The sequence below is a fragment of the Hypomesus transpacificus genome, chromosome 1, assembly GCF_021917145.1.
Source record: "Hypomesus transpacificus isolate Combined female chromosome 1, fHypTra1, whole genome shotgun sequence".
In the NCBI taxonomy this organism is placed as follows: domain Eukaryota; kingdom Metazoa; phylum Chordata; class Actinopteri; order Osmeriformes; family Osmeridae; genus Hypomesus; species Hypomesus transpacificus.
Window position 1 is genome coordinate 5,314,143 of NC_061060.1, and position 144,179 is coordinate 5,458,321.

The window sequence follows — 144,179 nt, forward strand, 5'->3', positions numbered from 1 at the left end:
TGTGTCTCCTGCATTAAATTGCTATGTTTTGTGCATTCCTTGTGTATGTACACGTTTCACCTGTGTTAAATGTTTTGTTCATGTGTTTTACCCCCATGCTTTTCTTTTATATTGTTAACCTGTTTAATTGTATTATTATACTCATTTGATTCTTTCTTTTTTGCCTGGACTGCTGTGATGCTGCAATTTTCCCTCCCTCTGGATTAGAAATATTGCCATACCTCTACCGTAACCTCTTTTACATTTTCCAACATCTAGTATATTGTTAACCCAACTGACCGTTTTCCAAACGACCTAAGTGCTCCTTTTCTCCACAGGTAATCTGTGTTGTATGTGTTCCCCAGGTAATTTGTAGGCTTAGGGACACAGTCATTATTTACACTGGGGATCTCCACATCCATCTGTCCCTCCATCATTCCTCCATTCAACAGAACAAAGGTGTCAAGTTCAGAGGCACTGGCAATTACACTGCAAGTTCCCCTGTGTACAGACACGACAAGCTGGGACGACAACCTCCAATTGAACTCATACTTGGAACCAGAGAAGAACACAGTCAGTAAATCCAGAGAACGGGTTGCACATGTGTCCAATGCATGTAAATGTGTCCAAACTTTTGACTGGTACTGTATGTAGCATGATATCAGCTGCTTTGGGATACAACTGATAGTAAAATGAACAATACACATCACAAGCTTTTAAAATGTAGTCTTTTCAATAAGAAATATGATAAAAACATCATAGAATTTCCAATTATGTACACCTCAGTACATCACAATGTGTTTGGGTGACATTGTTATCAGAATTTGTCTTGTATCTTTCAGCAGTTTTAAAATGTTGTCAGTCATTGAAAAACACGTGTGGTGTTTGATTAGAGAAGGACATTGAATACATAAGGACTGGAACTTTGCAGCAGATGCCGCTAACTACCCAGTCTGGTGGGTCTCTAATGAATCAGGAAAACCTTGAATATTAAATGGCATCAGAGTCATCCCAGTCCCAGGGTGTACTTGTTTTGAGTGTGGATGGAATTCCCACTGCACCTGCACTATGACAGCTTGCCAACCTTCTTGCCAATTTAACATTCGGCCAACCTGTCTGGTGAGTGGCAAGGGTTTTCTGTTCTTTTGCCCTGAGCTTAAAATCGTTGGAGTTTTAGTTCATAAAAATATACTCCACTTAAAATGTGTTTTTTGGGGGGCACCAAAGCATTGTCAGTTCCAAAGAAGGACTGTTTTTCTTCGATCATGTCACTTTTTCATCGGTGGAAGTGACTGAAGGATGTTCAAACCCTTTATCTGAAATAGAAGCATCCTCTCTTTTGCTCCTGAGATTGACTCTCACACATCTCTCAGACAACACGTGTTGTCTGTGTGATCAATTGGTTTCGACAAACGCGACAGGCCATTGCACCTTACAGTGGAGCTTTTCCTATAGTCTGTACAGGAGTGATGGGACAGCTCTGTCAGCAGATTTATCTCAAAATTCAAGTCTTCACAGCTGTGACACATGCTCAAACAGCAACAGAGATGTGGCCACGGTATGGAAGAGAGGTGTCAGTTAGCGAATGACCCCTCATATATTGGTGGAAAAGAATGAGGTGTCAGAACAAAGGTGGTAATAGACTGGAATACATTAAATGATGTGGAGTGTCCATTGAGCTGGAACCAATCTGTCCTTTCTTTAAAGGCTCAGTTACTGGAGTGCAACGAGCCTGCACCCCTTCTATGTGTGGTGGCTGATTTGAGAAAATGTGAAATTGAAACTTACATTATTGTGTTTAAAAGTATTTAGTATGCATCTCTAGCATTGTAATGGAAATGTTGGTCATATGCATAGATGTCAGATCTACACAGTGCCACTCGAATTCTTCCTTAGCAGCATCTGTTTGCTACAGTTTCGTATTTGTACCAATATGATACCAGCAATAGTACAGTAAATATATGAACACTTTTACATACATTCTACAAGGATAATCTAAAGAATCAGGTAAAGTATGTACCTACAAAGTTGTTAATATTGGTATCGTATTTCTACAGTATGCTAACATGTTAGTTCATTTAACCTTAATCTAAAGAGTTACCATGATTAGTAATTTGATTCAGAATCATCCACATTATAACCATTGCATAATGAAGAAGTTGCTTGTGACACGCACTGTAAATCTGGGTTTTTATGTACAAATTAAATGATGTGTGCCAATTCACTTGCATGGCAGTTTTACATGTTCTGAATTAGACATTAGAGCAACAAAATATCAGGGGAACAAATCATGAGGATTTTGTGACGCATAAACAGATGAAATTAGCTCATTTTCGAACAAATATGCATACTGATGTTGTGGTGTGCTAAGTCCTCCAGCACTTAGGGGAACAACTTCATCATTATAGAAGCATAATGCCCCTTGTGACTTTTATGAAGATTTGTCTGACATTTCAAAGGATTTTTCTCCAAGTACATCTCCCCGCCTTTTATCCCCATATCGTCTTAAACAGTAAATCTCACAGCATCAACTTGGAAAGCTGCTGGGATCTGCTATTTTGTCCTCTTTGGAATAGCTGCCTCTTCCCTCTTGATCTGAACAGTCAGCTTAGGGAGTTGGTGGCGCACAGGCCCATGTGTTGCCAAGCAGCTGTCATAGCAATGTCTTTGCAAAAATATTTTTGTAGAAGACTTTGAGTTTGATGTGCACCGCTTTCCCAAGGTATTTGGGTGATCCAAGGGTGATCCAATTGTGGCCATATGCGATGCAAAGCATGACAAATAACCAGATCCTATTATTAGCCATACTAGCAAACCATCAATTGGACGTGTTTACTAGAAAATAGATGATGTGACATTTCAAAATGCCGTATAGCATCAGAAAATAAAAATGCTATTAAGAGAATATTTTTACTATTTACTTTTACTTAGAGAATGATACAGTATTAAAGAAAAAACTGTAAACCAACCGTACGCTTCTTTAAATGCATTACAATTCAAAATACGTGAAATTGCAAGCTAATGGTAGAGGTGAAAAGAGGTAAAGACAGACCCAACAACAAGCATTTACAGAACTGTAGTTGACAATTTTGTACCATCTAGTTCCATCCAGCCAGGGCCATAGACAGCTCTCAATCAGAGTAACCCTCAGAGCTGAGAGAGCTGACCTCACTCCGCAATCATCCAGCTGTGGGGGATTAAGCAATCACTCAAGTCTCATGGAAAGGTACTATATGTTCACATCCCACCATGTCAAAGAGGCATTTTAAACCCTTTATCCTTGCGAAAGCCTTCAGTTCATCATTAAAACCTTGATTAAAACACAGCCCTCTGGTTCAGCAGTGTCAATTGGCCATTTATAACTTTCTATTGTAAATTGGAGCCTGCTTTCCTTGCATAATTGTATATTGTTGCTTGATTATATATATTATATCATCAGTGATAATAAGTAAGCTTCAAGAAAATTGTTCAGGGCTGGTGATTTTAGCATGAATGGATTCACAGTAATGGACTCATTACTTGTAGCAAACAATAAATTCCATACAGTAGCTCTGTGTGAGTGTTTGTCCCAAGAAATGCTGAAGTCTTCAAAGAAACATCCTCTTTGACACTTATTCCCACCAGAGGGAGGGACTTGTACAAATGTGTCAGTTTACTGTGATATTTCACTGGTCGCTTTGTGACAAAGTTGTTTTTTTCCCTGTCCTATTTGAAAGTCTGCGCTCACGATCAAAGGAAAATCATGAGAGGAGAATTGTTTTAATACCACTGCACATTTTTTATTCTGCTACATTTTAGTTTTCTCTTTCTCTTGATTGATTCTCCATTTGACTCCTAGTTGCACGACTTGCAATCATCTCTTATAATTACTTGAAAGAAACAAGCGATTACATCTGAAACCCTGTTGTATGTGAAATGTCCTTATACAGTAAGCATCTAAAGTGCCTGGATAGTGACATATTTGTGATATCTTGGTTCTGTATTCTTTATCATATACTGTATAAATATTGCTGAAACCAACATCATATAGAATCCTTACTCGATTGGATTGAGGCCAGTTCAATATATAACAATATAATTCTACGTATGGTATCCTTGTCTTTCTGCATGATGAAGGACTGGTTAATGGATTTGAAGCCATTTGATGGTAGATAATAAGACATTATCATGACTGAAAACAGAACCAAAATGACAATAAGGTTTCACTATCTAAAGACTCATGACAATACCCATCAACTCATAACAGTGGAGATTTTTCAATAAGTACCATGAGGTCAAGTTTTAGGACATTCTTTAAGTAGAGGTTCTGAAAAAATATAGCACAACAGTTGCGATGAAGGTTCATTAAACAAGTATATTTTCATAGGATGCCTGTTCACACCATTTGCATCAACAGTCTGCTTTGCACCAGACATTCCATTGCTCTCAAAGTAACATCCAACACTTAACAACACTGGTTGTATCATGCAACATAAGATTTCTTCTAAAAGCAATTTCTGTATTCATATGGTGTTTCTAGTTGTGTTTAAACGAGTGACAAGTGCTCTCTTCTAAACCACTCGTGGTGCAACAGTACAGAAATGAAACCAACAAGTGCGATGTGATCCGTACAGATTTTTTTGGTAAAAGATACAAGCAAGTGAAAGTACGCCTTCTTGGTGCAGAAACCTTCAATTTCAGTCCTGCTCCACTCATGTACTTTATGTTTGTGAGTCTTTATGAGAAAAATAGGTCTATGTAATAGCTGGATAAAAGCTATACAGATTATTTTTTGGAGCTTAACAATAGTTTAAATTCCGAGGACAGAGCACCATTTAAACATGTTGACAATAGGGCAAGACTACAATGGTTCCGTGGCAAGCTGTTTCCTGTTCTTTCTCACTTTCAGTTGAAGTGTCCATCTAGTGTATCTGCTGCAGGAACACCAATGACTTCTCATTAAAAGTCCTTGAAAAACTGGCAAAGACTTGAACAGCAAAGAACATAAGGTTAAAACAGCAAAGAGAGTTGTGTGACAAATGACAGTACATGTTATCTGGTATGAATATTCATTAGCATTACCAGGTGTTCTAATATTGAGCTTTAATGAAAACTTTCACTGTCAGATAGAAGAAGAGTTTTCATTTCAGCTCAAGCATGCCAACATTTTTTTGCTTGCTAAAAATATAGAATGTGCAATAAGGTGTCTGGTAAGTTACTATACAATCATTGTAAGATTTGTATACATCTACTAAGGTCAAACTTGTTTGTCCATCTGCATACTTGTACCATTTACTGGATATCTTTTGCAACCAATTACGGCTCATAGTAGGCAAATGTTCTCACTCTGAGATTTGCATTAGGTAAGGCAGGGGAATGGGGATGTCAGTCATTAATCATAGCCCAATGAGGGCTGTCAGAGCATTGTCATGCTTGTCAAATCACTGCTCTCTAAACTCTCACTAGTTATCAGCCAGATCTCTGACCCACCTGCAGAGCTTGATGGATGCAGAGGTGACCTCTTCAAAGCTGCTGGCGGGGAGGGCCATCTAATTTTCATTGTTTTTCGAATCAGTTTGGCTATTATTGTGACTTTGACAATGACCTTTTCAAAAAAGATATATACATATATATATAAAATTGTGCTGAAACAATACCGTCTGATCAATTTACGTTTTGGCTGGGTGTATATTATGCATGTAATAAAGTACATCGGTAAAAAAATAATTTATTCCGAGCCATGGCTAAGACAATGGCTGAGTAAGGGAAAGATACAAAAACATCATTTGCTTTTCTAGTCTTCGTGACATTAAATCCATGTGAAACGTGCCATGTGTGAGACACTGAAATGTTTGCCGTGTTCGAATTGGCTATGTGTCACCTCCTCCTTTTGGTGGCCTGAAATAACACCTTGATGTCCATTATCTGCACACGTAATTGCAATTGATTTTTTCACTTTTGTCTCTCTTTTCATCTCTGCCATTTTTTAGGTATTGTTCCACACATGCTTTTGAAACTAATGGTTACTGTGGAGGGAGCCGATGTTAGTCTTATGAGATGGGAGTGTGTGTGATGTTGTTCACATTAGTTTCATAAGTTTTTTTAAAGAGAATAATTTTGGCTTGAAGCACTGAAATTCTGTTTTATTTCACCTTAGATGACCAAACATAATTTCAGTAATGAAAAGTTTTTCAATTTTGTTTGTATATCAACAAAGGGTGTCATGTTTTATTTATGTCTGCAATGTCATTGGAATTATTTCGCATTGTATTAGGTTGCTTTCGCCGGGGAGGTTTGACTCAATCTTAGATAAGAGAATTAAAATATGTATACAGTATCCTGTTTCTGTACTGAATGGCAACATTGGTTACCGTGTTATCCACAACAACACATTTACGGTAGTTTTTTAGGAACCTGAGTCAACTGAAAAGATCTGACACAGTGTGCTGTTATATCGAGGTAGCTGGTGCTTTGGAGACCTGCTTACCTGAGAGATGCATAGGGATGTTGAACTTGAATCGGCACTATCTGTCTGGCACTATATCTGTCAACTGTTCTTCTCTGTTACAAGGAAGAATTGCTGCAGGGGATGTTTAGCATGATCCTATTTTTACAACTATTAGACAGGTAAGTCAGAAAAGAGAACAGCATGTAAATGGCATACTGTGGGTACATGATGTTATACATAAATGTATCATTTTTATTATGGGGTAGTATGTTGGTTGTTTTTAGAATTTCTTAAAATGAACCTTCACTTTGCTTAATTTCCTCAGGTGAAATTATGTACCCGTACACTGTTTTTGGCCTGCAGGGACAATAATAGTTACAGATCTAAAAGTCTGTGCTAAAAAAAGTCAGTTTAGAACTGGTCAGTTTACAAATCAGTCCCCTTTAGTTCATGTTTTATAAATAATTTATTATTTTTTTTACAAATGGTCTCTGATGTAATTGTCATATCTTACAATGTGGTTTCAAGAATGAAAACAAACAAACAATCTTTGACCATTTTAAGGCTTGCAGTTCAGACGAAATGAAGAAGGAGATGTAGATTGGGAATACTTTGAACCGTTCTGCCGAATATTCAGTGTACACTTGTGTGTCCCCTGCATGTCGTTCTCATGTCTCCAAAGCAATTTCCGCAATTATGAATTATTCACCAGATATTATTCCAAAGGTCATCTTATAGTAATTAGTATCCTGCTGTTGACTAAACAGCCTCAAGGTACCTGATGGCCAGTATAATTACCATTTGAAATGAATGTGCTGTTTGACAATCTCGATATGTTTGCCTGTTTCCAAGACAGATGACACCTTGAGAACTAAGTAGGCTTATAATGAATACCAATTTAGCTCGTTAGCGGATGAACAGAAAGAGTGTAGTATGAATGTCACTCCAAATTCACTCTACATCCTACCTGTACTGGAATTCTGCTCAAGCATATGTGTGTATTGTCATAATTTGAAGAGGAGCCGGTCATCACAATAAACTTTGGGTAAAGAAATCCCAAAGGTCTATTGTCGCATGTTTCCTGGGTACAAAGATATGTTGGAAACACAATTCAAAACAGCACAGTACAATGACACACAGACGTAATTCATTCAATAAGTTAGTAAAGAGACACCATGTTACGTATCATACTCTTGTAGTGCTGTACACATGATCGTAAGTTGGGCTTTTCTCAAATGGTTACGTATGTTTATATTGAATGAGCATGGAGCTCAAACAACACAGGTGTTGTATCGCACCCTAGTTTTCCCTAGGCTATGAGCCAGTGATATTGCCCATTAACTAATATTGCAGAAAAGGTGTTTCTGTTATGTTATTTCTGCAATGACAGTCTTTCAGAATTTATTACATCTACAGTTTATGCAAGGGAAATGTACATAATTCAAATGTAAGTCAAATTTGGCTAATTAATGCTGACGTACTGGTTGCTGTTTGTTGTGCATTATAAAAGCCATCCTATAAAGTTTGCATGTAGGCATACTAAAAAAGAGCTTGATCTTGTGTGTGTGCCTGTGTTTGTGTGCCTGTATGTGTGTTTATATGTTTGTGTCCTTGAAAAGACTGGACACCAATTCGCAAACCGAACAAGGATAGTCCAACCATACATTGAAGACTGAATATTTAATGTTTCAAGTGAAAGTCAATGACAAGAAAAATCATTTCATCATATGAAATGTCTTTTTTTTCACATATTCTTTTATGGGATATTTTACAAAGGCATGACAACACATACTGTAGCTTCATTGATCAATATTGTACTGCTGGCAAGCATATAAGCTTTCTCTCAAAGCAACCTTGACCTATACTCACTGATGACTTTACAAGCATATATATTATATAGCAGGTATTTCCTATAGATTATATACAAGATACATGTGTGTACATACAATGTTCTGGCAAAGTCCATGCCAGTATACATACATGCACACACAATGCGCGCACACACTCTCACAATCAGATACTCCCCAATATATGCATACTGTATTGTATCCATTTACATTACAACAGAGATTGTCGTCTCATTGTTAGAAATGTTTTCACTTGTGTTTGCCTTTATCAATGCAAACAGAATTCAGGTGATTATAGGATTTCACAAGAATGTGTTTATCCTTTTTATTTTGCCATCTTGTTTTATTGGATACAGCTATATACATTTGTTTACCAAGTTGATGCAGTTCTCCCTTTGTGTGTTTATACATCCAACTCATTGTAAGGTTGAAGCAGATTCATTTGTGTGTGACTTTCACAAATCTTTGCCTCAGAAGGGGTATGTTTTCTTTACTACACACAAACCACCTGATACTAAACACTTGTAAGAATCAAAGAAAAGCACTGATGCATGCAAATGGTAATGTAGGATGATTCCAATGAAAAAAAAAGTGTATGAATCAACAAACTAACATTGCTTTCCGTAGATAACATAGGTCAATAGAAAAGTAATATCCAATCAACATTTTTCCTACAGTATCACTATGGTCATGGTGCTGGGTTCTAAAAAGGTACAAAATTGGGTAAATTACCATTATCATGCATATACTGCGTAGATACTTCTACGAAGCAACTCATTACTCAGAATGTTTGGTCTCACTCCCTTCCTTTTTGGTTCAAAAGGGAAACCTTTGGCACAAAGTGAAACTGCATTAAAGCAGTGTCCCTCTCTACAAGATCAATACATCTTTATATTTCATGATGTTTTCAAGAAATGCCTGATATCTCTTACTCGAAAAGATCATGGATGAAGAGATACACGTGGATTCCAAGTAACATAATCAAGCTATCTATTATGAAAACATCCAAGATAATCTCCTTTCCAAGTTTCTACATTCATGCAATTGTCTACTATTGAAAACATCTGAATGTTGCTTAAAAAAAGAATGAAGTTATTATTTTAAATGACATTAAATTGACATGGTATATTGTGTGTTTAGATAAAGTCAGTTAGTGTATGGTGACAGTATGTCTTAATTGTTAGATACACTTGTTTTTTCCTCTTAAAATATCTATCCAAGCAAAAGTTCATTTTAAGTAATTGATTTGTGTTTATCCAAGTACAATTATCAGTAATCACAGTACTTATAAATACTATATCAGTACAACGTAACATGATTGATGCTTAAATTATTTAAAGATATTATTTTTATATTTTAATTAATTTTTGTCTAATATCAATTAGAATGTCTTTGCTGCCGCCCTCTTTTCTGCTGTATTGTGTTTTGTGTCATTTGCTATGGGCGTTAAAGTGTTTAGTGTTTTAAAAACATAACTCAAAGCAATAGTTTTTCAAACAACATTGAGATGCTTCCCTCACACTTTACCAAAGACAGGTGTGCATGATCGCCCTGCCAGTTTATAAATGGGAAAAGTGCCTTGTGGTGGATTTGCATAATATCATTTTATTTTGACAAAGTCTCCATCTTTATATTTGTTCGCCTTGATTAGATGTGTCGTGTCTTCAAATACCAGATGGTGAAACAGGTTTAATCCACAAGCCACAGAAAGACTAAATGTAAAAGAAAACTACAAAAATGAAGAAAGATTTGGTGAATGAATTTAAAATAGATTTCAAGATCAGGGATATGACCACCATTTAATTTGAGGATTCATTAAATTCACAATTGCCATAACCTTGACATTTGCATACTGTTATATATGGGAATATGTTAGTGCTCCTTTTTAGGTTGACGGAACTTTGACCTGAGCGTGTATGTTTCATATTTTGCCTTCTTTTGGGATGTTACAGATAATCAAACTCATTTTTGTATTTTTATTTCCTATGACAGTCAAAATGAATCCGCAACAAATCTATATTCTATACTTTAATTGGACATTGAAGGAAAACATTTGGTATGGATTGCCATAGAATTGCAATTGTAGCAACTGTACATCGATTATACACACACTAGTATTTAGCGAAAGCAATAAGTCAACACCTTAAGTATGATATAAGATGAATCTGAGAATGCTTGTTAGCTTTAGCACTAGCTGGTGATATGAGCTGTAGCTTCTCAAAGGAAAACAAATAAAGTGTTATTTCTAAGGCAGCTTCTGTAGCCTTTCATTTGCGTAATGGTAGACGGGTGTTCATAGTCGTCAACCAAAACTATGAGAACTATGGAGATTACACATCAAGGTAATTAGACTGCTGGGAGATTTTCATAATTGGCTTTATAGCATTTGTTATGATGCATAAATTGTATAGTACAGTGAGAGAGAGAGAGAGAGAGAGAGAGAGACTGTTGAAAACCAAAAAAGAAAAAAAACTCAAGCTTGCTCTGCTGCACATCTGTCTATGGTTTTCAAGGCTGCCTAATGAGATAATGTTGAAAATGAGCAGGTTCTTAACATAGTAGGGATGTGGGAGTGTCAGAGGAGTAGCAACAACCGTACGCCAAACATCTGAGGAACACGTCTCATCCCACAGAAGTGGCAGTGGGGCTGGGATAGAGGGTGTTCAAGATCCACACACAAAACATTATTTTTATGTACGACTATGGCTTATGAAAGTTATGTTGCAGTATTCATGCGGTAACATTGGTTAGTTTTTTATTTATTCCCAAGACCAATTAAAAAAACTGTATGAGAATTTAAGATGAAATGTCACTGTACCACTATTGGCTTCCATTGACAGTTATGCACCTCCACTTCAGCACGTAAATAAATAAGTAAACATCGCTATGGCAGGTTTGTTTGAATTCTAGCCTATATTGTTGTAGTGAATTTTTACTGTTGGCCTAGTTCAGCAATTTTGGGCCATCTGCAGTCCCACTGACAGGCAGACCCATTCACACAAGACAGGAGAAGTAGCCTGCATATGTTGGATCACCAGAAGAATTTGAGTCACTTGTCTTACTGAATATGCTAAGCAATATGTCACCAGAAATGTGGATAGATGCACCATTCACCTGGTGTTCACAAATAACATGAAGCCAGCTCCAGCTCACTCAACAAGAAAACACTGCATTTGCATTTGATAATCTGGACATAGTCAATTGTTTGACAATATGTCTTCCAAGCCAATTCCAATACACATGATGCAAAACATCCTTTTACTGGATCTGTGAACTATCAAACTGGGAGATATTACGTTTTCTCATCTTTTCTGCAAAGACACTACTTTGGTATAGAACTACCATTTATACAATGTACATACATTGGATTTCATATTTAGATTTTCCTTTCAATGGTTTGTCTTTTATATTTATTCCATGTTTTTTTGCACTATATATTTTTTAACAACCAGCATCAAGCTCTCTTCTTATGCAACACAGAGCAAGTAAATGTTTTGTCCATATTTGTTTCTCAAACACAAACACACACACTAATCAGAATATCTGAGACATGTCACTGCGGATGTGTAGAGCCTTACAGTTTACATGGTGGAGTTGACGTCACTGCTGACCTTACAACTGGTGCTCGTGCATGAAGGAGGCGCTGCCCCCAGTGGAGGAAGGAGAAGTCTGCTGTCCAGGTGAAGTGAAGCTGGCCAGAGGTATGACCTTGACTGGCTCCGCTTTCTTGCTGGTGCAGTGTCTCTCCAACGTGTTGTAGAACTGCGGACGGTTGATTCCTTTGTCCAGATCGTCCTTGGGTACTGACCGGCCTAAGGTGTGACGCCCGTCCATCTTGCCTCCTCGAGCCCAGCTCTGCTGGAAGCCGAAGGAAGGCAGGGTGATGGTGGTGGTGGACGTCTGGAACTGGGTCAGGGCTGGGGGCATCCAGCAGCTGTCGGAGTGGCCAAGGATCAGACATTCCTGGGTGCAGGTCTCTGAGGCTTCTGCCAAGGCTTTCTGCAGGTTCACTTCAATGGCTGCAAAGGCAATTAGGAAACGAGAAAAAATAAGCAAGAACAGAGATAAGCTTAGTTAACTGTGTAATAAAACAGGAATACATTGAGAAAAATGAGAAAACACATTGAAACTAAAAAACACCCACACACACTAAAGTACACTGCTGTCATTGGGATAAACTGTTATGAGATGAAAAGCCAAAGAGGGATAGGGAATGAGGGGAATCACCAAAATGAAATACAAAAGTTGATAGAATAAAGTTACACACTTATTTGAGGCTGACCTGCAAATGTCAACCTATTAGAGAAACGAAAGGCTGTAATAAATGTTTGATTCATCTTGAAATGACAAAAACACCACCAGAACATTTAATTTTCATTGGTATTCCCATGGCTCCAACTGTTTACCTACAATATGCAATGAATTCCCTGTAGCTTAATTAAAGCTAGAAAAAAACTGTCTCTGTTGTTTGTGTCTGCGATTGTCCTCACCGTATTAAATATTTAATGAACATTAACAAATTGTTGTTTGTTTTTAACCCTGTCATCATGACACGCCTTGCTTTTCCTCAGATCTCGTTTGACTTTGAGATAAATCTGGTCAATTAAGATAACTCAAACACTAAAGATGACCGTATCACAACCAAGCCCTGCCTCTCTCGAATTCGTGTTAGCGTTTTTGACATTTGAGGTACAACAAATATAGTTATGAGGACTGTATTTGATTTGCATTCAGAGGAGAGGACTGGAAAGCAAGGCACTCAAACTATCTTATCTCATTATGCCTTCGCTGACAACACATGTGAAATGAGTCTAGGAAGAGGCCTCACCATTGAGCCCAAGCAATAAAGCCTGTCAACTCAGATAATTAGAATGTAAAACAGTATGCACCAAGGCAAATAGAAGCCCACAGTGTTATGTTTCCTATCCGCCTAAGAAAAGAGAGGTCCTTGCTTGAACATCACATCATTCCTCTAGGTTTCAGCTTCAAGCTGTCACATAGAAATAATTTAGCATATTTGCATAAGTAAGAACGCAATCAATAATTGAATGGTCCTAGGCCTATGAGTTCCCTCCATTACAAGTTGTGCATGCTCTGTTTAATTATATTCCCCAGTCATTTGAAGAGATTTTTTCCTTCCACTGTGTTTATTGTTTTTTAAAGTCTATAAAACTAACTAGTTTGTATATTTTTTTGTACATTGCGGCAAAAAAGCAGTCTACAAATTAAAGCATATGCTGGTATTGTCATGTTACAGTGAAACACTGTAATTGCAGTCTGAGCAGTACAAAAGCAATGTATTTTAATTAGGAAAACAACAGCTGAAAATGAGCCACCTGATATAAATTATCCAGGATATATTTGGAGTCTCCACATGATGTCCTCTCCATATTGAACTCAGCCTTTTGAGCCCCTGTGTGTGTAAATCTGTGGAGCGGTAAATGTGTCACCTTTCAGAGGGTCACTACCTTCATTAAGGCTAAAATGATGCTTCTCACCCTTCTCTGAGCAAGCACAATTAGCCTTAGCCAAGTCCTTAATATTCCCTGACTCAATCTTTCTGAGGTTTCTGCTGTTGTTGTGTTTCCATAGCATTTTTCAACATCAAAATTCCCTCATTATTACACTGCACATATTGTCCAGCAAACCATTGCACCCACAAACACACCAAGGCACGCACACAAGCACATACAGAACTTCATGATTTTTTGGGGGGGCAACAAGAGCACTTTTTTTCCCTTAAAGGACATTACGTTATCAGTACAAAGCAAAGTGATTGTCTGTAATTACATAATACGTGAAAGGTGTCTGGGGCTACGGAGCTTCCCCAGGTGCAAACGCCACGAACTTGCAACATGGGCTGTCAGGCTAACTGTGTCAACAGCCAGAAGTGCTTCTATTTTTGCAAGTGATATTTCACATTAAAACAGCTTCCAAAGAGATGTAGCCTAGTCTGTATCAGTCACTACTCCACTGGGACGATCGCTTGACTGATGTTGCTGACAGCACCGGCTGCTTTCGTCAACCAGAGGCGAACCGCTCCTTCTGACGCTGCCTAAGTGCCTTTTGTATTCAGGGCAAATAACATTACCCCCGTGGAGCTTTTGTGAGGAAGCGTACCATGCTGATGCCACTGATCCCACGTAGCTGTGAAGGCCTCTCTGTCCCTTTCAGAAGATCGTTTGTATAAAAGATTCCATGGCAGAACACAAACCCTAATGGTTTGAATCTGAATCATCCGCTTTATCTAAAATGATTACAGGGTGGGATGTCTCCTACTGTACCATTGTCCTACAACATGACTCCGCCAGCATGTTTAGTGTTCATGCCAGCAATTTGTTTGTCTCAGCGTTCATGGTGGCTAACTACTCTTTCAGAGGTGAGTCGCTGTCAACACAATTAACATCACCAATCCCTTAAAACTGTAAATATGAAATTACAAGACCTGTGAAGTCTTTGTGAGATAATAGAACAATACACTATCCATATTTGTTGTGTTTCTCTAGTCTACACTTCCGTGTGGCACAGTTCCTGACTACAAGTGGATCTAAGGTCTTCGGCAAGGTGATCCCACAGAAGTAGCCCATGGCAACCTTGTTCTGCAACATCGACACATAGCCGAGCCAAACTAGCTATTGAACACTGCTGCATCCACCTTCTTTTGACCTTCTGTTCTCCACAGTAAAGTCTGTGGCAGATAGACATTCTTCAAGCGTCTATGTGTAAAGAAGAAGAACCGTATGAAACAGTTGCCAAAGGATGGGCAAATATTTATGCTCTGTTGAGTTTCAGCACCATAAGGACAGTCAGGCAATGTGTCGAGGATCAACACAGCACATTTATCCAAGCAAATGCAAGTTTACTGATAACATGGTGCATGGTAGTCCGTGCATTAGTGGACGTGTACTGTTACTGTACTGTAGGTCTGAAACAATGTCATCATCAGAGTAAGACACCCCATAATAAATCCCAAAAGGATTAGTACTGTCTACTTTTGATATAAGGAAAATTTTGCTTTATCTATCTATAGTACCTTTCCTACACTATACAGTTACACCAATAATAAATCAAGTCAATAATTGTATTCATTGGGCTTTTTTTTACATTGAAAACTATACCTGCACATTACTGGAGCTTGTTAACAAAGAGCATTTTAAGCTGTCATATCAGGTCCCTGACAGGGATATTTAAAACGACAAGCTATTTACCCTCAAAGCTAGTTACATCTTGATGAGATTCACATTAAGACTTGCACACATACCATAATTCAACTCATCATGTTTGCATGCACCAACTCATTATTGCTAATCAAATAGATAATTGCATGGATTTAGGACATTAGATTCCATGAACACAGTTAGGTAGTAAAGTTAATGAAGATACTGACTGTGTTCTGACAGCAACAACTTTCCTGCTGTATGTCTTGTACAGTCATAATCAAATTGTCATTACCATTTGATTGCTTCATTTAAATTCCTTGTATTCTATTGAAATAACATAAAATGCATTCTTTTAACTAGCAAGTGTCTAAGGTGAGACATGGGAATAACTTTATTGAAGCAGATACTTTGTATTCAAGACTATGCTGTTTCACTCTAAAGCATGGCTAACAACATAACATGGCAGGTTCTCCCTGACATTTGAGAGTCATAAAGAAAACCTTTACACGCCTCAACATTCCTGTCAATGTCAGGTGGTTCAAGTTCAACAAGAAGAGATTGTTTTCTAAGGTATTTCGTGTAATGGGATGAAAAGTACGTGTAAATGTTAGACGTTGTTATACTTACTTTAGTTGTGAAATGTCAAATATGCAAGTACTCGGGTTAGACAGGGGAGGTCAGATGGCTGAGCGGTTAGGGAATCAGGCTAGTAATCAGTAATTGCTGGTTCAATTCCTGGCTGTGCCAAAGGACGTTGTGTCCTTGGGCAAGGCACTTCACCCTACTTGCCTCGGGGGGAATGTCCCTGTACTTACTGTAAGTTGCTCTGGATAAGAGCGTCTGCTAAATGACAATGTAGACAGGCTTTGGTTGTGTGTCGGAGAAAGAAACACTCACCAGCGATTAACGGAATCACATTCTGTCAAAAACAATGAATTTTGAAAGGAAATAATTGAATTTGTAATTACAAAGACTTTATCACTTTACATTGCCTAACACCCACTCAAATTCAGCATCTGGATAGGCAAATGAAAGGTCATTAATAACAATGGGGATATTTAACCTCACAGCCAATCCAGAATAGTCAAGATGACATTTTCATTATGCTGCATGTACCAAGCATGGTGACTTGAATAGCTAAATCTCTGCAAATACATCACAGATAGGCCACCTACTGTATTACATGATACACTTTCCTTCTCTCACTCTCTCTCTCTTAGTGTTCCTATTTCAGTCACTTTCATGATTGTTTAAAACGTTGGGTTCCGGATTCATGTGGTTTCATGATACATTCAATGATTACCAAGCTTTGAGAAGACATATGGTTTCAGCATGAACATGTACAGTGCCCTCCAAAAGTATTGGAACAGTGAGGCCAATTCCTTTATTTTTGCTGTAGACTGAAAACATTTGGGCTTGACATCAAACGATGAATGTGAAACCAGAGATCAACGTTTCAGCTTTTATTTCCAGGTATTTACATCAGGATCTGATGCACAAATTAGAAAATATCACCTTTTTGTTCGAACCCACCCATTTGTCACGTGAGCAAAAGTATTGGAACATATGACTGACAGGTGTGTTTTGTTGCCCAGGTGTGTCCTATTACATACATTATTCAATCAATAAATACCACTGAATGTCTACACTCAGGTTCAGATTGGGTAAGATAGGTTTTGTCTATGCAGACTGTATTCAGAGGTGAAAACAACATGAAAACCGGAGCGCTGTCTTTGGGTGAAAAACAAGCAATTGTGAGTCTTAGAGAAGATGGAAAATCAATCAGAGCCATTGCAGAAACATTGGCCATAGCCAGTACAACCATTTGGAATGTCCTGAAGAAGAAGAAAACTACTGGTGTACTAAGTAACAGACGTCGAACAGGTAGACCAAGGAAAACATCAGCAGTTGATGACAGAAACATTGTGAGAGCTGTAAAGAAAGACCCTAAAACAACTGTTAGTGAGATCAGCAACAACCTCCAGATGGCAGGAGTGAAGGTATCACTATCTACTGTTCGCAGAAGACTTCATGAACAAAAGTACAAGGGCTACACCAGAAGATGCAAACCACTCATTAGCAAGAAGAATAGGAAGGCCAGGCTGGAATTTGCCAAAAAGTACAGAGATGAACCTCAAAAATTCTGGGACAAAGTTTTATGGACTGATGAGACAAAGATTAACTTTTACCAAAGTGATGGAAAGGCTAAAGTTTGGAGAAAGAAAGGAACTGCTCATGATCCCAAACACACAAGCTCATCTGTGAAACACGGTGGAGGTAATGTCATGGCTTGGGCTTGCATGGCTTCTTCTAGGACGGGCTCATTAATCTTCATTGAGGATGTAACACATGATGGCAGCAGCAAAATGAACTCGGAAGTCTACAGAAACATTTTGTCTGCCAATTTAAGGAAAGATGCAACCAAACTGATTGGCAGAGCCTTCATCATGCAGCAAGATAACGACCCAAAACACACTGCCAAAACAACAAAGGAGTTCATCAGGGGCAAGAAATGGAAGGTATTAGACTGGCCAAGTCAATCTCCAGACTTAAACCCTATAGAGCATGCATTTTACCTGCTTAAGAGGAGACTGAAGGGAGGAACCCCACAAAACAAACAACAACTGAAAGAGGCTGCAGTGAAAGCCTGGGAAAGCATCAAAAAGGAAGAATGCAAAAGTTTGGTGACGTCAATGGGTCACAGACTTGCTGCAGTTATTGAAAGCAAAGGATTTGCAACTAAATATTAAGTCTTATTCACTTAAATATGTTTTAAGTATATCTGTTCCAATACTTTTGCTCACATGACAAATGGGTGGATTCAAACAAAATGTGATATTTTCTTAGTTGTGCATCAGATCCTGATGTAAATACCTGGAAATAAAAGCTGAAACGTTGATCTCTGGTCTCACGTTCATTATTTGATGTCAAGCCCAAATGTTTTCAGTCTACAGCAAAAATAAAGGAATTCGCCTCACTGTTCCAATACTTTTGGAGGGCACTGTATAATCATCACGCATGGTGTGTTGTAGAGGTACTAGTTCATGTATACGCTGGTTCTTTCTGTGTGGTTCTGGCCTGCAGACACGAGTGAGTTACAATTGAAATTAATAACACAAAATCCTGCTAAAACAATTTAACACAGATTTCATACATTTTCAGGTTTTCACCCCCCCAAAAGAGGACTATAATCTTACAGGAAGCAATATGGGATGACAAGCGCTGTCCTTGTCAATGGTGACAAGGGCAGGTGAGAGTAAATATTCAATTGTGGCAATAAAACGCTGCTGTTGGAAAGAGGGTTTGGCTATGCCACTGAGGTCAAAGACCCCATGCACTGCGGAAGGTGACATGCGTTATGATCTATAAGAACTATTCTGAGGTGAGGAGATCAAGGTCTTGACAACTTGATGAAATTACGATAAAATCCATGGTGATTCAATGATGACGCATTCCAATGACGTGTGCTCTGGAGGCATTTGACAGTGTCACTGGTCTGAGTGAGAGGGATTTACATCCAGATAGGAATGACACTGTATAAGGACATCTAAAATAATGCAGTGGAAGAAGTTCCATGACACACATTCACTTGAGCAAGTCAACTCAGCCACTCAGAACAGAAAACCGTAAAAGCTTGAGGCCCCACAGAATTTCTTTTTCATTGTCCCTCTTTCCACATTTCCAAAACAAATAGAGGTGCCTATAATGAATGGGGTCCTTTAAAGAAGACAATGTGCCTGAGATAAGAGCAAAAAAGGTCATTCATATATACTCTGAACTAATTACGTTTGATGCATTTGTCGAGGCTCTCCTCACAATGGCTGGTCTCAGAGCAGCATACGTATTTATCAGTACTTGTGGGACCCATACAGTTCCACTGCTGCAATCCATCTAGCCTTGTCTGCTCTCTGTCCCCTTCTCTCCCCTTCCTTTATTCTCTCCCATTTGACCCGTTGTAACTGAAAGTAATTGCAGGTAGAAAACAACATCTAATGATTACTTTATCTGGGACTCTGGGAGAGAAAAGTCACAGACAGGTACATTCAACAGAAAGAGGAGGTACTTTTTTTTCCCGACACACAATTTCAGACAACAAAGAATATTATTGACTTGGCTGAGATTAAAACACCCAAACAAATAACAAAGTAGAGAGAAAGGACAAAGTGCACAAAGAAAGAAAGGTTCTCCTGAACACCTAGTGTCAAACACTTTTCTCTCTTTTTGTTACTCTTGATTAAATATATGTTGCGGGTTGAAGCTTCCATCCTCTGTCAAACACCAACAAACCTAACACAACTTATAGGTTTAATTGAATGTAAATGTACCCATCTACTGCACTACACCCACCTCCTATGCTAACTTTCTAAGGCTTCTTAATGAATAGCATCCAAAGCCAGAGACTACAGTGACACCATAACCACCATTTCTGTCAACAAAAAAGTTGAGAGAGTGAGAAAGATAGGGATACAGAGGGGAGAGAGAGAGATAGAGACAGAAACAGAAGGACAGTGAGGGAAAAAATGATTTGAAGACAAATTGCGGACAAGCTTTATTCCTGCCACTTGACTTTTTTTCCGTTTGGTCGTGATGGTCCTGATTGCATCTCCTTCATTATGTCTGAAGGCTAGTCTTGTCTTCAGGATGGGCTGAACCTCTGTCAGCCGCCCAGCCGTCGGTGTCAACATCAACACAATCAACGCTGGCCAAACACACAGCATGGGCTGAATAGATGAGAGGTGCAAACACCATAACAATCAGCAATCAGCACTGATCACCGCAACGACGCAGAGAGTGCTGAAGAGGACTCATCTGGGATAGACTTTCTGAGCTTGTTGAGGGTACTGCTATTGTGTAGGTGTGTGTTGCAGACTAGAAAGAAGTAATACATAAATGCATATTTACCAAGGGGTGAGCATAAAGAGATATGCCTCCGTGAAAATTCATTGCAGACATATGAACGTATTAAATCTCCATATTTCGTAATTTCTCAGAGAGAGCAAGCATGAAACTTTCAGGTGAAAAATGGGAAATAGGTTGATAAAGACAAACCTGACAAATAGATTTGATGTTTTTCAAAAAGCTTTGCAGCATACAAAGAGCTCTATATGCAATCTACTGGATAAAAAGGGAAGCTTTTTGATCCAAACAAGTTAAGTGTTCCTTGGAAAATATGGCCAGGACAATACATTGTCATTACCCAGCCACAGTGTATACAAAAAGGTCCAAAACAACAAAAATGTCATAGATACAAACACTCTGAATGTACAAATAGAAACTGATTGTTAGTATGTGGTTGCAAAACATCATGCATCATGTGACTAGAAAATTCATCAGACTGACCTGTTGGCCCCAATTACTATGGAAACCAAGAATGAATCAAATTAATGTTAAGGCCTGCCCCCGGCTTTCACTGTCATGTCTACATCCTGTGGGCCCAGCAGAGGAGAAGAAGAGGTGGAATAAACAAGGTGCCACCACTGCATATGCTATATATCTTGTAGTCATTAATGATTACCTCCTTTTTCCCTTAGCCATACATTATTGTTATTGCCTCTGTGGTCAGACAGATAGTAAGTGGATACAAAGGCATCAGCCGAGTCCATCTTTCAGCTGTTAACTGGCAGGCAGAAAACAAGTCGCCAACACCACTGTCATTATTTCAGTGCATGAGGGATCTAGGAAACTGCTATCTTTTATGTTGCTAGCCCGGAGGGATCTGTTCTGTGCTATGTGTCTGCTTCTACTTTTTCCCCTTTTTTTGTCCCTGACACATCTGACAACAATGGCTTCTTAAACACACACACTTTGGCCACAAAAAGGTGACCTAAAGAATAATAATATGGCATTGACTCTGAAGCAGTCATGTGTCCTATTGACAGTATTGGCAATGCTGTCTGGCAAAGTTATATGTAAACCAGTTGTTTAGCTGTATAGAGGTTGCATCCATGATTTGCTGTATCAGTGTGTTGTGTAGTAAAACGGTTAATATGAGGGGCAGGCACTCCTGGTCCCAGTACGCATGTACACTTTAAAGGTTTTCTTTTCTGAGGCGGTGTAGTGGTTCCTCAAGGGACAAGTATTAATTTTTCACTCAAACCTCCTTGAATAATGAATTTTGTCCTATTTATACCCCAGTGATAAGTCCACCAAATGCCCTAAAAAGGGGTTATTCTGAAAAAGCTAAGGCTTTCAGAGGAAGAAAAAACATGAAATTTCCGACCTTATCATGTTTAATATATTTGTATCAGCTACCAAGGACAGTAAATCAGAATATGTATCACTAACAGACATAAAAACATCCAAACTGTGTATTCAAATAAATCTGATAATTTCTGCGTTTTGACATTGACTGCCATTCTCCCCCCCAAACACAGACCTAGTTCAATCACTTCCACTACACAAGGAACAGCTGACAGACACCCTTATTTACTAGTCAGAAAAAGATGCTGGTGTTAGTGGTAATGTTTCTGTCTGTGGGTTCTTGTGTTGTGGGCCGTGAGTGCAGTCTACTTGTCAAAGAACTGGCATTGATGGTTCAGCACAACAACATAGTGAAAGACAGAAAGAAAGTAAGGAAGAGTTAGACAGACAGTCAGAGATCTAGAGGGCCGCAAACATAGCTTGATTCCTCCGGAGTAATCAGACAAGATTCTTCTTCTTTCCCCTTGTGTTCTTCTGTAGCATTCACATGCTGTATGGGTGAAAGGATTCCTATCTAGTCACTATGTACCATGGGAAACAATTGAGGGCAAAGCCTCCTGCCTCCAAATCATATAACCCTCATAACATCAGTTATCAACTTTGTCTAGGAATAGAATAGTATACTTTGACATAATGGTATAATCAACAGTTTCAAAAGAAAATAAGATGATTTTAAATTACTACCGAACAAGCACAGTCCACTTACAGTATATTCTTCACATCCATCTTTCATAAAATCATAAAGAGACTGAATTATCAGTCATTCCATTAACTTTTCTAAAACCGTATATTCTCTTGTTAGTAAGTGGCTGAGCCTTGATGTGCATATTGTTAGCACCTTTTTCTGAAGTTCTTTTATCATTATCACCTTCACCTGTCTGAACTCAATTATTGTCTTACAAAGTAACTTTTAGATGCTGAAATGAAGTAGTTTCAAAAGAAGAAAATGCTATGTGGATGTAGGTTGCTACTGATTGGGTTTTGTCAACGATGATGAAGGGAATTCTCTTGAGGACAGAACATTCCACAGGGAAAGAGCCAAAGAAAATATCCCCTTTGACTGCTCGTTCTTTCAAGACTGCCTGGAACTCATTGACCCCGATGTGTTTTTTTGCCTTTAGTATCAAACATCAAACATTAACACTGTACACTTTTGATTTGTGTTCCTACCAGCCCCCAAGGTCTCCAATCACCACACACACACACACACACACACACACACACACACACACACACACACACACACACGCACACACACATACACACACAAACACACACACACAGTTTATCCCTCTTCTGCTAACCCCCAAACACCCCCACAAACCCTGTGTTCTGTCGGGTCTCATGCTTGGTGTCCTGGATGGGCCATAATGTCAGGATGTATTAAGAGAGCTTAGGGAGGGCATTGGGACGAGGTTCAACTTCACTAATGCCACTTCTCACAAATGTCACAAACTCATTGGGGCTGTTGTGCATGGACATTGCAACAACTTTAAGTTCCTAGTATAGTGCAGCCCCAATTTTCGGTTAGCTATGACATCACCAGCAACTATACCCAAAGTCTATTTCAAGACATTTTGAGTGACTCACTGTATAAAGAGACCAGTACCCATCTCTATGATAATTTCCTATTCACCATGGGAAGACAGAAACACTGATACGTTTCATTTCGTTATTATTAACTGGTGTGGAAATGTCTAGGATGGTGTAGTTGACTGTTGTAAAAGAAGCACTAGCTGAAGTTGTTATTGGGGTGGAAATTTGACCGACAATGCTAGTCTAGTGCACATTTGCTAGACCCACATATGCATAGTCCAAGCTGTGGCTAGACTCTTGCTTAGCAGGCTAAAGCAGCCCCACTAAATGGAAGGAACCTGGCTTCCAAATTGTGTACTGATACCACTGCAGAACAGCCTAGTTGTCCATGTAGAGGCTTTCAGAACTACCATTACAGATTTGTCCTCTTTATTAGCCCCATCCCAGACTCTCCAGTCTCGTCTCTAATTCTGCTAATTAGCTGAACCCATCAGGTAGACAATTTCATTTTCAATTAAAACTCTACTCGTCCTTTGACCTTGGGCACAGCATGGGGACACACTTACAGACCCACACAGGTCCCAGGTAGTTACAGGTGCTATTTAAGAAGAAATTTAAACTCAATTTGAACCCAGCTGCTATTGAATCCATAGGCCCTGTTCGACCTAATCAAGACAAGAGTTCAGCAAGGTATATTTCTTCCGGCAATATCCCTAATGTGATTAACGAAAGTGACCCAATTAACCCCTCCAAGGCTGGACAACGAAGGTCCGTCTGGGCCTGAAGGCTGACAGATTTACGAGTATGCAGTTAATCTGCCTGACTAGTTACGGCTGTGAATCCAAATGTTTGGATTATGATGATTACATGATGGCGACACCACACACAAACACACTAAACACTTTTGTCTCATCAAGATAAAATGCAGAATTCTTGTAGCATAGCCTTTAAGGTCTGTAGTATGTCAGAACAATTCCATTCCAAAGAATTTTATGTAGACTACAGTTTATTAAATGGTTTTAATCTTCATCCACCAGAAATATACATTGACCACATAGAAAAACTAAACAATATGACTTGACCTGTGCCTTTCAGACACTGTCTGTATAAGGTTAATACTCTGATGACAAAATGTAAAGGGAAAAAACAATTAACCAACTTTGACAGGCTCTGCAATCACAGTTGCCTCTCTGACTCGATGCTGAGTCAATCAGCAAAATGTTTGTTTCATACAACGCTGCCACTGGGTTTCATTTGAAAGGTGAAGGGAGATGCAGCAGTGAATCATCAGTCAATAGCTCAGAGCCAGTGGTAAATGTTGATTTATGACATTCTCTCAACCTAGAAGCCCCACCCCCATCCTTTTCCGTCAAGCATCTGCAATATTGGTAATGTAGGTGTTAGCCAACATTTTTGAAAGACGAAATCAAATCGAAGTTTGGCCACAAAAAAAAAAGAAACAAAAAAAGCTCTTGCTGAAAATCTGTTTCTCTAGTCAAGTGAGTGACTGTTGCAACATTTTGATTACCAGTTATTTTATTCTTTAAGTAAATGAAAGAGGAAAGGTAGATCTTCTCTAACTGTCATTTTTTTATCTGCCTCAGCTTCAATAACAATTTTCTTCACCATGCCATGATAATGGAAGTGGGACCAGTCATTGAAATCATGATATTAGCCTCCACTGCAATGCAATTCCACAGGGGTTTTAATTTACTGCATATGTGTAACCAGAGTGAATCTATCCTGTATGACATTTCTACTTGTATCTGCCAATTTTCCTTGGCTCTGCATTGTCTCTGTCTTAAACCTGCGATGGCTTGTTCATGACCAGAATAATAGTGCCACATCAGTTGCGGAGAGCAGAAAAAAACATTTCTGCGGAAACGTGTTAATGTGAATTCATGTGAGACATGGCAATGTTGAGCTGTAATAGGCACTTTCAAACCCAGAAATGTCAAGCACAAGTGAAGAAGAATGTCGCAACAAAACACAGTCATAATATTGAAACGGCTATCCATGTTTTACCTTACTTTAGGGAACAAACTTGTCTTTATCTGTGTCTGGTAAGGTCTGATATTGTCTACATTTCAGCTCTGCAGCTCAGACAGCAATGCCAAAGGAATGCAATCACAATAGCATAATCTTGTCTTTTTAAAACAGCCTTTATTACTGAAGGTTTATCTGCAGTTACAAATATTACACGACAAAGCTAGATTATAACAGACGGAATGTTGTGTTCAGCATTGTTTCATTTGACATCTTTTAGCTGGATTCGTAGCTTTTGTTCCATTATCTTACTCCCACCCCATGCTATTTGTGTAATTTATTTACTTATGTCGGCTCTGAGGGAGTCAACACAGATTTAGGAAAGGTTGGGTATGGGCCATTCATCTCTTTGGCAAGCTGCAAACTAATTTACTAATTTGCTTCTGGGTGACCCTGGACATTTGTATTCATGATCCATTAGCAATGTATTCAGACATCATACTGTTTCCTACCTTAAGAGAATGCTGGGCTAGTATATTGGACAAACCATATGTATAAGAACAGTGCTTAAGGAAACACTTGACATGTTTCACTCATTTTGTGAGGGACTAAAAAGATTGACAGGTAGGCCTACTGTATCTGAGTCATCTATTTAATTTGAACTGGACTGTTCTTTCAGGCCTTTTAAAAGAAAGGTAGAACATTGACCATTTAAAGTTGTTGCACAATTCAGTCTATTGCCTTTTTAAAAGAAATGTTATTTATTGTCATTGTCAAACCTGCTGTTGAAGATAATTTCTTGAAATGCTGTGGGAGGAACTAAACATCATATAAAGAGTTTCCATTTCTGAAAGTCGACTGGCTTGGAATTCAAAGTACAGGGTGTTCGTAGACAGAAGCCTTCTAGAAGAGGAACAGAAAGTGTATATCGAACAGTGAATTGATATTAAAAGGAAACAGTTAGAACAATCATCCAAAACACCGCGTGCATTCTTCACTACATTTCTTTGAAAGCTAACTTTACAATATGAATAACAAACTCTGGCAACAGAGGAAGAAAAGGTACTATTAATTTTCCAACCTGGCTGTCTGCCTTTGTACACTGGAAATACCTGTGAAGTGGATAATTCTGTCTGAGGGAGACATGCATTTTCTTCTCTCGTGTCAACACAACTTCTTTTGAGGTGTGCAGTGATGTCTGCATGGCTCTGATAAGTGTCTTATTCCGAGGTAAACAGTAATTTGCAAATGTAGACTGCTGTATACACATTCAGTCCACATTGTTAATTAATTCATTTTTCTTCAGTTTGCCTTTGATGTTTCTTCTCAGGTTTTAATGAAAAAATAACACAAATAAAAGGATTGTGTCTGTCTTCTCTGTGAGAAGACTGATCCATGAACAACAAGTCAATTTTTTAAGTTGAAATAAATACATTTGCTCTAACAGAAATAACATTACGTGACTGAACTTTAGTATTTTAAAGTAACAGTAGCACGTAAGGGTAAGTAAGTATTACAGTAAGCATTTTTCATTCATATAATCAAAAAGGTATGTCTATGTGCATATCTTGCCATGTCCACAGTGAGTAAGAAAGAGTTATTTTCTAACAGGCAATTTTCTTGGGAAAAAAATAAGCCTGGCCATACAGTATGTACAGTATGAATGAAATGACCTTTGCTAACCACAAGCCTGTTGACACACCACAGTTAGTGTTGCGGATCTCTTAAATTGTGGTGCAACTCCTTGGCACCCTCTCTTTAACCCCACGCCGGTGTTCTCAATTTGATCAATGAAGATGAGTCTCTGCATTGAAATTTGCACTGGATCACAATGAAAGGTCAAGCAATAAAAAAAGTTTTTTTTTCTTTAAAAAGGCAAAGTTAATTAGTTACATTACTCTACATGAGGCCCAACACAAGAAGGCGGTGGTATGATGCCATCCATCCTAATTAGGTCAATCACTTAATATACTCCTGTTTAAATCGCTGGGGTTGACCTTTGCACCAAACAACCTATTACTAACAACTTCAATGCAAAACATACTAAACCAAGGTCTGCACTCCACTGTGGACACTTACGTCCTATTCCTATGAAGCAAGCAGGGGTCAACAGATAAGTAGATACTGCAGCCGTAATGGTGGTGTGATTATCTGGATGTTTAGTGTTTTTACTCCTTCCTCTAATTGCTTTTAAGGCAAGCATTTGAAAAGCAATTATGAGCGAAATCCAAACTGTATGTCTTCCTTAAATGGTTCTATTCTTGTATTATTAAATTCTTCCGATTCTCAAGTCACATAATCAGTGATGGCAAAAAAGATCGATGAAAATAAAATACCCTTGAAGCACGGCATAATCGCTCACACTTTCAACACAGCCTACAAACAACACTGTTTGTATTGTGCCAACATACAGTTCTAGAGACTAAACTGCATATCACAAATACATTTGCCCACACACAACCCATCATTGCTGCCACAGAAGGTGCTGACGGTAGTCCTTTGCTGTGAAGTTGGTACTCTTCACCAAACAGTACAGCATACAACACGATGGATGGAAATATTCATATCCAATCAAATTACAGGAAAACAACCAAATATGTTCTCTCTCTCACTCCTAGTAGCCAGTAGAGGGCACAACCTGTCTCCTCCAATGCATTTTTCTGTCTCGGTCTTGTTGCATCCAGAACCTACTGAATTCACATGTAATGCAGCACTAATGTTACAGCTAAGCCTCTTGATGTACTTCTTGCCACTGCAGGAGCGGTGTGTGGTTCCCGAGTTTCCAAAGTATGGTGTGCCCGACCACCAAGACAGACAAAGTCTGAGTACAGGGGTCTTCATAAACATTGTACTTCTCAAAAATGGTTGAGCTGGGAGTTCCGTCGACACAATTTGTAATGCATTGTACTTCTGATTTTGATTTGACGTTGGGTGCAAGCTAAAACATATTTTGAGGAGATCGTGGTTGCGGAGCAACCTCTCTGTTGTACTGAAAGTACTCACAATAACAAATGAACTGAACAAAACGCTAATTATAACAGAGTCTGACAGAAGCAAAGGAGACAGTGGGTAACGTCAGGTGTTTTCTGGAAGGTAACGCGGATGTGGGTGTGAAACCGTGAAGCATCCGTTTAAACTGTGCCCCTTATGTCTAGCCCTGATGTCCAAACTGACTTGACAGAGTGCCCCACAGACAGGCCTGGATTAATGATTTGTGACAGCTTTACCAGCCAGAATATGAGCTGACATCCTACAGCCATTACAAAAGTGGAAACAGCTGCTGTTGCCGTGGAGGTCCTGTCTGCTTACTGTACTCCCCACAGATAGACAGATTTCCGCCATCAAACAAATGAGTGTATATAGTGTTTTGGGTGACTGCATGCACCTCACTTTGTTGCTCACTCCTCATGTGGCCTACAAAAGCATGGGAAGCAAGACAATATGTTTACCATGGATGAGTGTACCTCGTAAGCATATCTGTGCAGTTTATATAGATGGCTTCATAGGCTACTGCCAGTGCCCATTGTAAAATTATACCAGCATGAATTGTATTCATGGGTAATTCTGTGGTTGTGAGTATGTCGTGATTAGCACGAATATGAATGCAGCTAGATTATACACTGCCAGAGGACAGAACAGGAGCTGCAATTGGATACCGGATCCTTTCTTTTCTATTTGTTTCTGAGCACACAGCCTTGATCTACAACAATGGGAATTAGATAGTCCTATTGTGATGAAAGCCTCATTTGAATCCTCAAGAACATACAGAAAATGACAAAGCACTTTATGTAAGGGGACAATACAATTGTCTTTGTATGTTGTTCTCCGACAAAGCCTATGCCAAGCATTTGAGGTCTGTTCTTTCTAGGTCACTTCTGACACCATGAATGTTGGGGTGGAAAAAGAATACCTGTACATACTAGTTATATAGAATATCTACCTTTTGATTATAGACAGTATGGAGTTTTCTGAAATTAACTGTCTGTGTTTATACCAACTTTGATAAGTAAGGATTTGAGTGATACAGTAAGAACCATACCAAAGAGTTAATTGTATCTTGAATGTTTAATGGAAATACCTATGCCACATTCTGTTTCATTCTTTCGGAATTTAACATGTCCTGAACCATCCTAAAGATGGCATGATACCATAATTCATGACACTTCGAACAATTCGACAATGGGGTTCGCAGAATGTCAATTGTGGGTTTGCATGTCTGAATGCGCTGTCCTTGCTTAGAATTCACCAGATGGAACCAAGGGATGGAGGTTATCAGGCATCCCGTTTCCCTCTGGACTGTAATTCGGTGTCGGCAATGTGCTACGGACCCTAAAGGCCTGCCATCTGCTTACACTCGCTCCCTCCAAAGGTGACAATTCCAGACCCCCACCTGGATGGTGCAATAGACGACAACAAGGAAACACACAATAGCGATTTGGTTCCTAACAGAAGCGTGAATGCCTTTAAACAGTATGGGGATATATAGAATGCTTGCTGCAGTACACTGATGATGCCTTGAAATGAAAAGTGTAAAGGAATAGCTTTATGTCTGCGTTGGATGTCAGTGTTCTATGTAAAGTGGATGTGTGAAATGTAGTCTGTACTCCACACGCCCACGAGTTTTCAGGTTGTCTTTTAGTCAAACTTTTGAGGTTTTGTTAATGAAAATGGCAACAATACGTCTTGAGACGAGTTGTGTTGTCGCTGATGAAGATAAATTCACGCTTTGTCTTTCTAAGTACCAATATTGAGCATTGATGTAAAAGAACCCGGGCTTCCCAGGAGACAGCCATACATCATCAAATTGATCTAACGGAAGCTCCTGATTCTGAGGCAGCAATTCTGTATCAAGGTCAGATAACGGAGAGAAAAGGTCATGGTTCATTAGTGTCCTCACACCTGCCCTTGATCTCATCAGCTCCCAGAGGGTTCCTTTGTGCTGAGGGTTTCATCCAGCCTCGGACACGAATCCACAGGATTTCCACAGGGCTTTGAGGCGAAGCACGTAGAACCTCTACCACTACTCGGAAACATCAATCAATATTCATGCAACACAAACGCAGCTTGTACTTGTGAATGTAGCCAATGAATCATGCGAAGCCAAATCTGCCAAAGTTCATGTTGGGAACCAGTGCTAATTTATCATGAGAAACATTTACTCTGAAAATGTAAACTTGTAGAAGCCAAAGGTTTTCCTATCTGGACTGAAATTTTGAATGTAAATGTATTTCACACTTGTGACCTGAACAGGACTCCAGCTGTACTCAACAGCATTTTTTGTTGACCTATGGGCTGCTAAGTGCCAACTGGACGAGTCCAAGGCATACAGCTTGCTCATTTAGCTTTGCACTGAAGAAAAACATTCTAAAAGAAAAAAAGTGATTGAAAAAAGTTGACAGGTTCTGTTGGTCATGGTGCATTACAAATGCATGTGTTGTCTGCTGTCAAATCTTACCTCCTTTCTTCTAGCTCTGAAATGAGAGTATACTATGAGCTGTTTACAAATAAAAAATGACAGGTTGGATACTGCTTACTGAAGTTTTCACGTCAAACGCTGTCAATGACATTCAACAAGAAGAAAAGTAATTTAGATCTAGCAATTATACCAAAACAGTTGATATGGGAATTAAGATATGACCTGTACAGACATGCACTTAATAATGTGTGTCTTTGCTGATAGAGTATCAGTAGGTTGTGATACTCTATGAGATCTATTGTAGATCTCCTGTCATGCTCTAGTCAGCTACCATAGGCTATTGTACACATCCATATGCCAGTTTCATCTGTTTTCATCCACCGACAGGAATGTACTGTATGAACACATGAAATTTTGTGAAAAGGCCCAAAGCTATTTCAATTCAACTGGGAATGGTTTGTTCAAAGGCTACGCGCAATCATAGGGCTGAGTTGCTCTCGATGATTGCTGGACCTCACCACTGGCGATAAACAGCACACAACAAACCATTTCAAAACATTTAGAACATATTCCAAGGTCTTCTGAGAAGACAAGAATATAAAAAGGTCAGAAACAGACAATATTAACATGCTTGTTCATCAGCCCACATGGTGACCATTTACCATCCATTTATCATGTCTGTTGTCAGGGCAACATGAGGGACATGAGTCTTTGGAGTGGCTTTTACAGTCGTACAAAGCTCTCAAGAAAAAGATGGGGTAAAACAAACAAGCGAGACAGATATTTGGAAGAGAGCACACAACAGAGACAGAGGGGGGCCACAGTTCCCCAGATGGACTTGAACCTGATAGCACTTTACCTTTTCAATTGCGGGGGAAAAAGGTAAAAGGTTTGTTCTTTTGAAAACACACTTTTTTCTGCATGCCAACTTCCAGTTCTTCACAAGATATAGCGCAGGTCACACAAGAAAATGTTTTAATAAAGTTGGTAGTTGGGTAATTTAAATTGCCTGTGTTCACCATTTGTCTGGACTGGGAACGGGGCCAAGATGTACCGTGCAGTAGCACAGTTAGAGTTAGCAAACAGGCAGATTGTATCCTCGCATTGGGCTTCTGGGTGCATTGTGAATACAAGTCGAAGTTGACCCGTAAATAAGTTATGAGTATGTGCTGTAGCTTTGACACTCGACCAGCCAAAATACCACTGGTGTTGATATGTCTGTGAGAAATGATGATATCAAGACCACAGATGCATGCTGAGAATGCTTGTGAGAATGATTCTCTGTCATTACAAATATTAAAGCTATAGGCCTACAATGTAGTAAAGAAACACATACTGTTTCAATCAAATATGTTCTCGAAAGGCTTTCTTTTCGTAAATGTAATAAAAGCGTTCGCTAGGAGTTCAAATATATAATCAATAAACGAATAAGGGTAACAAATAAGCCAATAAGTGCTCAGATACTAGCAGCCACTTTGCGGTTGGGCAACATTAGTGACCTTATTATAATACCCATGAATTTTGTGTGAGGGCACTGGGCAAATCTATGGCATTGACTTACACCAACGCTTATCCCAATTATGGGCTGTGGTGTCAGTTAATGAATTTCAACTTACTGTATACTGTAGGCATATTAGCTCTCAGCAGTGAGTGGCACAGATTTATTCCTTTTGTTAAATTATTATTTCCAGACTATTAATATTCCCAACTTTGTTTTTTTTGTTGATATTTTGGCTGCCTGTGGTGCAGTGGGGCTTTAATGATGAAAGGGACACAACATCAAAGAGATTAGCTCATCAGCTGCAGACAATAGAGAAACAATAAGGTGGCGTTTTTTTAATTCTTTTTACGTCCCAGCCCAGGAACGTGTGAGGGGAAAGCTGTTTTGTAATTTGATTATGTATCCTCTATTTATCTGTTCAGCTTATAATAGCAAAGGAATTTAGGGCAAGGACACACACAAGCAGCACTGAACAGTCAAATGAATGGAACGCTTAAAACATGAGCTTCACCACCGTTGCTATCACCGGAAAAGCAAAAGCAAAAACGCCAGGGCAACACTGAATCAATTTGTTGTAGAGTAACATGGTCGGCTTGGTTTGCTCCCTCACAGAGGACAGGGAAACAGTGGTGCTCTGGTACGCTAAAGTCATCCATGATGGAATCTGTCAACTCTGCAAATGGCCCCCTTTTGCCCAAGCTGCGTTGCACATTTTATCAGCCAAAGGAGCCGATGACAGAAAGTCTATTGCACTCTGTCTGCCACCCCTGCCCATCCCCCCACCCCACCTACACATAAAAACAACTGTTGGAAGTAACATTTGCGTTGGAACATGCTTAATTGTCAGTCACATTTGCTCAGCTGACACTAAAACTGCAGGAGGTGAAATCTATCAAAATACGGAGGTACTGGACAGACTGTCTGCCGCTCAGTCCCTCTTTACTTCATTGCATCTCTTTATTTGCTTCCTTCTAGTAATCATTACCATATTGTGAAATTCTATTTGTTATGGTGCGTCTGACACCCTTGGGAATGAGAAACACCATTTAATAATTTGCTGCAGCAGACACATCTTTAAGAGTAGCAGAGTTTGGGGCTGGAAACCAGCAGGAGGGCTTTTTGGAAATGAGTGACAGCTAACAAGCACAAAGGCCTCATATATTTCCCTTGTGGGTTATGTACAGTATAGTACAGTACTTCATACCAGTTATGAAAAGGCATGGTACCCTTCCATTTTTACTAATCATTGCGTTACTCATAAGATAGTTGATTGACATCCTGTCATGCGTAATGTTGGGGATCATAAATAATTCCTCAAAATCTTCATGCAAAGAATTTTGGATTATAAATGTGCAAATGATAGCAACATAAGTACATGTTAGAAAATGAATGTAATCCTGTTAGCTTTAGTCAGACTTCTCCTAAGTCAAATAACATTTTTGTGAATATAAATCAGACTTATGACTTATGACTTATGACTTTAACAGAATATTTAGCAATTATTATTGTTTTTAGCAATGAAACGAGCTCATTCAGTAAAGTTTTGTCCCACTACGGATGACAATCTGAGAAAACGGACTCCCAAGAAGTAGGCACAGCCTCCTTCAGTTTGGCTTCCCCTCCACTGCATCAAATTCATATTAATGAGTTCTGCAGCTATTCAAATTGCATGCTTTCTTCAAACATTTAACTAGCAAGGAGAGCAATCATACTCTTTGCTCAAATCCTGGTCGTATCGTCACGCAAATTCTATTGCAATGAAAAGATGATCAGGGACACATGAATTAACAAGGAACGAGCCCAGGATATCCTGCTGATCTATGAGCCAGTGTCATGCATTTTGGATTCCAAAGACTCCTCCTGACATAGGGTAGGATACTAAATACACATATTCTTCATACACAGTATTAAGAGGCAATATTTGGTCTTTGAATAACAAAATCTAAGGGGACTCAATTTCTCAAAGATATTGCATAGTGTGAAAGATTCAATACTGTGAGCTGGATTTGCATCATTCCTTAGATACCATCCCATATGAAACAATAAAACGGCAGCGCTATGACATCACAAGATGCCTACAGTCTGAAGCCAATAGAGAAATCACTGACAGATTTTTAAAAATATATAAAAAATGTCACATCCTCATGAGTGCCAGGGTTTTATATCTTCTTTTAATATTGTAGAGTTCAAATGCATTTTTAAATAAAATAATCTTCACATCAACTTGACTGGCTGGTATTCCCACTCCATTGATAAAAACATATTTTATTGCGTTTATTTCAGTGACAATACTGTTAAAATGTATTCTACTTCAATCTTTTCATGAAATACAAGAATACGACTTCCATGGGTGAAGGAAAAATGTGTTGAAAAGAGAATAATGCCCATGTAAAGTTTAGCAAAGCATACCAGAGCCCAACCATTGCTGTTGCTTCAGAAGCAAATGAAGTCTATCTAATATGACTTTGGCAAACTCACTTGCATTGGGCACCAGCATTTCTTGTCAAGAAATATCCAAATTGTTGCACTAAATCCTTTTCTCTCTCCCCAAGCTCCTCACACTTCCAGCGTTCCTTCTCATTTTCTAGTGAAGAAGCTGCTTTAAAACGATAATCCAGGGGAGGAAGAGGGAATCTCCCCAGACCTGCCCCGAGCTTGCGTTCAACCCTATTAAGAATTATTATGCAGCCTTCCAGGGCAACTTGGCTTAAACTCAGCTGCCAGCCTGTCTCCCGTCAGCCTCTTTGGTTCAGCAAGTATCAATAGAAAAATTCTTTTTTTTTGTCTTAGAATTCAATGGATTGGAAAGTGCACAAGAGAGCATGCTTTTCTTTTTATTCTAGCAGGCTATATTTGGGGGGAATATGAAGAAGGTTCATGAATTGAGTGGTGCTGCATATCTTGGGATTAATATGTCCCTGAACAATATATTAACTGAGTAAAGTTCGGCACTGACAAGGCATTGCACAAGTTTTCCTTCCTATTTTTATTTTACACTGTTGTCAGTCTTTGAAAATAAGCATTTTATTACTCTCCTGTCATCAATGAACATTGCTGTAAAACTAAAAATAACTTACACTGACAACCTTGCGTTTTATTGCGATGCTTGACCATTGCAGAAGGGACACAGCCCAGCCATGGTTTAGTTTTAACTCAGTGTTTTGTCAATACCCATCATGGCTCGGGTCTTTCAACTGTATGTGGTCTTCTAAGACTCCTTTAAAGATTGCCTCTCTTGTGGCACATATGTCAATTTGTTAGGTGATTTATGATGTTGACTAACTGAGCTGGTATCACCTAACTCATTCAGCAAGAGAGAGAGAAAGAGAGAGAGACAGACAGTTAGGTGGTACAGCACACTTGGCGGACGTCCACACTGTAATGGGGAAAGCAGTGTGCAAGCATAACCCTCATGAGGAAACAGGGAAAGATGAGAAAATAAGTGGGTCAAGCACAGGGCGTGAGGGGCTGGGATGGGGGTAGGAGAACCTCAGAAATCAATGCACTTCTCAGGGTGTGCTTAAGAGGGATACTGAACACCCAGACCAATACATGGTGTCCAGCAGATCGACTGGATAAAAGCTTTAAATTATCTTTTTACATTTTTTTTACGTAATTTCCATTCTGTTCTCGGTTATCAGATAGTGTCAAATGAGTATCAAGGTGTAATTTTTTGCAGTAACTGCAACCTATATACCGAGCTAATATTGTAGGAAACATCTATTCAAACAGATATCAGTCAACCTCAAAATAAATTCTGCTGGGTACTCCAGGGCCCTCAGTGACAATGAAAGCTCACCTTTAGGTCTTTCAGTTGTGTTTTTGAATTGTTTTAGTTGGAAAATATACGCTTAGATGAGAAACAGTACTGGATCTTGAATGTTCTTGTCTTGCTTTCAAGCAAAAAATATACGTCCATTACAATTTAATCGCATGGATGACACTTAGCAACACTTTACATTAAGGTTACATAAACTACTTTAAACTACTATGTAATACCTATAATAAAAAGCACTTAACAACGGCACTTAAGAATGCTTGGCTGGACTTGTTAGTTAGTTTCCTCCAGGATCACAATGACTCTTATTGAGTGACTTGTTGCTCTTTTAGGTTAGATATAACGAAGTTAAGTCTTGTACTCGCTGTGAAATATTTTTACTGTTGATTGTTCTTCTACAGGTACAGTCCTGCACTTTTGTGGTTCATGTTGTTTAATTTGTAACTTGTATAACTGCATGCTCTTATGGGTCTTCCCTTTGGCACTTGTTTAGCTTTTCACAATGTATGCTTCATGTTTTGGCTACTTGCAATGTTTGGGACTATCTTGTTGTTATGATCAGTGACCTATGCTCTTTTGTAAGCTCTCTCTTGGAAGTCGCTTTGGATAAAAGCGTCTGCTAAATGAATAAATGCAAATGTAAATAGCATTGTACATACATAGGAATTGGCATGTAATTAGATTGGATTAAGTGTTACTGCTAAAGTTTATAACAAAAGTGTACAGAGGTATAGTATTGGGGAGGGATGTAAGGAATAGTTTGCTGTTGTGTTACAAAACAATTACACAAACAATTTTACCGCCGGAGAGCCCAACCTCCCCAATACCGACTTTCACTTGTATCGCTAAACCACACATTTTATTTATATTGTGTAAAGGCAGAATTCAAGTGGTACTGTGTAGAACTGAAGGTTTCAATACAATTTATTTAGTTCGAACAATTACATATGATTTAACAAAGCACTTTGTGAACAGTCATTACGAAGGAGGTGCTAACCACAGATCGTTCGCAAGAGTGATAAAGGACATTCAGATAAGTTCTCCCTTATAAGAACAGAGAACAGATATTACTAATCAATCAATACAGCGATCACCATGATTGGTTAGCACTGCTCAGTGACAGTTTAGGACAATAAAACCCCCAGGCTGGTGTCCCATGTCCTTCGATGTAGTGATTTTCTTTCTCTAAGTTTATGAGGCACAAACAGGACACCAGCCCAATATCCTGGGGTCAAAAGGTTCAGGGCTGATGGGTTAGCTGACTAATCCTGACCCCACTCTCCCCAACTTACGTGCCCTAGCTGGTCATTGATTAGATCAGTCATAAATACCTTAGCTTATCATTTGTTTTAACACAACCTCAGTCTCTTATAAACACATACTTTGTAACTCTATCAAAAAATGCCATTAAAATAGGAAATACTATGTTGTTAGTATATATATTGCTATGTAGTTAGTTACATGATAGTTATGCAACCTAATGTAAGATGTTGCCCAAAAATCTCAAAAGTCATGTCAGTACCTGTCATTACGAAGGAGGTGCTAACCACAGAACTCCGTTTCGCAACGACGTGATAAAGGACATTCAGATAAGTTCTCCCTTATAAGAACAGAGAAACAGATATTACTAATCAAATCAATACCAGCGATCACCCATGATTGGTTAGCCACTGCTCAGTGACAGTTTAGGACAATAAAACCCCCAGGCCTGGTGTCCCCATGTCCTTCGATGTAGTGATTTTTCTTTCTCTAAGTTTATGAGGCCACAAACAGGACACCCAGCCCAATATCCTGGGGTCAAAAAGGTTCAGGGCTGATGGCGTTAGCTGACTAATCCTGACCCCCACTCTCCCCAACTTACGTGCCCTAGCTGGTCATTGATTAGATCAGTCATAAATACCTTAGCTTATCATTTGTTTTAACACAACCTCAGTCTCTTATAAACACATACTTTGTAACTCTATCAAAAAATGCCATTAAAATAGGAAATACTATGTTGTTAGTATATATATTGCTATGCCATTTCATCCATACGTGAGGGACAAGTGGTTCAAATGGTACATGTATTGCTTACCCCCTTTTACAAAGTATCACCACAGACTTTCTACACTGAATTACTCATACATTCGCAAATCAAAAAATGTCCAAATAAAAGACCTGTAGATTATATGGTCATTCAGTGAGTACGCAGAAGGAAGAGAGAGAGGAGGGCGAAATGTGTCTCATGATTTTGGTAAACGGTTTAATTTGATATTAATCATCTCGGGGTATAGTTTGGGAAAGGGAAAAAAAATTCTCATTTACAAATTGTGTCCTCGTTTGTTAGTGGCACGGCACCTCAATTACCCGGCAAGCAGCTTTTTATTTATTCATGCGCACAAAGTCATGTATTCATGAGGATTAAGCAGAAACTCTCACATAGACTGGTAGACAGAGATAGCATATTTTACCATAAGAGCAATAGCTGACAAAGATTACTCTGCAGAGGGGTTTGTGGAGGAAAGGAATTCAGGGATTGTGTCTCAATGTCCTTTAGGGTCACTGAATGGTCAAAGCAACATTATTCTGATTCTTGTATTCAGTGTTTAAGAGGGTTTTGCAATGCTGAGGAAAGAGATGAGGCAAGCCTTTGTTTTTTAAACATTTAAACATATGCAAACCCAATACTTTTTCTTCAGATATTATACTAAAGGTTACAAAACAGGGAATTTAGGACTTCCAGTACATTAACTTGCTATTAAGAAGAAACTTCAGACACAGTGTTTCACAATGCCTGTCTGTGAAATGATGCAAAGAAATATATTTGGGTAAAATGTAATCAATTACTTCTGACATCATTTTCCACAAACATTTTATAATACAACATGCAATAATCTGGATGGCAACAAAGCACTTTCCCTTGGAAAAATTGTCTTCTCTCTGAAAAAAATTAAAAACAACCTAATAGTCAAACTCCTCTTCCGATATTGTTAGGGAAATCTCCCATCCACTGTCATATTACACACATTTATCAGGATGCAGCATTACCATTAGAGCAGAGGCTTATCAAGTTATCTGCTTGCAGAAAGACAGAAAAATGGGAGGAATTATAACCACAGGACTTTGTCTGTCTGAGGACTCTGCAATATTCCAGGATACGGCAAAGCGAATTACAGCGAACATAACACAGAGTTCAGTGGAGCGTTGACAGAAAGGATGGCGATGGCCCGTCCCGACTCTCTATCTGTTGGGACAGATGTCCCTAAGTCCCTGTGACTCGCGAGGTGGACGGCCCTGCAAGCAATGGCAGATGCTCTCAAGGTAAAACAGATGGGATTCACTTTGGTGTGGTAAAACTATGAGCATTTCTTGTCCGCCATATTAATTTTAATCATGGCGAACATTTTTGAATATACGCCCCCCCCAAAAATAACTAAGAAATGACAATTCAAGGCCATTTTCAGGCGACCTAACCTAGGACTAGAAAGCTAATTGAAGAATTAATTTAATGTTCGTCACCAAACCTGCTTCAAAGAAACCAGCATGCCCTAGAATTGTTTGAAACTCCCAACACACTGTTTCAACTTCCTCGGAATATGTACCACATGAAGACAGAACAGATAAGATGTCAAACAGCGTGCGGCCTCCTGCGTAGCGCAATCAATGAAACTCCATGACATGCACGACGGGAAAGGATGCCTCCGTTGTGGAATATAAAAGCACCCCTGAAGCAAACACAAACAGATGTGTGTAGGGGCGCCAATCAAAATATAGGCCTGAGATGCAGATCTCTGAGGGTGGAATGATAATGTGGCCTAATAGAAAACAAAACAATGAGGCGGACCACTGCCAGCTTTCCACCAGTCACACAATTTGAGACCAAACAGTCCTTTCAAAGGCATCCAACTTTTATTGTCTTATAATTGCTCTTGATGGGAGGAAAAAGAACAGCCTCATTCAATCCAATCTCTGGTGAACAGAAATCAATATTCCTAAATAGTATGGTTAAAACTGAATCTTAACTGTGACAACAAACAATGAATAGAGCTCCCAATCTTGCATAGCTCCTGATCCAGCTCAGCACAACATCAGCAATGTCTGATATAATGGTTTATATTATGCTGGCACAATGACACTTAATAGATTTTTCTGTGTTTTTAAATACTTTAATAACTACTTGCATGTTGATTATTTTAAAGGATTCATTAGTTGCTTGCTATAATGCAAAATAAGAACCTTTCCTACTGGAAACCAGCTACATTGGTTCTGACATTGAGATTAAACGATAAAGTTGATCTATGGGTTGACAGAAAACCTAGGCTTTCAGTAGCAATGCAGGGTGCTACAGCACATTGTGTTATTAACTGAAGCTGTATTGACATTGGACGTGGGAGGCATATTCAACTGCTGGCGAATACAGATCAAGGTGTGTCTGCCTGTGTCATCAACAGAGCTTTTCTCTCTATTATAATGCAAATCAAGCTCCTGCAGGCAGGCAGAGGGGGTTTGAGGGAATGGGGTGGTTGTGTAGTGGAGTGTAGATGGGTTACAGATCAACAGACCCTTGCACTAGCACATCTATTATACATACTGTAAGTCATGTACATGGCAATTGAATGTTGTATCTATCCTTAAAATATATTTTACGGACCTCATATGATTACATTTTTTCCCCCTCAGAGAATAACGCCTTTTCTATTAGTCACTTAAACCCCACATACAACCATCAATGCAATTTTGTAAAGTGAATAAGCTAAGTCCATATTCGTCATTTGAGGACCTCTAAATACCCAGTATTTAACATTCAGTAGATTGGTACATCACTTCAGAATGTGGCTGAATCACCACAAGTACAGTACCACAGCAGAATGTGTTATTAGAAAAAAAGGCCTATTATTTTACAGCCCAGTAATTTCAAGCCTTGGCAGCCGGGCTGATCATCAATTATCATACCTCACTGGATCTAAATGAGCATATCTCTTCCTTTCAACAGCCCCGGCTCTGGCCTTTGGCGGGTGAGAACCAGCTTAGTGGCCCCGTGCACCTGTAAGCTCAGTGACACACAGCAACAGCCGACGAGAAGACCGGGACACACCGTGAGACAACATCTGCCTCCCCCTGGTGACAGCAGAGTTAAGCCAGCTGCAGCATCAAGGGCACACTCTCAGGTTCCTATTCTATCATAACAAAGCTGTAGTAGGCAAGGCTATCTTTTTTTTGGGGGGGGGGGGCTCACTCTATAGTACACTGATACTAACATGCAAGGCGGATTTGGGGTGCATTTGAAGGTTCCTGTGGTATCTTGGAAAGATACTGTATCTGAGTTCAGGAAATGCTCTCTCTGTTCTGTGGCTCTTTTCTGCAACTGTAGCAAAATGTATAACTGGAACTTTAGGTTTGAGTTATGTGACAAAGATAGTATTTCTGTATCTTGTACAGTATAAATGCTAATTTGGCAGTTTTCTTGCAATTTTTTTTTCTTTCTGTCTGTCTGTTTCTACCTCCATCTCTCTCTGTTGATCTGATTATTTTGTATTACTAAACGGTATACTTGTGCATACTTTAATAATCATACTATTTTTTCCAATAATCAAGCACAATCACATCAAATAATCAAATCAAACTGTATTTCTAAAGCCTTTTTTACAAGCAGTGTCACCAAGAGCTTTACAGATGCCTAGATATCAGAACCAATTACCAACCTAACCCAGGGTCAAGGAAACGCCCCACCGCCAATTCTCAATGAAGACAACATATTATGTAGATTCAGAGAATCTGATGTTCTACCAAACACAAAAATGAAAACCCAATACATGTCTCATCTTGTGATTTTTCTCATTCACGATCGATTCAACTGTGATTTTCCCATTATGTGTGTTTGCTGGATCTGTGTGTAGCACCGGGGGCACACTGTCTGACAGATGTTTGACACCTAAATCCACTGGGAGTCCAAGATGAATGAAATCAGGACAATTCAATGCAATCAAGCAGGTGTCTAGGGAAAATGTGGACAAAGGGACACAGAGTGCTTGTCGGACGGCTCGCCTGCCTTCTTGCATGCTCGGGTTTCTGGCACGGCTCAAGAGCCAGGTTTTCTTGCCACACGCGCGGAGCGGCAGGCATATGACTGACCTCGCTTGCGCTGCAATGCCTCGAGGTCCCACAGATGCCACACAGAGGCAAAAACGCTAAAGTAGCCTGCAAACTTGACCATGACAAACGGCATGAATGCTTTAGTTCATTGATGAGGAAGCATGTGGAACTGCCAGGTTTGTGTGTCTAGTGTCGTCCCCCTCAAAAACTCCCTGTCATTTCCTGTTAGACTAAACATTTCCTGCAGGCCCCCCTCAAATCCAACCCTTCAGTATGTCCCAGTTGAAAGCTTTTTTTGCTTTCGCTTGCATGACTTGGGTTATCCCCATATACTTCCTCAATTTATCAGTGTTACTGGTCCTTGAGTGGTCTCCGAAGTGATCCATTTGTCTGAGAATACCAATTTATCAGGGAGTTGCAGCATGCATTGATCAAAGAGGGATAAGGTACCCATGTAGAGTAATCCAGCCTCATACATCTGCTTTGAAATATCTGGATTAAACCAGTTTGAAAGCTACAGTAGGTGACAGTATTTTAAACATGACTGGAGCGCAACATTCTGTCAAGTTCACTTAAAAATCCAAGCAAAACTGACTGTGGCAGGTGATTTTTTTTTCTTGTCTGGAAAATGAGTTGTATCTGTTTTAGAAAATCTTTGTGAAATGATCTTACATTTCTTGCTTATGACAGAATGTCAGTGAAATATGCTAATTTAGAAAGATGGTGTTATGTTGTAGCTGTCTGTCATTATACTGACATTAGATTGTAGTTCCACCGAGATGTAGATCAAAATTAATCTAAACTGCAATTTTTTCCCCCTCAATACATACAGCATGTTGCTACGAAAAGAAACTAAAAGACATCTAAAAGCCAAATATACCAGTATGTGTGATATATTTACACACAACCAGTAGTAAAGATCCATTAAGATACATTTTCTCTTACCATTTGCAAAATATTTGCGGTCACTGAAGGCTTTAAAATGGCATTAGCCACATTAAAAAGCCAAGCTTTCACAAGATGCAGGGGCAGTGCAAGTCAATAGAACTACGTCTGAGAGAATCCCTGAAAATACAACCCTTCTGAAGCCGAATCTGTTCAGCCTTCAGGAGACATATTGATGCTCCAATGTTTGGGTCAATAAGTCCCTCTGAGCGGAGACCATCTTTATCCTTGATACTGTCTGTATGTGAAAAATGAGAAAGGGACAATGCTGTGCATTATTATCTATTTATTCTGCTATATACAGTACTTCAAGAGGGAGACAGAGGGCACTACCCTGACTTGCTTCCTGCTGAATACAGACGTTAACAAAGGAAAGAAACATAGGGTTCAGCAACAGAAGTTCATGAACTGAAGCTAATAACTTTGTTGAAACGTTATTCATTCTGTTCCCAAGGTCTTTCCCCACACACATTACAGAGAAATATCACACTTTTATGTTCTATCTAAAACTTAACATGAATACTAACCCCTCCCCCCCCCAACTAGCATCACAGCAACAGCTAAATTAACTACCTTGGGACTTGACACTTAAAAAACAATTGTCAGAAATATCTATTATTCAGATGCAGAGGCTGGTGTTATTATCATTTGCCTGCTATTAACACCAAGAAAAGGTCAATGTAGAATTCAATTCCATGTGAGTGGGACTGGAGCATCGGGCCAGGTGCCACAAATGAATTTCATTTCTTAATCTTGTAATAGATCAATATGCTCCTAATGCTGTTCCTAGTGTAGGGTTCATCTCTGGGTCCAACTCCTCCGCTGTCCAAGCCTATCCAGCTAGAGCCCAACATGAAAGGGAGAAGGATTTTTGTAAAAACTATCTATAACAAATGGTTTTGAATAAAACATGACTTTATCTATTTTTTATGGCTTCCCATGTTTTCCCCTGCATCTGAAAGAAGTGAAAGTCCTTCTCCATACTGTATACAGTGGAACACATTGAATGGAATCTCTCTGGAGGCTGACAGAAGAGGGGAAAAGGTCTTGGTCTGAGAGGAGATTTTTTAAATGTTAACCTACCTGGATAACAAAGACATCACCTAAGCAAATATATGAATTTTGAGTCTTTATCTATGTGGAATTGGATGAGTAATATGGGAGGTCAAGGTATAGAGATAATTTTACAGTTGCCCTGGTACATCATTAGAGTAAAAACGATATAGTTTTGATGAAAGGAACCTGAACTTTGCCTTTTTCAGATGACAACTCTTGGATGAAATTAATGAGATCATTCTATCATTTCTTTCTGTCTCACTTTCTTTCTACTCTAACCCACGCACACTGTACACATACACACACACAAATGCTCACACCCACAAACACCTACACACGTCCCTGCAAAGGCACATTTCACAGGTTTAATATGCAGGGCTAGCTTTATTCCATTTTAGGAATCATGGAGTCAGTGAAATGGAACGCAATGAATGGTTTGAAGACTAGCTATGGCTCGGTTCAGAATACATTGTCCGGAGACACAATCAAACTTGGCAGCTATTGATCCATTTCCAACCCAGACATGAGACTTACTGAACATGTTAACAAGTAGAGAATGGGTATTTTAATTGTACATTTCTTTGAAAGCCTACTCTATTTACAGGATGGTGGCACACATTTGAACAAGCAGCTATGGTGACTGGAGGCCATCTACCATTAGTAGCCAGAAGTAGCTAGTTCCCTTGTTTGAGTCCTAACTCTGATTTCCAGGAAACTCCATAAAACATCCTTCAGAACACTATCAATAAATGGTGGATTTAATGTAGTGATGGATGCGTTATCACAGAAAGGTATCAGTTTCTCATCAAATCATTTTTAATCCCCTTTTATAAAAGCTAATTAAAAAAGCAAATCTGGGGAATAAAAAACTTCTGTGTGCCTCATTTTGAAAGGTGTTTAGAATTTTATGTTGTATGTTAAATGTTACGTCTCATGTTACTGTGCATTAGTTTAGCCATTTTGGGCTTAATATCAAAGTTATAAAAACTGTATGAGATTGATGCTTGCATTACTTGTACTACAGTTGCAGTTTAAAAATCCACTGAAATTATGTTTCATCAGTCATGTATAGTAAAAGTCAAAGCCATATAGTAATTCTAAGCCAAAACTGCATAGTACAAAGCTTTAGCAAATCCTGATACGATTTATATCATGGCGACATAATACACAATATCAGCTTTTGGAAGCTCAACATAAGACAACCTAATACTGTGGAAAAAGAGGTTTCTAAAGTAACACTTTCCAGCCTCTTAAAGCAGAGGAGGGAGAGATTTCAACGATTTGAGTTGACTCACTCCAGATCAATAGCTTGTCTCTCTAAGAGACAACTGGTGTGGCATTTGAACCAGATGAAACACAGGTTCCCCTCAATATCACCTCTAAGAACTGAGCACTTCCGTCAAATCCCACTGGCTGGGAAGGCTACAGAGGAGTCCATTTTAAATCCCTACCCTGACTCAGGCCCTCAATCTCACACCCTCACCCGTCAAAGAACAGAATGGGAAAAAAAATCTTAAATCATCTTAAAAGGATACACATAATCTATGTAGGTTAATACTCACTGTTGCTTCATTTAGCTCTTTTGCAGGCCCAGTGGGGCATCTGTAAAAAGTTCTGGGAGCCTCAGGCACGAGGTTTTATTATTTATTTATTTTGTTGAGAAAATACTCCTGTGAACGCAATCCTAATGATCTGAAGGAAAATAGTTGTGAGACAGAGCATTGCACATGATGAAACGCTGCACTCAACGATGGAGTAAGGCTCAATACTGTGTTTCCATTTGCATTTCTATTTGAAAACATCAACCTGTATTCAATATTTACTGAAGTCAGGACATGCAGTTCTATGGCAAGCTTTTATTCGGGCCCGACTGCATTCAAATACTCTCACTGTACAAGGCTATACAATGTACAGTCTATCCAGCCTACCCTTCAATAGGGTTTTCACTGCTAAATTAACAGGCGACTTTAGTTCAAGCCTACACAGTGACAATGTGACAAACCTGTGGCTAGCCAGACCCCAGATAATGTAGGACTTTAAACTATGAACAGGGATCCTCTTTCTACATTCAAGTCAGCTTAGACTTTCTCCCTGGTCGTCGATGACATTGTAACACTAATTATGGTTAATTGAAGTGGGCTGAATGGATTTAGTCACATTGCAAATGATTTGCCATTGGTCAGTGTCACAATGTTTCCACAGAAAAATTCAATGGGGATTTGAAATTTGCACAAATGAATGTAATTAAGATCCACATTCATTACTTATAATTGCAAAACGTAATGAATGCTCTCAAAGTGAAATGGAGATTGGACTCATATGAATCACAATGTTGTCACTATATGGCATTAAAGTCTCCAAACAAATGGCCTAAAATGCCCCAAAAAAGCCCCCAAAAACTCTTTATGAACTAAGTAGAGCCCATCAAATCCATTACAGAATCCAAACAGAGGAATACAGTCTTTACTGGAAACCTAATCTGAATTGAGGAAAAAAATATTTATTCAAAATAAATAATCCATATTGAAGTGTACTTGAGTATAAAGGGTTGTAGATGTTCATTTGTCTTGCCAAGCTACAACAGTACTGTTTTGTATGGAAAATAATAACTATTTTGACCCAGATAAAAATAAAGCAAAATATTTATGGCTCCTTTCCTAAAATACAATAAATCGTTTATAATGCCAAACTTACTAAGTGTGAACTCAGAAACCCTTCCATCTCTAATATGTTGTCCTATGTATATAGAAAATGGTAATCTTGATATAGTTACTGTGTATAATAAGGATTGGCTTATTTCAATGGCGGATTTAGATCTTGGAACAACAAGGCATTAGCTGGTCATTTAAAAGCCATATGTCACAGATTTTGATATTTGTATTTATATAAACCATGTACATGTCTAAAACACTGGCACACAAACTGTGACCACTAACATTTGTGTGACCTGATTTGAGCTGGTGAAAGCAAAGAATTTCAGAATATTTTGTAGTATACAGTATGGGCCGAAGGTAAGAATGTTAGAAGTTGTCCAGAGCCCAATTTGTTGGATTTAATGCAATGGATTAAACCATGACATACTTTACTGCTCTTAGCTTATCGGGGTTTACCATGGAATGACGTAAAAGCCAACCTCTACCAAAAACCTTATACTTCTTGATGTCATTACTGACTAAACCCATAAAAAATAAACAACACAATGTTTATGATTTTGTTGATCAATTTTCTGGTCCCCTAAGAGATTAATCTGCTATTGGCATATCACTCAGAGAAATGCCAACAATTATCATTACAGTGAAACAACCAATGTCTATAGCCATTGACAGAAGTAAAGATCCACACTTTGCCACATCCTTGTTTAATCAATTCTTATATGTCCCTCAAACTAATTATTCCTATAGTCTAAATTGAAGTAAACTTGTGATTGTACAAGATTACTATTATCATAGCAATGGTAAAAAATAGTTTGCAAACATTGGTTACCTCATGCTTCCATAGCAAAATCATTTTACATCCCCCTGCATTTTAAGTAACCTACCCAATGGGACAGGTAGATATCTATTTGGAGCTAATACTGACATGTTAATTATATTAACATATTGCTTTTCTCTCTTTTTCTCTGTTTGTTTCTCTGTCAAGACAGAGAAAGAAATATAAAAAAACTGGGAGGCAGTGTGTTGCTGAAAGGCAACAGCATAAGAGTGCTGACAGTCTGATAAAGTAAGCCTGGGGAGGGAAAGCAAAAGAGGCCATAAAATGAATTGCCTCCTACCTCATAAATAATAGAAACATAAATGTCAAATGAACTTTATTTCAAGAGCGGGTGGTCTAATAAAGATGCAGTTTTAAAGAGAAATTCATTGTCATAAGAAGGCCACATCCCGTTCCTTTTCATAGAGAGTTAGGCCTACTCAGTGCAAGTTCACATTCAAGACCTTGCCACACCACCTTTTGAAACGCAAAGCCTTAAGAAACTGTGGTTCTGTTCCCTGGCTCTGTCTCACCCACACACCTACTCTAGCCATCCCTATGCCTCCCCTTTCTCTTCACATCTCAAATACTCCCCTTCCCCTGTTCCTCTTTCCCTTGTTCTCACTTCTATACAAATTGAGACGGAAAGATAAGAGATTACCACCACCATAGCAGGCTGCTGCTCATTGATAAAACCATATCGAATCCATCTGTTGAGCCCCCTATGCCACTAATACACTCATCTCTTAGGCTGTCAACAGACAGGGGATCCATCTCTCCCTTTGAACTGGGCACAACAGTGTCAAGGTTTATCTGAGAACTTTTGGGAGAAGAAACTGGGGCCAAATAAGTCACCAGTTGACTCCCATGTTGACAGAAGCATACAAGTTAAACCAGCCTTAAACTGGTTTGACGATGTAGTGAAGACAGGATCCTCTATTTTAAGAAAAGTTAGTAATTTTACAAAAAATCCTGTTTCGAAAATCAAATGTCATTGTAAGTGTCATTATAAGTTAACTAACATACCTACATATTGCAAAATTCCTCATAAAATAAATCTTATTTTAACGTATGTTAAGAGTATGCCTTATCTACTTCCTTTTACAACAGCGAGAATTATGCTGCCATTAATCACATTTGGTGTGATAAGGTTCTATTACACAGAATTATTGGTAGCTTTATGGTCAAATGACTTGTCATATACCCTTTCTTGTACTATTAGCCTACACACAAGCCTTTAGTCTATGCCATGTGGTATCAGTGTTGTAGGGATTACGCATACATATTAAGAGCTACATTAACATTGAATTCAAAGTCGAACTTATGTTTTTGAACCCATTTTCTCCAAGATTGTACATTTGTAATAGCCCGGTTTATGGACTAGGAGATGTTTACAGTACATTAATGAATATTAATCAGATTTTGGGAAATTATGTTTGCATGTGACCGAATCACACAAATGAATCATTGACTTCATCACGCCATCATTTTACTTCATTAGAAAGCAGAAAAGGGTTTTATGCATCTTTTGCATTCAGGAATTAAAAAAGATTTAGCAAAATATCATCATTATCCGCACGATAGACCTGGCTTTACAGCATTTGCTTATTTAAAACAGTAAATCTCCACTCAATATGGCCTTGTGGAAAAGTGCAGTATATAATGCGAGGTGAATTGTCATTGTCAGAGTCACCCATCTTCTGTTATCTGTAATGAATGTCTTGCCTGTCACACGCACACACAGACGTGCACAAACACATTGTGACATCCCAGGCAGCCTCTGACTGGGCAGATGTAGAGGGCAGATGTGAGGCAGATGAGAGTTGTCTCACTCATGACCGTGACACAAAGTGTATATGTACGTGTATGCAAAGCAATCTATATCCAGCAATGCTCTTGTCTTTGGAATGGGGAGGGGGACGGGAGGAGAAATCGTGTGGCCTGTGACAGCCACAGCCACAGCAATGGTAATTCATCCACATCATTGCTGTGGAGGGCACAGAGGGAGTGCAGGTCTGTTCTCATCAGTTTCACCATCCCTGTATGATTATGTGACGTGAGGTGGAGGGGGTGGCCCCTCGGAATGAAGTCGGCTTTGGCAGACTGGTGACTGTTCCTTCTCACTTACAGGGCTTTTTTATTGCAAGGTCGCACATAACCCGCCAAATCGCCTTACGCAAGATGATGCAACCACTGTTGCTTGGCTACATGATAATTCTCACTTACCAGTTATCTTTATTGTGCTTGTGACTTTCTAATATTCATAAGACTCCTTAGTTTGTTGTTCTCCGGCAAAACGCATCCATTCAATTCAACATGTATGTTAAATTAACTGAAGTAAATTCACATGTATGGTAAATTAATGTAATTTTAGCTATCCTGCGGTGCATGAACAATGCTGGTTTTGGATGTTGTTATCTTGAATCGTGATGACCTAGAGATGAGGCTTCTCCTTCTTGCATTGAGATCTGTAAATTCTCACCTCCATCCACCATATCTACTTTTAAATCCTGTATGTATCCCTCCATTGCCCTTTTGACGGCTAAAACTCTAGTCACCTGCGATAGCTTGTCCGAGTTAGCAACGTTAACTAAGGGGGCGGGGCTTAGCGATAGGTAAATTGCAACACGTCTGGAGGACGGCATGAAACAACAAAAACCACCCCCCTGAAACAGAGAGAAGAAAACTTTACAAAAAGCAGCATGGTACTCACTGGATTCTGGGTCGGAGTTGCCATCTCCCTCAGTACGGCTGTTGGGTGAGGTCTGTTCGTAGTACTCCTCCTGGGCGAAGCTGAGGGGCAGAGGCTGAGTGGTGCTGGCAGTGCTGCTGGGCTCTTGGTCCCCCAGGCCGCTGTCACTACAGCTCTCTTGGGAGCCATCTGGAAGGTGAAAGGTCACGCGACGCTGGGTCTGAAACACCACAATAACGGGCGGGTGATTATGATTGGTTCTAAGCTAAGACAGAGTGAGAAAGTTCATCATTGAAAACAGGGTGGTATACTGGGAGCTGAGCGGATTATTCAAAATACCTCATATCATCAAAACAGATTTTTTTTACGAATATGGGTAGGAAGCACTGTAGTCACACCAGCCATGCATGATATATATGGGTGCCATCAAGTGAGATAGAGTGTCAGTCATCTTAGATGGTGTCAAGGATTTAAAGTAAGTAAAGATGGGATCAGCAGCCAAAGTTTTGCTGAGTTTCATTCAAGCATGCTCGTAAAAAGAATCAGTTGTCATTGCTAAGAGACTGTCACAGAGTCAGTGTAACCAGTCAGGATGGAAACCCAGCAAAAGCAAAAGCTGTCTCCCAAAACATCATACAATGGCAATGTTCCAGGTGTGGGAAAGGATCATGCTTGTAACAAAACAGGAATCAGTGCTTGTTCATACAAGAACCGTTTAAGGGTCGCCTTAACATTGTGTCAGCCATTGAACTTAATTTGCAAGAACGGGCACAAAGAGAAATTGTTTCTTAATAAAGTTCACACAGGACCCTGTAGACATCTACTTCTGCATCTGACAAAGCCAACATCAAATATTTGACCATTTCAACTGTCACATGAAGCAGCCAACCTTTAATGCGATTATTTTATCTTACATTAGCAGTATTTGATGGGCTGGGTGGAGGGATTTATGGATTAGAATAGGGTGAGATGGGGTGAGTGTGGCAGTGGAACGCCTGTCTAAATTCCTGAAAGCCACAAGTTTCTGTTTCATGTCTAACAAGAAGCTTCTGTCATGTTCATGTCCTTGTCATCTCAAAATTAAAATGTGTAGAGATTCCATACCTTTTACTTTGTACTGATATAGTACCATTATGGATTCAAAAATGAGAAATGTCATTTTAGATGTGTTATTTTAAGTTAATGAAAGGTTTGACAAGGCCTAATTGAAACTTAAAGCTCTGTGATTTTGTAATAAGTGGATCTGTTTTTAACCAGGTTGAACCATGTCCTACTTTTACTACTCGCCAAATTTAGACACAAGGGGGAAGGAGGGAGAGGGAGGTGTGGAGGTACAGACTTTGATTAGGAAGGTCTTAAGGTGGTGTGGAGGTACATACTTTGATTAGGAAGGTCTTAAGGTTGTAAGCATGTGTAGATTTTCCCACTCAAAGGCACAGGCCTTTGATTTCTCAGGGGACATCGAAAAGTTCATATTGTGACCTTTCTCGAGCACCCAATTTAGTACTGTAGCACTACAAAAAAAGCGACAGTAAAAGGCAGCATTTCACATTTAACAAGAGTCTGTGACCATCGTCCATTTATTCTGACCCTTTCATATTTATAGTTGTTGTGATGTTTTTGAAAGTGTATCGTAAGGGAAGAGCAGAGTTGGAGTTGGATGCAATCAAATGTGCATAGTGGGATTTATGCAGTGACATTTCTTGTCATTCATCACAGAATGGTTTTGGGTAAAGCGGACAGCAACTCAGTCATTACAACTTCCATAGCCCCCTCTCATGCGTAGATTCTTTCACCTGTTCACCATTCACCATTTGTTTGTATTAGTACATTCCTGAATGATGATTTCATTACATTTTTCTTTTAGGTATTGCTGGGTTAAACTTGAATTCATTTTTATGTTGTAGCTTCAATTATTTCAAAACATTGATCTTTTAACATTGAATTAATTTGAAGAATGAATTATATTAAAGCATAATTTGCCCTCTATTTTGTTATTGTGTTGTTTTTTTATTTCTCCTATTATGCAGACTGATTAGAAAAAATGTTTTTTAGAACTAATGCGATCTAATGCTTAGGCACACAAGGATAGCAATTTTCTTCATCTCTATAGAAACAAATGCGATATGAAAGTCCTGAATTAAAAACATCATTAACACATGCTCCTTAATGCTCAAGGGGAGTCTACTTCGCTTTGTACTAAAACTTTTTCCTCTACCATTGTGGTATACAGATAAAGAGCTTATTGTTCTTTGATAAGGCAGGGAGACTGAGGCTGAAAAACAGAATGTCTGAAAAAAATCTTGGCAGCCCTTCTCTGAATACTGCCAAAATCTGAGATCTGCAAACAGTTTACCAGTTAATTTAAGAACTATCAGACGATTAACTTAGCTAAATCCTAACAATTAGAAACTTGAAAGCATAACTAAGAGATGTCTGGCTTTGAGATGTGAAACAACTAAAAGGTAGAGACAATTAGTAAGTGTGTGTGCATCTATGTGTGTCTGCCTGACCAGACTGTTTATGTATCCAGATACCACTGAAAGTAGACAATTCGGAACTTACAAACTGCCTGCAAACCTGGTTTTCTGTGAAGCCCCCATCGTGTAAATAACTTGTCAAAACCCGGCATTGGATTAATCAACTTCTTTACAGCTATTTCATGAGGTAACAGTGTTCTCTTTGCTTTGGGACTGTTCATACATCTTTTTCAATAGGATGCATTAGATGGGAGGGAGATAGCAGTCCGTCTTTCATCAGAGCAGCAGATCATTTGATAATCTGCTTGTACACAGCCTTTGAAGGGATTTCTCACATTAGTTATGTTAAGAGCAGAAGCAATGTTGAGTTGCAATGAAGGAAGTAGCACGTTCATTGTGCCTTGGCAGCTTCACACAGAACTCACTTACTCTTCAACTTGCTCATAATTTATTTGAGGCTTGTACCAACAATGACAGCCAGAATCTATTGGAACAAACAGCTGTCCACAACAATTACGATTTAATCATCGCGTGGGTGGGACCTTTTATTCTTTTTGTCAGATGTTTACCAAAAAAAAACAACAACAAAAACATCTAAATTCTACACTGAGTAACTACAAAATAAGACGGTTTTTACATGCTAAGAATTGCCCCAAAAAAGTGAGGTAAATAATGTTTTGCCTAAAATGTATTTATTTCCATTCAGCACTTGCATTTAAATCAGTTTTCTTCAGAAAAATGTCCACATGGCTGCAGATAACAAGTTTGCAGATGAGTCAAGGTGAGTGTTGTGTTAGGCACAGTCACTTATTGGAAGAACACATCAGAAATCCATAAAGCAAAGACAAGCTGTTGTAAGAGATATCAACACCAAACAAAGCCTGTCAAACCAGATAAAACACTGCCTTGAAAAGTATGTGCATAGAGATAAAAACAGAGGGAGGGGACACAAGCCAAGTTCTATAGCGGGCCAGCCTGAACCAAAGCTCCTCTCTGGTGTCCACCCAGACAATGTGCAGATGGGGCCAGATTCATGGGTTGGAAGATTAAAAGCCCCTCTATATTTACAGAGAGCTAAAGGGATTGGATGCTGATTATTCTCTTCCTTGTGAAAGGGGTGAGTTACGCGTGTTTTTACCTATATGGTTTTACATCCCTTCAACAACAACAGAAACATATCTGCCTTAACATTGGAGAAAATGCCAAGTGGCATAAGAAAAGCAGACTGACAATACTTCCGCCCTGAGTGATAAACAGGGACCACTTAGGAGTAGATAAGGGGAGATTTGCTCTGCCATTTGAGATAAAGATCAGCCTTGCAGAAACACCTAGACCTGGTGAAGTCTGTGCAATGGTGATTTGTCATCTCCCTCCTTGGAAAGCAATTTAGACAAGTATTTACATCCCTAATGTCTGCTGTGTCATGGGTCTTAAAAAGAGCGTCACTTGTAGCAAGCTGTCACATGCATTAATGGTATTTATGCACTTGTATTTAGTGTATGTAAAGTATATGTCATATGCAGTATTTTCATTGCAAGTTACGTAAGGCCCCAAAACAAGAAGGTCCTTTTTAAGTACTGCACATTGCAACCCTGACTTCCTTACTTCATGAGAAATTCAATGGCTGTGGATGCACCATAATTACTACAGTACCATCTCTTAACAAGATCCACCTTGATCCAAAACCAGTGAACTCTCAGATATCAGAATATTGTCAAGAACAAAAGTGTGTGAAAAGTGACAGAAAAAATGTACTGCTTCGTTGTAAGATAATGAAGGATCGCAGGGGGCACAAAGGGCACGTGTTGCAATAGAAATCCAGTTACTGTTAGTAGGTCTTGTCTGTAGAAAGAAACCTTTCGAGCCACAGGGGAAAGTCAGGTTGAGTAATGTTATCAAACATAGAACAACTGAGAGTAGTTGAAAGGTTTTTTCCACATTGATGCATCTCAACAAAACTTGAAATTAAAAGTACATCATGGACAACCACAAACAAATCTTTTCAACTTCTATCGATGAAATAGACGTTGTCTTCTTTGATAGAGTACAGAATAGGGTTCAGAGAAAGATCTAAATTTATAGGACAGATAATTCTTTGAAGCCAATTACAGATCTCTGTGGAAGATGCCACATGTAAGTCCCCTCTGAAACCTTGTTGTGTGTCAACCGCTACCAACATGGAAGTAACACTGATAAAAAAAAGAATAATGACTAAAGATAGAAATGCCTTCCAAGACTATCTTTTGCCTTTCATTGGCTTGATAAGACCCAATAAACAAGGAAGCTCCAAGAAATGTACACGTACATCACTCCCAAAGACATTGCAGTCATAATGGGATGGGATGTCAACCACCTTATTTCTTGTTCTTTTATCAATTAAGTGGTTTTAACACATACTATAATTGGGGTTGCTGTATGCAAAACAGCGTACAGAATACAAAACGTCAGCAATGGTTCGTTCTTTGGGCATTTGTCCAAGCATGCGACTAAATGGCCCGAAAAATTGTAAAGGTAGATAAATGTCAGCAAAGCAGAACTTACATTTGTAGAAGATATCTTGCCGAGTGGACAGGCCTCCTGAAAAAACACATGCGGATGTTAATACTGTAGACAGTACATTCTCCATGATTATTTGAGCAACACAATGACTGTTAGTCCACTGCCACTATACTGAATTGAAAATCAGCTTTGAAATGAAAGTGTATAGCTCCTTCAAATATTCAAATATCATTATGGGTAGACATACCAAACAATTTAAAGATGGATGTTGAGAGATTGCCTCATGCCAAATGCCAAACATTTATCTCAAAGTGCATCCATTACTTTTGTTGTTGGACAAAGTCCGTTTTTTGTTTTAGGTTTTGGTGGAAGTAACACGTATTGATTTCAACCTTGTATGAGAGGAGGTTGTACATCAAATGTCAGGTTTTAGTTGGCAGCCTGACAAACGCAGTCGTACACTCCCACACAAGAAACAAACCTGACATTGTGACAACACAAGCCACGTCTGACACTCTACATAAAGACGTCTTCTTCGAGTTTGAGGAAGATAGACCACAAAATATCAAATGAAGCATCAAACATTAACAATAAACAGTGACAAGCTTTCTAAATTGGGAACAAAAGCTGCCCGCAAGGCTGCAAAATAGCATCCTCTCCCCAGGGACTAGATAATAGCTCAGAGAGAGATAACAGTGTTTAATTTTTAATCACCAATTTTGTTGTCGTTGTACTGTGTCTAATAATGTGACTACTGTACATTGAAATCTAACTGTTAGATGCATTGTCAATGGGTACAAGCATAGCAAGACACTGCAAGACTTGCTGTGATGAAGTAAGAACAGAACACTGCTAGTTCAGCTACAATTCAGCCGATCATACTCAAATCAAACAAATCACTGAGGGGTGCTGGAACATTCCTATCATTCTCAGGGATGCAAAGACCAGGTGCACTGTTTGTCCAATAGGACAAAATAATAGTTCCTTAAAGGTGCTGACTTACAATCCCTGTCGTGTAGTACTATACCAAGTGTAAGTGGCTTTTATTGTCATTTTAATCATATACAGCTAGTACAGTACACAGTGAAACAAACTAATAAAAAAAACACAGAACTAAATAAATGTATGTGCCTGTGCTACTAAACATGCGTGTCCAAGTCCCAAAACAGCCAAATGTACATATTACCTCCCATGCAAGGATGTTGGGAAAAAAGTTGTTCGATTTATAGATCAAATGTTCATCAAATATTGTATTGGTTTGAAGTGAGCTGGCATCAAAGAAAAGGCACAACTATATCTCACTTTATACCATCATATTTTACATCATTATAAAAGATTGATAGTATAATCATACATCTTTAAAACATCATGACATTTCGGCCCACACAAAGGCCTTGATCAAAATGAATGCACAACTGAAATAGTAGAGTTGAGCCTCATTGGGAGGAGAGGAGCATCTGGTGTCAGGTTAAGGGTTAAAGTTCAAGTAAGCTACACTAAGCCCATCATTAGCTTGCTTTTTTGAACTACCAAGTATTTGTTAGGGGTATTGTAAAAATAATTTGTATCATTAGCAGATGACTTATGTACCCTGAACATATTAAGCTTAAGGCTTAGTGAGAGCAACATTGAAAACATTATAATGGAGATACAACTGGATTAATGTGCAACTTTTGCAAAGTACTTTTAAACTTTGGATTCAACGTCAAAGTTGTTTAAAGACATTTATTTGCATTCTTTGACCGGACGTTTTTAAGCATGTTGGAATGAGGCAGCTGTCAGACAGCAACCTCCATGCGACATTACACATGTTTTATTCATTATTTCACGACATAAATAGCTCTTGTTATAGACCTCAGCAACAGACCAATTAAATCTATGATAATGCAAGACCACAGCAGAAGGGAAGTATTTCAAAAGGTGACCTATGCTATGCCCTTATATTCCAACAGTGTGTGTGTGTGCATTTTGCACATTTGCCAGGGAGCGTAAACGTGTGATCCATCTCTGTAGTGATGGGTCACTGACCCTCTTCTCTCCACATACAGTATGCCTCTCAGACCAATGGTTTCAAAGCACCCACACCCATGCCAGTGAGAGAGTTGGGGAAGATAAGTGCATTTGTTGGTGAACCACATCAAAGAGCAGAAGGGTGTCTTCAGAAGGGGGCGAGCTGAGGCAGTAGGGCTCGAACTAAGCCTTTGATCACTCCCAGCTTTCTGATCATTAAAATATTGGATAAATAATTGATTAAAAACAGTAAGGCTCATTGTGCTTCGTCTCTGTATCTCAAATTATTCCAAAGTTAAGACTGCCATTCGCTTTGAATGAATAAATATGTAGATACAACTGAGGAGGACATGGAATTGTGCCTCTAACTTGCATTCATCATCATAAATAAAATGCACACGATGGAAATGGACACGATCAGGTATGTCAGACCAATGCAAATACAATATACATGTAACACAGGAAAATATTATATGTATGGTGGTATAATTAATATGCATACTGTCAACTCTGTAACATCATTCCTGCATCCTATTCTTTAAAGAGCATATATTCGTAAGAATTTAAATACACTGCAACATTAATTTAAATGCTTAAACTCCAACTCCATATCAATCTGAAATTAACACAAAATCTAAAGCTAATTTATTTGTTATTTCCAAAGTTAATGGGTCACACGTTTTTTTGTGAAACACATTCTGCATTCAACTTGAATGGTTAGGGATTTGAGTTATCAGAACACTAAGCAGTATAGTTAGGGTTTAGAAGGATCTAATGAGTAGAACAAAAAGAGACAGCCCTCCAATGGTAAAACACCTCTCTCTGTTGCTTGTGATTTTACTTGTCAGACATCAGCATAGAGAACAGGTTGTTTTTGCTATCATTCAAAATGCTCATACAATGCAGCGAAATTGTTGGGTGAATTTTCTCAGGCCTTCAGACCGAAGACCCTCTTCTCAACAGCATTGTTGGACATCTGTGCCATAGCTGTGATACAGTGATTGGTTGTCAATTTCCTTGCAGTGGTGTAAGAGGCCTATCGTTTCGCAGCAGAACCTCTGTTGCTTATGTACTTTCAGGGGTCAGAACAGACCCAACATGTATCCGCTGAGTGAGAAACATTGATGGAACCCCCACCAGGCCTCTAGGGATAGCCGGCATTATGTTGCCCTTCAAACAATCCACCTTCTCCCAGCACTATTACACTGCAAGAGATCCCTGCTTCACAACCTTGGTAGAGTTCAAACTCACAGTTCAGATGCTTTAGAATAGCCATGCTGCCCCAGTTTTAGCTAAACCCATGTTAATTTGTAATGTTGTTACATTTATTGTGTTGTTACTAACCGAGCAGCTTATGTTGAACAGTTGTACCGTAGCCTATAAGTTACGTTTGACATACAATTCTCAAACACACGTTACAGCTGTCCATAACTCAATAAAAGGGCCTGTTGTATATGGTCCATGTGTTTGTACAGTTTGAGGCTTTTACTACTCCCAAACAAGTTCATTGTCTACTGCAAGTGAGTGAAAGGTAGTAATCCATCATATAATATAAACTATGTAAATAATGTCAAGTGTATGATTTAGTAACTTCAAATTTCACTAAAAGCAGAAGAAACATTTCTCTCGAGCCTTGGCGCTTTTAATGGTTTAACACTAATGAGATCTCCTACTCTACTCTCCCCAGTCTGTGTCCACTTCACAGTTTATTTCACAGTGTAAATACCTTTGAAGACGGGGAAAAACAGTCTTACTGCTGCTTGCCAAGGCTACCCGCCGCTCATTTCACTCCAATCACGACTTGTCTGGGGGCTCTAGTTTCTAGACTGGTCGTACGCAACTAGTTTCTATGTGTGAATTCTGTATAAATGACGGTCAAGCAGGCCCTGTCAATGCTGCTCAGTATTCAAGAAATGTCAAGGGGGGCTGCCGACTTTTTCCTGCCACTGTTAACTCAAAATTGGGAAGTCATGTGACCTGTCATCAAGCAGTTGTCCCGGGAGATGAGGATTGTATTGGACAGCGCAGAGTCTGAACAACAACCACCCACATATCCATCCACCTCCACATAAATACACACATAGCCTACACATACACACAAACACACACGCCGACAGTACCAACAGTTGCACATCCCATCTGTTAGGCTGCAGTAATGACTCAAGATGTAAGAATGAGTTTTGGTCTGTGGTTGAAAAATGAACAACAAAGTTCAAGTTTACATTCTACTCACTACTGGCAAACACAACCTCGGATAGGCTGGGTCTGGGTGGTGCAAACAAACATTTATTGAACAAAACTGTCACTTCAAATGTAGATACAAGATTAAATGAAGATATTCAATCAGCTTGATTCTGTAGTTTGTCTTTTATGTTTCTATCAATGCAGTTTTTGGCCTTCAATAAACGTGGGAACCCTCTCCCTGCTACCAAGTCAGGCTTCAAACCCTTAAGTGTGGGACTTGTACTTCCTGAGTGTTGGGAAGTTTCTCTTAACACAATTACTAGCAACCAATAATGTCACCAGCATGTTCAAACCAATTTTGATTTACAAGTGGACATGTTGCCTTTTCATCAGCTTATTATTATTAAGTGGTTAGTGTTTCCCCTGAACAATCCCCTCTCGTCCAGCTCTCAGAGCTGTATTGATCCTCCCAGGGTACCAGCCCCTCCTGATTTCATTAGGCTCGCTGCTGTTAATTACTCCACACTATAACCTTTCCCTGTTTCATTTGGACCGACAAATTGGGTGAATTAAAAAAGGGAGAAGAGAAAAAAAAAGGAATAGCTCAGCAGCGCTGGATCTTTGCACAGCCAGTGTCAAACTCCCAAGCGGCATAATAATTAAAAAAGTTCATCAATGTTCTCTCTTTGCTCATCAAATTATGCAGAAGGAGGGTACTCCGGTTATAGTTGCAGAGGATTCATTTACGGGTAACATACCAGTTAGATCTAGTATGACTGTCTAGGGAGTGGAAGAGTATTACAATTGGTATGACTTAAAAGTAGTAAGATCATGCAATTTGTATTCATTTTATTACTCCCCTATTACTTGGGACAAACTTTTTCATTAATTGTTGCCAGGGAGTTAATAAACCCCCCTTGTGTCCTGAAGACATGTGTTAGCTCAAAAACATAAATGCTGGGCTTTAGTCCAAGTAAGAACCAAAGTTAAAATCCCTGTTCAGTCATTGAGATATAGGCCTACTAGTGCAGTGCTGCTGGTATATATTTCAGAATGTGACCGACTGTTGCTAATTCTTGTAGTTAAACAGACAGAATATACTTTATCTTGTTTATTTCTCCATTTCTAATCAAATAACAATTAGATGAATAACCTTGTCAGTTAGCCACTGCTACAGTTAGCTGGCTATATGACGTGTTAGTCATGTGGGTAGCTATGTCTAGCTAATTAGCGTTAGTCACTGAAAGCCTATAGCCAGACAATAGCTGCTAGATAGCTAACGCTATGTGGTGATGGATATATAGCTGACCCACGCTTTTACCTTTGTTGTTGGGCCTCTTTTACAACATGAAACCTATCCTTGACTCTTTGCCCTCCATGTGGCCCTCATTTTATGAAAATATGAGAAATACAAATGTTCAGTGATGAAGGGGAGCCTGTGTTACCCAATGTGCTTCTTGTAAAATTAATTTCATATTCAGTTGCTACTTTTTATGAGTCTTGTTTTTGTTTAAATCTTTTCAACTAACATGACTGCACTGCCCTTAGGGCCCAATGCTAATAGTGTGCTGGCTGTTTGCAAACACATTTACTATTATTCCCATTTTCTAATTAAATAACATTTAGCTGAATGTAACTTTGTCAGTTAGCCACAGTAAGCTGCCTATACAATATTTTGTATGTGGGAAGCTGTTTAGCTAATGTTAGCCACTATGTGGGGATGGATATAAAGCTAACCCACACTTTTACCTATCCTGACAGCCTTTTCACACGACATTATGCCCATCTTTGACTCTTTGACCCCCATGTTGCCCTCAGTTCATGGCGATGCCCAGTTTGTTTGTTGTGAAATACATTCTGTATTCAGTAGCTGGTTTCCATGAGTCTTGTTGCTGATTTTTCATCAAATAATGAAATTTCCCTTGGCCAACTCAACATGGAGAACACATGTGCATTGCCCGTTAATGGAGAACACAATTAATTTAATTGTCGTGAACTGCTCATCCAAACAACTTCACAGGCGTCATGGCACATGCCTGGGTCCTGAGCACTATGCAGTCCAATTCAACTAAAAACAGTGCCATTTTCTCAAGGTAATGGAGCCCCAGACACACAGACACACAGACACACAGACACACAGACACACAGACAGATAGACAGATAAACAGACAGACAAACAAACAAACAGACACACAGACAGATAGACATACAAACAGACAGACAATCAGATATTCCTGGAATTATAGTTAAATGAAGAACAAGAACTATGTAGCCTACATATTGCATGTTGGGGATGTCCTTCCCTCAAGGTTGAGTACATTCTAGTTGAAAAGACTCAATGTGCCTCAAAAGGAGCCATTGAAAGCTATCCCATAGGCTCAGATAATAACTTCATCTTAATTAGCTTGTGGTGCTCTGGAGTGCTGAATTGTCGGTTGCAGTGGGAGCTGGTCTGATTTATTGCTTGATTTAATTACGTATCAAAATTCAATTAGACAAGCTTTCAACCAAATTCAAAGTGTATTTTGTCAAGCTGTCCCTTGGAATCAAATACAACTTGAAGGACATCCTTCATAATAACGAAACATCTAACATAATAATCAGCACTTAGGAAAATTATTGTCTTGAACTAAAAGATAAAGTAAACAAAATGCAGGTTTTAGGGAAGTATTTAACTTTTTAAACCACTTATCTGAATCACTTGAAATCAGGAAATATGTGAATCCTGCACATTCTATGAACTTAAAACAGGGTGAAAGAGTGTCAGGTTGTTACAGTATGCATGATACACTGATGCAATAAAATGCACTAAAAGGCATGAATACAACTCAGAAACTGTCCGGGCTTTTACATGCATTTGTCTCATGTACCTCTGCTCAAGACAGTTACGCTAGTGAATTTTGAATAAGTGTCAAATCACCAGGTCTCTCTATGAGCTACATTGATCTTCAGTACTATGCAAATTCAAGGTGTCACAGTGTCTCAAACTAAAAAGCCAAGAAGGGTAAAAATATTCCAGCCCACGGTCACTGAATGCACTGCAGCCTTTTACTGGTATTGTAAATATGCCAAGGAGGAGCAGTACCAGGACAGGAGAAGAAAATCCTATTGTAGTTTCAACCTTTGGTGTTAGTTTATCAAGATTTCACAGTGACATATGAATTGTTAATGCGTTTGATCTCCTTCTCTATTGAAATGCTTGACAGTTCTGTTCATTGAGAGTGGCAGAAGGCATTGTCCACTGACTATGATGTGAGACAGCACACTGCATTGGAACCTGATGTTCAAGCAAGTGGCAGAATCACTTATCACTGTCACCGATCGGCAAACAAGACATGCGATCATGACACTGATTAATGGTTCTCGGTACATTCATGAATACAACATAATACAGTTGGCACCCTTATGGTTGGTGTGATTCAAGAATCCTTCAAAACTGTCAAAATACAGTTAGCACCTACCAGTTGTACTGGATAGTTGCATGAAATTACTTTGCACCGGCAAAGAGTTCTCAAATAATGGTGTGAACAGTTGACACTGAATTGACTTTCAGATTAGACTGTCTCAACAAGCAAAGTGGTAATTTGACACTTGTGTCTTGTCATTAATTGAGAAACATTGTGATTCTTGTATCTTGATATAAAGTAGTGATACACTGCAACTTAAGTGTTATGCTGTAAGAAAATAACTTTTTTTATTGATCTACCAAGCCCCACATATTACATTTCATGGGGTCATATGTACAAACTATATATACATGTTCCTAGCTCCTTCAAAGTACTAACTGATAAATATCTTTCTGTGACAGATCATGTATTAATGAAACAAAATTAATAAATCTCCTTGCACCTTGAGGACTGCGTTCTGATCAAAAAGTGCTGTTAACGTAAGTAATGTGAGACCAAGTAACACTAATTACAGCACTCACATCCATCCATATGATGCCTTTTCCATCTTCTTTATTTTTCATCTGACACTTCATACAACTTTATTACAAGTACATCTTAAGTGGACCTATGGGTACTGGATAATGTACCTGTCAGTGAGCTTTTAACTATACAAATGACAACCAGTTGTCTGCTAAATGTCTTCAATAAATGTTCTCAGCATTTTGGTAGAAAGAAGTGGAATCCTACTCTCAAAAAATAAAAACATAGGCACGGTCACGTCTTGATATCTTCCAGTAAAATTGCAATGAGAATAAAGTAATAATCTGTAAAAACATCAATATGCCAGATTATTCAATAAAGGCGACTAAAGATAAAGAAAGTTCTGGAGGGAAAGTGTATCTTAACCGCAGAAACAGCATTGAAAATATCTGACCACAAAAACTGTCTGATTTGTTCATAGCTGTCATAAAATAGTACACACTGCAAAATAACAGATACTCTTAAACTCCTTTATGCTATTTAGAAAAGCACGAACAATCACTCATTTGTATTAAGACATTGGAAGAAGATGGATACATTGGAAAAAAGCATTAGATTTTCAGAAACAACTTATGGATTAAAGTACCTTATGATGATGTACAATTATCTGTTATTGTCTGCTGGTATGTTATTAGCGGTAATCATCCACACTTAAAAAATGTAAACAGGGAGAATTGCATGCACCGCAAGGGATCCAATCTTGGTGAAACATTGATCAGCTCTGAGCTAATATAGTTGTATCCCAGATCACATTCCTGCTCTAAATATGTTTGTCAGTTTTTGGCAGTTGAGTGGCGGATAAAAGTATGCCATTGATGTGATTCAAAGCTGTACGTGATAAAAAAAATATCTTAGTTCCCTTGCCTGCTTACCCATTGGGGTCCAACACCACCACCAAAACAAAGTTTTCTTTCTACCAAAGCACTTTTTCCGCAGAGCAGTCATCGTAGTAATGTCTTTGTAGATGGCAATTGCGTGCTCCAGGAGGCTTCTCATGAACTGCCTTTTCCAAACCTCATACTGTTTTCTGGCCAGAGAGAATCACATTAACATATGCTCTCACAGTCCACAGCTCTACATTTGATTGGTTAATGCTTTACTATAGCAGGTTCGGTTCAGTATGCTCCCATTGGATATCCATATCTACTAACACATGTCTGTATCTACCCACTCGTGTAACAGTAGGGGTGTATATCTTGTGATGGGAGGCCTCTTTAACATTTTGTCAGAGGCCTTTTTATCAACATAATATGCATTCCATGTGCTGACAGAGTATTTTAATAATGACAAAGAAAGGTAATACCGGCACTGAATGGTAGGCACAGAGTTTAATGAGGTCATCTGATGGTTAGGTTGCTTTTTTTCTATCTGTATTTATGCCTTTTTAGCATGCAGACTTCAATTCCCTCTGTAGGGTGTGCATCTCCAAAGACCATGCAAAAATGAAATATGCAATAAGAAATAAAGAAAAAATATTCCAAAGCGGTGCCTCATGGTACCATCATCTCTTTGCCTAGAACACTTATATCCTCTTAATGATTTTCAGACTAATGCAATTTCCTTTCATGCCTTCAGTTTGATATTTCGCCTCTGAAACCGGAGACAGATTTTACAAAATCATAAATTCCTTGTAATAAACCAAACCATGAACATTACGAGGCATTACAATGGGCATGGAATATTCGAGAAAACAACGCAGTTATCAATGCCATCTCTCAGTGATAAAAGCAGCTTCAATGCTAAGCCACAAAAAGTATGCAACGCTGTTCCTGGTTATCGCATAAATAACGTGTAAAAAGAGAAGAAAAAGAAGAAAAAAAAAACAACTTAAGAGTTTTATACATGGGTGTGAGGCATCAATAACAATGTTGGCTCATTGGAAGGCTTTTATTTCTATTTAAAGTTTAAAACAGTTGTGTCATATCATCATGTCAACAGGTATTTTTGAAGTTTTGAAGTTGTCAAATTGTTTGCTTGAACCAGACTTTGATATTATGTTTAGAAACATTGTGTTAAGAAACTCCCTCTGGGCTGAGGCTTTGTTGCCTTCACAGTTATTCCTTCTGTTTGTTTTATTTTAAATTACTTTGGTACAGCATTAAGAAGTGTAATAATTCATAAGTTTCAGCTAAGAGTTAGACCTACTTAAGTTTTCTAAATGTATTTGTTGTTGTTATTACTAATCTGGACACGCTAAGCGACATATGGTTAAATCGAGAACAAAGCGTCTTGTGTATTGGTGTCTAAAATAAAAAAAGTATTTCTATAAAATCATTGTCCCTAGTGACTAATCCTTATCTAAGCAAGTGCAAGTGATGCTTACTCTTACTTACAAACCATAGAAGCTCTGTCTGAAGAACAGTTTGATACAATATAGCTTTTGATCATCTGAAGAAAAGTTATGTCGTCGGTCATTACTATACAGCAAACCTGAACTAATTTATCAGTTTTTGTTTTGGTCATCTTGCTGCTGTGGGTTAGAAATGCAGACGTTCTGTGTTGATCTGAGGGGTGATGCTGAAGAAATGTATATCAAACACTACAGAGGAGTTGACTGTGCACAAAGGACAGAAGCCTAGCATATGTGTCATCTGGCTGCATTGATTTATAACTGCTGGATGGAGAAAATAAGAGGCTGGTATATAACTGAATCATAGAAGCATTGAATAATACTTTCCTCATGAATAAAATCATTAAAATAAACTACATTTTTCCATATAGGCAGACTGGTCATAAATCCTGCATGTCTCATAGATAGATGTTCTCCTCTATAAATTAAGCTTTTAAAACTCAAAACATTTGGAACTGAAGTATTCTGAGGAGAACATTGTAAAAATAACAAAAAAAAACTTCCTTGATGAATATCAAGATATATATATATATATCAAGCACAGCTTGTAGGCAGAGTACCTAAAAACTGCTTTAATCCCACTGTAGGTTATATGAAGACCTCAGCCAGAATTGGTGCACCTCCTTTCAGACCGCTGGTCCTACAGACTGCTGGTTCCAGGATTAGCGAGTGAAGAGGCTAAGAGGGTAATGCCTGAAACATCCTTGGGAACAGGGCTGAACTCAGATCCTCGAGTGTACGATGACTTCCCATTAATAGGTATGGGTCGGCTAGGAGAGTCCACCCAGGCGAAGAGATTTCCTCGAGGGCAGCGCCTCTGACACTGGGGTACAGGGCCCCAGCCATCTGTGGTGATTTGACAAATGATTCCATATCAAAGGGGTCTGCAGTGATTTGGGAGGTAATTGATTGGACAGGAGGCACTTAAATCCCTGATTGGTTTAACTGAGAAGAGGCCTGGAAGGAATATGTGATGACATGAGGAAGAGCTTGGGAATGTGGCAACAAAAATACTGCAAGCCATTTGAACTTTTTGGAGAAAAAAAAAAGACAGATTAATTGGATATTGTTACATAGAAATATGCAGTGCAAGAATATGCACAGATGATGTATGCTCTAAACAGGAGTGTATCGCTGTTGTGCATTGTATGCCGTACCCATATCTATGATGCTTTTAACGCAACCTTCAGGATATCCAATTTGTTCATACGCCCCCAATTCAAATCCAATTTCACTATACCAACAGTGGAATATGAATGGGAATGGAATGTTCCTCATATCGATTCATTCCGTATTGAGGTGTGGTCTAATTCATATTCTTTCAGCAGGCAACTTCAAGAGTGGGTGGTGGAAATCTTATTTCATCCATGCATTTCCTGATTTTGTAGATATCATTAGGTGTTGTTGTGGGACCCACGTCGTGTGGGAGGTGACATCTTTACTTAAAGATACAGGATAGTAGTGGCTTCCCCTGAGGATAACTCCCAAGCTCCGAAACCAATATACAAGGAACATAAGGAGAACCAGCCTGGTTGAGCTAACCACCCAGAATACTAACCATAGTGGCATATATGGGACCAGACAGGTGCAATGTGAAAAACAATCCTGCCAAAGTAAAAAAAAACTCAACAAAGACAATAAAAATGTTTAATTTTTTTGAGTTAAAAAAATAGATTCTCGAAATAGACAAAAAAAGGAATGATGAGAGAACAACAGAACGTTGGATTGTTTTTTATAGTGTCTCTATGTAAACCAGTTAAAAAACATCCTTGCTGCGAGCACTCATATACACGTGCAACTAGCCATGTCGCATATGGCACATGGATGCTTTGCAGACAAAGCCAAATCCGTAGTGGAGACCTGTCACCACCCTGAGAAAGCTAACAGTGGAGCCTATGTATGTTTCTCATCTTGTTTTATAACATATAGCGAGCTGGACGCACAGTTTACCTTTTGCCATTTGACATGGACAGGCTGTGCTCACTAGTGACAGATGCTGCACAGGAGCTAACCCAGAGGTCACAAATGACCTTTCGGATTGTCTTTTTTTTTGGTTCAGTCACACCACATATTTGTCTAAGGATGGACAATGATGCAACCTCAGGCACCTACCATGGTACCGTAGAGTGGGACCGGCTTTGCTGTAGCTTGTCCTTCACAATCAGGTTTACCTCAAATTATTAGTTTTTGCATGTGTGTGTGTGCTTACATGAAGTTGCTTGTGTAACCCATGGCACAGTTTTTTGAGTTAAGCATAGTACGAAGCTTAATTGTTGCATGACTAGTATCTTGTGTGACTGCTAGAGGGATTTTATTTTATTATGCACAGTGAATCATCATTGCAATAAGATATGCTTATTCACAGGCAGAGTTTCTTTTGCTCAAACATGCTGCCTGTTTGCAGACAATGAGGCCTGTATGACTTATGTGTTCTACTATAAGTCTATGAAATTGATCAACTATTAGACACCATGCCACAAGCAAAGGAATTTGTACGTGTGCATTAACAATTATGATGGAAATAGAGAAAGCAGAAAAGCGTATCACATATTACTGCCAATAGAAACCCAGGTTATAGTCTGACTTCATGGAAGCATGGTGGAGTGTGTGAGGATTTCAGTTGCCATGCTAATTTCAGCAACCTGGCAGGGACAGGGTGCAGCGAGGACCCCATCCAGGAGGTGGGTGATCCTATCCCCATCCCACACCCTCTCCATCTGCCATCCGCCTGTCTTCTGCATACAGTGTGAAAATCACTGACCCGTTTCACAGAATAATATAATTTCCTATGTAAAAATAAATAAATAAATGAAAAGAGAAGATAGGTATATATTACATGCTAAAATCCAGCTGCTTATGATATGGTTGTTTATTCACCTTTGATTGTATCAGGTTGTAATGACCAAAAAAAATGGCCAATTGTCATGTGAATCTTGAGGTGTGTCAGAACTGCCAAAAATATATCAGTTTCGTCTCCCTCTTAGGCTGGCTGGCTGTGAGATACTCTTCAATTATTCACAGATAGCAAGATTCTCCTTCATTTGCATCTCACCAGAAGAGGCAATTTAAAAATGTGGAAAAAGGGATGGTAACAAAAGAGAAAAGAAATGCATCTGGGAATGAATGAGAGGAGCCGGTGGATGGACAATGCATATAATGTGAGTTATTATTATAGTTTAACAATGTGCAGACCCCTGGGACTGACAGAATGCAATGTATGGCCTTTCAAGTACCATCGTTATGGAAACCAAATGCCCTGGACGACCAAGTTACCCACCCACTCGGACAGCCGTTAATCATCTTCGCTCAGATCCTGGCACAGCAGAATTTGGCCAATGTGTCAAGAAGCAATTATGTATACTTAGTCCTCTGCCCACCCATCTCCATCGTTCCCTGTTCTCTCCCTCTCCCCCTCTCCCTCGCTCCCTCGCTCTGAAACTCTTTATATAATCACAGATTAGACTGTTTTGAAAGCTTCTCTCCTCTCATTCCTATCTTTCTCAAGGATGCATACAATGCAGACCAAGAAAAAGAGAAGAAGAAAAAAATAGATGGGGTATATTTTAAGCACCATATAATCAGACATTACTTTTATATGAATCATATCTGCCCATTTACTCATTATATTCTCATCCTGGGATGAGTGACATACCAAATTACCCTACTGCCCCGTCGCATTCTTTTTGCATATTGGGTTTGTGCGGATCATAGACACTAATGTGAGTCGACGAGAGGGAGATTATGTTCTGCTGGTTGCAGCTAAATGTTAACACGGCTGCATATCGTCGATGTTCTCCTGCTCATTACACCAGTACAGAGAGGAAAAGCTGCCAACAACACCAAGCAACTCGCAAACTCTCCAATTCCAAGGACAGTTCATACATCTGAATGTTAACTTGGAGGTGACTCGCGGGCGTGACTTAGAAGTTGTCAGACAAGACTCTCATTAGAGGTCTCCTAAATATGAGCAGTTGAGGGCCACATGAAGGACAGGTCGACAATTAGAGTGCCATTTTGTGTTGACAAAGCTCTGAACAAAGCTGATTGGCTCTCTCATTATTTAACAATGACAGGCACAGGGTGGTGTTGTGTCATATTATTTACTGCCACACACGAGCATGCAGCTTTCAATGCCGGTGCAGTCACTTTAGGAAGCTGTCCGGGCATTACAGCAACGAGACAGCATTGTGAATGGCCGCTTGATGACAGGTTGTCAGACACACAAGCTTTTCTCCATTGGTTTCCTTTTACCAAGTGTTTTCACAAAGTCTTTGCTTAGACTTGACCGCAGCAGTCAACCAAAAGAGGACACAGTCATGTTGACACATCGGGGGCTAAGTGAACCGAAATTGTGTGAATTTCACTACGTAGCACATTATCACATTTCGCAAATGGCAAGCAACAGGAGCAGAGCAGAGTGGAAAGTTCCTTTGATCGATGTGTGAAGATTACCCGAATAGTCTAGAGTGATAGCGTTACTCATCCATGCTCAGTCAAAGCTATCATTGCATAAATCTTCCCTTCTCACCTCTGGAAGAAAAACCTTTGACTGATTCACTATGGGTTACAGGAAAAGTATGTTTTAATTGCGATCCCGCATTTACAGATACTTGACTAAATTCTTCTTGCACTACCAGATCTATATTTTTTCTAAGAAGAAATGCTTGGAATGGGGATGTTTCCGAAAATACGGTGTCACTTAGATTGGATAAAGCAGAGGCTTACCTTATGAGGACAGATGGGTTGGATGCTGAAGGACTTCTCTGGCGTCTGGCTCTGATTCTACAAGAAAAACATTATCAGCAACCTGGTTTCTGTGAAAGGCATCAAACAGGAAATCTATTTTGACAGTGCTCATGTTACAGATGTTAACATACTGCATGTTAAGGGGACATCTACATTGTGCTGGTTTAAATGGACCACTCTCAAAAAGCCGGTCTTATCAATTTGCTAATCCGAATTTATAGCATGCTCCTACAGTAGTCTCTCAATGTCCCAAACCTCAGATTTGTTCTCAACCTACATTAAAAGTCTGTACAAGGGCGATAATGCTTATGTTTGTCCGTTTTCCTTTTTTCTGCTTTAACGATTACAAAACAAAGCCACACTTTATAGTCGTAAGACTTTGCATAAAATATGAAGAGACTTTTGCCCAGATTTTGAGTTTGATGATTATCAGATTGTTAATACAGCAATACATACGTCAGATACAAGGAAAAACAACACTTAAAAGGCGACTCCAAGGTAAGTCAACAAGCCAACAACAGATGGTCCTGCTGTTTTTGATTATGCAAAGACGTGTAGCGGTTGCTACTCACAATAGCCCAGCAAAATAATAATAATTAAGGCCATCTTGAGATGAGCTAAGTTATACATGAATAAACTTGTACCATGAAACCCCTCTCTGTGGAAAAAAGGTATATAACTGACTTCCCAGGCCTCTGTAGACCACACTGTAGGACTGCCTTCTTCCTTGGATGGCCTGTTGATTCCAAGCAGGTGCCGCCAGTTATACCCTCACATCCAATTATCCTCCTGTGGTATGGCTAATGCTCCCTGACACTATAAATGGCTTCCTTATGGTATCACCAAGAGATGAAGAGTGAACTGTCCAGACGCCTAACATCTATATTTCATCACAACTTTAGTAACTGTGGAGAGGAGGACCCAGCTTTCCTAGCAGCATAAACACCAGTTCATGAAATATGGATGTAGCTATGGCCAGACTGCAGCTTGGCGGTCTGAATTAGGAGATACAATTTCCCCCACTGACTAAAAACATCTATAATCATAATACAATAATTGAACAACAAAAAAATAGAAAATGTATGGAGATGTTAGTGGGAGAAGTTCAGGGAGAGAGAGAGGTGGTTAAGGGAAAGAGGGAAGGGGGTTGATTAGTTTAATGATCTTTAACTGTAATATTCTTCAAGCTATTTACGTAATACTGTCCATTTCACAACCATCTAAAAACGTTCCAACATGATCAAAAATACAGATCATTCCAGATTATTCCTACCCTTGGATGGTTACACAATGGAAACTATTAAGGCTTCTTGCTCAAGGGCAAAATAGTGTAGATTTTATTTAGGAATGTGGAAAAATCCGAATTACCATTAACCCCGGCACCTACTATTCCTTTTTGTATTTCCTGTTTTGGTTTAGTACAATTGCATCTAGCTAATAATGGTTAATGATAATCAATTTGGAAGACTAATGTAGTAAATGATCTAATGTTATTATAGGTTATTTAAATTCAACCTTGAGACAAGTAGCTGAAATAACATGGTAAAAGAACTGATGCTGGCATCACCATGGACAATATTTTGTAACGTGACAGATGAAAAGAGAGACTGAGTTCCATTGGGGGTATTAAACCTGTAAATTTCTCCACAGACTTTTTGGTCTGGGATTACCCCCCAGTTCCCCAGCTGTTCTCACCAAAGCCCTATGGGGTGAAGCAATAGGCTGCAAAGTGCCATAATCTCCCCCCTACCAGTGTCGCAACTGACTTCTCCTCTGTTTGCCATAGCAGCCACTGACGAGAGCTCTTTGAAATGTCCCCTTCCCATAGGTACACAGAGACACGAGTGTCTCTTTGGGTCTAGCCAAACTCCTTTTTTACAAAACCTGCCTGAGTCTTCTCACCACTCTGGTACCGAGTGAAGTCTCAATTAAAATGGTGTTATGATTCAATTAACCACTGAATGTGAACATCAATACCTTGAACAATACCTTGCTATGTATTTGTAGAACATTTTGTAAATAAATATATCATTTATATCTGAAGGTGTTCAGTATAATAGACATTGGAAGAGGAATGTCTTGCCAAAACATTATGCATTAAATGTGCTAAATTTTTGGCTTTAGAACCAAGAGAGTAGACTGTTTAAGCTTGATAGCAACCATAGATAATCTAAATCCTTTATCCTTTCATATACACACACAGATACACACACATAGTGAATATTTCCTCAGGCTGTAATGAGTGTGCTATGTTTTTTAACAGGATTAACAGCATTAAAATCACATTTCATTCTTTAGCAGAACAAAACAACACTGTTCGTGGAGAGCCTGTTCATTTATTACTGCTCCAAGGACGCTACATATAATCCATGAATATTTTATCATGAATATTTCATCAATACAGACGCAATGGAGCTATATCAGAGCACTAAATCTATATTCTTCCGATTCATTATAGCATATGAATATATGTGATTGAAAAATTAACATGTTACAGAAAAGACAACCCTCTAACGATTGTATTTTGAGATTAACTTTTGGTCTGGTTGATAGGGAAACCTTGTTGACAGCCATAGCAACACATGCCCTTGGACTACACCACATATTGATGTTTTTCTGTTATTTTCTGAGCCAGGATGATGATCGTAATTTGATTAGGGTCAATGAGTACTCAGCAATGAGGTATGGGCAAGGCCAGAACCTGGTTTTGAGGACCAGTAGAGGATACTAAACTGATTCAATTTACTGTCTTTTCTTGTAAACCGAGGTGTAGACAGTTCACATTCAAGGCAAGACTTCTCTATCTAACCCTGCCTGAAAAAAAAAAAAACATAACAAGTGCACTATTCAGCGCCAGTGCAGAGTGGACAGGACTTTTGGCACGTTAGTGTATCTGGAAGGTCGACAGCACAACCGGCATTCTCAACACTCACACAAGGGGGCTTTCTTCTGTCAACATCCTTGGCATTTTCTCAAATGTGGCCTGGGCTACATTTCATTTCAAGTTATTTCTGCCTCATCTCTGCCCCTTTAGCTCTCTTGCTATCCGTCCTTTGTTTACCACCCTACCTATATTGTTTCACACACACACACACACACACACACACAAACAAAAACATATTTCTCTCACTAGGATTAAAGCAATGCTGTAGTTCCAGGATTATCAAATGCCTTTGATCATGTGACTCCCATGTTTTTGATCTGCTGCATATTCAGGAAAAAAACATTTTCTCCCTCCATGGAATTCCCTTTAGCGAGAGATATGCTGTTACATGACAAGTGCATGTGACAGGTTGTGAAAGTAAAGAATGTAACCAGCACAATTTTTTTCTATTTGGAAAACTGTAGCAAGAAGTAGCTTGTCTTATGTCGTAGTATGAGACATTGCGTGTTTGTTTGTGTGTCTGTGCATGTGTGTGTGATAGACCTATATTGTGAATTCTGAATGGATTGTCTTGTGGTGTAGCTGAATATTCCATTCAATTGAATCCCAAATGATTGTGCTCCAAGAAAACTTCTACTTTCATCCACTTGTATTATATGGAGGAAATGACACTCATGTCTCAGATATGGAGAGATGCACTGCAAGCACAATGGAGGATTTGCAACAAAATCGTCAGGCTTCGCCCAACAAACTAAAACACATGCACACCCACAGCAACACACATCCTCCCCACCCCACTCCACTACTCTCTATCAGCCCTCTGCCTCCCCCCAACCACACACACACACACTCACACACAAACACACTCACACACAAAGCTGATTGTTAGCAATTTCAGAGCCTTGGGCGATTTTTTTGTTTCTATCCTGTATTATTATTTAGCTGCTTGGACACGCAATCAAAGGGAGCCAATGTATGCTAATATTTCTTACCTAAACATTGCATGCCTGATGAGGAACTGAAATGCCATGATTGTAAGCCAATGGACTTAGTAGTAGACAAAAATATATACTTTTTAATCCTTTCCTAGGATTGTTTCCAATAAATGTCAGTGCCAGTAGGAATCCAGGCCAAATCAAAACGATTATTTTGATGGGGCTTCAAGCAACACAATATCTCAATATGACTGTCTCACCTGGAATTGTTGTAAGTTGTGGTTTCAGGGGCAAAGAAAAAAAAAGCCATCAAAGGCTGATTGAATATCATTTTAATGGCAGAATCCCTACAAGGCAGTCAACGTCTCAACCTGTCATGTTGTGATAGAGACTGTGTCAGTCATGTAGAGGAATACAGAATCCCAGTCACAGCCCGTCCGAGTACGCTCAGACTATTTACCAGTTCAATTATAATACAGTAATGCCTTTTTTGAGAACATATGTGCATGACAAGTTAGAGCTATGAGCCAGACCCGTGCCAGGATAGGTCTTGTTGAAAAGCAATTAGACTTAAAAATAAAAGTTATGCGACCAAATTTATCTATTCAAAAGAGTGTGTTTGGCATAGTGATGAAAGAAATAGAGAATACCGCCCCAATTGCCTTTCTGCGCTTTTGTAATAGTCTGTTTTCCGACCTAGGATAGCCAATGCATGGCTCTGATTGCTTTGGCTGGGAGGAGAGCTAATTTCCACGGGGAGTGAGCCCTGGAGCACTCAGGGAGCTAGCTTTTGACCAAGGTGCCAGCCAGCCCACAGGGAAAACAATGTAATTACAACTTCCACAGCTTTGGTTGTGTTGTGCAAACCAACCCACCATAAACAAACATGACTGTTCATTTTGATGTCCATTAATTAGATGTACTGCACTCACAAGGGATTTAGGGACCCTCTTTTAATGTGATGTTTGACAACATGTTAAGGATTCCAGAAGCATTTTGATTAACTCAGTCAAGCTGGATTAAAACCAGAGCTAGATTTGATAACATGCTGGGATCCAATGCTAATCTATAGCAGGGGATGTACATAATGTTGTTGTCTAACTTCAGGAATGCAAATGTAAATATGTTGGTAGGACATAATGGGAAAGCAGTAAACAGTTCTGTTTTGTTGGTATTTCAGTTTGTATCAAGGTGTTCATCTCCAAAGTCTTCACTGCAAATGCAGGGTGTAAAGAGACATGCTCAATTTTCCCTAAACATTATTATTATTTGCATATCATTTCAAAGCAAATGTTCTCTTTGAATATCAGAGAAAGATTTGAGAACACAATGACAGATCAATCCACATTTGAGTTGAGAAGAAAATGTTCCAAGGAACTGTAAATAGACTCCCATTTGCTTGTTGTGATTATCAACTGGGAGAAAAGTTGTCCACCATGACAGGTCTTATGTATCTGGATAATAGCACAATTAGATGGTATATTTTAGTGATTGCCCTTTCATAAAGGTACTGTAGCTACAGTTGATCAATTGTTTAAGTCAAACTTGTCATCATTAGGGATCTACAGTACTCATCCTTGAGCATTACAATGTCAAAACAATGGCAGAGTCCACAAGAGATGAAAAATTGCAGGCAGGCATTAATGTCGGACAAGTTTGGAGGTCAGGGTTCAGTTTGACTCAAATTGAGGCCAGAAAACTAGAGACAGTCAGAGAAGGCTTTATATTCCAATGTCTTTAGTTGACTCTCTGAAATAAACAGCCTTGACTTTGTTACTCCAGAAGACTCGGGTCGTAGTGTATTTGGGATTGGATCAGTCGACACTGGCGTTGTTGGACTTGTGTATACACACACATGCACACACACTTGACCATATAATGTGGACGCTTGTTGCAACCTGCAACATGCTCCCCATCTTCAAAGTATCTTTTTTGGCCTGCTCTTGTAAGTCCCTCTAACCAATTTGTCATTCTAAGCCCAGCCTTATTGCTGCCAGCGCTGGGATGATGGCAGAGCGATCCTCTGATCCAGGCAGTGGCTAGGGAGCAGGCCAAGTGTTACATGCGCTACGCCGGGACATGAGTGTTTCTGCTTCTGCCTCCTGATCCTCAGCTCCAAGGCTAGAGGAACAGGCTTTGCAGACTCTTTCATTCAACACAAAATGGAGCTCTTCAGCGAGTGTGTGTTCTATGCGTTTCTGATGCACAATTATCATAGGAAGGTTTTCGTTCCACAATGATTGTGTTTTTGGTGAATCATTGTGACATAAGACTGTTTAGTGGTCTGAGGACTTTGGAGGTCTGCGTGCAAAATGTTATTTTTAATGTTCTTATTTAAGCTTGCAGATGATTTTATGAGGAACAATGTGCGGGGCAAAAAATGGACTGTATCACTTTACGCTCTTCTTTTATCCATTTATGAATGTCGTTATCCAAAGGGAGGAAAGCAAGTCTGTTTATAAGCTCATTAGAGACATTTAGCCTGATTTACTCAAGCAGTTCTTGTTTGTAAGGCAAAAAGAGCATTAAGCATATTTAAAGTCACATTAGATCCCAATGTCATTGATTTTCTTTTACACTCCGTCAAACAATACAACAACATGATACAATATTATACAAGATTATCCAAATTATTATTTTCTGTTTATTAACAAACTTAATTAATGTCCATTTCCGTTTTCAAAGGGGCTTTATTGTTAAAGCAAAAAAAACATGATCCCGGCTGTACTTTCTGTGCCATTCTTTCATCTACTGCTTTCAACTTATGACTGGAGTCCTATAATTGGGTGCAGGAACAAGAGTAGTGTGATTTGGAATTACAATTGTCAAAAGTATTTGTTAATCGTCTGTTGCACCACAAATTACAGATCAGCTTCTCTCTAGTGATGATTAGTCTCTGTTCTCACTGTGGGTGGAGAGCAACCTTTGTATTTAATGTTGGAGTCTTTGAATTCTGCATGGCATTACACTATGCATTACTAATTCATCATAATCTCAACGAAATTGACAAATCTATTTATCTATACAACCCAAGACTCCATCATCACCCCCTCCCCAAAAATGATCTCACTACCTTTCTCTCTCTTTCTGTCTCCCTCTTCCTTTCCCTCTTTCAAAATGTCTCTCTTCCTCCTTTTCAATCTCTGCATCTGTCTCTCAAAGTATCTCAAACTCTTCATACAGTTTCATTCGTTTGCTAAATGTAATTTTATTTAATTTTTATCTGCAGAGTAAAATTTACAAGTGTGTGATTGGGGAATGAATCTGGAAAGCTTCAATCAGTTTCACTTGTATTGGCCATGTTCAACATGTACATCCGCTAGTTCTTCAGCCCTGATGGAACCGTGGCGTCAGAGTAGGGGCCGGCGACTAATCAGACAAACTGTGTTTCCCTTGGTGGTCCCCTTTGTGCCTTGAACCTGTTCAACTACATTATCACTGTGTGTACTGCTCTCTCAGGTGGCCCAGAAGCATCTTCTGAACAACTTCACCTCAGAGGGCAACACTTCAACTCTGAGCCTAGACATTTTTATGCGGACTCCACTACCAATACTTCACTACAATTGCTGCTGTAACATCACGCTCTGGTACTGAACCATATCCATGTAGATTGTAAGACCAGTTTTTTAACTGTATTATCAGCTGAACCCTCTTTTGAGCTCAGTAAGAGTTCAACAGAAACAACACAGTCCAGATCCCACATGGAATCAGAGTTTTCTAAACGATTATTAAAACTGCAGAGAGAGACAGAGGTTATGGCCGAAAAACGGGGTAGATATTTTGACTCTTTATACAATCCAGTCACCAGCATCTGTGAGGCCAGTCTAATGGATTGGGACAGGGGTAAAGAAAGACTTTATCAGTTGCGACACAGAGACACACATTAAGAGGTACCAGAATGCAAAAGGTCAATTGTGTCCACAGGCAAATTCTTTCTTCTGGGACCTACTACTGTTTTTCCAGTTGAAGCCCAGTGACACTATGATAAAGCGGGCAATCATCTCATTTCCCGGTATAAGTATTACAGTATATGAAAAGCATAGAAGTTTCACTTTTTTTCTCTTTTAAAAGCAAATAACTTAAGAGAAAATGATGTTGGTATAAGCGTTTAATTTCAACATGTAACATGTCCATCTACACTGTGACACAATGACAGGAGTATTTCAACTTTATAACCTTGTAGCAGTCACAGCCAAAGGCGACTTGATTTGTATTTGGTCTTGACCTCAACGGGCCTTGTGAACATGTCAAACCAGCCACAACATGTTTGAATTAGCCAATGACCTTTGGGATATGAGGTCAGTTTGCACACAACATTTAAATAAAAAAAGCTATGACATGATGTCATTAAAACAGAACATTCCCTTTGTTAAGATGTGCCCTCCCCTTTCCAGGATTTAATGTTGTTATCATTCGGAAATGAACAATATAATTCGTAACATTGGGTTGTGCTTTACTTGTTTTCGGCAGCACCACTCTGTGGTTGAGACAAATCCTTAATCCTCACAAGATAATAACAATGTAATCCTAATTCCCAGATGGAACTGTTTCTGCAAAGACAGTTTCTCTTTAAGAGATTCAATTTGACAGAGAAAGAGATGAGTTCATTAAAATACAGTGCAATTAAAAGAAGAAATACTGCCCAATCCTAACCACCATGAATAAATAATGTCCTCATATTTAACTGAAGTCTTTTTCAACTTCAGAGAACTGAGGACATGGAGTTGCTCACCTAAAGCACCACACTTTCCTAAATGCATGTAACCTCAAGACCTGCACATACAGTAAACACCCACACAAATACATGTTTTTCTGAGTCAATTCCACATAACAGGGGAAGAAAATAAACCTGACACAAAAAAGATGCAAAAGGATTTCTATGTTAGAAACTATTCCACTTTAATTAATGGTGAATAATTATACTGAATGCTTCCCCATGACACCAAAATGATTGTTATCTGCATTTCACAACCATTGAAAATGACTCATAATTGTTATGCTAATCTATCAAATAATGAGAATAATAAACTGAGGGTTGCAGAGACACATCAGGGGTATGGATATACTAGTAGCAATTCATTTTTTAAAGGCAGCTTGGATTACACTCTCTGCCCCAGCAGGAACTATCTTAAAAGCAGTGCATGCCGGTCGACATATGAGGACCTGCCGAGCCGCTCATCCACCTCCTGGTTGTTTAAGAGAGCAAAGCACAGCAGTGCACTTTCCTAAACACACAGAGCACCAACCAAGGGACTGCCGTCTGGTAAAACACTGCGTGTCTCTCTCACTCTCTCTCGCGCTCACACATGCACACACACTGCCTTTCTGTGCCCCGATCGCTTTCTGTCTCTGTCACACCACTGTTTCTACCTCCCCCCCATCCTCCCTCTTTTCTTCACCCGCACCCCCAACTCCCCGCCCTCTTCCTGTCACTCTCTCTCCTCTCTCTCTCTGCCTTTCTCCCCCTATCCCTCTCCCTGCAAGGTGACTGATGCCAACCTCAGGCTCTGGGCCATCCCTCCTGCCTCACACACAGCCACTTCACTAGACCCCCGGGGGGAGCCCCCGCAAGGGGAAGAGAGAACAAGCCATGCCCACCCCGATGCCATTGTCTGAGGGGAGGCAGGCTCGGGGGCCCTTGGCAGGGAGTGTGGAGTGGTACACTGGAGTGCTCATTATGGCTCTGTAGGGACTGTCCTCCAGGGCATCCAATGTGTGGCTGAGGAGCTCATTACGGCAGGCAGCTACAGCGCAATTGCTGCACCCAGAGGCAGGGAGGCTCAGCAGAGAGATAAGGAAGGGGAGGGTTGCCAGATTACCCTTAATCAGAGACACCTGTAGACAGCAGCACCTCCCCTCCTCCTTACTCTCTTCCTCTCCACACCCTTTCCTCCTCCTTCTTAACCTCCTCCTCCTGTTCTCCCTATTCCTGGCCCTACTTTTACCATCTTTCTCACTCAGCTTTAATTATTGCAATTGCGTGTCTCAACTTTTATGTCTACACACGGAGATGCGTGTGAATGTTTTAATGAGGAAATAAGCAGCTATGATTCTGAAATGCAGGTTTTAAACAGAATGTATAATGCCAATTATTCAAATTAAGTTCATACTTTTTTTAACGATGCATCCACCCCCCTTCCCTCTCCCCAGTTAGGATACAATTGTCAAAGTAGAGACATTTCCCAAGCTTAGTACTTTATAAATTAAGGCAATATATATAAATAAAGCATTATAATCCCCATGTTCTTTATTCATACAACCGAGAGAGTTAAAAGTACATAATTACATAAAATTCACTGTCAATTGACTTTAAAACACAAGACATGGAGCAAAAGCAAATTTCTTTAAAGTTGACATGGAATTTGAATTGGACAGTTGTTTGTACCCTACTGATTTTTGTGTGGATTTATGGTTTAGAGACTATAACTCATAGCTACATTGTATGTGTCAGCCCAGTGCGAGATCCATTTGATTAGATCTAACAAAGTCAGACTATTTTAAATCCCAATGTGATTAGCTGCACAGCAAGTATCCTGCAATTAAAACTGCTACAGAGTGAACAGTCACTAGAGTTGAAGCCATGTTGAGTTATAGACTACAAATGAGGAGCACAAACCACAGATCCAGTCTAACATTTAGCCAATACAAGCATTTAGTTCCATTTAGTTCAATTGTTTACGTTTGCATTATGCATCTTAATTGACCCTCAACCTACATAACAAATCCAGACAGTCTTGATTGTTTTGAGGTAAAAGCCACTACCGTTGACTTAGAGAGTTGATTGATGAAACCAAGGTTTTATCAGTCTATTCTAGCGTGGTGTTAGATTTACAGTGGGGATTAATGAAAGCATATAATGTGATTTGCATGACTGAACCACCTCTGTGATTTGGTCTTCCTTCCTTGCACACCTCCCCTTAGGTATTGAGACATTCTTTGAAACTAACTGTCAAGCTGTTGTCTTGCTACCCCTGCATACAAAGAACTCAGAGAACACCAGCACCTCATATTCTGACATTTTTCTAAGAAAAGGAGACGGCTTTTCTCTGTCTGTAAGTCTGAAGTACAAACAACAAAATCCTGTACTCAATAAGTGTATTCTTCAACTAGACAATTGCAGTACATTGTTTGGAAACCACACTACTCTCCCTCAATTAATGCTTCTTAATATGAGTTACTTAACCTAATCATAGGCGGCAACGCTATTGTATAAACAATAAACAGATTTGTGCGATCACAGAATTATTGAAAAATCCTGTTGAAAAATGCCAGGTTTACAACTGAGTAAAACAGTCTTCAGCACCACCCACATTATGTTAGAGTGTCAGCAAACATTTTATTTGGCTCAAAATGCACCAATACACCCACTGAATCTTTTCTGCAAGAAATTGCTGTTTAGCAATGGTGTTAACCTTTATGTTACGCTTACCCATCTTCTGTGACTATTTGCTTGTATTTCCTTATGTTTACAGTCCAAATTCCACACTGTGTTCATGTTGAAACTGGGTTAATCATAGTATATCATGCAGGCCTACGGTATAGATCAGTTCTCAACTCAAAATGTTTTTGTTCACTATCTTGAATAACAGCAATGCATTTAATACTAGTACACTGTGAACATCTGTTAAAAGCTACATTTCACTGACAAGCTGTGAAGTAATGTATATATACTCATACAAATGACTCACTACGTCAGTTTGAAGCCCCCCAGAACTGACATAAATACAGCACTAACAACAACATACTGTAAACAGTGTGATTTATGTTGTGAACCTTATCAACTCCTTCCCATAGTTTTGTAGGAGCACTGTCTTAGTCACTCATATACTAACGAAGACAGCAAAAGAAGGAAGGAAAAAAAAGTTGAAATTAACTATTAAGTTTTTTCTCACTACCTCAAACCAGAGTTAAGTGATGAACCTTCCCAAACATCTAGGGGGGTATTCCAGAAAGCAAATGTGACATACCCAGGTAAGTTAACTCCCCAGCTGACACCCAGTGTTGTAGCCACATTGACAGTAGGTTGCTGCAACATTCTGAATCAGCTGGTGGGTTAACTTACCCGGTTATAATGCACAACCTGCAATACCCCCCAGTTGTATACTTGTTTTATCTCTGTGTTTACTTTATTAATTGAACCTGGGATGCTTTTAATTGTACTTGCAAAAGGTAACACTAAGTGAAAAAGTAAACTGAAAAATGCGAACACATTTTTGACCCTCCTTTACGGTCTTAAAAAACACAATTGTTTCAAGTTTTACATGTTGCCGGTTCAATTGCGTCTTTTTTCTTTACAGAAGTCCATCTCACGCAGTCTAACACAAGCAATCTAACACAGTCTCCTTACTGAGGAGTAATGGTGCCAAAATCTCAAATCTCTCCTTCTTCCCAACCACTGGATGATGTTAAAACCTTAAATGTATGAATTACCTTAGTAAAACAATGTATTAAAAGTCACACAGGTAAAATCTTTCTAAGAAGGGGCCATGGAATGATTGTGATTTCGGTATATTTTACTTTTTTGAAAGAGAGAGAGAATCGTGGTTATGTTATGTTGTTGAGAAAATGGGTTGGGCTTACTGATATCCTGACATTTTACTGTCATGGGGTTCTATGACCAATTATCTAGACCAAGTCATTCGACTATGTTGTAATGACTATGATCCAAGTGGGATCTGACACCCCACAGAGTGCAGAGAAAATGGTGATGGATCACCTTTGAAATCTACCCTCTAAATACATGATGACACTCTTGTTATGCTGGTGTGAATGGAACAACCAAGGGCCTTCCTTACACAGACACTGGTACAGAAACCCTGGGGTGTAGAGTGCTGCTTCTCAGCACCGCGCCAGTACATTTGTTTTCATTAGGAGCCATTGGTCAGTAGTCTGGGGCTCGTGTCCAGTAATGGTGGCTCCGTGCTAAGCCCATTACAAACCCTCTTGAAATAAATGATGTATCGATTTAAAATATTCCACCATATTGGACCGATCTTATCGCCATGCGCCAAGTCTCACGCTTGTCTTTTTAATATTGGTCAGACTATATTGGATGTGAATTGACCTTCAGGAAAAAGAGACAGTGGTTATGCTATACAGAGCCTGTGTGAACCTAAATAGTTTTAACATAGTAACCGGAATTTTTATAAAATTACAAACACTGTTAAAGCTATATGTTAGGATTTTTTAAATAAACACAAATATTTTCCACTCACAGGTGATACAAATGTCAAAACCAAACACTGACACCACATGTCCCACTCTCTCGGACACAATCAAACCAAACAGCAAGCGATCACACTCAGGTCACGATCGTGATGACTTTTTCATTAAAGTGTCGCTACCATTGGCAGACATTCCTGGCATTGTTGTGGGAAGGCTGGCAGGACTTGGGAGGGTTGGGGGTGGGCAGGAGGTGTATGTTTCCTAATTTGGGTCAATGCTCCATCCATGCGGGGATTGAATGATAGACCCACGCCAGAGCCTAATCTGAATGAAAAACACATATGTTGCATTGGGTACCAGCTCGAATTAAGTGGACTAATTACGCCCCATACAGAGGGAGATGGGGTTTAGGGGAAGGGGGGTGTGTAGGCATTGGGGGAAGGGGGGTGTGTAGGCATTAGTTTGAGTCTCAGTCATACACAAAAGACCTACTTGCGTACACGCACGATAAAACCACATTTAGGGAGATGGAGGCCACCTGTCAAGATGACAGGTTATCTCCTAATTGCTTTAAATGGGGGAACATGCAAATGCTTTATGTGGGAGAGTGGAGAGTGGTCGCAGGGGAAGGAATGGGCCGTCTGACAGAGCCCACAGAGCAGACAGGCGCCACGAGGCGAGGCGAGGCAGCCCAGGAGGCCCCAGCGCTCTGCTCTAGTATTCGGCTTGCATTTATCAGCGACAAATATATCCTAGTCAGCAACTAGCACGCAAAAACAAGAGCCGGAGAAGAAGGAAAACAAATCAAGGTGCAAAAGATAATTTGTCCAAGATGTGGTGGGTCATATGGTGAAATACTAAATGTGTTTTTAGCTGAAATGACAATGGGGATTAGGAACAGATGGACAGAAGACCCAGGAGGCCCCTTGGCCATAATAGTAGGTCAAACTGCATGTCCAACCAGAGGCAACAGACACCAAATACATATGCTGTAACATTTGAATAAAATGTTGTGCTTGTGTAGGCCCCTCCAACTATTTCACATAGTCCACACTGACGGATGGTGATTTCTGCAGGTGTTACATTACGCTTTGTTCAATTCACTTTATGTGTAACTGGTTATGTTAATAGGATTTCAACTCAATTTATTCAAGAGCTGATCAATGGCGCACAATCACTGCACTTCATGCATTATGTATTCTAATGGAACTCACTTGCTTTATAGCCAAATGGCCAAAGGTTAACAGTCCCAATAGGTAGGCCTCCCCAAAGACCAATTTGAACTTCAAACACTGCTTCCTCTCACTTCACAACCCACAAGTGTACAACAACAAGTAGAAAGTGGTACCACTTTGGCTTTGAGGAAAAAAAAAGAGAAAGAAGATTTATTACCCCTGTGTCCTTAACCCAAATTATTATGAGCTATCATACTATAAATGGCCGTGGACAATTTGGCTCTCAACAGAATGAGAGGGGTGTGTGAGGGAGGGGGCTGGAGGGTGGAAGAGACCGGATGGAGTGAGGTGGGTGAGAGGAATGGAAAAAAGGAGCGAGTGTGTGTGAGTGAGAAAAAAAGAGCGAGAGAGAAAAGATGGGGCACGTCTCACAATTCATTTCATTTTGTAGAATCAGGACAACTAATCCATGCCTAATAATGTACTGCAAAATGTGGGATGTGGGAACAAATGCATATATAAACGTAAAGAAAGATGAGCCGTCATCGAACATGCAAGAGTTTGAGCTGCTCGGCCCGCCACTGTGCCGTGATATGGAAAACATCTAGACGTCTCCAAGGGCCCTTGTTTCTCTCCACTGCCAGCTCCTCCTTAATAAAACTAGCATGCTATTCCCTTGACAAGGGTCCCACTGGACTGAAGGAGGACGTCAAGCTAAAAGCCCTTCCAGTGCTCAGTATAAATCTGAGAGTGTGAGAAGGAAGGTGCCATTATAGCAGCCAGAGGGTCACTTTCCAAAGCTCTCCATATTGTTACACCCAAATCCTTGAGATTTGCCAATGGCCTATGACATACTGTAGCCTACAATACAGTACATGTCTACAGAAACTGGTGTTTGTGTAGTTTCATTTTCAGTCTCTGTCTAGATGGAGTGCAAACACGTTATCACTGATTTGATAATATATCACCAAGCAACAATCTCATTTAGACTCTTATTGAGCAAACACTTTGACATATTTGGGGTAGGCCTACATGTTGTCCTTCAAATAATGTGTTTTATCTAATAGTCTATGAGTTTTGGACTGTCTGAGCACTCCACCCAGCTGCTAGTCCAAGCACTGGTCCTCTCCAAGTTGGACTACTGCAACTCGCTGCTCGCTGGTCTCCCAGCATGTGCAACCCGCCCTCTTCAGAGGATTCAGAACGCAGCGGCCCGCCTGGTCTACAATCTACCCAGACGCTCCCATGTTACCCCGCTCCTCATCTCTCTCCACTGGCTACCCATCAACGCCCGTATCAGATTCAAGACCCTGGTACTGACCTTCTGAGCAGTGAACGGGACTGCACCCGTCTACATCAAGTCTCTCCTGCAACCTTACACCCCCACCCGTCACCTACGGTCTTCTTCAGACAACCGCCTGGTGGTCCCACCGCTCAAGACTGCCCGGTCCCAACACAAGCTCTTCTCCTGCCTGGCCCCCCAATGGTGGAACCAGCTCCCCACCTCCATCAGGGACACTGACTGTCTCCCCACCTTCAAGAAAAGGCTCAAGACGCACTTGTTCCAGGAGTACAACGGCACTTAAGAATGCTTGGCTGGACTTGTTAGTTAGTTTCCTCCAGGATCACAATGATTCTTATTGAGTGACTTGTTGCTCTTTTAGGTTAGATATAACGAAGTTAAGTCTTGTACTCGCTGTGAAATATTTTACTGTTGATTGTTCTTCTACAGGTACAGTCTTGCACTTTTGTGGTTCATGTTGTTTAATTTGTAACTTGTATAACTGCATGCTCTTATGGGTCTTCCCTTTGGCACTTGTTTAGCTTTTCACAATGTATGCTTCATGTTTTGGCTACTTGCAATGTTTGGGACTATCTCGTTGTTATGATCAGTGACCTATGCTCTTTTGTAAGCTCTCTCTTGGAAGTCGCTTTGGATAAAAGCGTCTGCTAAATGAATAAATGTAAATGTAAATGTAAATATGGGTTACAAGGAAACTGAGCTGAGCGGTGAGGGAGTCGGGCTAGTAATCAGAAGGTTGCCGGATCGATTCCCCGCCATGCCACATGATGTTATGTCCTTGGGCAAGGCACTTCACCCTACTTGGGGGAATGTCCCTGTACTTACTGTAAGTCGCTCTGGATAAGAGCGGCTGCTAAATGACTAAATGTAAATGTAAATAGTTCGACAAAAGGAACAGAGTGTTTTCAGTGCAGGTTATTAAAGTAGCATAGAATTTGACCTGCTCCATATTTGGCAGAATTTGTTATTTTTTTTGCAGGGTAATGAGAAGATGGATTCTTCCTTTTAGAGTGGGTGGCTGAAAATGAGGAGGTGGAGGTGGAGAGGGTGGATGGTAGGGTTTCAGCGGTGGGGAGGGGGTGCAGGGGGGTGGGGAGACGTGTGGAGTAAAAGCTGTCAGAAAATCACTTAGTCGACAAAAGATTCCAAACCAGAAACATGATGTATAAGCTGTACAGGAGCACTTGTCTTCAACACAGTTTGAACCTCGGCCAGCCATTTTAACTGGCGCCATCAGTCTCTTCCAGGTAATGCAATTAGATGCCACTAATATCTTGGGGATGCTCTTCAAACTGCAAATGCACTTTTGCTAAACAGCAAGCAACGTAATAACCAGTGACAGCACTCAGAGAGCCAAATTGAAAAAGCTTATGCTTTGAATTGGCTCAAGTAATTGTGCATAACAAATATTTTCTTTGACGAAATTCATAACCCCCGTACCACATCTTTCTTAAAACAATAGGAGCTGGTTTAGTTTTGTTACTAGGCAACCTCACCTATCTGAGCGTATTCATGCTGAAAAATAAAGCCTTGCAATTGGTTGAATTGTCCAACCCACTTTTGTGGTTTGTTGTTGAAGCGCTACCTATAAATCAAGTTGCTAGGTTTGCAAACATGCCTACCAATAAGTAATCCACTATGGGTTGGTGGTCCCACCGCACATGGCCTTAAAACACACTTAGCAAGCAATCTCTGTCTTATCACATCGAAACCAGTGACCAGGTGTCCAGGATCACTTTTTAGAAAGATCATTACTCTTTTGGTGAAGGTCTAGTCTAAAGTTTTTTGTACCAAATACTTTGCTTTACTGCTGATTGTGCCAAATTGGACAGTTTTTAGACTCAATTAGGGTGTGCTTTTGGCCCCAAAAGGATGAGAAATAAAACACAAAGCACCAATGTCAGGGTCTCCATATTAGTGTTCAGGTTCATGCAAACAGCCTACTGTAGCATGTAGCAGTATAGCTGGAGGGTTGCTAAGGGGTTTTAAGGCATCGATGGTAACACTCGTACAATCTTGTAACAATCAAAGTCTCCCACACAGGGGAGAAGGAAAGAACTTTACTTAAACAATGCACGCACTCACTAATGCTCGCCTACACACACACATGCACATTTGTAACTCACATCATGACATTGCCTTAGGGGCTGCAGACATGAGTAAGTGTATCATTGAATGTTCATTGAATCAGCATAATCTTGGGTTCAATCTTTTCACTTGAAGGATTAACTGGAATATCAAAGAACACAATGCAATATCGCCAAACAAAGTGGGATTGGAAACTGTGATAACAACAATGAATGCAAGGGGAGGAGAATCTCACTTCCCCAGTTAGATTTCCCCTGTAGGCTATGCCAGGATAAGTCCTCTAAAGGATTACTCCAGCTACATCATATTCTCTGTTCTGCCCATTGTGTTTTTCTTTCAGCACAATACTACGTTAAATGAGTTATTGATAGAAGAACAAGAGTCAATATGGATTTCTTTGAATTTCAGTGTGACAGGCATTATCTGAAACACTGTTTACATGATGATTATATTAATGGGTGTTATTTAGCAACTGTTGCTATGTCTTGCTTCATTTCTAGAAATCTCTAGCCAGCAATTCGGACTAAGACAGGACTTGGCAGTCTTGCAAGCGCCTCAGTAATTTGAGTTTGAGATAGGCCTGTATCTGTTTAAAAGGAATTACACCTGATCAGATAGCACCACTTGAGCCTTCCTGGTTTTAAACCAAGTAAACTAATGATGGAAGATAATGAAAATATATTTGCCTAATTTGTAACGCTATTAAGCTTTTCATACTTTATTAATTTAAATTTCATTTTGGAGGACCAGGGCAATACCCCTGTTGTTTGAAGCGGCAGATAGTCCCAGTCAAATTGAATTATCCTTTGTGTTTCACTGCCCTCGCAACCTTTCTTCCTCCTCATCCTCCTCTCCTCCTTCCCCATTCTAAACCTCCTCCCATTTTGCTCATTTTCCTCATAATTCGCCTCTGGACACTCACTGTTACGTTGTGTGCCTTTGTTTTAACTCTCCTCGTCGCCTCTGGTGCATGTAAATGACTTTGGCACTTGACGTTTGAAGAGAGAGATGAAGAAAAATTCCCCAAGTGCGAAATCAAACAGATAAGAAGCAGGAACCCTCAGTTTGCAGAGAATGTCTGTCTTGACATGCTCTGCCTTTTAAGTTTCCTCTTTAAAGTTGAGTATTCAAAGACGGTTAGTTTTGGAGGCTCCTAATCTGCAACATTTAAAGACATGTTGATGGTTTTGGTTATGTTACATACATGCACACCCTGCTCCACTTTTACAAGGCCTACTATAGGCTTTCACAGCACACACCTTCATGTTTTGGAGTAGTGCTATGCGTTGAGTGTGGTAGCCGCTGGAATGCAGCTAGATAATGTTTTTTAATTGGGAATCAAGCACTTAGTGTTTTGAAGTTTAAACTGTATATTGCCTTCAAAGGACCTTTGGAGGACAAAACTAACAAACATGAATGGAAATTTCCACCTTTCAAGGACATCCAAAAGACAAGTGTCATTTTGCCAGAATCTGAAAATATCAGGAAATGCACCTTTTCAAGGTCAAACGGTGCAATGAGCACATAGGAGGTAATGCAGTTCCGGTAAATTACCAGGGAAATCGTCCTTCACCAAGTTCTCAGTAATGTGAATGTGTGAGTCTACAGCATGTACTTGAGAGCCCTGGGGTTCCTAATGGTGTGGACTAGAGCACACTGTTCTTTGTTGCCCTGGGCCTTTTGCTGCTGTGCCTGTTCCACAATATAACAGCATTATGACTAATAATCTGGTATCACACTGAGCATTCATCTGGGTCCAAGTGACACGGCACCACCTCCCTGTAGGAGGGTCATCTTACAGGGCTACCGCGTCCGGAACAAACTACTTGTCTCACGGCCATTACTCATGATGCTGCAGGGATGGACAAAACCCATATTTACAGGGTTCAACATTGAAATAGTAAAGGTAAATGTCAAAAGGTGATACTTTCTACACAGGACGAACTGTATGCCAAAATGTTATGTTTTGTCCAAAATAGAATATAACTAACTGTCACAATGAGATCCGACTGGAAACAAGTGGTGAACACACAACAGGAAATGGTCCATCTAACATTCTAGAGCTCCACGGAAGACCATCCATGGATCTGTTGATCTCATAGAACTGTAATTGGCCTGTCTGGAGGGCTACACAAGCACTTAATTTGGCCTCCATTTTCTCCGAGCCCATGTCTAAGCACCCAGATAAGTGCTGTACAATGACAACCAAAAAAATAATAATATATATATAATATATATATATATAAGTTAGTCACAGACCGGACACCCCTGGCAATCCCTTTGTTGTCTCTAAAAATAGCAAGTCCCTGTGGTCCTTCCCGGGAAAGCAGAAGCTGATTTCATTATTTTATTATATTGTTTTTTAGATTTACATGCGCGCCAGAGGAGGATGTTTTTATCTTAGTGTTAAATTCATAGTAGGAGATACAGTGCCCTCCAAAAGTATTGGAACAGTGAGGCGAATTCCTTTATTTTTGCTGTAGACTGAAAACATTTGGGCTTGACATCAAATAATGAACGTGAGACCAGAGATCAACGTTTCAGCTTTTATTTCCAGGTATTTACATCAGGATCTGATGCACAACTAAGAAAATATCACATTTTGTTTGAATCCACCCATTTGTCATGTGAGCAAAAGTATTGGAACAGATATACTTAAAACATATTTAAGTGAATAAGACTTAATATTTAGTTGCAAATCCTTTGCTTTCAATAACTGCAGCAAGTCTGTGACCCATTGACGTCACCAAACTTTTGCATTCTTCCTTTTTGATGCTTTCCCAGGCTTTCACTGCAGCCTCTTTCAGTTGTTGTTTGTTTTGTGGGGTTCCTCCCTTCAGTCTCCTCTTAAGCAGGTAAAATGCATGCTCTATAGGGTTTAAGTCTGGAGATTGACTTGGCCAGTCTAATACCTTCCATTTCTTGCCCCTGATGAACTCCTTTGTTGTTTTGGCAGTGTGTTTTGGGTCGTTATCTTGCTGCATGATGAAGGCTCTGCCAATCAGTTTGGTTGCATCTTTCCTTAAATTGGCAGACAAAATGTTTCTGTAGACTTCCGAGTTCATTTTGCTGCTGCCATCATGTGTTACATCCTCAATGAAGATTAATGAGCCCGTCCTAGAGGAAGCCATGCAAGCCCAAGCCATGACATTACCTCCACCGTGTTTCACAGATGAGCTTGTGTGTTTGGGATCATGAGCAGTTCCTTTCTTTCTCCAAACTTTAGCCTTTCCATCACTTTGGTAAAAGTTAATCTTTGTCTCATCAGTCCATAAAACTTTGTCCCAGAATTTTTGAGGTTCATCTCTGTACTTTTTGGCAAATTCCAGCCTGGCCTTCCTATTCTTCTTGCTAATGAGTGGTTTGCATCTTCTGGTGTAGCCCTTGTACTTTTGTTCATGAAGTCTTCTGCGAACAGTAGATAGTGATACCTTCACTCCTGCCATCTGGAGGTTGTTGCTGATCTCACTAACAGTTGTTTTAGGGTCTTTCTTTACAGCTCTCACAATGTTTCTGTCATCAACTGCTGATGTTTTCCTTGGTCTACCTGTTCGACGTCTGTTACTTAGTACACCAGTAGTTTTCTTCTTCTTCAGGACATTCCAAATGGTTGTACTGGCTATGGCCAATGTTTCTGCAATGGCTCTGATTGATTTTCCATCTTCTCTAAGACTCACAATTGCTTGTTTTTCACCCAAAGACAGCGCTCCGGTTTTCATGTTGTTTTCACCTCTGAATACAGTCTGCATAGACACAACCTATCTTACCCAATCTGAACCTGAGTGTAGACATTCAGTGGTATTTATTGATTGAATAATGTATGTAATAGGACACACCTGGGCAACAAAACACACCTGTCAGTCATATGTTCCAATACTTTTGCTCACGTGACAAATGGGTGGGTTCGAACAAAAAGGTGATATTTTCTAATTTGTGCATCAGATCCTGATGTAAATACCTGGAAATAAAAGCTGAAACGTTGATCTCTGGTTTCACATTCATCGTTTGATGTCAAGCCCAAATGTTTTCAGTCTACAGCAAAAATAAAGGAATTGGCCTCACTGTTCCAATACTTTTGGAGGGCACTGTATGTAGTGATCCCCAAGTGAACAGGAAGACTAAGAAACACGCCGGAGAACCACTCAGTTCCTGCTTGCCTCTAGAGGCAGACATGATCTCATGTTATCCATGTTTCCCCCCAAGCATAAAACCAGTCAGTACCATGTCAATGAGACCGGGGGATGGCAGAAACTCTGTCTTTTTCAGTCACAGCGCTAAATTATGCATCGTAGAGCAGAGTGTAGTCTAATTTTAAAAGAAAGTCAAGCTTCAGTGTATTTCCTGGAACAGGGTGAAGGCTTGAGCGGGTTGCCAAACACACAGCACGCCTGAGTCATTTGATAGACGCTCCTCGACGGAATGCACAAATACCTTGTCTTTGGGTGCATGCATTTTCTTAGTCACTAGTGTTTAGTTTTGATCCACTAATGGTTGACACGGAGACATTGCATTACTGTGCACTTGCAGTGATACTTACACATTAGACAATTTGTGACCTCAGTAAGATGCCCTCTGTGTAGTCAGCATTCATAAAGGGTACAAAGAAATATTAGACATATGAGGAGTGCACCGTTTGCTGCAGTCATTGATTAAACTGTACACTGTTGTTAAGTGAAAATAGATGAGGTAAACTTCAGCAGAAAAGCTGCCCTCATTCATAGTCAATCCTAGTATGCAAAAATGGTGGCTAGAAGAAAAGCCCACATCAGAGCATTTCTTAGCTATCAGAGGAGACAGGTTCTGATTGGTTACCGCCATTGTAAACATGTTATGTCAGGCACAATAGAAAACATGCTTTCACTCCTCTCGGGAGAATTGGGAGCACAAGAAAATCCGAAATTGTTCTTGCCGGAGGCATTTTATCATTGTGACACCCTCCCAAACATGTTTTCACTGACCAACGTTTGCATCGTGAGAAATCCCACAAAACCTTCCCCACAGAATGCAGACGGTGGTCGATGCAAGCCAGGAGGGTCAAACAAATGTGGTGAGTCGGTGTGACCTTAATCACTTCCAGGTTCATCCAGGCTCCGATTTCACTTGCAGGCCTTATTTCAGGTCACTGCCTCAAAGTCAAAGTGGGGCACAATCATTATCTCAGTGGGGAGAACACAATCAACCACACAATACAATGAGGTCGGTGATCGCAATTTACCCAAGTGTTGTCCATTTCCTCAGGCTGCACCACATGTGCACTTGGAGTCTCAATGTGCTGGTAATGTATGCAGTGAATCTGCCTGGAACAAACGTCAGGCTACTCAGCCAACCTTCTGGTGTTGACTCGTGACAATAGAGAATACATTGGAGGCAAAACCTACCTGACAAAACCACTCAAAAGCACTGAATAGATGATAGACCATGATTTGAATTAACCGAAAAAGAGATGTGGGAATAAAGGAGAGATAATAAAATCACAGTTCAATCTAATTCTTCCACCGTAATTGCCACAGATTGACTGCAAATGTACTTGTCGACGAGGGAGCTGTGAAACCAAAATGCTTGCGAAAGGAGACTGCTTCTTGTCTTAAAGGTTTCAACCAGGTTGTAAAACATGGCAGAGGAGCTGGAAAATCCTATTAAGGCTGTAGTTGGAACTCTTTTGATACTGCTCTCGACTGAAAACGGTAGTTACAATTACACCCAAGGTACAGTTTAATGACAAAGAGCATATTGGGTGTGAAAGTGCAGTGGATGGGGGAGTTAAAAAACACTGATTACCTTCAAGTTCATGACTTGACATAACGGTGAATACCTACAGTTTAACTTCATAATCCCCATCTGGCTAATCAAGCAAACCACTGCTCAGCAAACCACACAAAAAAGGCATCAGTACGATCAGTTATAATCTGTATGAATTATTTCAAGAATGCAGCGCTTTTCTTTTTGAAGTCAGCTCACCCATAAATTCTTCATCATCACCAATGAATATCACACGCATTATTTAAGAACACCCATCACAATGTCCTCGACTGAGTTTCATATTTCCAGGCTCATCTTAGAAGTGGAAAAGTAAATCTAAGTTGTGAGATGAATTCATATGTTAGATTGTACACTCTAGTTTGATTCTTGGTAGGGTGCACTAGTAGCTTATGATCTCCAAGGTCAAGCTACAGCCATTAGACCAAAGGAAATGGTCATGCGACAACATTTCAAGTATTCGAATTGTGGCAGTGTGGTTTCAAACTACATGCATTGCTCCTTTGCATTTCCTTAATTACGAAGCCTGTGCCATCAATGGGTGCATTCATTAAAAAAGCATGATTCTGTATATAAACGAATCATTAATCTAGTTCAATAACATGATACGTAAAAGACTCACATTGTTGTTGTTTCCCAGTTAATTGTAATCACAGTATAATATAGCTGAATGGATTGCATATACGAAAAGGCAATGTATATTAAGTGTGAGAACATCTCAGAAACATGACTATGGAGTTTGTCTTTGAAAGGTTTCTACCGGAGTACCGTGTCGGCTTTTGTTTGGTTCAAATTGAGTTAGACAGCCATAATATCAAATTATACCATACACCTGCATACAAAGAGCAGAAAACATCAAATGATCTTAGTGAAATGACTACAGATGCAAAGCATTTCTCAGACATCCCACTCATACTGCTTTTAGCTCTAATTAGTCAATGCAGTGATCTCATTAGACAAATGCCTTTGTTGCAGGCGTCCAGTTCTGACTGTGAAGGCTGCCGGAGGCAGAAGGTTAGTGAGGTGGGTTTAGGAAACGGATATAAGGGACTTAATGGTTTATACAGTCATGCTTAGGCACTCAATGTAATAAGAATGATTGCCTTGCTAGACTCCCCAGAAAAAAAGCAATGCTTCCAGTATTTAAAGTAAGAATAATTTCAATGTCCAAGACAATCATTTTTTACATGCATTTTGCTTTGAGCAAGGCCGCATGTAACTGCAGTAACAGGGACAGAAAGTTGTTCATGATAGACTTCCAAGCTTTGCATAAAAATATATAAATAAAAGAAAACACCCAGAGGGGATTGGTCCTTTGTGAAAGACAAAAGGAGTCAAAGCACTAGTCACAGCTCTGAATGTGTTACAACAGCCCCCGGCTGATCCCGTGTCCGTAGCCCGGTCAACACTTTGAACACGAGGGAGCATTCAAAATCGCCGTACTTATGAGATATCTCTCCTGGGATGTGTTTTTCCTGCTGGATATGGGATGTCCACTCTGCCTATTAACAGAGGGTGTCTGAGACGTGGTGATTAGCACACTGCCCAGTTAATTTTAGCAGGGTTTGGAATGGGACTAATCAGGAATTAGGAGCCGGCATCCACTCTAAATCGCCTTCTTTACGCATTCGCAGGGGGATACTTTCAGGATGGAAAAAAGGCAATTGTCTGCGGTCTCCGATTATCCCGGGAAAAGCCTATAATCTGGCTGAAAGTACTTAAGGAGTCAAGCAGCAAAATAAACAACATTGATTATCATCCCACTGTTCTTTTTGTCCACAGCGGATGGCAAGGATGCAAAAGGTTGCCCCCCTCGCCACCATCTGCTGGGGCAAATGTTAAGGCCGGCTAAATACCGCTGAGTCCTCTGTCCAAACCAGATTAGCCGCTATTCTGAGGAGGGGACGGCTTCTTATCATCTCCCAATCTCTTTTACAAAAGTAAATCAAGAATTCTGTACGGGATTACCGGGATTAGACCGGCCGCAGACATGGTCCTGGACTGCGTCTTAAGTCACTGCTGCCCTTGGGTCTGACTACCTTTAGCTTACCAACATGCAAAGCCTTTAACCTCCCCCCCCCTACCGCGGCCCTTCCTGTCATGCAAGTGTCCTCAACATCTAGCTGGTTCTTTGTTTCTTTGAAAGTCACACAGCCTTTAGATGTGTGCCTCTCTGTAAAAGGCTGGTAGGGGAAGCCCTGTCTTTACATGGCTCCAATCAAAGGAAATATGTTCATTTGTGAGTCTAATCACCCCTGAATATTGTAAGGGCTTGTTCGATCCAAATCAATGGGCTGGTGGAAACCAAGTCCTTTAAGAAAATTGCTACAGTCCAGGCACACACTGGAGATAAGTCAATGGGAGATATCACGACATACACTGCTACATAGTGTAAAACAATGACCCAAAGGAAACGTGCTCAGGTTTGAAAACTTGACTCCACTGCATGATAGATTGCTGGACAGGTTTCCCACTGTATGCTTCAAAGGGAGTAAAATGAGTCAAGAATTTCAATGCAAACAACCCGTGAGCGGCAATAGCTCAGGCACAGATGTCCCGTGAATTTCTGATACTGTGCCTCTGACCAGCCTCTTGATATTTTGCCAAACAAAAACATTGTTCACGCACAAAGAAAAACAAGCTCTACTAAATTAAATCTGGTTTCCCCTTTTCCTTTTTCTGAGTGCTTCTTGAAACCGTTCCCCTGTGTAGATTATGTGTAAAGCTCTACATGGTCTCTCAACCTCATGTTGAATACATGTGGGCAGAAAAGGGGATATCTGTTCATAGAGAGAAACAGGTTTCTCTCTATGGCAACCTTCACAACATGAATTCTGAAAAAGCAATCTACTACTGACAGAATTAGACTAAACCTCTGTGAGCATCGTGAAGGTTACAGGAGGCCCTACATGGTATTCTGGGATTTAAGGTCACTAAGCCATACTCGAAAAGACTACAAGATCTTAGTAATATTTACAACACAGCTCTGCATAATGCATTTCATTCATTTCCTGTATTCCTTGTGTTTGAGATACAGTGAATACATTGTTGACAAACCCAAGATGTCTATGATCAAAGACAGCTAAAAAACCATCAGATCACCATCAGACAGTAAATATCCCACACTGACTGTGTGTGTTTGAGATAACTGTTAAACAAGGACCAAGGACTATAACAGAAATCAATGTTGCTCACATTCCTGCCCACAGTCACAGCTCCTCTAATCAACCGAATTGTTTTCAATGAAAACAATCTCTCCACTGTAGAGCCACTTGGTGTCGGAGAGAAACTACTCGCCATGCCTCCGTTACTGATTTGATTGTTGTACACACAAAGGTAGACTGCCTACCGTGGATATGGGATGATTGAATTATTCAGTTTGGCAGAGATTTGGCAGCAATTGTGTGGAGTGCTACCTTGAGTGCAAGCAACAGCAAGACAGCGCCGTCTTGTTTCCTGCACCATTGCACAGCACAAGCATTAATAGCCTCTACCCAAGCCGACAGCAAGACCACAGGGCCTCGACACATCATACCTGCCCCAGAGTTAGCCTCTGTTCCTATTCACACCTCACTGTTTAAGTAAAAAACCAGGAGGGTGTGGTTTATCGCCAAATGACCAATCGGTGTTGCCGCGCCTCTTGCCATCGATCAGCATATCCAGACAGTTATTTGGTGTCCATTAATTCCTAATAAAGGAATATGTAATGGACACGTATTTAGTAGTTCCAGTGAAACTGTATGTTTATCGTTCTAAAATTAATGCGCTGGCTAGATAATATCTGTTTCTAAAATGAGTAACCATAGCAACAGGGACACAGTCAGAGCCTCCATTAAGATAGAAAAACCTAGGCTAACAAACTAACATCTAATTATTACAACAATGAGTTAAACATTTCTTATAACATTTTTGTAGAAAATTGTGAAATGGTGACAAATGGTGAAAATGTGAAAACACATTTTCTTTAGAAAGGTCAGTTAAAAACAGACACACTGATTCACACAAACTACAACATCTATGAAAACCATAGGTTGGTATTTGGTAAGCTTACAGTACCCTTCTGTAATCAAAATGACAAATGGAAACTGAAAAGTATTCTCAACCAGGCAGAGGATGACATCATGAGTTTAGCAACCAACATGGTAATTAGCAAATCAATGCTAATGAGAATAAATACAGCTTTTCTCTATTGATGTTAGCATGTCACTAATGTAGGCCTACTCCAGATTTATGCCGGACTATGGTGTAGCGTTACAATAATAGAGGGGGTGATTGACCACAGCGACAACCTAGTGGTTACAGACATTAGCATGCTCAAGGTTGTGTGGATTAAAATCGGGTCATCTCTCTATGGGTTTCTCCACGATGATACATAGTGCACGACATGGTCAATTTATATGGCTTTCTTTAACTAGGTTGTGCTTATTTCACTTCAGTGTGAAATCCAATTTGCAGTACACTACAGAACCAGAACATAGGAGAATACAAGACTACATGTGTAACGTAAGCCTACATAGAACCTAAGGATTCAAGCCTTTAAAATGTTTGAAATAAAGAAACGGCATAACCACATGCACTTGTACTTCAACATGAAGCAGAAGAACTCGCTTAGCATTTCTGTGGGTGTGTTTGTGCGTGTTTGTGTCTGCAAACATATCATTGCATTATGTGTAATCAAACTTACAATATATGCCCAGCTTCCTGGACTGTGAGATGAAATCTTATACTACAACCTCATAAATCATGAATCAATATGTCAGGTAAGCATCCCCGAATGCTCTCCTCTCAGTGACAAACTGTAATACAACCATGGGACAACCTTTAAAAATCATTTACACATGATAAAATCACAGGAAATGCACTAAAAGGGATCTGACTGGGATCACAGGCACATGCTCAGAAACAGCCATAAATAAATCCAAACTGTCCAATTTTCTTTTTTTTTGGAGGGGGGGGGATGAAACAGGAACAAGATGTGTCAGAGGTATTATGTTACTTAAATAAATCAATGATAATGATATTCATAATGACATTTTTTTTTAACAGTATGGCATTAAAATAGTCAAGCAAGTTTACCTTCAAAATTAATTTACAACTGAAACCTACAGCACAATACCATGCTACTGAAATCATTATGTGCGCTTAAAGACTCATTAACAATGCTGCATCTGAGCGCTTGTGCCATTAGGTTCTAGCAGTTCTGAAAACATTTTATCATCTGGTGACACCGTGAACAAAAACACAGCTCTGATGTCATGCAGTCAAGCAGGCTAAGAGCCTGCAAGGAGATCTCCTCATTTCACACTAGTGCAGCTAGCAAGCGGCAAATGAAAAAGAGGCCATTTAGAGAGAGGAGTTCAGGTTTACATTAAGCTATTAATAGGAGGCTGACATTTGCGCACCCTCCTCTGCAAGGCTATGCATGCTCATGTGAATGTGTGTACCACTACTTTTAATCACCAAGGACACGATTCCCTCAAGGGAAATGATTAGCTTCTTTAGTTCTGAAATATGAGGGAACTTTGATAAGCAATTAAGCAGATTCGGTTGCCTATGTCTTTTCTTGTTTTGCCTTTCAAGTGCACGTTTGGGATCAAATACACAAATAGATAGATACTACACTTTAAACGTATCGTTGTGAGTGTGAACCTTTTGTTAGGTGTGAAAAACCCTTATTATGTGTTAGCTGATTGTATCACCGGTGTGCGTGATGTCTCCTTAGAAGATACTGTAAGAATATAAAAGCTTTCTCTAAAGAAAGCCCAACATTATAGTGCTATGGCTCTTCAATTAACAGAAATGTGTCTTCAACTGTTATTACTGTAATCTAGTCCATGACATATACTAATGTATTTCATAAATATTTCCTCAAAAGTTCTATCGTTTCAAACATAAAAAGGGAAAATAACGAAAATAAAGGTGCCTTCTTTTTTTCTTTCCTTGGGCTGAAATAAGGATCCAATTAGGTGAGTCCAAACAACCAATGAGACTGCCACAAAAGTTAAAAGGCCTTAGTTGTGGTTGACCTATTCTGTCCAATAACAAATAACAATACATACAATAAAAGTAAAAACATGCACACTTTATATCAAAATGAGTGCTAGTGTTGGGATATTCCATAACTATGGAATCAAAAAATAATTGCACAGAGATGTGCAGTGCATATTCCTGATTAAGAAAAAGACTCGTGGAAATGTGCATTACAATGCAAAAGACTTTAATAAATTCCAGAAGCGCACACATACGTACATAAACAAAACATTTATATACAGTTTTCTCCACACATTGGCAAATCAAAGTCAGTTACAAAGATTATGTAAGGTGCATATTGTACTTCACATTTAATAAAAGTGAGGTTCTTCATCTCCCTAACAAGGATAAAAACTCTCCTCATGTATGGGTTTCTCTTCTCCCAGAAGATCAGGCAACTCTAATTCATTACACAGTGCTATAATGCTATGTATAGTTATACTGTGGTTCCTACTCAGTTGTAGTGATGCATTTGATACCATAATTACATCTGATACTCCCACCTATAGCAATGATTGATTGTTACTTATGTTGTGCCATACAGCCTCTTCTATCAAAGCAATCTTTAGGTTAACCATTAACATTGGACAACAGTGCTGCTAAGCCCACCAAGCCATTGACTAGTTTAGTATTAAAAAGGTAAATCAAGTATCGACTTAATCATAATGAGTGTTACAATACAGAAGAGGCATACGTGTGTGTGATACCATGAACCAAGGCTTTAAGATCAGAAAGTGCACCATTTAGTGGACTCTTCGCCTAAATATTGACCTTATTGCTGTTTAAAATGTAGCCTTCATTCTATGTCTGTTTTGGTGATGCACTTTCTCTTAAAACACTTCTCTTCAATTTTGCTTGGATAAATAACGCAGCAATACAAATTACCTGCACAGACCTTTGTCCCTTTTTAGCTTGCTCAAGCCAACCTAGAAGTCTGCCTGAGGTATTACCATTTGGAATAATTTAAATGATATCTCACAGGGTATATCGGCTCTGACTTTGAGCTGACAGCAACACACAGGTTAAGCATGATGCCTCTCTATTCTGTCATACATAAACAGCTTTTGATTATAACCATAAGCATTCAGTCCCTTATGATTGTGGCTTAGCTTAAAAGTATTAAACGTTTTCTACTTTCACCCGAATCATTCCACAGTAATATTGTGGAGTTATATTGGTAAGTACTCAAATTTATCGGTTCTGTACTGTGAGTCCATGCACTGTAACGCTAGCCACACTCTTCACAAACACAGTGTGGCACTGCAAGTGGAAAAGATAGAGGCAATAGTTGACAAAAAGTACACTATGACATGGGCAGAACAGTCAAAGAGGCCCACTGGCAGTAGACCTTGCAGCATCAAAACATTGTCAGTCACCATCTCCACGAGCTAGCCCAAATTCAATGGACAAAAAAGCAAGTCAGAAAAAAAAGAAAACAAAAAATAGCCACCAGGCAGATTTTAAAAAACAAGGCCAAAAAAGAATTAATAAATATAAACACGGTCAACTCTGTGATAGATTACATACATACATATAAACATACTTTACAGATCTATCCACTGTATTTCTATGCTGCTTTTTACAAGTTGGGATGGGAGGATTAGAGTGGGAAACGGTTCAGAATGCCTCGTCTTTTATGACAAAGGTAAAGTGATGGCATAGGATTAAGGAAAGCATTTCAAACCTTCAAAAATCTGACAGATTTACAAGTCGAGGTTTGTCAAATTTCAGACAGGCAACACTATGTGTCTCATCTCGGGGTGATTGTTTCAAGTTCATCTTTTTCCTCCCGTCAGAAAAAAATTATAAATAAAAATGAAAGAAAGAGCGAGACATATTCTTCTCTAGGCCGTGTTTTGAGGCTGTGGAGACAGTAAAGTACTTGTTTCACTTCTTCAGTCCTCCCTCTCCTCCCTCTCTCTCCCTCTCATTTTCTCTTTTTCTCTCAAGGTACTGGGAGCTAGAGATTGATTTTTATCCTGTGGGAGCGAGTTGTACCTGTGCCACAGAGTGTGCCATAGAGTGGTGGTTTCAGTGCCGTCTCCTGAAATATAGAGAGACAGACAGATATAGGGAGATTGTAATTACAATATCAATAAGCTCTGAGTACCTAAACTGTTGTATTCCACTGTGAGGCTAACTTAACAGTGAATACAATCATTGATTTCAAAGAGATAAAAAAAAAAAAAAACATTCTTCAAGGCACAGCTGACAGTGGCCATTATCTGGTCAGATTTCCTTGAAGAATGCTATGTGTGTTACAAGCGTGAGCATTGGAGTACTTATCAGAGCATGCGATTTTTAAAAATGTATTTGACTCCACCACCCTAGTGCAAAACTCGCAGTTTACCCTGGAAACATAGTTTGTCTCAATTTGGTCCCTGGGACCCCTGTGATGGGTCTCCTGATTTGTCCAGATTTGACATTCACTAACCTTAAACAAATGAAACGACAGCCCTGCCAACATCTGAATCATGTAAAAAAATCGACCTACCCCTTGCTTACTTGAGTCAAGATTACAGTAGTGATCTTTCGGCAAAAAGTGCTCCAATCAGCTCTAACGCAAGAAACTGGCGTCCAATTTGATTACCTAGCCGTAGTTAAGAGAAGACACTTTTATGACTACTTGCAGCAGAGTAAGTCGTGAACAGCATGGACAACAGAAGTTGTGAACATCTGAACATGGATGGCTAATGAGTCCATGCTCCTCACCAACATGTGGATAGAGGACCGGTCTCTATGGGATTCTTGTAGCTTCTATTTAGCAAGAGCAATTGTCTTACTGTTTGATGTGAATAAATAATGAATTACACAAAGAATTGTCAACACATCCTACTCTGGGATCAAAAAGCCAGATGATAATGCATGTGTACAGTATGCCATGAATATGTAGATGGAATTTTGAGGAATGCGGTGGTGAGAGGTTAGTCGGCACTGACACTGACCCTTCGTACACCACGGCCCTGGAAATACAGGACAAACAAAGAGGTGCACTGGCCTTTCTACTCCTACATATTCATGTCTGTGTCTAAGATCACTCAAGCAGGGTGGTGCTCATTTGATCTGCCTCGTCTAAAGCACATATTCAGACAGAGGCTCCCTAGCACCATGGGGGATTGACCTCGAATATTACCGGCTGAGAACCGAGGGGGGGGGGGGGTGATAAAAGAAAGGGAAGAGATGAGTGGAAAAATAAGAGAAAAGAGGAAGGGGGTATAGGGAAAGAGGATCTTGTGAAGCATTGGAATCTGCAAATGGAGCTCTTACTGTATTACGTACCATATGCTGCCGTAAATATGTAGTCTCTGAAGTATTTTGACAAGCTTTTCTCTTTAGAGAGAACGTCCGTAAATCCTGTCAAACATCCAGTTGACCTTCATCTGCAAGTGTCTCCTGTGACACAGACTATTATGATTCAATGGATGGGGGGTTACTGTCTGCTTTATCCTGCACTGCTTAGGTAGGGGGTGAATGAGGAATCATGCCAAAGTCACTAAATCACCGTCTGTCACTTCCATGCAGAAAACATTTGTCAATCTGCTTTTTACCTCCTGTATTTTGGAGTTTTGGATGACATTTTTATCGTATAAGAGAATGAACAGTGCCAATGTTGATTGTGAAGCTTTTGTTAAGCGCTGACTGGACAAAGGCTGAAACAACACAAAACACTTTCATTTTACTAGATTAAGACAATGAAATCCATATTTTTCAAGTGGGGCTTTAAGTGATCTTTTTAAGATTAGGCTTAAACTAGATTTTGTTCAAAGCATTGATAAAGTGGGTCAAAAAAGACGTTCTTGTCAATCATCATGTCACTTCCAAAGAAATTCTGAGGACTAGCGTCACCTATATGTAGTACGCCTGCTATTATTAAAGACTGATTTTTAACAACTTTTTATCTGCCTCATCCAAAACCTAATTACAGTGATTTTAATCATATTGTATTACGAGTGATTAACCCTTTGATGCATTTAATTAACCTCTGGAGCAGCAGATTCTCATCAGGCCTGACTTTATGGTAGGGCTTTTCCTGGCACATGCTTTAAATAAGCACACTTAAAACTGGTGGGAAATCTAACAGCAAGGGGAGGTATCACTTTACGATAGCTTAAGGCGACAGGGAGTAAAAAATTTAGATTACTGAGTACCATTGTCTTACCATCATTAAGGGTATTGGTCAGAGAGTCCAATAATGTCCCATTTTAGGCCACTGACGTAGGCTACTTTTCAGCCTTTCGAGTAATGCGAGTAATGGAAGATGTTGCCCTAGGAGCGGCTGATACAGCATTATCTAGAAGATTGTGAAGAATGTTTACTTAGTCATGAATTCATTCATATTTAAATGAGGTTTGCAGATGGTATTTTCCCTTTGATGAGTAACATCAGTGCAATTCTATGAATATATTCAAACAAGGAAGAAAAAAACAAACAGAATTTGGGACTGCGAAACAGATTGAAAATTCCAGCATACTATGCTTTAACCATAACTGATTTTAGTGGAAAGGCATTCGACAACTTGTAAGTGGGATTATAGGCATGCTGTAGGTAGAATGGCTAAGATGCTTTTGACAGGGCTTAACTGAATTTTTCTGACATTAACAAGAACAATATATCAAGGGATATACAGTCACTTGCAAAAAACGGTGCCATGGGAAAATTAAAGAACAAAGGACATGGTAGTTTAGAGTAGGGTTACAATGAGGTCAAAATTGAAATAGAAAAAAACGAAAATGAAAAAAAAAATGAAAAAAAATGAAAAAATGAAAAAGTCTGTGGAACGCAGTACACAGGTACAACATGTTACATCATGTCAGGCAATCAATTTTTTATAGTAAATGATGAACCTAAATAAGTGAATAACCCATAAACAAAATAACAGCAAGCAACAATAAAATAAAAAAATATGTGAAAATGTAGATAGATTATGGGCTGCCTCAGCCTCAAGATCCAGGTAAGTCTGCTGGATATTTGATATCAAATGAATAACACGGCTCAACATGGTGTTCACGTATGAAAAGAGACAACATCAGAGGGGTTTCAAACAACCCTTGGCTTTCTTTAAGACAAATGATAAACCTACACAGACATCCAGGTCCAAGCAAAAAACCTATGACTAAAATCTAGGTGTCACTTTAAAACCGTGAAAGTGGGTCATTAGGGAGCAAAGTGAACGGGTTAAGTGGACATCGGCATGGGAGGCGTTTTATCGAACCTACTTCCTGCTCTGTGTTTAAGTATATGGGTCCCTCAGCTCCTCCATCACCTTGATCCCTGTGACCCTCGGTATAGCAGTACTCAGTCTCTGTCCTGTGGTGTTCTACTCTGCTCTGCTCCGCATGTCAGTGCAGAGCAAGGCCACCTCTCTTCACCTCTGATTTACATTTATTTCCCTTGCCGGCTCTTATTTATTAGGGCACTTCGCATTTGGCACATCTCTTAGGGAATCATAATCCCTGCCGTACCCTAGCATTCAAATGAGGCTCTCTGCCCACCCAGCTTTGTGAGTGCAGTAAAGACACAGCTTAATATTGCAAGCACGGAAATGGAAAATATATGGGCTTATTAATTGAGACCTGTGCTGTGTTGCCACTCTTTTGGGATGTTTCTGTGACTGTCCGGGCGCACTCAATCAGCTGATGAGGCGAAGTTCCATCTGTGGAGCTACGCCTGTCAGTCAAGGCCCTCTTGTTAGGCTCGCTTTCAGCCTTTGCTTGTTTTATGAAGTGTCAATCAAACAGCTAAGCATTTCTTTAATCCTCTCTGACCTCAAATACAGCTAAGCAGAGTTCAATTAGCATCACAACTGCCACCACCCGTCTGCCTCTCTGGCATGTTGTTAGTCTACTGCCAGACACACCAAAAACAAAATAGTTACCACCATTTTTCTACAGCCAGTGGCCTGAATTTCCAAGTAGAACATTTACTAGAAAGCTAAAGTATGTATTTTTTGTTGTTGTTGCAGGAGGAGGTAGAATCTTTGCCTACATTCTTTCACATTCTGAGGAGTTAAGTTGATTTTAAAGATTTGAATTTTGCATAAACCACTTGAAATGAAATGAAAATCATGACCAATTAGGACTCATTTTCAGCATTCTCTGATGCACAGTACTGATGGCCATATTTTCAGTATTCAATGCTGAAGACGTTCATGTAGACGTGATTGTCTGTGTGGGTGAATTCCCTGGCTCCATGCTGCCATCCTCCCCCCTCGATATCACCAGCCATGGGACAGTAAGTGGGGTGTGAGTGGGGGGGATTGTGGTGGGTGGTGGGTTTAAAAAGGAAGTCGTGAATTACCTGTCGGGTGCTGATTTGGCCCACGGTCTTGAATCCCCCTTGACAGCTGCACTCTGAAACACTGTAAGGGTCGGAGCTGGTTGAAGAACACTTGGACAGTGAGTCGCAGCCCACCACAAACGTATTGTCCAGGGGGAGCTCCTGGATGACATGGTGCTTCTTGGGAGCTACAGGGGTTTCTGGTTTGATTTGAAAGGTGGGTTGGGGAGAGGCAGACTTGTAATGCTTGGCCAAGTCCGGACTGTCAGGTTTGAAGGTGGTCGGCGTGGTGGCCCAGTTGTACTTTCCCATCGTCTGCTCCTCCAGTTCCACCGGGAGGTCTAAGGTACCGTTAATGTGCTCGTGGGTTGGGTCGTCAGGCTTGGATTCTTCGATGGTTACAAAGTTCAACAGGAGGCTCTTGGGGGACCTCTTCTTTTTCTTCTTCTTCTTCTTGATCTGCCGGTTCTCCTGGTTGGGCGACACCCATTCACCGCTCTGCTTGCCCTTCTGGACCACCTTGTGGCGGGGTGTCTGGCGACAGCGCACCAAGGCCGTCACAAAAATGACCAGCACCACAGTCATTGTCCCTGCTATGATAGCTATAACAACAATGACATATCCGTTGGTTTGGGGTGTCACCTCATTGTCGCCCACATTGCGGTCCAAGGGCGTCTCCATGCTCTTCCGTAGTTGTTCCTGGATGAATGTAGCGTTAGACACAGTCTCATTTACAAACAGGTGAATGAGTGCAATGGCGTGTAATGACTCTGGCTGGCCTAGATCTTTGACCTTGACTACCAGCCTGTGCAGACCTTGATCTGCTGCAATTATCTTCTCCTGCAGTGTTATGTTACCAGAGGTTTTGTCTACGGCAAAAAGCCCTCTCGGGGAGCCCCCGATGATGCTGTATTGCAGCTCAGCATTCATCCCTGTATCATTATCAATGGCAAAAACCCTTGTGACCACAGACCCAGGACTGGTGGTAGACTGAACCAAATCATAGGAATAGTTGGAGGAGGGTATGACAAACACAGGCCGATTGTCGTTGACATCGACGACGTTAATGGTGACCTTTGCATATGAGGTGCTAGGTGGCTGACCCCCATCTACTGCCTTCACCGTGAACGTGTACGAGCTCTGCTGCTCCCTATCGAACGTGATGTTGGGTTTGATCACGCCAGTCTGGGGGTCGATAATGAAATGATCTTTGCCATTCAAAATCGAGAGGGTGATGACCGCGTTGTCACCGGCGTCCGAGTCTGTCACCGTGATCAGGCCCACGGTCCCATAGAGAGGCAGGTTCTCAGGCACGTAGAAGTTGTACTCGGGGTGCGTGAACGCAGGGCTGTTGTCGTTAAGGTCCTGGACGATTAACCTTACTGTGACATTGTTCTGCAGCGACGTGGAGCCGTTGTCCCTGGCAATGACAGTGAATGAATACTTCTCCTGCTTCTCCCTGTCCAGACGCTTTCCAACAGAGAGGACTCCCGATCGTCTGTCCACGTTAAACCCGTCAGGCGAGTCAGGGCCGAGAGTATAAATAATCTCGGCATTATGTCCGCTGTCGGCGTCCGTAGCGCTGATTTTGATCAACTGCGTGGAGGGGTCGTTGTTCTCTGGTATGGAGAGCTGTATCTCAGGTTGGGGGAAGATGGGTGCGTTGTCATTTTCATCCTTGATTTTAATTAAAACCATCGCTGATGTGTTCAAGGGAGGCTTCCCTGAATCGGAGGCCACTATCTTAATTGCATATTCCCTGGTTGTTTCATAGTCAAGTGTGGCAGCAGTTTCCAGTAAGAATTGGTCATTAAAGACGGGCCTCAACCGAAAGGGAACGTCATGGTCAGTGTAACAAGTCACTTTACCATTCAGATCAGCGTCTTTGTCTGTGACTCTAATTAGGGCTATTTTTGTGTTAAGAGGAGCATTCTCGGACAGCAGAACAGTCCCATTAACTAGGTTCATTATGTAGCGGGTGTCTATGGAGGGAACATTGTCGTTAACGTCCGTCACGTTAACGATCACTGTGGCTCTGGAGGGGGTGGAGCTCCCGTCACTGGCCAGCACAATCAGCTTGTGGACTGGGGTCATCTCTCGGTCCAACGGCTGTTTGACGGTGATGAGTCCCGTGGAGCTGTCGATGGCAAAGTGACGTTTGGTGGAGGCGGCGATCTGGTTGCTAAAGGCGAAGTGGATCTGTGCATTGGAGCCCAGGTCGGCATCTGTGGCATGGAGTTGGGTCACCGACGTCCCCATTGGTGCATTCTCCGGGACGGTCACCTCCACCTCGCTGTCCTTGAAGACCGGGCGATTATCGTTAACATCGGAGATGGTCACCTGGAGGATTGCAGTGCTGGATTTGGGTGGAGTGCCTCCGTCCTCCACCTTGATCTTCATGACAAAGGTGTCCTTCTGCTCCCGGTCCAGGCTTTGCTGGACAATGAGCTGGGGCCACTTGTCGCCCTCCGGGGTCTCAATGATGTCAAGGCCAAACTCACTGACACTCTGTAACAACAGATAATGAGGGGAAATAATTAGTGGGTTTCATTCCATGTTAGAGAACTACATGCTCATTACAACCTCCAACATGTTAATGCTATAATTGGCTATTTATCTGCATGGGACCACATTCAAAGGACCTGAATCATATGCTTCACCGGCTACATAACTAGTACACTGCAACCATGCTAACACAGCGTTTTTGAATGTTTTGAGTGAAAAAATACACTCTGGTTTGTTTTAGCTTAAACAGATGTTTGCTCAATGTGCAGAAAAAAGCTTGGGGTGAAAGTTCTTTAAAATCTCATTAGAACGCCAAAAAGGTCCCTAATATATTTACTTTGAGACAAAAACTGAGGGGATCATCCACTTATTAGAAAATACTTGAGCAAACTTTAGATGCTGAGAGCAAAGTAAACAAATTTAGGCCTCGCCATAGAGCTGATTGGAGCTTACATACAACCCGGCACTTGCTTGTTGCATATTCACAAATCATTTCCTGTCATTTCCAGTAATCCGGACCACTTAAGTACATAATCGTATCCTAAACAAATTTCTTTTAAACAAGGAAACATATTCATAAAAACAGTGTACTTTGCTTACTAATATTGCTTGACATCTTGTTGGGAGGCATGCATACCTAGCCCTGCCACCCAGCTGTTCTTTTCCAGAGCTGGAATGAAAGAGTGTTTTAGCCTGCTAGCCTCCTCAGTTCCTTTTCCTGACTTAAGTCAAATGAGATTCTATTCTACCTTCCTATCTTGTGTCGACTTTGGAATAGAGGGGACTGCTTACACGATTTCAAGTTCATATGTGAAAGAGACAGTTGAAAAGAGAGCCGTAAAGATAAGCTCCAATTTTAAATGCACTGTGAGACCACCATAGATTAAAGAGAGAGCGAGACTGCACATTTAAAAAGCCTTTCACCCAAGGAGGGCTAAATCTAGGGAAGTGTAAAGCCTGAGGAAAATGAAAACAAATGCACATGTAATCCCCATGAGAAACTGGCACTGACTGTTCAAAGTAATTGCCCCCCTCAAACACACACCAAATTTTAATATTGCAAATAAAATATTGCTTCATATTTATAATTTCAAATTGACTATGGGGTATAGATGGGACTTTACATATTTTTCAGCATTCTTTGATTTAGAAGGAAGATAACAAGAGGGAAAAAATGAGAGTGAAGGAGATATATAGAGAGGTGAGAAGTGGAAATGAGAGAAAGCGAGAGACAGAGAGAAAGAGACAGAGCAAGACACAGAGAAAAAAAGAGAGGGAGAGAGAGAGAGAGACAGAGAGAGAGAGAGAGAGAGAGAGAGAGAGAGAGAGAGAGAGAGAGAGAGAGAGAGAGAGAGAGAGAGAGGGGACTACGAAAAGAGATCAGACCCATGAATGAGACACATGCACATTACAAAACAAAGAAGCTCTTTGAAGCTCTTTGAGTCAGAAGCAGTTTCATGCCGAAACAAGAAAATGCATCCTCCTTAAAGAGATAAGCTTCATGCTGCACATAATGTTGTAAGATATTATTCTGTCTAGGCACAGCTATCAAATGAGATTACGATACATACATTTTCACTGTGAAAGGAATATTTGGACGAAATGTGTACCCTCGACTACCCAGTATGTTTTCAAATCAGTATCACTCTTGTATGCATATGGAAACCAATATGGCAGATGGAAGCATGTATATGAACAGCATGTAAATTATTTTGCACTGTCGGAAATTGCTTGCTATGTATGTTGTCACCAGACTGATGCATTACAGTGAGTGACAGGACTACTTTATAGAACTGGCACTGCCTGAGTGATCATGTGATGGTTAGTTTATGATCAGTCTTGCAAAAAATAAGATGATACGGTGAGTGTTTGGAGGAAGTAGTCTACATTACTGGTGAATGGACATACCATATCTGAAGTGCTGACTTATACGAGTTGGTGGTATTATATCACTCAAATTGACTCAATCATAATTGCTATAGTATAGTTTCAAAATGTGATTGTGTGAAACAAACCAGAGCAGTTTAAAATAAAAACCACAGGAAGCAAAAAAGAGGAAACTCAAAAAATGTATCTTGCTTCATTATAGTGTGTGAGATGGTGTATGTTGTAATTTCTTGATAGTCTGACTGCACACAACCTGAATCACGTTCAACCTGAATTCTGTATTAACAGTCATTCCATCGCTCAAGGTTTTTAACCGAGCAACACTTGCAGCACTAAGCATTATGACTTTGTCAATAACACATTTCATTACCAGAGAGGTGTATCTCGGGCTTCTACATTTGAACGAAAGCAAATAAATACCTACTCATATATTGTAGGCATTTATGTTGTGGTGTTAAGTCCAGTCTAAGAAATGGCGAAATAAGAATATGAATCACTAGCCCTGAGGTCAGGTGATGATGATTCACTCTAAATGGATAACGAGAGCAGATTAAAACAGAGCTGAATCTTTGACCTCTGTTTTAGCAGCCTTTCTGAACCCTAAATATAAACTTCATAATTTAACATTCAAGGAGTTGTGTGCTAATACCTATCAGTATGGATGAGACGTCTGTGTATAAGAAATATCTCATCAAAGAAGTGAAATCTCTGGAAAATCTCAGGAGGAGGAATTGTTAAAGGCCAGAGTTGAGAGACAGCAAGGAGGATGACTCAAAAACCTTTCAGCAGACACTTTCAATGCTAAATTATCAGCGGATGCATCTTAGAATGAAGTTGATGACCTTATTTAAAACTCAGAGGAGATTGTGATTCAGCGGTGAATATGACTGGTCATAGTCATGCTGATGATGGTGGATGTCCCCTTCAAACTGGTGTGGCTATTTATCATTGGCTATTACATCATTTTGCAACATAGATGGAACTCTGCTCATTCTCTCTCCCTCTCTCCCTCTCTCTCACTACTGGACATGATCGGATGCATATCGTTCTCTCTCCCTCTCTCCCTCTCTCTTACTACTGGACATGATCGGATGCATCGTTGAAACAAAAGGAGCACAGGATTGTTTGTCTCCGCTTGATAAACCTTGGAGCAAGATAATGTGTCAGAATCAGACACACAAATGAAAACTTGAAATGGTTGACAGGGAAGCTTGGTGTCTAAAAGTCCCTTTGTCTCTGCACAAGCAGCCCACAATCCAGAACATGAATCAAATCAACATACCAGTTTCAGTCAGTTGAAGGGTGAGTGCATTCAATCATTGTGGGCAGTTAAATATGAACAAGATACTGCAACTCTGGCTTCAAAACTATTAACAAGGACCATCATAATACATCCATTCTGAAGTCCTTTGTACACGTTTGCAACTGACAACTAGCTTTAAATAACCTGGCCCTCAGATAAACAACAGAGGTATAGAACAGAATAAACTCTTCCTAAATGGAGTTGTCGTTTAAATTCGCCCCAGAGAAAATAAAAATGTCCTGCTTTATCTGAGAGTCATAAGCTGCACCCAACAGCCGGGTATCGATCTACACAAGGTGATTCTGAAAAACACCCACCCAGACCCCTTTTCTAGATACTAAAATAGCTTAAAATGGGAAGGGATTTAGTTTCATCATGCCGTGTAACGAAAACTCATAAAAGGTTGAAGCAGAGGAAATAAAACAATTGGGAAGGCAGCTAGAACCTCCAAACAACAAAATGTCAATAGCCCCATCCCTAAAGTGTGGCCAGATCTTCATGTAGTGTATACGAGTGAACCTGTAAAGGGGTTCTCTTTAAGTGACAAAATATCTCCTAATGGAGGGCCCATCTTCAGCCATGCATGGTATTACTTTCCTCGACCTTGACCATTTCTTAGAATGCCCCTGCTGCAGTTCAGATGACGTAACAGTGTTCATGCTAATGGAAAAAACTCCCTCGATCTGCAATTAGAAACCATTATGTGTCCTACAGACACATAATGTCTGTTGGAGGTATTATGTATGTTCCCTCCTGATGAAAATAAAAAAATAAAAGTAAAGATTATAAAAAGGTAGGACTGTCATCTGCTCTCCATGATGACAGCTAGCCAAATGCCGAGTCGGCTTCGGTTGCAGGGAGCTGACCCACTGTGACACACAATGGTAGAAATGTCAGCATCATGTCCGGCAAAAAACAGGAACACTAGGCAAGGTATTATTCTGTTGAAGCGTCAGACAAATCTCAGAGGACCATACAAACATAGTCCAAGGGGTGGATTAACGGCCAGTAGCTATTCTAGGAATGCTTGCACAAGCTTTTCACTAAACTGGTTGCCTTTATTCTTCACTTCTGAAAACAGTAGGAACCAGAGGTTCAACATATCCATCCATGTGTACTCTACCACCCCAAGCACTATTCATTTTGGAACCTCCATAAATAGGGAAGACTAGAGATATTGAATATTCTAATCTTCAAAAATATACTCCTGCGATGCCTTTCAATGGTTGTGAAGACCCTGTACAGGTCTGTATGAGGTTTAAATAAAGCAAAGATGAGAGAGAAAACTAGCATGAGACAATATTGCACTGTGAAAAGGGCAATGACAATGAGTGCAGACCATCACCGTAATGTGCAGAACATTTGGTTGGTCATTTTCCAGGCATGAACAATTCATAGTGTTACATTGGGGAGGTCTTGGCAGAGAGAAAGGCTCTTTAAAAATTCAAAATGATAATCAAGGCAGACATGGGCAGCAAGGACTCTGGTAATTTGCATGCCGTGCAATCGTAATCTGATAGACTGTGATAGACTTGTCATTCTCATCTCACACTGGGAACAAAAAAACAATCAAGCCAGAGATGCAATCTTTTGAGAAACTTGCAAAATAAATGTATACTTACAGTTACTCTACTGTGGCCCCCTCACCCTACTTTGTGTTTTAAAAAGTACCTCTCGTGCGTCTTGTTTAACCGCACCTCAGTAAAATTACAATTCATCTGCAATTGTTTATCTACCGTTAAAGTGTTATCTAGACTATAAATAGAGAATGCATGACATCATCCTACGTTCTGGGGTTTACTCTAACTTCATTAGACAACTGAGAATATTGCACTGTGCTTTAATAGAGCATCAATTAGATGAGGAAGTAAAGTGCATTCCTTTCCATTGCCTCTAATCAACATTGTGCACAACATTCAATCTGTTTCTGGAAATTGGACATAAATATGTACTGTGAAGGCAATTTATTTCATAATCTAAATTACAACTATCTATTGCCTGTAAAATAGTCAATGTTGCTGTGTCCAACTACAAAGTAGCTGCCATGGTTCATAGCTCACACTGTAGGTCAAGTGAAGTATCCATGATCAAAATCAGCTCCACATGAGAAAGGTTATTGCTTTCATGGGTCATAAAATAATCCATGTTTAAACATTATCCTCATCTTCAAGTGTTTAGCAGCAAGCAAACGGAGGCAAAAAGATTAATCTTTACTGAAATTATCTGGTCAACTGATGTGCTGTTTTCTGTTGTGATGGTGGCAAGGTTATAATTAGTTGATCACCACTTGCAGTAGGATAAACAATATATTTTCTAATTGGATACAACGCTTGTTGCTCTTTAAAATGAATGTCTGAACTTAAGCATAACCCCTCCAACAGGCCATGAGCAGTTAGTTCTGTGGGGTTAATAAAAATGGAACCTCACCTTGACCAGTTCGTAGTGCTGAATCCCATTAATGCCCACATCGGGATCAAAGGCTGATGGCACTGGGTAGCGGGTGTTTATGGCTGTGTTCTCTGGGATGGATATATTTATGACCGTGGATTGGAATAGCGGTGCGTTGTCATTGATGTCCTCAATGAGGAACCGGATTTTGACCAGTTGGAAGATCTCATCAGGCAGGATGGCCACCTCAATCTCATAGTAGCAGCGTTTTTCGTTGAATACTCCAGAGCAGAGCTTTTCACGGTCGATGCGATGGGAGGTGGTGAAGATCTCGCCGGTGTTGGCCTCCACCCTCACCAAAGGCACATCACCCGTCTTGTAGACTGGCTTGAACTGCAGTGGTGAGGATAGCTTGATGTCTGGGTCGAGGGCCAGGTCCAGGTCCCGGCGGAGGTTACCAATGCGGACATTCTCTGGTTGCTCTTCTCTCACTGTGTAGTCCTTCTCCTGGGCCCAGGACGGCAAGACCAGGCAGGTGAGCAAGACCACCAACACATGTGCCCAACTTGCCAAGTCCATAATCAAAGTGGGTGGGAAGCTTATCTTCTAAACTGCAATTCTGTCATAAGACCACATTGGAAGAAAAGGGAGGACATTTTTAGAGAGAGTAAGAAGGAGCCAGAGAGAGACATGTCACCTCAGAAAATACATGACATTCCTAGGTTCTTCTGTAATTAGTATTATTTTCCCTAATGGAGTGTTTTGAACTTGACCTTTTCATCCTAACTAGCTCTAAGCTTGCATCCTTCCAATGTCTTTGAGAGCAAATTAACAGCAGTTTTACACAATTAACCTTTGATGACATCCCATCGAACATGCAGATGTGAAAAGGTTAATAGTTCACGTATTCCATCAATCGTTCTGCTGCAGTAATCAACCATTTCATATTTTCATTGCCTACTAGAGGGACAGAGGGGTTCACATCTGCAGTTGTCAGGGGACGACGACACTACAACATTTAATGAATATTTGAAAAACATGGTATGCTGTATTGTACTGTTGAAAAAGTCATACACATTTAGTATTTTTCCCTCATCTTTTAAAACACTCAAGTACTGTCTTATTGTTAAGCTGTCTGATCTTTCATGTGACATACCGTTGCGTTCAATGAGCAAAAATACAGTGGAACACTTTTTCTATCTCTAGAAAAAACACTCTGTTAGTGGAGTGTTCAGTCTTCAGAAACTACAACAAATGTCCAGGCCTCTAGTGTGACACCAATCACATTTACACTTCAGTATTGACTACATGTTAATAGCAACTTCTATAGACAGCCAGTAGCCACAAATGGGGGTGTGTACCTTTAATGCAGAGCCTAATTTATACAAGTGTAAATAAATAAATAACTCATACGTGAAAAGTTTCATGAAAGCCATCACTGTAAACAAACAGATAATGAGATAAGTGCAGTGTTCATCATTACTCTGCATGGGAAACTAAATTAATTGATCAATTGTGAGAGCCGCCATCTATCTTAATATCTAGAATACAATCATAACTTCATTATAAACCGTATAATGTGTTTTCTTCATTTTCAATTTAAATGACATAAAGAAACAAAACTCGATAGGACGTAATGTCTGAGTCTGGCATAGTAAATAAGAAGCCAATGGGATTCAGTGCCATATGATGTTATCCATAAATCAGTGGTTTGTTAAACAGATGCCAACTTCCTTGATGGTTTCACCAACTAATGCTTCAAATGCTAAAACCTTGCTGAAGGGCAAGGTTCTTGATTGCCAAAATCTCAAGTAGGTCACTGCAAGATGGTTGGTGGAGACACTGAGGACATTCTATGCAACTATGCCAAGCAAATCAAACAATGGAGTTACCATTTGTTGTTCCATGTTTTACCATTGAAAGGTCCTATAGGATACATGTGTACAATTGTTCTGGAAGATCAAAGAAGAGTAAGAGAATCATATAATTGTGAGCACTTAAATCTTTAAGACCACAAAACCACAAAAAATTGACTACAGTTGGATAGTGGCCACTGAGATAATACTGGCACTCTCAAAATAATGTTCACAAATGTGTACTGTGCCTGTCAAACTAAATGTAATTAAGTCAAATAAAGTATAAACGTTAGGCTACCCCCAAAGTCATTTTGTATAAATGGTTATGAGTCTGGTTACAGGGTCAGGGTTAGGAATATAGCTGTTCAGTATAGCGGTTTTACAGTGTGCTCTTAATAATACTGCCCCTGCTATGTAATGATGTAAAGTATTACTGCTAACTGTTGGCATGTCGAGGGGCATTTGATTTGAGCTTCTTACATCCGGTCGATAACCGGATAATTTTCTTGCTCATAGCCCACCATGTTTTCTTGCACATTGCCCACCATGTTTCCGGGCCACTTTATTTAAACCCCATATGCCTGTCATTATGGTGTCGAGCCACTCTGAGTCATTTAAGTTTCTTCCATACACCTTTGTTTGTAATAATAGAGAATTCCACATCATGACATCAAACTTCAATTTCCTCTTAACTGTGACAGAGCAGTGTGACACCCATTACACGAATAGTCCACCATGCTAATTATCAATTCTGTACATAGCTTGCATTTAGTTGCTGATAAAAGCAAATTGTTCAGTACGCTCTGTGCGTGTTCCTCACTTTATGAAATGTTTGCTCTCACTGGGAAAGAAAACAATATACCAAATCATCACAATCAAAACTGCAGGGCACCTTTACACTGACATGGCTATGACGGTTGTCTCTATATTAGGATCTCTGGAGGGAGTGTGATGATTAAATAGGGAGATTTCATTTAATTTGTTTTGGACCCAGCATCCACCCCCTCTATAAACGGACATGTCTTCTCTCATTCGCTCATTCTCATGACATCACAGACTCCTCATTAAAGTCTGCTGTGCATCAAACATGGCTGACAGTGTTTTCCTGACGTAGATCAATGCGTTAGCATACTCTGCAGTCAGGCAAACAGTGGCGTGTTGTCGCTTCAAGAATACAGGTAATACATAGACACAAGTAACTATGACAGTTTTACTTTGACATTTGTTTCATTTGTAGAGAGAGTTTGAGCAATTACTATTCACTCTGACAAGTGTAGGTAGTCCAATGCTGAGGCCAACCATGCATGATGAAGAGAATATATTTTCTAAGGGTGTGCTACAGTGTTGAATAAAAGATCAAAGAATGATCTTGATTTATTTTGCATGTAACAATATGTTACGGTAGATGATGCGATGAGTCCAGGGCTCCTACATATGAGAAGTGGTGAGAGTTCAATCTTTCAAGCATTTTTAAGGAGAGATTTTATAATCCTTCTCGACACAATAAGTAATGTCATCTGCCATTGCCAGCCATCACAAACAAAGTCATATGGTCTAGTGATCAAACTGACCAAATGGACAAACATAAATGTCATGTAATTTGCAGGCAGTGACTGTTGGGGTACAAATTCCATAGGGAAGTCCACATGTCATCCCTCAAAATATTCAGGGCAGATCCCTTGTTACAGTGCTTCCTTAGCTGTTCTATGCTTGAGCAGTGTATACCCTAGGGACCACCCCCTTTTGAATTATATTTTGTAGGAATCTGCATGCCTTTGTGCTTTTAAACTTGAACAGTTCAAGAAAGCTCACAACTTTTTCCAATGAACGTTGGAAAAGGAAAACAAGTGCGGAGTAGAGCAAAAGGTAAAGTGTCTGTCAGAGAGTCTCCCTTGCTTACATTTCACTAGGCTCTGGAAATGCTATTTTGAGCCCCAGACAGCAAGATTCATTCGGTAGGCAACTCTACCTTCTCTCTCAGAAGACAAGAGTGAAGGAGCAGACAGATCCTGGATCTCTTTACATGACAATATGATGGACAGGCCACCCTGGTCTTATTACCAGCCAGCCTCTGAGTGTATGTTTGTGTGTGTGTGTGGGGGGGGGGGGACCTTTACCTCCCTAAAGACTGTCTGATCGCTAAAGCTTCAACAGTAGTATGAAGGAGAACAGATGAAATGGTACCAAATTTATAAAAAAAAACATGATTTGGGTGTTTGTAGATATAATGTATATTTTCACAACATCAAGCTCTTGATAACCCAACAACAGCACCTTGATAAACTCAGTGCCTCTGCCTCTTTCCTTTCTATAGATCTCTAACCACCAGAGAAATTGTGATTCTGCCAATTGTTATCCAGTATATTTCGGACTTGGCAAAGGAGATAAATCATTGCCTTAGTCGGACTTTAAGAATGATTGTGGTCAACAAAGATGATGGATTCAGCGGTTAACTGAGCTGATACAGCCCAGGATACAGGCATAAGTCATTATCTTCTCATAGGAAAGATTCGTCATTTCACGTATTACTTTTATCAACTAACTCACTAAGGGCTAATATCAATCAGAACTGATGTATCACCATGTCATCAAATGTGCTTAGTTTTTGTCCTAAAATAGAGATGGGATCTGACTGATATTGAGTTATGCTGCACAGGAAAGACATGCAAATAGGTGTGAAGTAATTTACTGTGTAGCACTGAGCTCCAATGTACAAATTGGGAGACCATGGGACCTATAGGGGGCAGTCAAGGTGTGCAAACGCAAGTTCGAAACACAAATTTTGCATCTAGCGAGAAAGCTGCCTCTGACAGAGCTTAATAAGGGCCGCGAACCTCAAATTTTGGACATGACATTTTTGGGGGAGTTTGAATTTCATGCCATTCATTCTATCCTGAGCATAGGTTATTATAAATACATAAATAAATAAATAAATAGTATTCTATTCTTCTTTACGATACCCATGTGAATATTATTGGGATAGCTGGGAGTTCTGAAAGGAACAGTATTTATAAGAGGTAGAGTGTATTTAAAGGGACTCTCAAACATAAAAACTAGATCTGAAATATTGTTAACAGTAAACATGTATATTTTAACCAAGTAGCCTGACACCGAATGCAAAATTATGTAGTTTTCAAATGAATAACCAAACCAAATAACGACTACATAGTGTTATTTTACAAAAGAAAATGAGAATAATATCCCATTTTGCAAAACAACAATTCAAATAATAAGCTGTTCTGACGAAATGATGTACTGGTATAAAACATGTTAAATATAATATAGTCAATCAACCCCCCAAAAATCAAGTCCTCATGCATTGTTTAACACTAAAAGTGCTGTGTCAGATGTTTTTGTCAAACTGTTGCTACTTTTCTGTATGGACTACATAGAAACCCATAGTCACAAAGAAATGCCCCATGTCATACAAAATAAACAAGGAACACAGGCAGGTGGATTTGGTCTGCATGATTATATATGACTGGTCATAATTATGGTTAATGGATACATCTAATAAATAAGTTTGTTCCAAGAAATGTTTCTACTTGAAGGTGTAGCCTCTTCAGTCATGGGTAGTGTTCATACACAGAATTCACAAAACCAAAAGTTTGGGTAATGTCCTGCAGTTGACTAGTTAGTTGTTAGTTTTACAGTTATACATTTAGGCTACTATGGCAAAGATCTTGCATTGCTTGGTAACATTCTTCTTCTTTACCTCAACATTTTCAGTGTGTCATTAACCAATTAAACTGACCATCCATTTGAATAGCCTTTTCATTTGCGCAATGGATTAAATCAAGTGATAGTATCACACTACCACACCAAGATGTTGGCCATAATCAAAACATTTTAAGATTGTAATGTTCAGAAACTTTAGACTTTAAAACCTGACCTCATTGATTACAAAAAACAATGCACTATGGGGCACTGAAATAAGGTCAAATTTCCAATGAAGAATGGACTTTTGCTGGGCATCGTGGGCTTTATGCGCACGAATCTACCCTACAGCACCGACCATCTGGTTAGACTTCCATCATAGTACTTTTATTGCAACTATCTCCCCCTATATTGTGCCGCTATGTTTTCAATAAAAACTACGAGATGCGTAAAGAGAGAATGTGTTTCCCTTTTGGGTGGCAATGGCAAAACAGTCATAAAATTATCATGATGGACTCATTTCAAAACGTGGCTGGGAACGCGCATAGCAAGGATGAATATACTAAGAGTAAATGTGCTTAGTTATTGCGCCTCAACTACAAATTATATGAAGGCAAAATGGTTTAGCGGCACAATCGAGCCGTGTCCTCTGAAGTGCGCACCACCGTGCGCTCTGAGATAAGCAAATGAATGGCTAGTATGCTGTTGGAATCCACCTGCCGAAAAGTATAGCTGCATGCCAATGTGAAATAAGCTCTGTATTTTAAATAAAGAAGCAATGCATACACCGTCCGGCAACATCAACATCAAGGCTGCAACACAAGCATCACAGACTTGTAAAATAGACTATTGCGCCTATTTGAAATGATTATTATTCATATAATTATTATTATAAAGCAGTGAATGTTTGTGTTTGAAAAACCACTGCTTCGTTGTGACTGATCAAGGGTCAGCTGGCCTTCAAGAAACAAAAATGTGGTTCTTGCTTTGTTGAATGGATTAATGTGATTTAACCAACGTCAATAAGTTCTCTAGATTCGGTTTGATAGCATCCTGAAAGACGTGGGAGAAGTGCGGAGAATCAATCAGTTCAGGTCCAAAGTCGGTAATTGTTCACCAACAGAAGGCTATAGCTTATAGGCTATATCATTTAATTATATTCAGTATTCAGTATATCTGTAGGTTTAAACCAACGCACAATACCAAGGAGTCCAATCTTCATGAACCATATAGGCTAGTTAACATGAGGTGAATAACCAACTGATATTAAACTGCAGTAAATAAATGTCACCTATGTCTATTTAAAGTTTAGATTTTTTTAAACACACAATGCTTACCTTTTCTCCCTAGAAACAAAATATGAAAATCAATAGCAATTCCCGTCACGTAGCGACATCACTGCTTTAAAAGAAGTGCCATGAGTTAGACTGAACTGGGTAAAAGGGGACGGAAAAGATCCTCTTCGGAAGCAAGTAAAATGTAAATTAAAAAAGGTATCCACTACAGAAAATTATCCATGTTCTAAAAAATAGCTAATCCACGTTCGTATATTACAAAAACATATTAACACCGATTAACTTTGTTAGAAAGAAACGAGGTTATTCCTTCGGAGATATCTTGGGTTAACTCTGGTTGAATCCCACTGAAGGAGAAACGCAGTTGGTCGAAGTCCCTTGATTTACATGAAGTAGCCTATCCTACGCGTGCTTTCAAGATCGTCCTACCTCATACTTCAAAATGAATAGTGCTCTGAAAAAAACATCATCATTGCATCTGTGAGTTGAAGCTGTATACGTGCGCCTAAACTTCGTTCCAAGGGCGCAAAATAACAATTTAAGTTGACTACAAACTTAACCCTTGAGCCTATATGATTTTAGTACTTGTTTGGTTGAGTTTTCAGGTTCGGCTACGTATAACCCAAAATACATAACGTGGGATAGTACTATTATTTCGTCCCCCAACGGAGTTAAATTAAAAGTGTGCCTCAATGCCGCATCACTAACAGGAGCCCAGTTTGGCGTTTCGCTGTAGCGGTGTGCTAAACTGTCGATGTCTCAGTAGTATAGTATGAACTCAGTCCCTTAGTACTGCTCACCCCTCTCTCTCTGCCTCCGATTGACATCATCTCGGGAGGAGGAGCCAGCAATACATTTCAGAGCCCCTATCCTCTTAAAGCTGCACTGCTTTGAGGAGATCCCTGCAATGAGATTTAGCCGGATGAGCAATACAGACTGCTGTTTGCTCCAATCCAGGTCCAACAACCGCCTGAGAAAAAGAGGGGGCACTGTTCACTTTTCTAATAAACGTTCATGTTCTGTTGGTCCATCATAATCATCATGTTCATGGTACTTTTAAGTTGTAACTGGTTAATATTATTTTGGACAATCAGCTGCGATTAATTTGAGTCTATAACATCCATAGAGTGAATGGGGATATGTCCCACATGTGTTTGGTTAGTGTCAAGTCATTTTACCATGCAACATACTCTTATAATGTGTAAGCCAAATCGAAATTATTAACCTGAATGTGAACATCAACTGAAATTCTTGGAGGGATGAATGTAAAGATAAAGATAACTGGTCAGACATGTGATGTAATGTAATTGCAATTACAACATTGCAGTTGAAGCATTATCACATCCCTACAGCTATGTGAAACGTAATCGGCACAATTGCAGTACAAAACATCTATGTACAGTATTCTTTGTATGCAGGCTCGGATCCAAAATGAATCAGATGGGGGGGCATTTGGTTTCCACAAGGGGGCATTTTGTAGCTCTTATGGAAACGTATGCTAAAATAATGGGGGGGCATTCCTTTTGGGGGGGGCATTGCCCGTCTTTGAGCTTGTATGTTAAGTGGTTTTCTTGAGTATGCCATTGGAGTTCAGCCTGCCATTGATTATCCCTAGTGTTGTCCACTGTTCAGACATTCAATCACAGTTCCCCAGTCCCATTCACTGATACATATTAATAGACTGTTAGACCACCATACCAGTACTTCATGTCATCAATTAGGGCACATGGATGGAGGTCAAAGAGCTTGTGTGGCATAAGAGGCCACCTTTGTCAGTTTGACTCACCCCAACTCACTACCCCATGTAACATATCCCTTTGTTATTTAACAGGTTTACCCTCCAGCAAGGTTTCCTAGCCAGTCCACCTGTGGTCCGTCTCTTCCCCATCCATCCAGCACTATTGGACGTCACACTTCTCAACCCCTAAGACAGAGGGGGCAGTGGGTCAGATGATCACACTGTTCAGTACAAATAGTGTTTCACAGTCTCACCGAGACAGGAAGCAGACATCCCCTGAAGCGATAACACATTCACAGCCCCGCCCACCTGTGCACGCAAACACAAACACATCACAGAAGAGAGAATTTCAAGTATCTCTTGGAATTATTGTCTGAGCTCACGCATGGACACATAAACAAACTGGACTAAACTGTACAAACATACACACTAGGGAGGGCATAATTAATCGACGACCGATTATCGATCATTAAGAATTTAGTCGATAACATTATTTGTTCATCGATAAAACTAATGCGTGTTCTGTTGCGTAGTGTGAATCTTGAGGGATTGCAATGGATTTCGCTATGTGGCAGCAATTAGCTAAACATTTTACCAAATGAAGCCAATGTTTGGAAAAAAACGCCACAGGCCTACTCAATTACCGGCGAGTTTCCATGTAGCTATTTCAAAAGTAAATATGAAGAGGTCACGGCGAAGTGTAGCGTGAGACCATATTGACTAAAAAAATCCTTTGTTCACTGCCAACACTGTAAAGCTGAGTATAAATACAACTCCTCCACGACTCAAATGATGTACCACTTGAACGTACATCCGACCCTGGTTAGTGGCGGTGCATCCTGCTCTTGGTGCTAGCACGGAGGAGCTGCGATGCACAACGAGCAGAGAAAATTACCCAACGGATCTGTAAGTCCATCGAGATGGATATGCTACCCATAAGTATTGTTGAGGGCGAAGGTTTTTATGAAGCTTTGTTAATTAGCCGGAAAAAAACGAGGGTCAGTTGTGTTTGAACACAGGCTTCTAGCTGTCGGCTCCGCTTCTAGGAGTTACAGAAATAGTTGTTTTTCTTAATACCTAGTAAGGGGTCCCATTATCGTCCACCTAGTTCTCGACGCTCGTTAGCAATGTTGCCAAAATGTCGTTATACTACAAACTAAAAACGTTAGGCCTATGTCACAGCATTATACTTTAATATATAGATACACACCTATATTATAACATTCCGGTATTGAAATCCAATCCGGATATGCCTAGAAATGTTACTTTCCTGATTTTAGCAGTTAGCCAGGGGGTCCCATTATCATCCACCCAACCACTTTCAATGGAGAATTGACAGTTTGACGCTGCGGAAGGCAGATGCTACACATACGGTTTGAGAGCGTATTTACACACTCAAATCTCAAAGTAAGAAGCTGTAATTTGGTGTGCAGCATAATAAGATGTGTACATATCGATGAGTTACTTTGTTTCGTTGCTGCTGCATATTTTCTTTAAGAAATTAACGGAAGAAACGGTTGTGGACGATAATGGGGCCCCGAACGTTGGAGATTTAGAGTGGACGATAATAGGGCCCTTTACACTACAGATCTCAATGCGGAAACACGCTGTTTTTTCTATTTTCACTGCATTTTAATATAGCCTATAAATTGTGAATTTTAATATAAAAATGTTAATGATTAATCGAAAATCGATCGTTAATTCTCCCGACGATCGATTAAGACAATTTAGTCGAATGCCCATCCCTAATACACACACACAATGAAAGAGAAGTCATACCAGTGATGTGACAGAGCTCTGATACTGAGTATGAGGTTGCATTCTGGAACAGTTTTTGGGAATATTGATTTTAAGAATACAAAACATTTAGAGCAACTTTCCGTCTACGAAAGAACTGTCCGTTACAGAGCTGAAGGGGGTTGATCTGTTTTCTTAATTATATTCTTTGTCATTGAAGGATTCCTTGAAGGCATGTTTAAAAAATGCTAATCGGAAAGCCTCACAGCTATGTATAAAGGCAAACAATTTGTTATGCATTATGCAGAGGGCAGAGGCCTATTTGCTACTCTCAAATGAACTTTCAGAGACAATTTATTCATTTCTGAGAAATTGTGGAAATTGCCCATAAAGCAGAGGTTGCATATAGTTCTCAGTACTTGAACGTGTTTCATCACATCACATATTCCTAAGCTTCAACACAATGCAAAGTTTCTTTTATGTATATAACACCTAGAAATACACCTATATATAGGTGCAGTTATTAAAAGTTGAGACAAAGTCAATAGCATGTGTTCCAATGTATGACTGCCACAGGCCACTTCTGTTCAACTCATGATTGATTATCCATGGCTTAGAGAAACCTTACTCACTGTTGCAGCAAAATATAGCAGATGAAACCTGAAGATAAGCTGATGTTTCACTTTCTCTTATCTTGTTTTAATGTTTTTGTTAACAATTACAGGTTAAAAGACAAAAATCCAATTCACACCTCTCAAAGTCAACCGTTAGACAACATTTGTCACTTACTGTAATAAGCACATACTGTACTGCAGTAGCCTAGTTGCTGATTTCCAAGATATTTTATATCAAAATGGGAACAGATAGACTCAGCGTGAGAGATGCAACATTGGCAGGCATGCTTTTGTTTTCTCCCTAGATATGATCAAATGAGTTTTTCTCAACGGTGACTTTAATCTGCATGCAGTAGGCCTCCCCCACTGAAACCATGACTTGTTACATAAACCTGGAGGATAAATAATTGGGAGAAAATAGCAGACTCACTAATATACCTTATCAGTCTGGCACAGACGGCCATGAAGAAGGGGTGGGGGTAGGGGTGGTCTAAATTGCAAGGTATGCCTCAGTGTATTAACATTCAGGTTACTTCTAAATGAGATTGATCATTTATCCACTATTTCAGATGGCAAGTCTGCAATGTTTTAGAAGGTTAACCTTTGAGGTGGGAAGTGGGGCTCCAATATGAATTTTAATCATTTCAATACTTAAGTCATAATATGTTGAATTGTAGGGCTTTTACATCTATAGTCTATGCAAAAATGAATGATGAAATTTGAATAGGTTGAAGGTAGAATCTGTTGACATTATGTTGTTCCTTTTTTGCCCTTATGGGCTGGGTTCGTGTCCATAGCAACATTCAAGATCCTTATATTATAACAAAAAATCAATTGTTTTCTCTTCTGTCTTTTTGGGATCTCAGGAGACAGACATTTGACAGAATAAGAAATGACAGAGCAAGGACAATCCAGTATTTTCTTTTTCGTCAACAACAAAATGGGGAACACCAGGAAACACTAAGAGGGAGAACAGAAAGGAAGAGTTACAATTTGTGACCTTTGCCATATAACCATACAACATGCATGCCTTCAGTTTCGTCCAGAACACCAGACAGGTACTGCAAACGGAAAGGCCTTCGGGCGTGACCATTCTCGGAAGAGAAGTCCCTCATCAAAAATATCTTAATACAGAAAACACCAGTAGGCCAAACGTCTTTCAGTGAGATTGATAGTTGAGTTTAATAAAGAAGAATAAACCTTAATTCATTTCACAAATCATGAAATATATAAGTATACTGATCAGCGTCATTTTCTACTTGATGGATAATATCAATCATACTACATCTAATGTGGAATGTCTGGCTATTGTCTAGGTCGTGGAATTGAAAGCCGTGGTTGTTGTCAGAAAAAATATTTTGAGTGTGGGTTAGGTTTGTGAATGTACTCTAAGCCAAATTGATGTTTGATTAGTGTTTTATGTTTGATTTTCTACAGTCCTGAAAAAACATTGCCTGACCACAGGTTTTAGACCTATGTGCATTGTCTAAACCACCTTAAGCCAAATGTTTGCTGATGCCGACTATTGTTTGTTTTACTGTCATGGAAGCCTGACAGCCCAGGTGTGAAGTACTAGAAACTGTAATTCACAGCACTGGTTTAATCTCACAGTATGAAATCTTAGAACCCTTCTGTGGCACTGAACAAGAGTGGTCATACCTTACAATATTTAACACATTTTGCCAGAATCAGATGAGTGTTTTTAGACACTGTCTCTGTCAAATGAACATGACATGGACCAACAGAAAACATTGTTTGCATTTTTATTGGACCTTCTGCCACTTCAGCTTCTCTCGGCCTCTTCAACTGTTGCCATGACATTTCTGTGATAAACAATTGTGATGACATGTACACTGGTAAAACATTCAGCACTGCATTGTGGTCTTACAGTAAAGATAAGTTCAGTTCACATCAGTGTAATATGAGTACTTCATTTGGGCTATTACATACTTTACAGTACACATGACAAGTATTTGTAAGTGCTCTGGTTTCAAATCCCCTCTAAATGTGGACAGATACTAAATGTAAAATGTTTACTTTCACAATTTTACTGTAAAAATGGTCAATGTGAAAAGCTTGTCAGATATTCCTGTATTGAAACCTTGCAACTCTCCTGGATAGAGGCTAATGAAGGCCCTCCACTGAGTTGCATGTATTTATAAGAGACCAATTAGAGAATACCCAGGACTGTGAACGGTTCCCATTATTGTCTCTATAGACATCCTCATCCTCACCTGACATTACACGGAAAACAACAAATGGGCTTATGAGCCACGATACATGTTATAAGTAGCCTATCCAGGAATTTATTCAAATGTACATTGAGACATGAAATAAGACAGCTAATACCATGAATCTGGGATAACAACGATGCTTGTCTTTTCACAAGCAAAGTGTGTTTGTATCTTTCCGTGACTTTGATAGAAGTTCTACCGTTAATAATTGTTACCAACTAACTAGAACACCATCCTAGTTGTGAGTGCAGTGGTTTACATCAAAGTCAGATATTTTGATTGTACTTGTTCCCATGCTCTATGACAGTAGTGTGCATTATGAGTTGATAGAATTGTTTTGGTATTGTTTTCAAATATTTCAATATAAATGTAAACCCCAAACAAACAACACAATTTTCTTTATCACCGATAACGTTAGAACATTTTAAGGAGTAGTTGGTCATAACCATCAAAATAATATTTAGCTTGATGTACAGTGTATTAAAATAGTAGAGTTGTGATAGTGAATTGACAGTGTGTTGTCATTACCGTATGTTGGTGTCCCTTTTTCACGAGCAAGAACAAGTATTTGTTCCGTGCATTGTATTTGAATAGAACCGGTGTTAATGTTGTGCAGTTTAGCCCATTTTTTACCTTCAGTACAATGCGTTGAACATCTGTTTTCCGTGACAGTGTAGTGCAAGATCAATTTGTTATGTGCATGCATTACACAGTTCTCACCTTTGTGAGAGAAACGTTGTTTTCCTGAGGAAAGCAAACACAGGGATACTGATCCTATCCTTCTATATATATTTGTATATTACTGTTGTACGGGCATTGTAAAAATTCCACATGCCAAAGAGAGATTCACATTGATGACATTCTGGTTTAAGTCATGCAATTCTAGCATAAGCAAAATATACACATTTAAGGTACTTACAGTATTATGGAAATATTTCCTTGTTTCTAATTTGGGAAAGTTTGAATATATTTTCCCTCATGGAGACCTGGTTAATTCAGACATAAAACACTTGTTTATTGCAGTGCCACTAATCTCGATGGACTTGTCATCGTCCGGCTTTGCATGGGAAGGTCAAGGAATTGATTTCAAATACATTTTTATGAGCTGAAGATTTCAATCTTAATGACAATCCTTGTAAGGTCAGGGTCTGGACTGGCCTGGGTGGCAACAAAAGCAGGTGAAATGAATTGCGTGAAGTGACTATAGGGAGGTCCTCAATCAGCTAGTGTTGACCCTGGTAGCTCACTCTGACTCTCTCTGACACACATATACACAAACACCCCACATACACACTCACACAGACACTCGTTTCTTTCTAGCAGTTTCTCTCTTTCAGTCTCTCTCTTCTTTTTATCATATTATTGATCTGCAAGCTTACCATAACATTTTAACTAACAGACACATGCAAAGACTAATGCATAAAAGTATCCCTCTTCTGATTTCAGGTTTGACAAAAAAGAAAGAATAATGCCCAGATAATTACTATGGAGTCATTTATTGGGCTCCATTATCCCTTCCCAGATGGCCTTATCCTTGATTTTCCTGTCACGTTGTGTTGCATTTTTCCTGTCTTGAAAGAGCTGTGTACACAGCCATTGTTTGATTACCAAAATTGAAGGCAGTGCTTGTAAACTATGGGTGCCTGTGGCTAAAGACATGGAAATGCTGAGACAATGTGTTCAACAACCTTTTACGTCCCTAGGTCTTCTAGCGTTGTAGCCTCAATCTTTAAAAAAAGACAACATAGCATCTGGAAGTCTCCGAGCAATGGCAGTTTGGCAGTATTGTGTGTTTGGTCAGGGTTATGTTATAGTCTTGGTTAGGATAACTGTTTTGATATTTCAAGGGGATAGGGTTGAAATACCTTCCTTCCACAACTTCAAAACTTCAACTTCTCTCAATGTAGTGTAATTACAGTAAGAGTCTTAGTCAAAGCGGCTGGTGTGAAAACGGCCTGAGGAGAACCTTTCTCATCTTGGTGTTGTTGCCCCGATCAGGAGGACCAAACACAAGAAGGAAGAACAGGGATTCAGGAACAATACAATAAACATGCATATATGAAGAAAAAGTAGCCACAATGAGCATCAAATATGTCTGAACCCAAATTACACAGGACCAAGGTGGAAAGCACTGTGAGGTGACAGTAATTAAATAATTGGAATTATGGTATCAAAATATACTGACAAACAGACAATTTAGTAAGCTAGCCACTGTACCTCGTGTTAAGCCATGGCTGGGGAGCAGGGTGATGGAAAACCAGGAAATACATTTGTTCATTTTTAGTTCCTGAAAGCTATGCAAATACATACTTTTGCAAAAACAATATATGCTTTACTGTACCCAAAAAATAAATAACTGGATTTTGAAGAAATATGCAAATTCAGTCACGTGAGGTGACTGATTCCAAAGAACAGCCTGTTTTTGCCTCATTTGTAATGTTTTTGCATTTGAAAGCATAACAAAAAGTCAGAAACATTAACTAATATGTAAATACAATACAGATCCATGGATATTATGTATACACACATATATTTATATACACACACACTATATGGTCCCTTGCTCTACTAATATATCATCCCTGCAAGTTTTTTTGTTGTGCAAGTGTGTGTAACCAAATCAAATCATCAATCAGGCATTGAGCCCATCTTCTACCTCCACATCATAAAAAAATGTATCACCAATATATATACATATATATATATATCATGTGTATATTCCAAACATTTGGCACAAGACTGATTTACAAAGTGAACACATTTCTCAACAAGTCCACAGTTTGGAAATTGTTGAGTTTGGAATATCATGTAAGTATATTCTGAGTTGTAAAATTTGTGATGATCATGCACTCATGAAGGGTTCTTTGTCCAGCAAAACCTTATGAAACAGTTCACTACCTGAGTTCTAGTGCTTTGCATGTAATGACATGGAAACAGGAAGGGATGTAGTTGTAGTTGTCCCATCCTATCCCCCTGTCTAAGTCCCATCAGCAAGCATCAACGTAAAATGAAGCAACACAGTCAAAGGGATTCACCTGTTCTGACTCAATGTACAGTACCTTCAGGAACAGTATGTCGGTTTGCTGTCAATAAAGTATCTTCACTATACAGTACTCAGTAACTTACAGTAGATCTGTCTGTCAGTCAGTCAGTCATATTAGCAATCTAAGTGGGATTCGATCATGTGGAGTCTCTGTGAGGGAGGGGATTTGTCTCTGGCAGTATCCGTCCATCAGTGGCAGAATGTTGGGTATTGATTTAGTGTCTGGAAGCCCTACAGAGTACATTTGGGAGTGACAACCTTGAGACTCAGCTCCAGTCCTGATGTGAGAGACATACCACAAATATGCAGGAGAAGGTGCTCTTCACCACTACATTTTCCAGTTCACAAAATATATACCAAATGGTGTTTTTGCATGATGCATTTCCATCTTAATTCACACAGAAAAATTCAGCAAACATTGTGATTAAAGAGGACAGTTTTTTTTAGATCCATGGGGGTTTCATTGTGCATGGTTGGTGCAGCCTACACACAGACCTAAAGCTGCGTGTGTCTGGCTTCTTGGATGCTAGTCATCCCTGGATGGTGTGTCCTCCTTTCGCATAAACGCACACACACACGCACACACGAACACACACACACACACTGATCCCATAGGAAATATAGGAAAGGCATTTCTAGACAGAAAACCAAAGAAGTCTTTGTCATTTACTGTAACATAATAGCTTGTGATTAAAGTCAAATTTCATTGTTTCAATCTTAAAGAAAGCGACACATAATATACAGTACACCCAACCTCACCACAACCAAGAACCCTGGCAGTACACATTGTCAAAAAGCATAATAACCTTGAAGGGCCTGTTGCTTCTACAAATATCACACAGTGATAAAGTACTGTGCTATCTTTCATCTGATAGTGCACATGGTGTAGTTGTTGACTAACTTTAGAATCTGTGGAAACTTTCTTGCCTGCAGCATTGGACGGGCGAGTCAGAAATATTCTGACTCCTCTTGTGTTGCCTCAGAAACAGTTGGGCCTCTTGATCATCAAGCGGCTCTTCTTGGAAAGACAGCAATTTATTTCAATGCCACCCGCTATTATATATTTTATTTTTTGGATATCAAAGTGAAAAAGAAATGATTAAGAATAGCACAATGATACATGACAAACCATGTCTTTATTGTCTAAAGTTCTGAAAACATTTGATTGAGAAAACAACTTTGAATACAGATCCACTATCCTTTAATGCTGGCTGATGAAACTTTCTTAGAGAAAAAAAGGTTTACTTCTTCGTCTTTTTCTGTTTATTAACAAGGACTTTAAGTCACACCCTCTAGTTTGTGAAGGCAATAATGGGAAACACACTCTGTTTTGTTGTTTGTGATTTAAATGGCTTCTGTTTGAAGTGTGTGTATTTTTTGAAGGAGGATTCGGCTTGTAACCATGACTTTTTTTTTGTAAGAGATTTACATAAAAAACTCTCAGTCTGGTAACTTTTGAACAGATTCTGGCTGAAGTAGACTTAGAATGTGAGACAAAATGAAAGCCTCCAGGGTGTAGGGGGTGAGAGGGGGGTAGCTGAGCCTTAGCCGGTTTGTGTATGAGAGCAGCAAATCCGACTTGGTTGGTAAACAGAGGCTTCGGGGACTTCTCTCCTTTTGCATACAGGCTGCTGGGGACTAGTCGGAACCCTCTGTGATTCTAATAGTGTAAGCTCATTGAAATCGCCGTATAAAATGCCAATAAGGCTGCCTGCCACAAGAAACACTCTTCTGTGGGCTGGAGCTGTAAGCTCCCTTCACAGTAAACTTTGTATTCTAACGCCATACTCTTTCTGCTCAGGAGTTCCGCAATTATGTCATTCTTTTCTTCAAGTATACTCTTTGTTTTAGGGGGTTGTGTCAAGAGATGTGGTGAGACCAGATTTAACCATGCACCTGGTCCAAGTGTTTTTCACTGATAAAGTTGCAACCCTTGATCCACTGCAGGTAAAGTCAAAATAGTGGAAACCATCAGGCTTATCGCTGTAGGCTCAGAATGCTGCAAGGAAGCTCATGTGCTTTGGTGTCGATCTGCTTATGCACAGACCCCTGTATTGAAGTTCTGAGAAAACAGGCCCCCAGTGATCTGCTTTCTGTTCTTTCTTTTACAGGAAAACACCTGTAATTTGTCTTCATCAACCTGTATGGACACCCGGCCAACAGAAGCCAGAGCGAAAAGTATCAAATCAACACCACATTTTTCAGAAAATGGCAGATCCAATTTTATAAACGTCCCTGAGGCTTCTCCCTAACCGTCAGTGTGCTGACCCCTCACTCATTCTACAGCGCTACACTAGGCCTAGGTGAAGCTTTTGAAGATTGTCCTGTCTGTTTTGTAGCGTAGCGTGATGTGCCTCAATGAGAGGGATCCCTAACGAGATGTCGCAATGACGTTTGAATGTACGATGGAATCCAAAGACATGCAAACCTCCTCACTAAATTGCCAACAATGAACATGAGACAGCAGAGATTGAGTCTACCTTCTGTTTTGACGCTAGGCGAAATGGTGCTGTCTCGTTTGCCACTCATTGTGATGTGATGAGCTGTAAAGAAGAGGAGAAGAGTAATTAAACACGGTTTAGAATTCGGAAACGTGTAAACTTCATGACACAGTATCCCTTTCTTAAACTACAGAACATATGTTTTCAATCCCAGTCTTAATGATTTGCTGATGAGAGTAACCAGGTGTGCTAATGTCAGGCAAGTTACATTAAGTGTAGACCGGAGAAGCCCCAGGATACGTATGTTCTGGATGAGAAGGCTTGACATATGACAATTGGATGATGTGTGAGGTTATAGTTGTTTTTCACATAATTAGTCACGCAAGAGGTTTAGATGAGGTGGCATACTAAAAGTTGAACTGTTGGTAACCGGTGGCACCATTGTTTACACTGTCTTAATGACGGTAAAAAAAATACAAAAAAGTTTTCCTCTGCCAGCAACACCACAACATAAATCCATTGATGTTGGTGTGGCTTTAAATAATATGCTTGTCATTACTTTCAGCTCAATTTTCTATTGATTTAATAAAATATTTGACTGCCTTCTGGTGAATGCCAATGATAAAGTCATGGAATATGGACTAAAATCATGTAACTATGCACTGTGTAGGGTTCCAAATACAAAAGTGGTCAGGGATTGATTTGTTTGTGCTGTATTGCTGAGGGCATGGATTACTTTGATTATTTCTCTAACCACCTTCCATTCATGCCATTCAAAGTATAGCTGTAAAAATGTGATATGAAATAACTCCAAACTGAGTGACAGTGTGGTTAATGCAAGAATATTTGATGCCTTTTGCTAAAGTTATCAAGTACATACTAAGGTTATCTTGTACATACTTATATTGAGTTATCAAACTTGTAAAATATGTGATACTGTACCTATTCACTTTGTATCCTAATCCATCCAGGTGTACATCACAAAGAGGACATTCGCTCCAGATTTTAACTCAGCAGCCAAATCTTTATATATGGAAAACAACCAATGAGCAAGACTGTTGCCTCCGAGTGGGATGTGGGATGAGATAGGAGACAGATACAAGAAGTAGGGAGATGGAACGGAGAACGGAGTTTGAGAAGCATTGAAGCAAAAATGCAGCAAGGGAATCTGCCAAGGAATCAAAGTGCTGACAAGTTGAAGGGGGAGGATTCAAATGCACAAACACACAGTGTTTTTCTGTGACCCGTGGGCGGAAGAGCACAGCCCTAATCGAATTCCGCTTAGCTATTTTCAAACTCAGGCTGGCATGTAAAACACTGTTTTGCAGGTGTACCAGTCTCCCCTGAAAGAGGATAGTCAACCTTAGATTTTGAGCACAAGGTGATAAGACTTGAGAAGCAGAGGCACAGAAAGTACCATCCAAAGGAACTGAGTTCCTTTCAGGTTCTGCAAAAAACGTCAGAATCTAAAACATTTGTAAATACGTTTTTTTTTTACTTTTAAACAAACATTATATAAAAAATAACGATTCTCATGTTCTTTTCAGATTGGGGATTCCACCAAGTACTTAGAAGAATTTATTGTAAACAATTATTGTTACTTCTGGGATTTTATGTGTATGTTTTCATGTTAAAACCAGCTAAAATAAAATGAAATGGATCTCTTTAAAACATTATTCATAATTTGTTATTTGTTTTATTTAATGCAATGTAACATTTTTCCACATCCAAATGTCATCTTCTTTGACTTCAAACTGGACATAGTGGGAATATGATTGTGATTTTGCGTTGATAAAGGATAAGTGATATGAAAATCAATTATATTTTGTGTAGAAAAACTATTACAATTAAAACAGGATTAAAGTAAGAGATAATGGTTGCTTGAATAATAGTTATCTTTGCCAATTATCCCTGGCTTATCAGTGGTGAGACGGCCACAACGCTGAGCAGAATAATGATTAGAAAGTGACATTTGTCTCTCTTTGCCTTGTCCTCCTCTAGCTTCAGTATAAATGAAAACAAACTATACATTATTCTCCAGGGACAAAAAACCCTGACTTCCTAAGTATGTTTTTTTTCCTCAACATACATAGACCAAACCATACATAGACTATACCATTAGATAATGCACCAAAAAGTCAGAAGTTTGTTTTAGGAAAACTCAAAAATCAATAGACACATGAAATGTTGCTATTAGCTCTCCTAGTCACAGCCAAATACAACTGGGCAGAACCTCAGTTGAAAAAAACTACCTCTAATATTGTTAACCATCATCCAACAGTTTACTCATACCCTGCACGTATCGTTGCTTTGTACTCTTGCCCCGATTCCTATTCTTGAAATAAAATCAGACCGAAAGCATAGAAAATGCCAAGGGATGCCAGTCCAAAGGTTTACCACCAAACAACATCTATCATGGGAGTGTACACCTGCTGGGGACCCAGATGTGCTCTGGCACTTTTTTACAGGGTGACTGGTAATGCAGTTCCCCAGGGCCTCATCCCCACAGCTGCGAGCACAACAACGACCGCCTCATCTACACATCTGAGCTTTCCTTCACTGGATCAGGTACAGTATAACATATTTCTACACTATGAATGGTACACTTGGACTTACAGTCTGAAATTCAGGGGTAGGAACACAATCTAACAAATGGAAAATGTTCTACCACCTTGACATCGCTTCAAGCATACCATATGTGTTTTGTTTCTTTTTTTTGTTTTTTGTTTTCTCTTGGATGTTTGAAGAATTGACTGAAATGCACCATTTGATGATTTATCTGGCGGTCTTTATCAAGCATCTGTTACATGTTTTGTTCAATAACCAGTTGAAATAGTCCTAAGGGGGATATTTATCAAGGGCACATAAGTTGTAGTACCCTTTGGAACACCAAATATAAAACACAACATTTCCGTCATGGAGCATCACCAGATGGGTTCTTTAAGTGTTCATTTGATATGAGTAGGTCGGCCTTCAACTGATGGCTATTGACGGGGAGTTGAGATAAATCAGTGCCTGCTAGGGATGGCATGAAAAGCAAGGCAGAATAGTTCATATTAGTTTTGTCTCTGGTGGTCAACCGACAGGCCAAGAGAGACTAAAGGGGATAAGGGGTTGCAAAAAAAATGCCAAGTGCTCAAAAAAGAATCTTGGAATCATACAGTGGAATCTTACACAAGACCATGGGTGACCTGTATTATTGGAGAAAAACGACCAAGCCCTGTCATTTGCTGAAGATGTTGCCTGCAGCAACCCAGAGGCTTAGCCTGTGTAAAACAGACATTTGCCTAGAGGCCTTTTTTTGTTTTCACAGTCCCTCACAGTTTTTTCTAGTTCACAATCTGAAATATAATGCCACTATATTCACCTCAGCTACTTTCCTCAGAATCTTAATATCTGTTTCTTTGTCAGTTCACGGTCAGGTGAAAGATGAGCAAGTAATAAAGTATGTATTTAACTTTAGGCTTTTTTAGACCGTAAGCAATATCAGACATTTTCAACTCTCAAGACTATAGTATGTGAACCCTAAGATGCTTCTGTGCATAAAATGTCCTACATTGACAACTTTTGAGGCAACCTATTAAAGATGGACTTTTTCGGAATTTGTCATCTCAGACTAGTTTTACTCCATGTTTTAAGCCATGGGCGTATCTAGCCCTATTTTGGGGGGCTTGAGCCCCCCCAAAAGTTGTGTTAGCCCCCCCCCTTTTCTTTTTTTCTTTCTTTCATATTTTAAATCTAAATGTGTTAATTTCTCTTTCTAAAACCCACCAGAGGACACTATTTAAAAGGATATTTTCAAAAAATGTCTTCTGGGGGAACATGCCCCCAGACCCCCCTAGTTTTGCTGGGTCACAGGAAAAATAATATGTTTTATCTAAGGGCTTAGCCCCCCCCCAAAGTGAGAACGTAGATTCGCCCCTGTTTCAAGCAACAGTGGCAAGGTCATTCCAGCAACTCATGTATGCTATCTTGCTTTTGACAATTATTCTGACCTTCAAGAGAATCCGGGAATTAAAGGCAGCACATCTGACAAACAGGCTACTAATTTAAGAAAAGATGCATATTGAAATGGCCCGAAATCACTTCACAGTTAGTTTAAGAGTGAAACTGTGTGGTGAACTGTAGTTTACACAATGCATATATTTTTAATTGAGCTTGTTATCGTACTTGTTTAAGTTAGACATGTGAGAGATGTACAATTTGCCAGCCTGTTAATGGGACTATCCCTGAAAAGAAACAATTGTGGAATCAGAGAAAAGAGACCCTTGTTTTGGAAGATGTTGATATATTGGCTTAAAGTCAGCTAAGCACACAAGTGTATCTGCCTTAATTAGCTCCCCTACACAAGTATTACAAAAGCACAAAAGCAAAAGGTCTGTTAATTTTTCTCTATGTGTAATGTCAAAGTTACTGGTCCTTTGTTAACTTTCCACTGTTTGACTCAAACTAATGAAGCGCAGCAGAACAGTAAAGCTATAGGGAAATTAGCTTTGCTTTAAAATGAAATCTTGAATGTTTCAAGAATCATAATACAGCCAACAAAAAAAGCCACATCATACAGTATTGTATACTGAAAGTATACACAGTAAACAATTACTGTGTTTGAAACGTAACTTTCATTAATATCTGTGCACCAGCATTGCACATAAAAAAAATCTAACATTTCACAAGCAAGAAGAACTATCTTCTAACAGATGAAAATATTCTAACATCGTGCATGCTGCTATTCCAATGGTGAATTTACTTCAAACTTATGAAAATATATGTCAGTCTGCTGCTTCATGAGACTACGTTTAATACTCTTTAGTCTACTGAAACATTGCGTGGGCCTCCATCTTTATAGTTGACATGTGCTGTGATTATTAAAATAAGGAAAATATGCACACCCCTTTAGGCCCTATCTCTGGTTTGCTGAGAATCTAAGATCAAAGCAGGTTCATGGATGGCAGGAGTCCAAGTTATCTTAATTGTATTGCATGAGCAGTGATGGTTCTGTCTGAATTGTGGATGAATTGATGTGTTGTGGATGTCTGTTGCAAGCAAGATCCTAACTGACCAGTTTAACAATTGGCCTAAATGGTGTCGTTAAAAGTAGCCTATGTGGTTTATAGAGTTCAATCCACTTTGTTACTAATACAAATAACCCATTATTTTTCTGCAGGTTTGTTTTGTTGCAAATCACAACAAAAATAAAGAAATCTACGAAAATTCATTTGGGAAGTTTTCTTTACTTGTATACACACTGTATACAAATAGAAGTAGGCATCTTCATGTTTTGATGTGACATGTGGTATGAATGAGGTCTATAGGATTTAAGCCCACCCATGCAATTGCATTTGAGTCCCAAAGACTGTCTTCACAAATCTTGGGAAAATATGATAGCTGAATTTAGTTTACAATAATAATGCCCTGGATAAAATGTCAATGGACATTAGCTAATTTAATCTCAAATGTTTTTATTCAATTCTTTCTAAAAGGATTCCATTTAGGTACTTGCCAAGATGCCATATTAATTACAACGAGATTTTGTTAGAAGATAACTCAATTTGTACATTCATATGTTGGGACCAACAGTGCATTTTGAAGAACCAAAGTATATGCATTTGTCTGTTTAGAAAGTTGTTTCCTTCGCTAAATTAACAGGACAATACCTGTTGATTACATACTTTGCCTGAATGTGTTTTTTGTGTTTGGCTGGCAGATAAGGGTTCTACCTATGTTTGCTTGGACCAAGGGTCCTTTACATTACAAATACAGTATTCATTCAGCAAACATACAGCAGCTGTCCAACCCTAGTCTTCCCTAAAGTGCATACCTTCTTTCCAATGTTTTGTCTTATAACTCCAGTCGGCAGGTCAAAAAAGCAACATGGCAATTCCAAAGCAAAGGCAAATATTGTTACACCCACAGGTCCAGTGCTGTTGATTATTGCTATTAAAAACCTCTACATTTAGCTTCTGCTGGGAACATTTTGTTTATGTTTCCTAGCTGTGGAACTGCAAGATGAACAGAGAATTCCAAACAAATGAGACATACAGCAATTGTCTGTGCTTTCCTTGTTTGGTATTGTAGGGATAATTATATTAATTTCAAAGCTCTCTGACAAGTAACAGTTGTTTAAATTCTTCAACATATGCTTAACATGCTCACTTTATTTATTGTCCTCATTTTCAACTAGAAAGTCGACAAAGAAACAAACCCACTCTCTTGGGTGCCCACACACTTTTTCAGTTATGTCTATCGGAAAAGGTTTCCATGGAAACACGTTTGCTGCTTTTTATCCTTAAGTTATGTATACGTGAAATCATTTGATTTGTAATTGAATGCTATATGTTTTTCACATTTTATTGTTTGTTTTGTTCTATATTTAATTTACCATAATGCATTGTAATATTAGTGAGGGGGGTGAGGGGGTTCTTTTGGAAAAGCAATGCAGAAAATGAGAAAAGACATCTTTATTGAAGTATTGCTAATGTGTCACCCTTTCATTTAATTTATCGCTGTTTGTATTTCAGGGGAAGATTGCAGTCTCTACCCAGTGCACCTTGATGAGTCTATGTGAGAGAAGACAGAGTCCCTTAAGAAGTTTCTAAAAAGGTTATGTAACAAAACTTGAATGATGACTTTTGCGTAGTGTGCTAAGGTACTCATGTAGAGTAGCATGCTGTTCAGACTCCAGCAATGGTTGAAACCCTTCTGGTTAAGTGTACAGGCTTCCATGGCTGTCATTCCTTTGTAAGACATACATAATGTGACATGGCCTTTCCATACAGAACACCTTTATTTATAATGGCTTTGTTAGACTGTATGTTTTGTCCCACCAGGTTCTGGATGCGTTGTAATTAATGCAAAGTGATATTGGCAGGCGATTGTCGTTTAATCACAATGAGCACTGGAGGGGGAGAGGGTGCATCTTCACTTAAAATATTCAGTTGACGACATTATTGCCACAAGGCAAAGACACTGCAGTTGGCTTGACAGCCAGATTGTGACTTTTAATTTAAAAGAGCTGCCAGTAAACAGAGAAGTCTAGCTGATACGCCAATAGAATTATGGTCCTCACTGGTGCTAGAGGCATTGGTAAAATAACACCATCTATGACTTAACAATGAAACAAGGGACTTCATTGTTGCAGTATTTTGACACAGTCTTCATGGAGTCTAACCAAAGTACTTGTATGCTACTTTTTTTTCTTTTCAATTAGAATTTTGAAACTCTGAGAAATTGTGAATAGTGAGACTAAGTGATATCTCGATTCCCGTGGATAGGAAGTCCAACACTTAATTAAACTCAATTAGACCCCTACTTAACATGTAACATGTATGGGTTGCATCTTTGAAAATTAACTGATTACATTGCCTTTAATTGACTTTCCCTTTGCCCACTGTTAAAAGCCGTATAACCTTTCCTCGACCACCTTAGACGATGCAACAAACAGATTTTTGGCAGTGATCGATTATAGAAAGTGATAAATTGCATAATTGAAATGATGACTTAAAACAGTACTCTAATGGCTTCAAATGTGGAATCCCTTGTCTTTCTGACTATCCATGTGTAGCCATCTTCCTCGTCTTCTTCTCCTCCTTCTCTTTTTCATCATTAAATGCCAATCTGTCCTGGCTCAAGTGAAGCGGAAGTAGTCAATATCACCTTGTTGTATACTATCTGGAATCTGAACTCTCTTTTGTAGGCTGCCGGCATCAAATCCATTGGACCTCTAAGGTATGGTTCATCATCCCAAGAAGAGGTGCTCAGGCAGAAAGAACAAGCATCCTGATTGCTTTCAAAAGAATGACATTAAAAGCCTTCACTAACATACTGCACTGGAATATGAATCGCTACTCTGAAGAGTTTCCCCATCATGCTGATATCTAAAATTCTTTCTTGGGATTGATTGGCGTGAAGTGACTGTTATTATCTCTGTGAAATTATGCTTCCACCTAAGATGTGACCATTGTCATTAAATGCTGATAAACTATTTGGAAACTATTAAATCTTAGATGCCTGCAAAACATATTGATAACTACATGGTTTGTAAACAGTTTAAAATGGCAAAAAATAACTAGTATCAGACTCGGATCATTGGTGCAACACAAACTAGTGCTTTGTGCTCAAATGAATGACATACTGTAGGCAGGTTACAGAGTAACTTATATGATGTAAACGAGTACAAAAATGGTTTCCATATAATTCCTTCCTTCTATGGTACATCATGACATAATCAAGTCATAACAGGATGCTACAGTGTTTATCCTCTATCCTTTTTGTGGTGAACCATACCAATATCATAACTCCTCTTACTCCAAGTCTTCTCACAGTCTCCTTACTGTCTCAAGTGAGAGGCCTCTTGTCATTAATAGAACTGAGTGACTCCTGCCAGATAGGTTATAACCTTGAATAAACAGGTTTCAAGCCAAGTTTAAAAATGTATCCTAACATTTTCATTACAGTTTTTAACAACACAGTACATCACTGTCGGTAGGACCCTATTGCTTGAAGGTATTGTCAATGCAAGCTATGCTTGTGCTGTAGTCTCAAGGCCTGTCTTGATATCATACAACTTTGAAAAATAAAAAAACATGTTTTCTTACGATTCCTTGAAGTTGACCTTTTACCTTCTTTCCCTTTTAGCACAAAATATCTCTCAGCAGACAGTTATGTAAAGTATATTTAGTTTTGATCCTTTAAATTGTCCAGCAAAAACCTGGATCATTCTCTTAAATTTATCCTGTTATAACGTATGTGTGTTGACCACCTGACCAAAAGTTGTACAAATAAAATAGCTTTTTTCTTTCATTTGCTGCCTATCATTTTTGTTTTACTATACTTTATAGCTTGGTATTGACTTTAGTTAACCAGTGTTAGTGATCAGTTTAGCAAAACTTTACTCTTTATGTTCAAATGGTTAATATGTGTTCTGTTGATAGTTTATAGGCATTCTACTACACTTAACGGTTTTTCACTTTAATTGAATGGTCCTAACATTTAGTGGAGATTGCCTACTAATAGCTTACATTCATTTACATTCAGTCATTTAGCAGACGCTCTTATCCAGAGCGAACTACAGTAAGTACAGGGACATTCCCCCCGAGGCATGTAGGGTGAAGTGTCTTGCCCAAGGACACAACGTCATATGGCACGGCCCGGCATCAAACTGGCAACCTTCAGATTACTAGCCTGCTTCTCTAACCGCTCAGCGACCTGACTCCCTTGTAAATAATCACAAAGAGAAGCACATTATCTTTAGTTGAGAATCATCAACAGATAGTAAATCTATCAGTTAACTGACAATTAGTTGAATGTTGGTTAAAAAACCTTGAAAATCAGCAGACATTTTGTAAAATCTGTAGATCAACACTTGAAATGCACCTGATCGTCAACAGACAGTTGAATGCATGGTACTTGTCTGTTGAAACCAGGGGGGAAGCCAGAAAACTATTTTTGGCTAGGCCTAGAAAAATATGGATAGGCATCTTTTCAGTTTTTTTTACTTCTTTACTTTTCAATTTTTTTCTGAGATATTTTAGTTTTTAGGTAGGCCTTAAAACAAGTTGGGTAGGCCTGTGCCTACCCAGGCCGTGGCTTCGCCCCTGGTTGAAACTGTTGAATGTCAACTGATACATTTTTGACATGCTACTGAGGAGCTACTTACAGTTTATAGTGTGCCAAAAGATGGACTATCAAAATGCAACACACAATCTACAGACAGTTAGTTAAATATTGGTTTATGACCTGTTGAAAACAAGCTTTGAAAGTCAGTCAAACTTGTAGATCAACACTTGGAATGCACCTGATAATCTACAGACAGTTAGTCAAATGCATAACTACAAATCTGTTGAAACCGTTTTGTTGAATGTTAACGAATACAATGTTTACATGCTACTGAGTTGGTTCTTGTTGTGATTAACAGGGAGATTCGGATGCCTCCTGTTTGTCTTGTATCACAAACAAACGGGTGGCTGTGGATTAGCATTGATCAAACGAAGAGGTGGAGGACCAGTGCCAGCACAACACTGGAGGAACTGGCAGCATCTGTGTCCGTTTTATGAGGCTGCACTGCACTGATGGAGCCTCTCTGACGAAGCCACCAACCAGATCTGTCAGATCAGTCTTGAGCTATAGGTCTTCTGAGAGAACATCCTTTTTTTTGTCGAAGACTCTGAATATTAGAACTGTGGAATGACAAATTATATAATCCCATGTTCAGGGTATGTTGGACCACATGCCAATGCTTTGATACATGTCAATACCTAAATATTTGTTAATCAACCATCGATCTTGATTGGGGTACAGATTATTGGGAAGGAAAGTATACAGGGATTCAGATCCATAATGGAAAATGTATTTCTTAACTGAAATTACATACAGCAATACCATTTGCACTTACACTATATTGCCAAAAGTATTCGCTCGTCTGCCTTCACACGCATGTGAACGCGAGTGGCATCCCATTCTTAAACCATAGGATTTATTACAATGTCGGCCCACCCTTTGCAGCTATAACAGCTTCAACTCTTCTAGGAAGGCTTTCCACAAGGTTTAGGAGTCTGTTTATGGGAATTTTTGACCATTCTTCCAGAAGTGCATTTGTGAGGTCAGACAGATGTTGGACAAGAAGGCCTGGCTCGCAGTCTCCACTCTAATTCATCCCAAAGGTGTTCTATCGGGTTGAGGTCAGGACTCTGTGCAGGCCAGTCAAGTTCTTCAACACCAAACTCGCTCATCCATGTCTTTATGGCCCTTGCTTTGTGCACCTGAATTTAATGATTTGGATAGCTGAGTGAATAGTTTTGGCAATGTAGTATATTTACACTGGTGACCTGGTTAAAATGCAGGTTTGATCCTTGGGCTAAAGTCACACAGCCGAGAGACAGAGGATACAGAAAATAGGCTTTTATTTATTACAAGAAAGGATAAAATGTGTGTTCTGTTAAAACCCGGGAGTGTCACGCATCCTAACGCTCTTTTGGCGTATGTCCACTTATGTCTAATACCATTGCCGGCTCAGGGCAGTACCGTTCCTATTCCCCGTGGACCACCTCTTGCAGCATGTGGAGCGGACTCCTGCTTGAGACAACAACAAACTGGCTACTCCGTTGCGCACAGTGACAAGTAACTGTAGGGAAAGATATGTACACTTCCCTTTACACTTTATGTCGAGCCATAGATTTGATCTTGGACTCTGGGATGTAGTACGTTCGCTGACAGCCCAGCCGTGGTTGTCTCCCGAGCAGCGGAATTAAGATTGTCGCTTTGTGTGCTCTTGCATGCGTTCCTGTAGAATCAAGCTTCCTTTCAATTCAGTCCCCGCTCTTTTTTAAAGGAGTCCCTATCATTGGCCAACCAATCAGTGTGAAGTCATTCGGAGTGATGGGCTGCGTCAATCAGCTGTGGAGTTCACTCCCCCCATCCGTGTTGTCCACAAACACATAGTAATACAAACAGCACACAATGATATCACAGCAAACAAAACGAAAACAACACAATGGAAATGACCACAGCAAACCATATGAATTCACCACAGCAAACACAACATCTCAAATCACAGCCAAACCCAACTAAAATAGCAGACAACATAGGCTGGCCAACTGGCATCTGTG

The 144,179-nt window shown here is 39.6% G+C and overlaps 1 protein-coding gene across 2 annotated transcripts; it reads right to left on the reverse strand.

The window, feature by feature from the left end:
- Positions 1-8,172: 8,172 nt before the first annotated feature.
- On the reverse strand, positions 8,173-121,572 carry pcdh11 (protocadherin 11). 2 transcript variants are annotated; one of them, XM_047023844.1, is made up of 7 exons: positions 120,812-121,572; positions 114,001-114,580; positions 105,900-108,386; positions 70,245-70,301; positions 55,089-55,124; positions 50,089-50,287; positions 8,173-12,272 (listed from the first exon to the last, which is right to left on the reverse strand). In XM_047023844.1, exons 2-7 carry the CDS (start codon positions 114,538-114,540, stop codon positions 11,866-11,868), a joined length of 3,726 nt encoding a protein of 1,241 aa, XP_046879800.1. In that variant the 5' UTR covers positions 114,541-114,580; positions 120,812-121,572; the 3' UTR covers positions 8,173-11,865. The 2 variants fall into 2 exon arrangements, with proteins under 2 accessions (XP_046879800.1, XP_046879808.1); XM_047023852.1 differs by lacking the exons at positions 8,173-12,272; positions 50,089-50,287; positions 55,089-55,124; positions 70,245-70,301 and adding an exon at positions 99,769-101,646.
- Positions 121,573-144,179: the final 22,607 nt, after the last annotated feature.

What these genes read in the sequence shown, in the direction of transcription:
- pcdh11 (XM_047023844.1), bottom strand. Translation starts at nt 114,540, where the DNA reads ATGGACTTGGCAAGTTGGGCACATGTGTTGGTGGTCTTGCTCACCTGC. An exon ending in AGCACTACGAACTGGTCAAG is followed by an intron (nt 108,387 to 114,000) that starts GTGAGGTTCCAT and finishes CTGTTGTTACAG; the next exon opens with AGTGTCAGTGAGTTTGGCCT. An exon ending in AACCCATCTGTCCTCATAAG is followed by an intron (nt 55,125 to 70,244) that starts GTAAGCCTCTGC and finishes GTGTTTTTTCAG; the next exon opens with GAGGCCTGTCCACTCGGCAA.